General features: G+C 45.0%; 11 protein-coding genes and 2 pseudogenes across 14 annotated transcripts; 5 read left to right on the forward strand and 8 right to left on the reverse strand.

The window, feature by feature from the left end:
• The first annotated feature begins 1,064 nt into the window (after nt 1–1,064).
• LOC133924159 (cytochrome P450 77A4-like) lies at nt 1,065–3,177 on the forward strand. The gene has a single exon (XM_062369576.1). The coding sequence runs from the start codon at nt 1,164–1,166 to the stop codon at nt 2,835–2,837; it is 1,674 nt and encodes a 557-aa protein (XP_062225560.1). The 5' UTR covers nt 1,065–1,163; the 3' UTR covers nt 2,838–3,177.
• A 4,201-nt stretch (nt 3,178–7,378) lies between these two features.
• LOC133924161 (uncharacterized) lies at nt 7,379–8,933 on the reverse strand. Its single transcript, XM_062369577.1, has 4 exons — nt 8,798–8,933; nt 8,130–8,253; nt 7,909–7,989; nt 7,379–7,783 (listed from the first exon to the last, which is right to left on the reverse strand). The coding sequence occupies exons 2-4, from the start codon at nt 8,226–8,228 to the stop codon at nt 7,709–7,711; spliced, it is 255 nt and encodes an 84-aa protein (XP_062225561.1). The 5' UTR covers nt 8,229–8,253; nt 8,798–8,933; the 3' UTR covers nt 7,379–7,708.
• A 3,684-nt stretch (nt 8,934–12,617) lies between these two features.
• Nucleotides 12,618–14,446, reverse strand: LOC133924162 (uncharacterized). Of its 2 annotated transcripts, none has more exons than XM_062369578.1 (4): nt 14,029–14,446; nt 13,369–13,479; nt 13,148–13,228; nt 12,618–13,022 (listed from the first exon to the last, which is right to left on the reverse strand). In XM_062369578.1, the coding sequence occupies exons 1-4, from the start codon at nt 14,260–14,262 to the stop codon at nt 12,948–12,950; spliced, it is 501 nt and encodes a 166-aa protein (XP_062225562.1). In that variant the 5' UTR covers nt 14,263–14,446; the 3' UTR covers nt 12,618–12,947. The 2 variants fall into 2 exon arrangements, with proteins under 2 accessions (XP_062225562.1, XP_062225563.1); XM_062369579.1 differs by having other exon boundaries at nt 13,369–13,492; nt 14,029–14,172.
• A 1,162-nt stretch (nt 14,447–15,608) lies between these two features.
• LOC133924163 (DNA-binding protein S1FA2) lies at nt 15,609–17,610 on the reverse strand. Its single transcript, XM_062369581.1, has 2 exons — nt 17,446–17,610; nt 15,609–16,008 (listed from the first exon to the last, which is right to left on the reverse strand). The coding sequence occupies exons 1-2, from the start codon at nt 17,470–17,472 to the stop codon at nt 15,793–15,795; spliced, it is 243 nt and encodes an 80-aa protein (XP_062225565.1). The 5' UTR covers nt 17,473–17,610; the 3' UTR covers nt 15,609–15,792.
• Nucleotides 17,611–25,926: 8,316 nt separating this feature from the next.
• Nucleotides 25,927–40,388, reverse strand: LOC133924165 (uncharacterized; annotated as a pseudogene).
• Nucleotides 40,389–40,587: 199 nt separating this feature from the next.
• Nucleotides 40,588–54,632, reverse strand: LOC133924164 (1,4-alpha-glucan-branching enzyme 2, chloroplastic/amyloplastic-like). Its single transcript, XM_062369582.1, has 22 exons — nt 54,292–54,632; nt 53,784–53,905; nt 53,225–53,445; nt 52,725–52,823; nt 52,581–52,623; nt 52,331–52,390; nt 51,861–51,941; nt 51,651–51,767; nt 51,250–51,333; nt 50,242–50,363; nt 49,945–50,064; nt 45,843–45,972; nt 45,644–45,754; nt 45,296–45,424; nt 44,632–44,735; nt 43,454–43,598; nt 42,323–42,470; nt 42,094–42,194; nt 41,860–41,937; nt 41,517–41,672; nt 41,100–41,174; nt 40,588–41,004 (listed from the first exon to the last, which is right to left on the reverse strand). The coding sequence occupies exons 1-22, from the start codon at nt 54,431–54,433 to the stop codon at nt 40,921–40,923; spliced, it is 2,472 nt and encodes an 823-aa protein (XP_062225566.1). The 5' UTR covers nt 54,434–54,632; the 3' UTR covers nt 40,588–40,920.
• Nucleotides 54,633–56,342: 1,710 nt separating this feature from the next.
• LOC133925455 (tyrosine-protein phosphatase RLPH2-like) lies at nt 56,343–60,285 on the reverse strand (annotated as a pseudogene).
• Nucleotides 60,286–60,301: 16 nt separating this feature from the next.
• On the forward strand, nt 60,302–65,987 carry LOC133924166 (histone deacetylase 9-like). 2 transcript variants are annotated; one of them, XM_062369583.1, is made up of 14 exons: nt 60,302–60,537; nt 61,226–61,338; nt 61,425–61,542; nt 61,928–62,002; nt 62,080–62,299; nt 62,490–62,553; nt 63,617–63,709; nt 63,790–63,898; nt 64,182–64,231; nt 64,306–64,396; nt 64,592–64,662; nt 64,900–64,998; nt 65,201–65,267; nt 65,638–65,987. In XM_062369583.1, exons 1-14 carry the CDS (start codon nt 60,501–60,503, stop codon nt 65,721–65,723), a joined length of 1,293 nt encoding a protein of 430 aa, XP_062225567.1. In that variant the 5' UTR covers nt 60,302–60,500; the 3' UTR covers nt 65,724–65,987. The 2 variants fall into 2 exon arrangements, with proteins under 2 accessions (XP_062225567.1, XP_062225568.1); XM_062369584.1 differs by lacking the exons at nt 60,302–60,537; nt 61,226–61,338; nt 61,425–61,542; ... (1 more) ...; nt 62,080–62,299; nt 62,490–62,553 and adding an exon at nt 62,717–63,304.
• Nucleotides 65,988–66,619: 632 nt separating this feature from the next.
• Nucleotides 66,620–70,840, forward strand: LOC133924167 (neutral/alkaline invertase 3, chloroplastic-like). The gene is made up of 6 exons (XM_062369585.1): nt 66,620–67,426; nt 68,499–68,664; nt 68,748–68,959; nt 69,555–70,048; nt 70,130–70,178; nt 70,372–70,840. The coding sequence occupies exons 1-6, from the start codon at nt 66,905–66,907 to the stop codon at nt 70,696–70,698; spliced, it is 1,770 nt and encodes a 589-aa protein (XP_062225569.1). The 5' UTR covers nt 66,620–66,904; the 3' UTR covers nt 70,699–70,840.
• Nucleotides 70,841–71,453: 613 nt separating this feature from the next.
• Nucleotides 71,454–75,099, reverse strand: LOC133924168 (serine/threonine-protein kinase D6PK-like). Of its 2 annotated transcripts, none has more exons than XM_062369586.1 (3): nt 74,886–75,099; nt 72,754–74,413; nt 71,454–72,513 (listed from the first exon to the last, which is right to left on the reverse strand). In XM_062369586.1, the coding sequence occupies exons 2-3, from the start codon at nt 74,298–74,300 to the stop codon at nt 71,661–71,663; spliced, it is 2,400 nt and encodes a 799-aa protein (XP_062225570.1). In that variant the 5' UTR covers nt 74,301–74,413; nt 74,886–75,099; the 3' UTR covers nt 71,454–71,660. The 2 variants fall into 2 exon arrangements, with proteins under 2 accessions (XP_062225570.1, XP_062225571.1); XM_062369587.1 differs by lacking the exon at nt 74,886–75,099 and adding an exon at nt 74,500–74,813.
• Nucleotides 75,100–82,144: 7,045 nt separating this feature from the next.
• On the reverse strand, nt 82,145–84,054 carry LOC133924170 (large ribosomal subunit protein P2A-like). Its single transcript, XM_062369591.1, has 4 exons — nt 83,984–84,054; nt 83,245–83,333; nt 82,623–82,849; nt 82,145–82,416 (listed from the first exon to the last, which is right to left on the reverse strand). The coding sequence occupies exons 2-4, from the start codon at nt 83,330–83,332 to the stop codon at nt 82,390–82,392; spliced, it is 342 nt and encodes a 113-aa protein (XP_062225575.1). The 5' UTR covers nt 83,333; nt 83,984–84,054; the 3' UTR covers nt 82,145–82,389.
• Nucleotides 84,055–92,461: 8,407 nt separating this feature from the next.
• Nucleotides 92,462–95,394, forward strand: LOC133925456 (uncharacterized). Its single transcript, XM_062371381.1, has 5 exons — nt 92,462–92,648; nt 92,746–92,819; nt 92,910–93,028; nt 94,518–94,601; nt 95,292–95,394. The coding sequence occupies exons 1-5, from the start codon at nt 92,462–92,464 to the stop codon at nt 95,392–95,394; spliced, it is 567 nt and encodes a 188-aa protein (XP_062227365.1).
• A 4,995-nt stretch (nt 95,395–100,389) lies between these two features.
• Nucleotides 100,390–101,933, forward strand: LOC133923478 (uncharacterized). The gene is made up of 2 exons (XM_062368767.1): nt 100,390–100,755; nt 100,880–101,933. The coding sequence occupies exons 1-2, from the start codon at nt 100,458–100,460 to the stop codon at nt 101,659–101,661; spliced, it is 1,080 nt and encodes a 359-aa protein (XP_062224751.1). The 5' UTR covers nt 100,390–100,457; the 3' UTR covers nt 101,662–101,933.
• The last annotated feature ends 18,204 nt before the right edge of the window (nt 101,934–120,137 follow it).

The following is a 120,137-nucleotide window of genomic DNA, read 5'->3' on the forward strand; positions in this document are numbered from 1 at the left end:
TATGATTGGACGATCAAACGGACAACATGTTGAGTGAAACAAAATACTGATTTCAGTCGATTGAAGCCTAGTAAATCTGTAAAAATATAAGGTAGAGTCTCATCTACCTTCTGCCTTATAAAACTCGGGAGCACATTCCAAACCCTGAAACCCCTTTTGAACCCTAACTGGCGAAGAGAAGCTCGCTACCACGTTCAAATTCTCGTCGACTGTCGATTGACATGTAGCAAATGTACAACGTAGTAGTGGTAACAAAATTGAGAATCAGGTAATGTACTAATGTTACAATGGAAGAACTTTGACCCGTTAATCGCCAAAAACAAAGGTTTGGCAGGTTGTTTTCAAAATGGTCTATCACAAAATGGTTTGATTTCTCGACACAAACCAAAGTTTTGCGGGTCCAGCCTTTTAGCCTCATGAATATGCACGTACACGGAATTGCTAAATGACACCCCACTAAAATTGTTAGAATTAATCAATCCAATTTCTTAGGTTTGTTTAATCTACATTATAATTAGTTCACAGATTCAACTCCATCTTTAGCAGAGCTCCAATGACGTTTATGTCGGAGTTTCACCAGGTTAGCTAGGGTTCGATCGAGTTCACCATACTTAATCCTAGATATTACATGGCCGAAAATTTTTGAGTGGCGAAGGCAGCGGCGCCATCATCGGCCATAGGTGAGTAGGAAGGCAGCGGGTAGTGGAAGCCATGAGGGTGATGAGACCCCTAGATATAAGAAAGTTTGTAACTAGGCAGGTTGCCATAGACGAGGAAGGAGGGTGCTAAGAATGTGATGGGCGAGTCTCCCTGAATTAGCGGCGCGTCATGTCCAGTGGTAGCAGTATATACACCTAGAAACCGCGATGGCTCGATTACCGTGACTCCGTGAGCAGTTGCACCGGCCGGTTCAGCACGACGTAGTAGATCGCGACCCCGAGCCGAGCAGCTGGCGTAGAGTAGCTACTGCAGTCGGTCAGCTGTGCCGGCGATCGCCATTGAATGCCCCAACCACATTTTCCACCTCCCATTTACTCCCGCGCCTCCGCTCCAGGCTCCAGCCAGACACCTTCCCCACTCCCACAGCCCCGGCCTATCACTGCACCCCACCGGAGTGCTATATGTAGTGGCGGCTTACGCGCACTGATTGTTCCAACTAACTCATGCTCGTTAGCTCACCTCGTCAAGGGCTCGCATTTATCACGTCCACTTCCATGTCCATGCAACAGCCGACGCGCGGCGGGGGCGCCATCCTTCCCGCCGCGATGCCAGCGCCGGCGGACTCGTCGTTCTTGCTGCTCGCCTTCACGGCCGCCGTGGCGACCGCCGCGCTGATCGTCGCGGTTGATTTTGCTAGGTACAACAGGAGGCACAGGGGGCTGAGGCTCCCGCCGGGCCCGCCCGGGTGGCCCGTCGTCGGGAACCTCTTCCAGGTCGCCTTCTCCGGGAAGCTCTTCATCCACTACATCCGCGACCTGCGCCAGGAGTATGGGCCCATCCTGACCCTGCGCATGGGGGAGCGCACGCTCGTCATCATCAGCAGCGCCGAGCTCGTGCACGAGGCGCTCGTCGAGAAGGGCCAGGAGTTCGCCAACCGGCCCCGGGAGAGCACCACGCGCAACATCTTCTCCTCCAACAAGTTCACCGTCAACTCTGCGGTGTACGGACCTGAGTGGCGGTCGCTGCGCCGGAACATGGTGTCCGGGATGCTCAGCACGTCTCGGCTCAGGGAGTTCCGCCACACCAGGATGCGCGCCATGGACAGGTTCGTGGCGCGGATGCGCTCCGAGGCTGCGGCGTCGCCCGACGGCGCGTCAGTGTGGGTGCTCCGGAACGCGCGCTTCGCAGTGTTCTGCATCTTGCTAGACATGACATTCGGGCTGCTCGACCTCGACGAGGAGCACATCGTGCACATCGACGCCGTCTTGAAGCGCGTGGTGCTCGCCGTCGGTATGAACATGGACGACTACCTCCCGTTCCTCCGCCCCTTCTTCTGGCGGAGGCAGCGCCGCGCGCTCGCCGTCCGCCGCGACCAGATCGACACCCTGCTCCCGCTCATCAACAGGCGCCGCGCCATCCTCCGCGACATGCAGCGCTCGCCGCCCGACAACAACGTCGCCGCGCCCTTCTCGTACCTCGACTCCGTGCTTGACCTCCGCATCGAGGGCCGCGACGCCGTGCCCAGCGACGACGAGCTGGTCACCCTCTGCTCGGAGATGATAAACGGCGGCACCGACACCACGGCCACCGCGATCGAGTGGGCTATGGCGCGCATCGTGGACAACCCATCCATCCAGGCCCGGCTCTACGAGGAGATCATGCAGCAGGTCGGCGACGCGAGGCCGGTCGACGACAAGGACACCGACTTAATGCCGTACCTCCAGGCCTTCGTGAAGGAGCTCCTCCGGAAGCACCCGCCTACGTACTTCGCGCTCTCCCACGCCGCCGTCCAGCCGGGGAGCAAGCTCGCCGGCTACGACGTGCCCACGGACGCGAACCTGGACATCTTCCTCCCTACCATCTCGGAGGACCCGAAGCTGTGGGACCGGCCGACGGAGTTCGACCCGGACAGGTTCCTGTCCGGAGGCGAGAAGGCGGACATGACGGGGTCAGCGGGGATCCGGATGATTCCGTTCAGCGCAGGGCGGAGGATCTGCCCGGGGCTGGCCATGGGGACGACACACATCGCGCTGATGGTGGCGCGGATGGTGCAGGCGTTCGAGTGGCGCGCTCACCCGTCGCAGCAGCCGCTGGACTTCAAGGACAAGGTGGAGTTCACGGTGGTGATGGACCGGCCGCTGCTCGCCGCGGTGAAGGCCCGGAACCTCTCGTTCTGATCGAATGCGTGCATGGGTGTGCATGCATGTGCATGTCAGCGTGGCAGCACGACGTCGTTCGTACGTGCGCACGTAGGTCGGCATGCACGCATGCACACGGTCATGGACACCAGCGCTGCATGCCGTCTTGCTTTCCGTTCAGCACGCAAGCGACGTGCACGCGGGTACTAGCTAGCTACTCCTACTTCCAGTCATCGTTCGTTGGTTATGAACATCCATGTCTGTGCGTGTCTAAATGTGTGTATGATCGATGTAGCATACACGATAAATGCTACACGTTTTCATGTGTGTATGTAGTAGTGGTGGTGGTTTATTATATACGGAGTATAAGAATGGATTTTTCGTGTAGTAGCTTTTCGCATGCATGCGTCGGTCGACCATATGCACGTTCCTGATTGTTCTCTTGATGCTATCCTGCCTGGATACGGGTATGCTACATGGCTCGTGCCTCGTGGCATTGTGTTCGTGCATTGCACATGCATGGACTTTTGTGCCGGGCCGTATACTTTTCAGCTACTCGCGTCAATGCAAGTCACCACTACAACAGAAATAATCATTTGAATCAGATTATCTGTGTCGATTAAGATAAAGACAGTACTAATAAAGTATCAGTGTCGGTTCATAACTTCTCGTGCTTGATGAAGCATCAGTGCCGATTCGTAACTCAACATCAATACCGATTCTTGATATAAACCAACATTGATACTATCAGTGCTAGGTTTTAATTCAAACCGACAATGATGGGAGGACTAGACCTAAAATTTTCATTGAATCCGTTTTTCCTCACCCTCACGTTCGCTCACATCTGTTGATTTTTACTAAGTCCCAACACGTTCGTGGTTCGCCCTCAGCCCCTCACTTCCTCTCTCTCCCTCACCTCCGTCCTCTGCATGCGCGAGGTGACTTCCTACCTGTGCGCCGCTGGCCACCTCCGCCCGCCTTGGTCGGCGCCAATTCGCCCGCCTGTTCCCCTCCAGATCTCACCGAATCCAGGCCGCCCCACACTGGGTCACCTAGGCCCCACCTCGCCATGCCACGCCATTAGCTCCTCCACCTGCCTCGATTGGACGTCATTGTCTCCTCTGCTTGCCTCGGCTGGTGCTGGCTTGCCCGCTTGGTCCCCTCCGGATCCGATCGGATCCAGGCCGCCCTGCGCCAGGCCACCCAGGCCTCGCCTCGCCTTAGCGCGTGGTTGGACATGCCTCGCCCAGCCTTGGAACGTGGTTGGTTCCTTTCCCCGCCTCCATCGCCACTCATTGTCGTCACTGGCGCTCGCGGACGCCAAGCGATCTAGCCACGCCCAACACCTCTGCACCTTCAGCTCCTCCGCCCACGCACTCTTCTAGATGTTGCAAAATTGGATTTGTTTCTGTCCCCATTCGATTGTGTTGTGAAATTAATCCCCTTTGTCTCTCCTTGTTTAGGATTACTGATGGGATTGGATAAGCGGAGTATGGCTATGGATGCGCTAGCGTCGATGCAAATGTTTGTTTACGTAAATGTTTATGATTATTGATGGGATTCTTCTCATTTAGGATTACTGATCTGTGCAATTGTTTGTGCAAGTGTTTGAGATAATCGGAACTCATATGTGCAAGTGTTTGTGATAATCAACTCATCTGTGCAATTGTTTATGCAAATATTTGTGCAAGTGTTTGTGATAATTGGAACTCATCTGTGCAAGTGCATCCGATTTGTGTTTGAAATATATTTTGCTTTGAGAACCGGCACTGATACTCATTTTTGGTAGATTTTTTTTTCGTTTTCTTAAAAATAGCAACATTGCTAATTAAACTTATGAACCGACACTGATAGTGAACTCATTTCTGATAGATTTTTTTTCATTTTTTTGTTATGGATTATCAGTGTCGAGTAATCAGTGCTGATTTAAAAATCGACATTGATAGCTTTTTTAACTAGTATTGATGACCTTTTTTTATAGTGCACCTAAGATAATTATAGTGATCCTGACCTTTCTTTCGGTAACTAGGTAAATATTGAATTGTATTTGATACACTGAACTTTACTGTGTTTGAGGATAAGAAAATGGATTTTACTAGCAATTAATCAGTTGTCTAAAATTCAATAAATTCTCAATTGATTTCCTCACCAACGGATCATGGAGGAGATTTGTGCCCTGACATATCTGTTGTCCTCCTCACGCGATGGGTGCCGTCACGACACCCTGGATTTTCATCCTAGGGCTGATAAATCAATTGTGAATTTGCACATTTTCAGTTAACTGAATCCAAAACAGAACCATTAGAAAAATGAAGACCATATATATTATTTGTGAACTCACCGAAGTAGGTAGGTAGGCAGTAATATATATTTTTAAGTAAAAGGTAGTTGAATACCTTATATTTTCAGGTAGCTACTAATCTCTCCTGCTAACTGAATTTGCAACCTGCGACGACCCTACCAAATCAATCAACTTATCACGAACAAGATACATATCCACATTGGACGACCTTCTATGTTTATATATCTGGTAGTTTCAAACTTGTAGCGTAAGACAACTCCCATACGTGGCAGCCAGCCATGTATCGTCGCTATCAGCATCATAACACGGTCAGTACTCACTACTCACTAACAAAGGTCGGAAGCTGGAAGAACAAGCTAGCCACGATTCAATGCTAGCCATCTCTGCTACCAACCATATTTTCAAGCAACCACATTGAGCTGAAAAATTCCTAACAGTAGCAACACATTGGCACGGTGCGTGCACCTCTTAAATAAGGTTGATGTAGGCCACCAGCAGTGTTGAAATTATCCCGGGACATACAACGAATCAGGAATCAGAGCCGGCCCTGCTTCTTAATTCGGCTGATATAAAAACAGTTTATGGACTAACATCGCACCAACTTTCTCTGCGTCTTCGAATGGAGGGAGGCAAGCTGGCGCCGAGTCTAGGTGATTGGGGTAGGGGGTAAGGAAAACGCTAACAATGTAACACCATCTCAGTATCATCATGGCGGAATAGGACAGTACGGGACAGGAGATGGCCGTAGGCGTGTCTGGATCGATATGTATCGTTGAACGACTTCGAGGTGCAATTGTGAAAACTGCGATTAATTTGCGTTGGTACGCACATAGAGAAAAGTACTGGTCGTACTGGTACCACTTTGCAGGGCATGATGGCATAAAAACGGATCACGTCTGAGCTTTGCAGCTTCAGCAGCAAGCAGATGTACCTGAAATCTGTGGTACGTACAGTAAATTTTGAGTATGCTTATAACCAAGTCCACGGTAATAAATTGGTAAAAATCTAAAATTAAACAACATATATGATTGTATTTATCGAAATAGATAATATATTATTATATTTATAATTTTAGTATCCGTATTCGATACCTTATTTATCTAAAATTGTCTTTTGGTACACTATATATCGAAAAAACATGAGCCTGACTATAATCAGCACATGAGGTGCCGAATATAGCACTGTAGCTCATATTTAACACATCATATAAAAAAAATTAGATGTATTCGGTATATGAGATGCCGAATATGGGCTATAGTGTTCGATGACGATGGACGGGCAGGAGCAGCAGCCGGCGACACGATGACGTTGCGGGAGCAGGGGACCAGCCTAGACGATTAGGCCGTTATTATTGGGCGCCCACCTACACCCACCGACGAAAAGCTACATCCACACTCGACCCAAACAGTAATCAAGTTTTCGATCGACAACCCCTAGCTAATTTTAAACTCGGCTCATCCCATCAGATCTAAAATCCACAGTAACCCAACCCGTCCCGACCGTTGCGGGTCCTATTTAGAACACCATCTCACCCCCAAAGTACGCACAGTGATCATAACACCTGTCCGGCCGGCACTCATTCACAACAACTTGGTCCCATGGCTTGGACCTCTGTGCGCACCAGTTAACCGTAATCATGCAGTCTCTGTCTCATAATCTACCTTCCAGCATCATACTAGTACCATGATCCAGGACCAGCTACGTACCTGCATCTGACAGCAAGTGGCATCATTTCACAGAGCTTTGTTGAATGTTGGTGCTCTAGAACCATGGCCCTCTTAGCTATCTAGTCCGAGGGAGCAAGTTGTCATCTACTACATCAAAGCAGTAAATTAACTTCATTCTGAGCACCAACCAACCAACCAGTAAACGTGAGCTGCGATCTAACCAGAATTTGAGGATCAATGATTGATCTCGTTGGTTTAATGATTCAAAGACGAAGTGAAGGCTTTGTCAAGGTGCCATTAATCCCAGAACAGGAAGTTAAGATGGACATGCAAGAACAGTGGTGCGTACTGGTCCTTCAAATCAGAGGCCGTGCAAAACCGCTCTGTAATGTGTACCGCTATGTACTTCTGGCAAATGCTGGATCATAGGATTGCTCACATTGATCCCTCTCATCAGTCTCTCACCGATCGATTACCTGAAATGGCCAACAGTAGCCCCCTGAAAATGCTCTCATTGTATGCAACTTGTTCGGAATCAGAAGCTATGCCCTGACGAATGGTTTCAGAGGGCCCTTGTTGCCAAAGCAGATGACCTCAACAACAATAACAGGTTAACAACAACAGTAAGTCAGTAACGGAGGTGTTGTTTGCGTTACACCGACAACACAAAAGGAACGGGAGAACAGCACTGAATAAACACTAGCCCTAGTGTCCACACACACACCATCCTTCCCTTTTTCAGCCTTGTTCCATCATCTCAGTTTTACTCGACAGCGACAGTGCAACAAGACCCAATAATAAACCAACGAAAAGAAAATAAATGAAAAAAAAATCACACGTGAAATCATCAGCTACAAGCAACAACTTGAACATGTCACGAATCCATGGCGCAGAGGTTACAGGAGAGCAATCAAGTTCTCGAAGCAAACATCAATTGGCGTCTAGTAGAGTGAGTCGACTGTCTTGTTGAGCTCTTCCAGCTTCTTCATCCGCATCCTCTCGCTTTCGCTCACCAGCTGCATCGATCACGGAGATGCAGACCATGAGCAAGTTTTCAATGTTTCAGAAGTTACATAATCAAGAGCTGATTACAGTGATCTATGAGTTTTCATTAAAGAGAGGGCGTGACTACGCTAATTACCTCTATTAGCCTGTTGACTAGCAACGCTTTCTCTTTGCTCTTCTCGTTGTACGCCTCCAGGATCTCTTTGTATTCCTTCTCCTTTTTACAGTCCAAACCAGACAAATGCACGTGTCAACTTATAAACTTCTTAAAACACAACGTATCAAGTTATAAATCGCTCTGAGATATCTCAATCATCATGTACTGGCTAATCTGTGCCAGGCGTAGTGTGCCTTCACCTTCTTGACGCAGCTCTTGCCGAGAGGCTTGAGCTGACGGTTCACCGTGTCTATCCTCTTCCGTATCGATTCCACCTCCTTCCGCGTTGGATCCGCCATCCCTTCCAGCTCCTAACAAGGAAAACTACGGGGTTTGAGAGTGTGTTCCCGCAAAATTTCGATAATATTCCGACATGAATCGGAGTGCGGGTACGTGAATCTCATCAACCAATATGGTTGGCTGGTAATTAGAACCTCTAGTTGTGTTGAACTTCAGTAAATCCTACTGTACTATTTGGAACAGGTAGAAGTTTTTTTTTGTTCCTTTAAAAATTAAACTATTTCCTATGAAATTCATGTGCTCCCAATAGGACCCAACTAGATGTTGTCAGTGTTAGCTAAACACCTGTCTAATTTTTTTTTACTGAATCGGATATTCTTAATCCAAGTTGAATTCTTACACATATGTCGTATTTCGAGTTATATTTCGTATATCTAAATTTTCTTCGCCAAATCGATCACTTAAATCTGGGTTGGATTCTGACGCTAATACCCGTGTCCAGGCAACACGGGAGAACATCGTTGGTTCTGTTCCGTACGTGTAGTTCTATACAGACCGCGCATTCAGATGGAGGCAGACATGACAGTTGACATGGTAGGACTCCGGAGGAAGAGGTAGCTGACTTTACCTGCCTGATGAAGGTGAGGCGCTTGGACTCCTCCTCGACGCGGCCGAGGTGCGCGAACACCTTCTCCCGGACCTCCATCTTCCTCCTCTCAATCTGCTCCTCCTTGGCCTTGAACACCGACAGCGCCGACCTCGACGACCCCTCCCCATCGTAAGGAACACCAGATTTCTTTGTCTCCCGGACGATTTCCTCCATTTCCTGTATCACCCTATGATCACCCAACTTTACAACCATTTTGGGTAAGTTCCTTAGGTTTCTCATGGCAAGAATACATGATTTGGTTGGTCGATTTTGAGTTTGGAGCTTAGGTTATGAAGTTATGGTGTTCTTGAGCTTTGGGGTGAATTAAAGAATTTTGATGGAATTGAGTTAGGAATTGAGTTGCTAGGTTGATGAGTGAATTCTAGACCCCATGAACTATCCCAAATATGTTCCTCTTTGGCTTGGAGAGGCTCCCAAATCAAACCGGCTGTTCTGGAGCCACCCGAAGTATTCAGATCAATCCGGAAGATCCGGGCGACCCCAGTCGAAAAGGACAGAGAACCCCCTCCCGGAGACTCCAGTACCTGGAGTATCCGGATCAACCCGGAGTATCCGGGTGGTCCCAACCGAAGATGATAGAGGACCCCCGCCCGGAGAGTCACCTGGAGACTCCGGAACCCAGAGTGTTCGGCCCAACCAAGATAATCCGGATTTACTGTTCATCAGAGGTTTTTCCTGTTTGTCTACCTTTGCTGATAGCTTGTAAAATTCATAGTTAATTCATACGAGCTCCAAAAATTATGAAACCAATTTTGTTGGCTTCATAATAACTTTCTCTACCTGTTAAAAATGTCTCCAGATATTAAATAGTTAATTAAATTTCTAAAATTAATTAATTATGTTGAGGATTCATTAATTCACCATTAATTATCTACAAATCCAAAATTAGCGAAACCAATTTTGTTAGTCTCCTTATGACTTGTTCTAGCTACGAATAACATTTTTATGCTTTATATGGTATATTTTATGGCAATTCATCATATGTATATTGTAGCATGCATTATTCTATTTTACTCATGCTCATCATTGCATGCGCTCTTCTTTAGTGAACAAAGAGCCGGAGCAGGAGACGCCTGTGGTTGAAAACGACACCAAATTACCGGTTTTTTGCGAGTGTTGTTTGTGTAATTATAGACAGTCACCGAAGCAATAAGGCAAGCAACTAAGCATATTGCACCTTTGTTCAATTGAATGAAGTCTAAAATTGATAAACTATGCTTATGTATGTTTTCATGTGTCGAGTCGAGATCGGGTACAAGTGGGTAGATCCTATGTTGAATGCATTACTTCTACCATGAATTGTTGTTCATTCTTTCCTTGTCGCCTTGAGTATGTTGTTGGTGTCTAGATTACAAGTTAAATCGAAATGCTTAGTAATGCATAGGTCATTCGGTAGAAGTCGAGTGATGAATTATTTCACCGTTCGCGAGCACATACGTTATTTACTTTCGTAATGATCACAATATTGGATATGGGTTGATGATGGTTGTATGAGTGGTGAGTATGAGACGAGACGTGGGCGGTGCTAGGAGGTGTTTATCCTGCCTGGATGTGGGGTTCTCCTGGGTAGGTCGGAAGAGGAAACCGGACACCGTAGACCGCTTGCGTCGTTTAAGCATCGATCGTCGGTGTAGTCGGCTTTAGCACTTACCGTACTTACCACATACCGATCTAATGGTAAGATGAGCCGAATACTTTTGTAGTTGTAGTCATTTGGGGTCTGAACATCGACGGTATGAGCGGACGGGTTTGTAGTGGTACTAGTTTGCTCCTAGAGTAGTTTTAGTACCGTCGCACCGAGCGATGCATGTTTCAAATGATCGGGGCTTATCGGGAAAGGTTGACACGAGTACCTCTTGTGTGCATTTTAGCGGGTGGCACAAGCCGTATAGTCCTTGTGTCGTATGGATCCAGGAGTATCCCCTGCAGGGTGTAAAAATATTTCGAAATGCGCGCTCTCGGTCATGAGCATGCTTCTGTCAATCTGCATCGGTCTTAGAATTTTCGCTTGTGGTTGATGGTTAGATATGTGGGAGATGGTTGAGTTGGTCTTTGTTACATGTATATTCATAATGGTTTTAATTATTTATATTCAGTTGGTTAAGTTAGTTGCCCACACATTTATGTCCAGGTTGCTTACCGCTTATGTTTAATTTAACCATATGGTTTTTCCTTGCTACTGGCTCAATGCATAATTCTTGAAGTCGAGCTATGTATATGTGCTCTATATGGTTTAAGTCTTACGAGTATCTTCGTACACATGCCTGCGTTTTCAGGTGCTGCTGGTGAGGGAGAGCCGGTGTTTGGCTACTTCGTACCTGCCGATCAGGGTGGCGGGCAAGAGTAGTGCATCCTACTCTCGGAGGTCGTGCTTTTAGGGTGGAGACTAAGGACATGTGGCTTCACTCTCTTTGTTGTATAGGTTTATATTTTCGTTGTGTAAATGTTGTTACCTTTTGATGTAAATTGTTGGAAATGGTTACATGTTAAAGACTTTAATATAACTTTAATTACTTGCTCTTTCTTAAGTTATGTTGTGATACTAAATGTTGGAAGGCATGTGTTTCAATCTTGGACACAAAACACGTGTCGGGACTACTCGGATAATATTTTGATTAATCAACGATGTTGTGATTATGAATGATGATTCTCCTGTTAATTAATTAGATTATTATTTGGACGGTTCCTCACAATGGTGCTACGTGAGGGAGGGCGGCGGCAGGAGTGGAGAGCGGAGGGCAGCGGTGGGCGGGTGGGAGCAGCAGGCGGCGACACGATGGCGTTGCGGGAGCGGGGGCGGCTAGGCTGGCTGGGTCAGCCTGGAGGATTGGGTCGTTATTATTAGGCGCCCACCTACACCCGCTGACAAAAAGCTGCATCCACGCTCGATCCAAACAGTAATCGAGTTTTTGATCCACAACCCCCGCGTAGCTAATTTTGAACTTGATCCGTCCCATCAGATCTAAAATCCACAGTAACCCAACCCGTCCCGACCGTTGCGGGTCCTGCTTAGAACACCATCTCACCCCCAAAGTACGCACAGTGATCATAACACCTGTCCGGCCGGCACTCATTCACAACAATTTGGTCCCATGGCTTGGACCTCTGTGCGCACCAGTTAACCGTAATCATGCAGTCTCTGTCTCATAATCTACCTTCCAGCATCATACTAGTACCATGATCCAGGACCAGCTACGTACCTGCATCTGACAGCAAGTGGCATCATTTCACAGAGCTTTGTTGAATTTTGGTGCTCTAGAACCATGGCCCTCTTAGCTATCTAGTCCGAGGGAGCAAGTTGTCATCTACTACATCAAAGCAGTAAATTAACTTCATTCTGAGCACCAACCAACCAACCAGTAAACGTGAGCTGCGATCTAACCAGAATTTGAGGATCAATGATTGATCTCGTTGGTGTCATAATTCAAAGACGAAGTGAAGGCTTTGTCAAGGTGCCATTAATCTCAGAACAACAGGAAGTTAAGATGGACATGCAAGAACAGTGGTGCGTACTGCTGGTCCTTCAAATCAGAGGCCGTGCAAAACCGCTCTGTTATGTGTACCGCTATCTACTTCTGGCAAATGCTGGATCATAGGATTGCTCACATTGATCCCTCTCATCAGGCTCTCACCGATCGATTACCTGAAATGGCCAACAGTAGCCCCCTGAAAATGCTCTCATTGTATGGAACTTGTTCGGAATCAGAAGCTATGCCCTGACGAATGGTTTCAGAGGGCCCTTGTTGCCAAAGCAGATGACCTCAACAACAATAACAGGTTAACAACAACAGTAAGTCAGTAACGGAGGTGTTGTTTGCGTTACACCGACAACACAAAAGGAACGGGAGAACAGCACTGAATAAACACTAGCCCTAGTGTCCACACACACACCATCCTTCCCTTTTTCAGCCTTGTTCCATCATCTCAGTTTTACTCGACAGCGACAGTGCAACAAGACCCAATAATAAACCAACGAAAAGAAAATAAATGAAAAAAAAATCACACGTGAAATCATCAGCTACAAGCAACAACTTGAACATGTCACGAATCCATGGCGCAGAGGTTACAGGAGAGCAATCAAGTTCTCGAAGCAAACATCAATTGGCGTCTAGTAGAGTGAGTCGACTGTCTTGTTGAGCTCTTCCAGCTTCTTCATCCGCATCCTCTCGCTTTCGCTCACCAGCTGCATCGATCACGGAGATGCAGACCATGAGCAAGTTTTCAATGTTTCAGAAGTTACATAATCAAGAGCTGATTACAGTGATATATGAGTTTTCATTAAAGAGAGGGCGTGACCACGCTAATTACCTCTATTAGCCTGTTGACTAGTAACGCTTTCTCTTTGCTCTTCTCGTTGTACGCCTCCAGGATCTCTTTGTATTCCTTCTCCTTTTTACAGTCCAAACCAGACAAATGCACGTGTCAACTTATAAACTTCTTAAAACACAACGTATCAAGTTATAAATCGCTCTGAGATATCTCAATCATCATGTACTGGCTAATCTGTGCCAGGCGTAGTGTGCCTTCACCTTCTTGACGCAGCTCTTGCCGAGAGGCTTGAGCTGACGGTTCACCGTGTCTATCCTCTTCCGTATCGATTCCACCTCCTTCCGCGTTGGATCCGCCATCCCTTCCAGCTCCTAACAAGGAAAACTACGGGGTTTGAGAGTGTGTTCCCGCAAAATTTCGATAATATTCCGACATGAATCGGAGTGCGGGTACGTGAATCTCATCAACCAATATGGTTGGCTGGTAATTAGAACCTCTAGTTGTGTTGAACTTCAGTAAATCCTACTGTACTATTTGGAACATGTAGAAGTTTTTTTTCCCTTCAAAGTTTAACCTATTTCCTATGAAATTCATGTGCTCCCAATAGAACCCAACTAGATGTTGTCAGTGTTAGTTAAACACCTGTCTAATTTTTTTAGTGAATCGGATATTCTTAATCCAAATTGAATTCTTACACATGTGTCGTACTTCGAGTTGTATTTCCTTTGTCTAAATTTTCTATGCCAAATAGACCTAAATGTAGATTGGATTCTGACACCGATACTGACACCCGTGTTCAGGCAACCTACATCGTTGGTTCTGTTCCGTACGTGTAGTTCTGTACAGACCGCGCATTCAGATCGAGGCAGACATGACAGTTGACATGTTAGGACTCCGGAGGAAGAGGTAGCTGACTTTACCTGCCTGATGAAGGCGAGGCGCTTGGACTCCTCCTCGACGCGGCCGAGGTGCGCGAACACCTTCTCCCGGACCTCCATCTTTCTCCTCTCGATCTGCTCCTCCTTGGCCTTGAACACCGACAGCGCCGACCTCGACGACCCCTCCCCATCCTCCTCCTCGCCGCTGCCGCCCAGCGACGACGGGTGCTTCACCCGCAGCACCATCTGCATCGGCTGCTCCACGCCGCTCTGCATGCCCTCTGGCCTATACCTCTTTCTGCGTACACAACCTCTCAGCCTAGCTTGGTTAGGCCCTGCCTATTCTCCCTTCCTTCTCTTCCTCGCTTCCCGCCATTTATAACACCAGCTGCCTACGAGCGATCGATCACACTGTCAAAGTGTCAAGTGTCATGGCCTCTGTTGCTTTCTTGCAATGCTGGGTGTATAAGCAACTGAGCACAGTCACCAAGTAAAACTGAAGAAAAGGGGCACGGCAACACACGGACTGCTGCTGTATCGCACAAGAAAGGAACGGAGAAACAAAAGGCGGCATCATTTCGATCCCATTCGATGTGTGCATGTGAGCGTGCCCGAGAGCGGCGCACGGTTGCTTCTGTCAGAGACCACCGTCCGGCATCGTATCGTATTGCATGGTTGTTGTTCGGTGAGCCCATGTCAGAGGTCGAGTACAAGTAACTCTTCCTACTCGCCGGAGAGCTGTGCCGGGGAAGCGACGCCGGTGGGGTGATTCTTTCTTCGGGTTGGCACGCCCGTGTCTCGTTGCGTTTACACATCGCTGGACTCCTGAGCTAGGCATCGTCGTCTTGCGACTTTTGCAGTCCATTGTTTGTGGGTTGACGGGGACAGTGCGCCTGCAGCAACGCGAGGCTTGCAAGACACGCGCGGACGCCATCGGTGATGGGATGGAAGAGATGGGAGTTGCTTTGGAGGTGAGATGTCAGTTCGAGAGCAATGGGGGGAGGCCGAGAGGAGTAGCTACCAAGACAGAGCAGAGCAGCCTGACTTGCCCACCAATTTCCCTTTGCTATCCTTGTGCTAGCCTTTCAAAACTCCGCAACACTATAAGATAATGGCAGATCACAAGCTGGCATGTGGATTCAGAAATCACTGTTCCTCCTCTCAAACAAAAAGTAAAAAAAAAATCAGAGATCACTATGATTACCAATATGGCACTATTATGAGTCTTATATATCATAATACACTGCGAAATGTGAAGTCATGTCAATGTGTACCTACTTGAACGTCAATCTAACACCACCAGTTGCAGCTGATAGCTGTAAGCTTGGAACTTAGGCTGTCTAGCTCTAAGCCTTAGCGGAATTCAAATTTTGATTCTTGGACTCGAAAGGAGAAATATAAAGATCAGCCAAATTTCCATGCAAAATGGTCCTACGCTCGGTATAGATTGATGCAGATATCATCTTCTGCCACGTGAAAACCGAAAGGTACATCAAGGAGGCGAAGGCGAGGATTAGTCCCTCACAGCGTATCCAAGGCGACCAAAAACAGCTAACATGCCCCCAAAAGGTTATGAAGGATTCAAGGTTCGTTAATATCATAGTAGCTGAAAAACCTTTCAAAAAAGGGAACATGTAGCTCAATTAAGGCTAAAGTTCATCAGTTGTTGAAATAAAGTGTCCGATACAAATGTACCATCCACGACAAAGCTTCTACGGAACATAGTCACTTCAAACACTGCGGCTCCAGCGGGTCTATTGTTATCATGTGAAGAGGAGCTCAGACTGAAATCAGTAACATTGCTGTTTACTCTCCTGGCGCAGAAACACCTTGCTTCAGCTTTTCCCTCTTCAGCTTCTTCTTTGAGACCGGCTTCTTCTTCTTAGGAGGAAGTGTCTTCTGTGCGTACACGTAGAGCGCATAGTTCCCCACAAAGAAAAGCAACAGGAAGCTTGCAACCACAAGCAGGACTATCATTCCAGGGTTCAGGCCCTTGTTGACCTCCTCGATGATTACGTTGTTCTGAACACCAAACACCACCAGAGCAAGCGATGAGAAACTAAAAGTGATACTGAAGACACGGTGATTTTTAAGTTCATGGATCTTGCAAGATTTATATGTTGAAGGCTAGGACAAGCAAACAGCTAAACACATTTACTTCTCTACACCTGAGTAGACCAAAAGCTAACCCAACAGCACCATAAACATCTCAACGTGAAACTTATCACTAATTGTTTTGTTATAAAGCACTTCTGCTACAGAACTATTAACCAAATCTGCAAAGATTGAGCACATCACAAAATTGAAGCTTAATTTGAATGTATTAGTAAGGCCGAGATGTCATATATTAGCAGTCGGCAGTCCTACAGAATCTTAGGGATCTAGAATGGCAAATGTGAAGTGACACAGGGTAGGTGAAGAGGAGTGATCTACCTATAGACTACAGTCACCATTTAGAGTATGATATGCAAGTTAGCTGGCACAGATATGTACAGAGATAATAAAAATGGATAGTAACTCAATATCCAGAATAGCTGGAAGTGTTTGAACCTAATAGCACATGCATCTAAAAGGCGATGCAATTTACATGATTAGCAAGAAACCACTGTGGACTTAATAATCAAGCAACAGCTACACTCACCTTTAACTAAAAAGTAATTTTAAACAAACATAAAGGATTACACATACAAAAAGAGTTTCAACTGAATTGGTTAACCAGGTAATGCATTATGCATCATAATTTTAAAGATTTAAGTAGGTAAATAGATAAGTCCCAAATCTTACTACTTATCTTGTAAATTTGGAAAATGCACAAGACATATAGACACCAAACGAATCAGCTAATGATAACAGATAACATCAGCTACCTAGAGAATGGACAAAAATAAAACATTGAATGCCAAATTGTCAACGTTCGTGAAAATTAGCAAGCTTGTGTGTACATGAAACCAAAGCTCAGCAGCAAGATAAAAGTACCTTGAAATCCTTTTTCTTCGACATAGAAGAAACGTGCATTTTGTTACTAGTGCAAAATTACCGAGATGACCTAAAACATAGTTAAGCAGAAATCTTGCACAGTCCCTGCAGATCCATTTCTCTATACACCAAATTCAAATAAGATGGCTCAAAATCAGCTACAGCTCCAGTCAGTCAACGCTTGCTGCTACTCACCAGCACAGCTACGACCCCTAGCTCGCTGCCACGGCGCGCATGGCCGCGCTTGGCAAGCCACGTTGAGAACAAGGCCAAAACCCGCCGGAGGAATCGGGAAGGTAAACATCAGATCTGACCGCTGTGTGCGCATCACACATATAGCAAGAGTGGGGAGGGAAAGGACAACCGCGGTCACCGTATTCACCCCTAAACCGGACGGGAGGATCTGAATTTCCAAGGAATTCTTGCACCAAAACCACAAATTCACACCAGATAAGAGGAAAGAGCTGGGGGAAAACTCCTTACCGCCGAATCCGCGAACTGATCCGCCATGGCGGCTGCCTGATCCGAACCAAGCACCACCCTTTGGATCAGAGATTTGGATGAATTAGCTGAAGGAAGGAAGAAGATAAGCACGAGAGTTCGCGAGGATGAAACGTAGGATCTAAAAAACCCTTACCTTTACTCTGCGGGAAATTAAAATTTATTTATTTGCCAACCCAATCAGAGGTTTTACAAATTGCTTATTTTTATGCTATTATGGACAATTTTACCCATTTCTTCTTTATGGTCTCTTCTCTACCATCTTTCTCCTCCTGCTCTGATCATTGCCGCTGTTGTCGTCATATATGTCTCTAGCACCGCCACAGACTCCGTGTGATTGATGTGGTCACCATGTAGGTCGTGGAGAGATGCTCATGGGCAAGATCAATAAGCACTTCCTCTCCTTAGTCAGCTCACAAGAGCCACCTTCGTCGGCCCCTGCAGCAAGTACTCATGCCTTCTCACCCGCGACCTTGGCGATAACAAATAACGCAAACCCGATCTAGAACCTCCCTTAGGCCAACGAGCTCCCTCTTTCTCCTCTCCACCACCTTGGACCGTGGCCTTGGGATGCGGTGGTGAGGCCGAGCTCCATGGCCGCCACCGGGGACGAGGTCCAAGACCGCCACAGGTCGAGCTGCATGACTGCCGGGGGTGAAAGAGGGCACAACGAAGACTCCATGACTGTCACATGACGATGGTGATCTCTCCGACCGGCCGACGACCTCAGCTCGGACAGGAGAGGGAGCAACATAGGAAGGAGATGGAGGAAGAAGAAAGGTAGGGGCAAAAAGGTCCAAAGTGGTATACAATTAAGAATTCGTCGATCTGATGGCATCACAAAAATTGCACATGAAAATAATGGGAAGGAAAACTAGGGAGTGACAGAGGGCACAACGAAGACTCCATGGCTATCACATGACAATGGTGATCTCTTCGGCTGGCCGACGACCTCAGCTCGGACAGGAGAGGGAGCAACATAGGAAGGAGATGGAGGAAGAAGAAAGGTAAGGGCAAAAGGGTCCAAAGTGGTATACAATTAAGAATTCGTAGATCTGATGGCATCACAAAAATTACACATGAAAATAATGGCAGTTTGGATGAGTCACACCAATTGAGTGGCAAATAACTAAATATCCCTTGCTCTGTTGGTCCTGGGCACCTTTGCGGCTTTCTTCTGATCGCCTCACTTTGATTTCCCTGACGTGATTATGGTCGTTTGATTTGGAACTTTCTCGAACATTGTTTTTCTAACTTCCTTTTTTTTCAAACCTTTATTAGTAACTACTTTTGTTTGGGTTTTTAACCCTCTTATTTGTCTGGAGTGTATTCATTTTTAAGGGCTAGTTTGGAAACAAGGGGAAGGAAAACTAGGGAGTGGAACCCTGGGGGAATTTTGATGGCAGGTGAGAACCCTCTTGTTTCTATAGGGTGGAACTTCAGCCAAAGATTTATCCTCTACTACCGTTTGAAAGTCACAGGGGTAAGAATCCCTGTGGGGATTTTGATTGTTTATAAAATTGTAAGAAGCCTAGAAAACAAAACAAAGTTCAAACAATCAGAAAAAAATAAAAAAAATAGAAAACTCATGTAACATGTGAAACCCATTGCAAGATCCATAAACACTACAACCTCATGAAAAAAATCAAGATCCATCAATAGAGAGATGATGAAAAACTCGACAAAAAAGTAGCATTCATACCTATGGTTCTCTACATCCTTACATCCACATCAAGTACCGAGAACAAGCATGTTTGCTATCTTCAATTTGTATCCAAACAAACATGCATATAAGTTCATGAGTAGAAATAGAAAAGAAGTATAGGCAAATTCTCAACAGAACACAAGAGACTGCTTGAACAGCCATTACACAAAAGTAGCTCAAATCTTTATTTGGTCCTATCTATCAGACCGATGCATTGCTTCCACCATACAAAGATAGTTATGAGCTCCCAGCAAGGTCCATATGAACATAAAAGTTTTTGATGAAGTAATAAATCACAAGCAAGGCCCAATAAATGAACAAATCGAAAATAACATTTACATCTATGCTAAATGTTAACCTAGTTACAATTTGTTGCAAGCTAAAACTGAATGTCCAAAAGGAGACATGGGATTATAAATCTACTCATGAGCTAAGTTGGGAGCTACTGAATACTATCTGCAGTCCAAAACTGAATGTTGCAAACTGAATTTCCTTCCTTGAGTATTATCACATGAGCCATGCAATTCTCCAAGCTAAATTTCTTAAGGACAGTTACCACACGAGCTAAGTTGGAAGCTATTGAATACTATCTGCAGTCAAACAACAAACTGGCCATAGTAATTTCAGACACTACTAGCTATAATCTGAAATAAATAGGAAACTAAAAGGAAAATAACTATGATATCATAGGGTTCAGAGGCTGGGACACATGTTGTATCCAAACTTGACGATACAATAGCATTAGACATAACTAACGGTCTGACATCAACAAAATTATTCATAAAAAATATGCCTATGAACAAAAGAATTTGGCATATACATGTGTATATGCCTAATTCTTACTGCCACATTCTGAGTAGATTCTAGACCAAAGCGATTATATATATGTGTATACATGAACACATTATACCACTTAAACAATTAGTTCTATTAAAAGAAACTATTAACAAGATCTACCATATTGGTCTAACTATGAACTAAGTATCTAACTATGAGCTATTATTCTAACTATGAACTAACAAGTAGAAATTTGAAAGGATCATACCTATAGAGTAATTTTCTTCTTCAGCCAAATTAATCGCACATTTGAGTTGTTGATTTTGATAAATATTTGTCTGTTCACCTTACTTTCGAAGACCGCCAATGTGTCTGCCTTCTCCTCATCGGTTAATTCTTCCTTGGCTTCCAAGTTATCAATACACTTTTCAATGAAATACTCATCTTCATTCATTTTCTTTTCATTCAAACTTTCCATAGCTTTTTCTGTTTGTTTGTTTTTGTAGTTCAAGTAGTCTTCAAGAACAGCTGCAACTTGACTTTGCTTGCGCTTTTTCCCGCTGTCACCTTCTTGTTGTCCTAAATTATGATTGAATGGTGCATATTGAGTTTCATTGGGTTCGATATGTTGATTTGATGTACCTTGTCCATCCAAACTTGAAGCAAATGTATTGAGTTTCATTGGGTTCAATATGTTGATTTGATGTACCTTGTCCATCCAAACTTGAAGCAAATGGATTTGTACCAACATTGAGTTTAGAGGCAGGGGCACATGTTATATGCTATGTTTGAAGGTTCCACTTAAAGATGGCAATTGGCCCTGTTGGGTCGGGTCCCCGCAGGTTTTAGACCCGACTCAAGTTCGGGTCAAGGGTGACTTTGCACTCGCGGAGCGCCCAAACCCCAAAAATATATCAAAGAGTCAGCATCAAAAGCAGTCATGTCTCCTCCGCTCCGCCTCCCGTCTCCTCCCTCCTCTGCTCTGCCTCCCGTGGTCTCGTCCCCCTCCCGCCAGTGCCATCACCGGAACCACCATGCTACCAATCGCCGGTGCCCATAGCCCGCTCCAGCTCCCTCCTCTGGTCCTCATGTTTCCTGCCGCTGCCTCCTCCCATCTCCACCTCCCCCGACATCACACGACCGCACCCTAATGCCACCTCCTCGGCTCCTCCACCTCCACGGGGCGACCACCTCCATGATGCGGCCACGGTGGCTATGGCAGTGTATCTGGAGGTGGTGCGGCCACGGTGTCCACAACTCGCCGTTGGGGACAGATCTGGAGGAGGCGTGTCCACGGTGCGTCGTTGGTGAGAGAGGGCTCGGTGGTGGCTCCTGTGCGACGTGCCGGTGTGGCACTGGCTAGGGAGGGCGCGACGAAAGACACCCAGCTGATGGCGGTGAGATGGTGACGAAGGAGACGAGGCCACCCTCCCTGATCTCCCTGATGACGGTGACGAAGGAGGCGGATAGGCGCTCCTCAGATCGGTGGATCGGCTGAGATCTCCCCTTGCAAGGTCTGATACTCCGATCCCTCTCTCCCTCCTTCTATGTGTGACCCCATGTCGCTGGTGAGGGAGGGCACGATGATGCGGAAGCGGGCAGTGCGGCCAAGGCTGAGGACGTCCAACGCATGAGTAGGCTTGGCAGCACCATGGGGATGGGGAGTAGGCAGGGGACAGAGTGGGCCAGTGCACGGGGAGCGGGGGTTTTGGGTCCTCGGCGGGTCTCGGGTCCCTGCGAGGGCCAAGGGCGAGGGTAATTTTGAATCCGAATTGTGTTTCAAGGCCACATCGGGTTTTAGGGTTTGGGTTTCGGATCGGGTGTGGGCGGTCAAATCCGACGGAGATAGACCCGTTGCCATCCCTAGTTCCACTCGCTCAGTTGATGCAAAATTTAAATCTCTCGTAGCAATGCTTCCTGTTCCAAAGCAAAAAACAACAGCACAAACCATTGACTACATACAAAGCAATTATTAGCTGGTATGCAAAGTATAGAACCAATATTCCATTTACATGGCATTAATACTAACAAGTTGGCCTAAGATTGCATGAAATCAGTATGCTGGAGTTCGAAGAATGAATCTAACTAGCATATTAGCTTTCTACCCAAAATAATAATAATAAAAAGTTGTCTTCAATCTTTGTCAAGGTGGTATTGATAGAACAAACAAGGGGGCAATGAGCTATCTGAATAGCTCAAAATGATACAAAATTTTAAATTTTGTGAGAATGGCCTAGATGGACTACTCCAATAAGATGTAATTAAGAAAGAAATTGAGCATTAAATTATCATTGTTTCCTATAAACCTTTAAACATTCCTGCAAGTTACCATCCAACAATTTCATAATAGTAGGACAACTTATTCACCAATTGCCTAGATGGACTATCTTATTTGTGATCACTGCAATGTGAACTTGCAATGTGCAGCATCAACCATTGAGATACATAGAAGTCAATGGAAGCTTAATAGCTCATCAACTAAATTATGTTTTAGCACTGTAACAGTTAGGAACAACAGCAGAAAATATAAAAATATAAAAATCAGCAGCAATAGGGGGTCAAAATTACCTTCATACAGTGATGCCAAGTTGTTAAACAAAGGAAATGGTTTTTTGCGGAACTTCTTAATTTTTGGGTGATCCTATTGAATGCAACACAAAAAGAAAGTTAGTACTTATTAACAAAAGACAGCACAAAGATAGCTAGCTGCTAATGAGTTTGAGAAGGCCTTACATGAATAATATTATCCTAAATCATTGGTTCTACAACTATCATGCCTAGAGAATAATTCCAACTGGCACCACTCTATTTTCTAGCATCTCGTATTGACTTATAACTTCCTTTCAATTTCTTTCCCTTTTCTTGTATTTGTTACTTTGCGAAATGCGCTAGAGGATACCATTCATTGAACTTGCTTGTGATACTTCTCCAACCCTCTATTGTTGTCACGTCCCAAATTCCATAATCGCGTGATTAAGCTTAATCATGCATCATTAGCGTCATAATTAATTTTGAGGTAAATTATTTTGGCAAATTAGAACAATTCATTTTGAATCAATCGGATGAGAGAAAGAAATTCGGGAGAGAAAAGAATGAATTTTGCAGTCAAAGCGGACTTTTTCCTTAACATGTGGGCCCCACGTGTGGCCCCACACCTCACCACTCCCTCTCTCAAGTGGGCAGCCACCCCCACCTGCTCTCTCTCTCCCCTCACTCTCTCTCCCTACTCCCTCCCGTGCTCCCTCTCACCGTGCAGCACAGGGAGCCCCCTCCCTCTCTCATTCTCTCAAGCCCCTCTCCCTTTCTCCCTCAAATCCGCGCTCTAGGAGCCGAATCAAGGTGAGTGTGAGGTACCATCGCGATCACAAGCTCATGAGCTATCCATCTCTCTAATTCATTTTCGTTTTCCCGGAGGATTTGAGCCGGATTTGGTGTCTTTTGGTGTTTAGGGTTGAAATGTGAAGAACACCGGATTTCTTTACCTCCCGAGCTTTTTCCTCCATTTCCTCCTTCAATCGGCAGTCCACAACCTCGGAAAAGGCCTTTGGGTGAGTCCACTAAACTCCCATGGCAAGAATCCGCCTTTTAGATGATTGGATTTCGAATTTTGAGCTAGGGGTTTGAAGTTCATGAGTTCTTGATGAATTAGAAGCAATAGCCGAGTTTTGATCGATTTCGGCGTATACATGTTGTCATGCGTGGTAGAGGAAGTCAATGTGATGCTCTAGGTCCAAGTCCCCACTCCAAATGTCGCTGGAGAGCTCCCAAAGTGCCCCCGGTGACTCCCAGCGGTCTGACCGCCACCCCAAGGTCAGTCAGACCGCCAGGGGTCAAAACCCTCTGCATGGGGGCGGTCTGACCGCTGTATACCCAGACAGCACAGTTACTGCTTGCTGAAACTTGTAAAATTCATAATAAATTCTCTGTAGCTTCAAAATTATGAAACAATTTTTTTGGTTTCATAATAACTTACTCTACCTATTAAAAATATCCCCAGCCATGAAATAATGAATTAAATTTATGAGATTAATTAATTAGGTTAAAGCTTCATTAATTCACCGTTAATTCATCATAAGTCCAAAATTGATGAATCCAATTTTGCTAGTTTCCTTATGACTTGTTCTATCTAGGAAAAATATTTCCATTTATTATATGCATATTGTGACATATATTTGCACTTTATTCATACTCATTGCATTGCACGCGTTGATCCTTTTTAGAGAACTTCAATCCGTCGATCCCGGAGGCCGAAGGCGATCCCGTCGCGTCGTATCTTTTTAATTCAGGGCAGCAAGGCAAGCATCTATCAATTGCACCGTGTTAACTTGAAAGTCTAAAGTGTTATCTATGCTTATGTATGTATGCATGTGTCGGGTACCTTTGGGTAGAACCTATGCCGTTGCATTCTTCTACCTTGGTCACGAGTTCATGTATGTTCCTTGAAGCCTAGAGGTGATGTCGATGTCTAAAGGTCTTCGCTATGCTTAGCAATGCTTAGGTATTTCGGTAGAAACCGAACGACGGTGTTCTCCGTTGTTCGTGAGGATAGGATCTACTACTGTTTACAATTACATATTGATGGTGATTGTATGGTTGGTGAGTGGTGAGTATGAGGCGAGGTGTGAGCGGTGCTAGGAGGGTGTTTAGCCTGTCTGGATGTGGAGTTCCCCTGGATAGGACAGTAGAGGAAAATCGGGCACCGTAGACCGTTTGCACCGGTTAAGCACCGATCGTCGGTGTAGTCGGCTTTAGCACTTACCTTACTCACCACACGCTGATATAATGGTAGGTAAGCTGAATACCTTCGCAGCTGTGGCTTTGTGGGCGTGAACAACGACGGTGTGAGCGGGCGGGCTTGTAAGCGGTACTAGTTTGCTCAGGGAGTAGTTCTAGTACCGCCGCGCCGAGCGTTGCATGCCCCACACGGTTGGGGCTGGTTGGGTAAGATTGTCACGAGTACCCCCTTTGTGCACTTTGGCCGGTGGCACAAGCCGAATGGTCCTCGTGTCATGTGGGTCCAGGAGTATCCCCCTGCAAGGTGTAAAAACAGTTCGAACTACCGCGCTCTCGGTTATGAGCATGTCTATCGCTTATCTGCACCGGTCGTAGAGTTTCGGTTGTGGGCGATGGTTCGGCAACGTGTTTGTGGATTGGTTATGTTGGAGTGATAGTGGTGTTGGTTCGGATATGAGATGGTTGGGCATGTGATTATGATCTGGGTATGGTGGTTGGTGGTTCGAGTTGGCACTTGTTCACATTGATATACTTGTTGTTACTTTTACATATGCTCAGTTGAGGGTTATGGAAGGGTAGTTTCGCATAAGTTGGTTAAGTCAGTTGCTCACACCTATGTTTAGTATGCTTACCGCTTAATTAACTTAACCATGTTTAATCCTTGCTAGTAGCCAATGCATGATCCTTGGAGTCGAGCTATGTATATGTGCTCTATATTGTGTAAGACTTGCGAGTACCTTCGTACTCAGGGTGCTGCCCTTAAGTTGATGCAGGTTCATAGGTCGGCGAGGAAGAGGCAGTGTTTGGCTACTTTGTGCCTGCTAATCAGGGTGGTAGGCAGGAGTAGCACACTCTACTCCGAACTCGGTGCTCTTGGTATGGAGCCTAAGGGCATGTGGCTCCATATTCTTTTGTTGTATAGTTTATTTTCTTCCGCTGCGTAGATCTTTTGTTGGTTAGGAGTTGAGAGGTTTTGTCTCCTCCTAGCTCGCTTTTGTTATAAACTGTTGTAATTAGTTGCATGCTTAATACTTGTAATATAAATGTTTATTACTCGCTCTTTATTAAGCTATGTTGTGATATACCTGTTGGAACTATGTTCGAGGCATGTGTTCCGATCTTTGGGCACAAAATATGTGCTGGGACTGCCGGAGCGGTATTTTGATTAATCGTCGATGTTGTGATTATGTTAATGATCCGCCTGATGATTAGTTCGAATACTGTTTGGTCGGGTCCTCACAATTGTCCAACCATTTTGCCCCTTGAACATTAGGTTATTATTGTGCTCACACAATGTGTCAACATGATTTTTTCATGTGTGAAGGTCCATGCAGCCCCTGTCACTTTTGTTGACATGGCTACATTGCCCACAAGAAAGTTAAACAAAATATGCTTAGTATAAAAATGCATGTATTCATGTCTTACATATCAAAAATTACATTACCAGACATCTTTTACATATCATATAAGAACTACATTAAGTGTCCAGCACACAAACTAGTGCTATCATACTACATTACAAGACATCGTGCTCAACTAATTATTGTAGAAAACCCATATTTGTAGTGCAATTTGATCTCTTAGGATGCTTCCATCAGTTGACTTCAAATCATTTGCGTAGTTATTGTCCCCCTTCGGTGAGTCAACATAATTGGATGGCTTAATATAAACAGGTTGGTCATCTAGCCACCCTTCTTAACCATTTTCCCCTCTAATGATATTATGAAATGCAACCATTGCAGTTACAATCTTAATTTGAGACTCTATCAGATGATATATCCCCACTTTCAAAATTGGAAACCGCTTTTTCAGCACTCCTATTGCTCTTTCAATGTGATTGAAGAAGATTGCATGTCGATGATCGAACAATTCTTTGTAGTTTGCATAATCATTTCTTCGAGACGACTGACACCTCATAAACTCACTAATATGGTATCTAACTCCTCGATATGGAGCAATGAAGGATGGTGTGTTTGCATAACTACCATCTACGAGGTAAAATTTCCCCTCTGGCACATTAAAACCCTTCCTAAGAATAGATCATAGAACTCCTGCATGAGATGTAGACCCTTCCCACCCATATGAAATGAATATGAAATTTAGATCAAAGTCACAAGCGAGCATCACATTCTAAGATAGCATTCCTTTTCTATTTCTATATGGAGGGGCCTTGTCTTATGCAATGGTAATAGGGATATGTGTGCCATCAATGGCACCAATACAGTTCTGCACATAAAAAAAGGAAACTAAGGATTGGAATCGAGTGTTATAGGTGATAGAGACAAGTGTTAGATCTTATGGTTAACTTGAAAGAAAGGCATAAATCTAGGGTCAGGTGCAATCTTCACATGAGTTTGGTTTGCACTAGGGAGGTTCACAAATCTATGAGTCAAGGTTGGGATTATATCGAAGACATCCTTTATTTTCCTATGGATTGTCTAACCATTGTGTTGAAATGCCTTTATTAGCCTTAGATTGCTTGCATTGTGAGAGAGCATGAACATAAACATTACTAGCTGCTCCTCAATGTAAACACCACGTGTATCACGCAACAAGTCCTAAGAAAATTTGTTGTAACTCTAAATATTTCAGGCTCCATCTTGAACTCAACTCTACAACAACTCTCATGACCTTCCAGTATTTATTTGACCTTTTTCGCGCCAGGAAGTGATGACGTGTGCATTGGCTTTTTCTCATTATAAAGTCAAGAGTGGATAGCAAGGGCAATAGCCAGAAATAGTTCGTCATCCTCTTCTTCCTGATCTAACATGAATTCCTTGACTTGTTCCTCCGAAGAGCCCATTATCTAGTAAATGCAATTCATGTTGTTAATTAGCATATTGAACATGAATAGGTAGTTAATTAGCATATTGAATATGAAGATGGGTTGTATGATGTTTATAAGATAACAATGCATAGACAACTGTATGTAGAAAGATGCAGAAAAAATTGAATGCAATCAGTGAGGGTATAAGATGTTGGTTGTTTCAAACATCAGTATGTAATTTCACTAAATGTGCAGTTTCTGCAACAGTTCTCTCCATAAGTGGGACACCAAAATGAAAGGGGACCTGAGGGAAAAAATATAACCAGGGAATCGGGTTTTTTAATTATTGATATTGTTTTCTTACTGAATTCAGACATAACCACAATGAAAAATTAAACAGAGATGGCATATTAAGGTACAAGAAACAAGTTAACTTATGCAAGAAACAAGTTAATTTGATTTAATTGCAAATTCATTTCAATTAACAACTGAGCTCTCAAGCAAACATAATGTTTCACCTTTTCCCTTGATATGTAATACTCCCAACAGGAGACACTACGACAATAGTTCCCATGCAGAACACTTCATCAGCATCAAGCAGTTCATCCACCAACACAAGCCTCTCCTCAACCTTCCAAGAAACAGAAAATATTAATTAAGATTGCACCAAAGGACAAAGGTTTGAGAACATATGCAATTGTTTTTTGGTCATGGTTTCATTAAAATGTCTTGTTTCACCCAACTGGACCAATATCACTACCAAGGTCTACCTTTATTCACCAAAACGATATAGCTCATAATGGTCTAAGAACAAATATATTCTTGGTAGAATAAAATATAGGTACCCTTGTTAATTTTCATAATGAAAGGGGAAAGACTATAAGATATAATAAGGAACATGGACGGATGGACCTATGCACAAGCTATAAGCAAAGGAATTGAAGATTAACAAGAAACATCTAATCTCCTAGACAATTTTTTTGACTCAGGGGAATGATAGGTAATCCTTAGAATTCATAAGTAATTCTTCCCTAGAAAGGCAGCGAATGAAGAAGGGGAGAGGTAACAAAAAAGCAATTGTACACATGTATAAGCAAACAGAAATATCGACATATATTGTCGAACAACTTTATACAAATGATCTTAGTTGATTGGTCACTATGATCTGACAAAGCAATACATGAACTTCAGAAAACAACAATTTGGGCATAAACTTTACAACAGAACAACCTTGACTTTAGACTCTCTTTTTTGGGGTATTAGAACAGCTCACTCTATATTTCTACACAGGCAGTGGTGACTTCTCTGATCAAGCATGTCCAAGAAAAAGAGAGGAAACATTAAGCCAGCATTCCTAAATCCTAGTTAATGATAGATCCCAGGAGGCTTTGGGAAATGATCCTGAAGCTCCTTTTTTTTTATCCTACAGTATCCTAAACACATTGGATTTGTAGCACATATGCAAAAGTTTCAAGAGTTGACAAATGCTTTCGTTTTCAATGATAACAAATGCTTATTAGTGCTAAAACCAAAACCGTCAAGAAACTTTTGGATCTCGTGTTAACCCCCAATTTTTTTGGTAAAGAAACTTATCGGAGGGTTAACTCCTATCGCAGGGATCCTGAGGGACCCCTTTTTAGAGATTCGGTCGGGGGGATGATTCTGAATATGTTTGCTGGAGAAATAAATGGATGCAAATGCGATGGCAGGTGGGGTGGAATGATCCAATGCAGAAAAGAGTAAATGCGCTGGGGGATTTTTACACAGGTTCAGGCCGCACTGCGCGTAACACCCTACTCCTGTGTGGATGCTATAAATGCCCTGAGAATGTCTCTCAGGAATGTGCTAGTTACAAGAATGTCTGTCTATCCTAGAGCCTTGGGCTCCTTGTTCTTCAGTTTCTATGCTCGTACAAAGGTGTTCTTCGATCTCTGTTGGACTCAGTTGGCTCTGTGTGCGCTTGTCTGAGCTTGGATTTGCCGTAGACCGTGTTCGATCTGCCTCTCGTTTTCCTCTGTGCTGCCGGCTGCTTTAAATACCCGCCGGCGGTAGCGTGCCCCGAAAGGGAGGGCACGAGTTCAGGGCGCCATAAATGGAAAGGGCGTCATCATGTCCTTTGCGCAAAGTGACGGGGGTTAAAAACGTGCCCCGCGCCCGGTCTTCAGTCGTCATGATGGCGCTGGCAACGGGCGCCATGGAGAGGGCCTACCGGGCAGCCGCAGAGCGGCCCGGCGTGCCCGTCCGGTCTTGTTCGCCTGCCACAGCAGCGCGGCAGACGGAACACCTCGGGCCTCGCGATGCTATCCCGAGGCGCGCCGGATGGCACGGGATGGGACACGTGCATTAAATGTCCCCACGCCCTTCTGCCAGAATATGACAGGAACTGACATCGAGCGTGGCGGGAGCAGTTGGAGATGACAGGCCACGTGCGCTCTTAAATGCTGCATCGGGCCTTTCACTGGCTGACACCTCATCGCTGGACCCCTGTGGGGGCCACTGACGGGGGGCTTCCTGGATCATCGGGGAACCGAGTGCTCGGGGATCACTGTTTACCTCCCCAAGCACTCTCTCCCGAGGACGCCCTTTCTTGGTCGTCGAGGAACTGAGTGCTCGGGGGCCACTGTTCATGGCCCGAGCACTCTCTCCCGGGTTTGACTGTACGGATCCTTGGGGAACTGAGTGCTCAGGGGCCGCTGCTCGCAACCCCGAGCACTCTCTCCCGGAACTACCTTCCTTGGGTCCTCGGGGTACTTGGGTGCCCGGAGGGCCACTGCTCGCAGCCCCGGGCACACCCTTCCCGGCACTCGGTTCTCCTGGTCGTCGGTGGACTTGGGTGCTTGGGGGTCATTGTTCACCTCCCCGAGCACTTTCTTCCCAGTCACTTAGTCTTCACAGATCATCGGGGAACCCGGGTACTCGAGGGCCACTGATTGTGGCCCCGAGCGCCCTCTCCCGGGACTTAGTCTTTTTACCTCACGGAGATGACCCCGCGGGAGGGCGCCACGTGGTGGAATGATGGACTGGCCTCGGGATTCGGGGACCCCTGGTTCCTGATTCACCGACAGCAGCCCCCGGGCCCATTGGCAGGCGATGGCCCAGAGACTGCGGATGGGCTCTTCGTTGTCATCGAGGCCGAACCCAGTACCGACGCCATGTGGCGCGCTTTCAGGCGCTGGCCTCTCCGGCCTGGGCCTCTGGTACGGCCCAATGGGGAGCCGAGCGGACGCGCGCCCAGCCAACTCCCGAGGCGCGTGATAACGAGGTGGGTGACGCGCGTGGCAACCGCGCTGATCGAGGAAATTGTGCGTGGCAATCGCGCGACCCGAGGGAGATTCGCCTGGCGGTTGCGCTGGCCGAGGAAATCGTCTCGGTTTCCCTGGAGTATAAAAGGAGGAGGGGAGCGAACCACCCCCCTCTTTACGCCATATTTGCGATCAAATCTTCTTCTTCCTTGCGCTCCTGAGCCCTCGTCCTCCCTTAGGCGATCAGAGCACCTCTCTTCCCCCACCGTTCCAACTCGTCCCCCACCCTGACAAGATGCCGAGAGCGGGAGGTAGCCGCCGCGACAAGACACCCGATAGCGTGCTGCCGGAGTCCCGATTCTTGAACGAGGAGGCGGCGGATAAAGTGCGGAAGTTGATGGTGCCCGAAGGCCAGCGGGAGGCCTCGATGGTGAGGCCGGCGAGCTTCCCGCCGGTGACGGACCGGCCGGGGCGCATCGTCCTCTTCGCGTCCTTCGTGGCGGCCGGGCTGGTGTCACCGTTCTCGACTGAAGACTGTGTAAGTTCTTCTTTTTCCCGAGCATGCTTCGCCCGGAGTGAGTTCGGAGACTGACCTTATTTTCTCTTTCAGGCCGCCTAAGGACGCCGTCGGAGACCAAGGACGGCCGGAGGCGCCGTGGCCGGCTCCAGCCCCCGAGCCGAGCGTGCCGGTGGAGCTGGAGCCGCAGAGCGTGCCGGTCGAACCAGAGTCGCAGGCGCCGCCCTGCCCCAAGCCGATGGTAGAGGTCGCGCCCGAGCTACCGCGCCGGTTGAGCCCACCCTGAGCACATCGAGTGCGGGGCGGATGGCCTCGTCGAGGGCGGTGCCTTCGTGGCAGTATTCGGGGACCCCGAGCCCCTCAGAGAGGGCTCGCAGGGGACCCAGCGCCCGGCCCTCGTCCAGTCGGCCTGCAGAACCCCTCCCGGACGTGCTAGGAAGCGCCCGGGAGGTGATCTTGCGGCTGGAGGCGACCATGGCGGGGGAGAGGACACAACTTGAGGCGGACTGCGCCGCCCTTGTTGAGGAGAGGAAGCGACTGGCAGAGATCAGCCGCCTTTTGGAGGCCCGCGTCACCGCGGCGTGCGCTGCCCATGAGAAGGAGCGGCGTACGATGGACGCGGAGAGGCAGACCCTGGACGAGATACGCGAGGAGGCCGTCGCTGAGCAAGAAGAAGCCACCCGCCTGGGTGAAATATCGCGGCGGTGGGCCGCCGAGGTGCTCGCCAGGGAGAGATTGGTGCGGGCTCGGGAGAACGTGATCCTGTCCCGCGAGAGGGCGGTGGAGGCCTCCCAGGCGGACTTAGCCTGCCAAAAGGACGCGGTTGAGCAGAGCCGCACCGAGCTCCAGCGTCGTGAGGAGGACGTCACGATGCGCGAGACCGACGTCGGCATCACGACGACGGCTCTGGACGCCCGGGAGGAGCTACTGACCCGCCAGGAGGAGGAGGCTGCCGAGGCGTCGGCAGCCTTAACTGCTCAGGAGGAGCGGGCTGCCCAATGGGAGTTAGAGCTTACTGCGCGGGAGCAGGCCCTCTCTGCCCTCGCCGAGCAGGTGAAGCAGAAGCAAGCCGAAGTCCCGGCGCCCGTCGCCGTCCCGACCAGCACGGCCAAGGGACTGAGCTTGGAGGAGCGGCTGCAGATCCTGAAGGACGAGCTCGAGACCATTAGCACCGAGCGGACAAATGTGAAGCTAATGATGGGAGACATCCTTCGGCAGGCACGGAGGTCCGTGAGGGTGGCCAGGCTCGGGCGAGTCCATGTGGGCGAGAAGGGGATGGAGCGAGCTACCATCGGCCACATCGCTCTCGACTTCGAGGAGATTAGCCAGCGACTCAAGGCGCTTCCCCAGGCCGTGCAGGAGCTAGCTGCCCGGGAAGGGTGTGGCCTGGCCCAAGCGGTGGCCGAGCATGTCATGGCCTGCTACCGGAGCCGGGATCCGAACTTCTCGTTGGAGCTAGCTCGGGAAGGGGTGGTCGAGGCCGAGGAGGAGGCCGCCCGGGAAGCTGTCCGGGGTGTCGCCACCGAGGTGGCAGCTTGTTTCATGTGGGAGCCGCTGCTACCGCCGGACGCGGGCAGCAGCGGCGAGGAGTCCCCGCTACCTTCTGAGCCCGATGACTCAGACTTAGATTAGGCTTTTGTAATTTTCTTTTTCTTTGACTTGATGTAAATATGGGAGTGATCCCTTAGAATAGCTGTCCTTTCTTTTGAATATAACGGAAGCCTTTCTTTGGGGTCGCAACTCCAGTGTTCTCTCAAATGCTTGATGAAGTCTCTATTCTTTTCACTTGATGTCCCGAGGAGTACTCAGTTGGACCGAGCCCGACCTTTCCCTCCCCGAGAATGAAGTCACCCCGACTACTCATCGCCTGAGTAGTGAGGCCTTCTTTGCGCGTTCAGCCCCCAAGCCCTCTCGAGCCTGCAGCGTCTAAGTCAAGAGACAAAGGCACGAACTTCCTTGCTCGGGAGATAGGTCGATCCAGCACGGAGCACGCCACGGCCAGTGAACACTTTCCCATTTTGCGACCACTCAAACAGGTAGACTGGAGACACGGGCGGGCGGAAATGCGACCAAGAGTCCCCACGGTTTGGTGGAGCCCGGGCTAGGACGGACCGGACCGAGCACCGACAGCCCGCCCCCAGGGTCTAGGCTCCCGACCGCTCTTTGCTCGAGCGGTGAGATTACCCGAGAACCCTAGAGGCTCGGTAGTGCCCGGGGCCTTTTAAGCGGACCGAACACCATGACCACCATGAAGGACTTCGGTCAGACATTGCCGTTCGTACGGTACACCTTTCTACTGTCCGTTCTGTCGTTCCGGGAAAAACGGACACGTGGGCAGGGTTTGGTGCGCGAGGAGACCATCTCGCCGAACAGATTAGAATGCGAGGGCCCCGAGGATAACTCGGGAATAGTAGATTATTGAATGTAAATTCATATAACTTTAACCACTTACTGGACAACTGTCAGCTTTTCGACCGACCGATCCGGGAGAGGCATGCGCTCCGAGCTCGGGGTGTCCGGGAACTTGGTTCCTTCGGTTGGAGCGCCCGAGCACCGGGAGGCGTGATAGGGAGCCCGGGACCAGGCGATTCCGACCACTCATGCCCGAGCGGTAGGACCACCCAGGGATCCCTAGGCCCGGGCAGCGACCTGGGCACTGAGGCCCTCGCGGTCGAGCTGCTTTTACTCTTGGTTGTTGATCTGTGACTTGAGAAAATGGAAAACTTCTTTGTGTGGTGCGCTCTGTTAGTGCGGTACTCATTATAGACTGCTCTCATTTTCGACCCGAGACCTCTCGAATAACCGGACCGGCGGACTATACAGGCAGAGGCATAACCCAGAGGTCCTATGGTTCAGTGGCGCTCGGGTATGACAGACCAGACCGAGCAATGACAGCCCACCCCTTGGGCCTAGGCTCCGGACTACTGTTTGCTCGAGCGATAGGATTACCCGAGAACCCCAGGGACTTGGTGATGCCTGGGGGACTGCCACGACACCGAACACAACAGCCTACCATGATAGACATATGTCAGCGGCAACTGCCCGCGCGCATACCGATCAGGATTCTTTTATCAGCGGGGAAAAAGAGAGAGCAAGTTTTTCTCGCACAATCGAGGCCTGGTTGGCCTGAGCACGCATACATGCCATCTACGGGAAGAACTTGCGCAGGTGCTCGATGTTCCATGCATTGGGGAGCAGCTGCCCGTCCTCTGCAGCCAGCCGAAAGGAGCCTTCTCGTGGGACACCGATCACGGTAAAGGGGCCTTCCCACATATGGGACAGTTTATTCCTTCCTTCGCGCGATTGGACGCGTCGGAGAACTAGATCCCCCACCTCGAGAGACCGGGCCCGGATGTGACGCTGATGATAGCGCCGCAGGCTTTGCTGGTAGCGGGCTGCTCGGACGGTGGCACACCGTCGGCGCTCTTCCAAGTAGTCGACGTTGTCGCGCCTTCGCTGTTCCTGTTCGCCTTCAGAGTAGGCATGCACCCGAGGGGAGCCAAGAGTGAGCTCAGAGGGGAGGACCGCCTCAGCGCCGTACACAAGGAAGAAATGAGTCTCCCCAGTAGCGCGACTCGGCGTGGTCCGATTGGCCCATAACACAGCAGGCAGCTCGTCGATCCACCCTTTCCCGTGCTTTGCGAGCACGTTGTAGGTCCGGGTTTTGAGCCCCTTTAGTATCTCAGCATTGGCGCACTCGACCTGCCCATTGCTCCGAGGATGAGCGACAGAGGCGAAGCAGAGCTTGATGCCGAGGTCCTCGCAGTAGTCCCCAAACAGGGCACTTGCGAAGGGCCATGACAGGGGGATGGTTTGAAGAGCCTGAGTAGGCTGGTGAATCTGCTTTGTGTGGAACTGGCACGCCCTGCAGCGCCGAACCAACTCAGAAGCATTCTGGAGGGCTGTAGGCCAATAGAAACCTTGCCGGAAGGCCTTCCCGACCAACGTGCGAAACGATGCATGGCCACTGCACTCGCCCTCGTGGACCTCAGCGAGAAGCTCGCCGCCTTCTGCCCGGGTGATGCATTTCAGGAGGACGTCGCCTGCGCCACGCCAGTAGAGATCCCCATCTACTATGGCATAGCGTTTGGACTACCGAGCAATTCTTTCAGCAAAGGCATCATCCCCGGGGAGGAACTTTTCTTTCAAGTACCCTTGGATCTCGTCCATCCACGAGGCATCTTGAGAACAGCCAGTAAGCGCAGCGCACTCGCCGGGTGGCGGCACCCTGTCGGGGCTTCCCATTGAGGGCGCTTCCGGGGTCCCCTGAACTGGGCTCGAGGTTTCCCCTTCTTCCTGTTCGGCAAGCAGGACGGAAGGCCGTGTGAGTCTTTCTTCAAAGACTCCGGCAGGGACGCGCGCACGGGAGGAGGCTAGGCGAGAAAGGTCATCAGCCAGAGCGTTGTCGTGGTGAGAGATGTACCGCAGCTCCAGGCCGTCGAAGTGCCTCTCCAGCTTCCTGACTTCCGCCACGTACGCCGCCATTTGAGGATCCGTGCACTGGTATTCTTTCGACACCTGGTTGACCACCAGCTGGGAGTCTCCCTTGACCAGGAGGCGACAAATCCCGAGGTCCACCGTGGCCCAGAGGCTGGCGATGAGGCCCTCATATTCCGCCATGTTGTTGGTTGCTCGGAACTGCAGCAGCACGACGTACCGGAGTTCTTCACCTGTTGGGGAGGTGAGAACAACTCCGGCCCTCGCGCCTTTCAGCGTGAGGGAACCATCGAAGTGCATAACCCAGTACCCGGGCGCATCGTGCCCGGGATATGCGGAAAACTCTTCTTGATCGATCTCGGGAGCGGGCGTCCACTCTGCCATGAAGTCAGAGAGCGCCTGGCTTTTGATCGCCTGGCGGCTGACAAAGTGCAGGTCGAACTCCGCCAGCTCCACCGCCCACTTGACGACACGCCCGGTGCCTTCTCGGTTCCGAAGGATGGGACCCAGCGGGTATGTGGTAACCACCGAGACCTTGTGCGCCTGGAAGTAGTGGCGCAGCTTCTGGGAAGCAACGAGCACGGCGTAGAGCAGCTTCTGGGCTTGGAGATATGTTGTTTTGGCATCTCAGAGGACTTCACTGACGAAGTACACCAGTCGCTGTATGCGGCGGGCCCGGACCGCGGCTTCACCCGAGGGCCTGTCACAACCCCGAGCTCAGCGACGTGGTCGGGGCTGGCCGGGTGCTCGGGCTCGACTCCCTGGTCGGGGGGAGCCAAGTGCTCGAGCTCGACTGCCTGGTCGGGGGGAGCCAAGTGCTCGGGCTTGACCCCCTGCTCGGGGGGAGCCGCGAGGACTGGGGAGTGCCCGGGGGCGGCCGGGAGCTGGGACCTAGCACCTTGCCCCGAGCACTCATCGCGCTCCACCACCAGTACCATGCTCACGACCTGAGGAGTGGCCGAGACATAGAGCAGTAGTGGCTCGCCCTCGGAGAGAGCCACTAGTACGGGCGGCGAGGTGAGATACTTCTTCAGATCGCGGAAGGCCTGCTCGGCCTCCGGCGTCCAGTCGAAGCGACCGGTCTTCTTTAGGAGCTTGAAAAGGGGGAGTCCTCGCTCCCCGAGTTTGGAGATGAAGCGCCCGAGGGCCGCCATGCAGCCGGCGAGACGCTGAACTTCCTTGAGTCGAGCTGGGGGTCGCATCTGCTCGATGGCCCGAATCTTCTCTGGGTTGGCCTCGATCCCTCGGTTGGAGACCAAGAAACTGAGGAGCTTGCCCGCAGGTACCCCGAAGACGCACTTCTCGGGGTTGAGCTTCAAGCGGGTAGTGCGGAGACTGTTGAAAGTCTCGACAAGATCTTCAAGTAGGGTGGCGCGGTCTCGGGACTTGACCACGAGATCGTCGATGTAGGCCTCAACGTTGCGGCCAACCTGCGAGTCAAGGGTGATGCGGACAGCGCGCTGGAAAGAAGACCCAGCGTTGCGCAAACCAAAAGGCATCGATACGTAGCAATAAGTCCCCACCGGAGTGGTAAAAGAAGTTTTTTCTTCATCCTCTATGGCCATGTGAATTTGGTGATAACCAGAGTTTGCATCTAGAAAACATAAAAGATCACATCCCGCGGTTGCATCTATAATCTGATCTATGCGGGGTAAAGGAAAGAGATCTTTCGGGCAAGCCTTGTTTAGGTCGGTGTAGTTCACGCACATGCGGAGCTTGCCGTTGGCCTTCTGGATGACAATTGGGTTCGCCAGCCACTCGGGGTGGAGAACTTCTCGGATGAATCCGGCGTGAAGGAGCTTACTGACTTGCTCCCGGATGAACTTCTGGCGCTCAGGCGCCTGTCGCCGGACTTTCTGCTTCACCGGGCGTGCGTCCGGGCGCACAGCCAGGTGGTGCTCGATCACCTCCCTAGGGATCCTGGGCATATCGGACGGCTGCCATGCAAACACGTCAACGTTAGCCCGGAGGAAGGTGACGAGCGCGCTTTCCTATTTGCCGCCCAGGTCACCGCCGATTCGGACGACCTAGGAGGCGTCTTCGCCCACCACGACCTCCTTTGTAGGAACGGAGGCGTCGGCAGCGAGTCGGGGTTTGGATTAAGAGGGTCCCGGCCCCCCTGGATGACCTTTGACCTCGGCCCGAGCTGAGACCAAGGCCAAGTATAGCTGCTCGGCGCAGGAGACGGCGCTGCTGGTCTCTGCGGACACGGAGATGGGGCCCGCTGGGCCCGGCATCTTAACTGTGAGGTACGCGTAGTGCGTGGCCACCATGAACCGAGCGAGCACCGAGCGCCCGAGGATGGCGTTTTAGGGGAGGGGGAGCTCCACGACGTCGAAGATGACGTTCTCCGTCCGGAAGTTGTCCCGGCTCCCGAATGTCACGGGCAGCTCGACCTGCCTGAGGGGCAGAGAGTGCCCGGGTGTCACCCCGTAAAAGGAGAGCGAAGGCTTTAGGCGCCTGGAGGGCACCTGCAGCTTCTCAAAAGCCTCCCTGGAGAGGAGGTTAAGGCCTGCGCCCCCGTCGATCAGCACTCTGCTGACCTTCACATTGTAGATGGTGGGGGACACTACCAGGGGTAGTCGCCCCACGCCTACAGTACTGGTAGGGTGGTCTGCCAGGCTGAACATGATCGGGGCGTCTGACAACTTCAGGGGCCTTGCGGCCTCCTCGCTCGGGGTCGCCAACACACCTCGCGCCGCATGGACTTGACGCTGCGGCGGGAGGAGGGCGTGTGAGTGCCTCCGTCGATGAAGGCAACGGTGTGCTCAGGCTCCTGGAAGCCGAGCTCTTGGTTGTCGGGGGCGGCTCTGTCGTCGCCGCCCCTGCGGGGCTCCTCGCGGTCCCTCTGGCGCTGCTCGATGAAGCCTTTGACCGTGCGGCACTCCGTGAGGTCATGCCACCTGGTCTGGTGGATCTGGCACCACTTCCCCGGCTCGGGCCTCGCGGGAGCGGGGGCCCTTGCGGGAGCCGGAGTCCTAGGAGGGGCTCGGGCCGGAGCCCTCGCGGGCGTAGGCCGTCTGTCGGTGGCCGCCCGGCGCGCTTGCCGACGGTCGAGTTCCTGGGCCGGCCCATGGGCGGGGCCTTGGGCTGGCTCGACGGGGATAGCCTCGCGCCTCCTTATCTTTTTCTTTTCCCGCCTCTCGGAGCGAGAAGGACCTGTCTGATCGGCAGCAGGATGCTCAGGGCGCGGAACATGCCATGCCCGAGCATTAAATGCCATGCGCGAAACATGACAGGCCATGCGCGCTCTTAAATGCGGCATCGGGCCTTTCACTAGCTGACACCTCATCGCTGGACCCCTGTGGGGGCCACTGATGGGGGGCTTCCTGGATCGTCGGGGAACCGAGTGCTCGGGGATCACTGTTTACCTCCCCGAGCACTCTCTCCCGAGGACGCCCTTTCTTGGTCCTCAGGGAACCGAGTGCTCGGGGGCCACTGTTCATGGCCCGAGCACTCTCTCTCGGGTTTGACTGTACGGATCCTCAGAGAACCGAGTTCTCGGGAGCCGCTGCTCGCAACCCCGAGCACTCTCTCTCGGAACTACCTTCCTTGGGTCCTCAGGGTACTTGGGTGCCCGGGGATCCACTGCTCGCAGCCCCGGGCACACCCTTCCCGGCACTCGGTTCTCCTGGTCGTCGATGGACTTGGGTGCTTGGGGGTCATTGTTCACCTCCCCGAGCACTTTCTTCCCGATCACTTAGTCTTCACAGATCATCGGGGAACCCGGGTACTCGGGGGCCACTGATTGTGGCCCCGAGCGCCCTCTCCCGGGACTTAGTCTTTTTTACCTCGCGGAGATGACCCCGCGGGAGGGCGCCACGTGGCGGAATACTGACCTGGCCTCGGGATTCGGGGACCCCTGGTTCCTGATTCACCGACAAAACTGCATCAGCCTACAAAGATGATCGATCGATCTCACGTGCTGAAGAACATCAAGAAAAAAAACCCAATCCAAGGATGGAAGAAAACCCAATCTAAGGAAGCTAGGATCACTTACCGACAAGCAAGGAAACCGAGGATCTCCGCCCCAATCAACCACCACCACAAGGGAGGAGCGGTGCCGCGGAACCAAAGGTGGAGAGGGAGAGGAGCAGAGGAATCGATGAACTCCGCCATGAATGAACAGGGGTGGAACGAAGGAAAAGGCACGGGGCTCCCCAGGGGCCACCTCCGCCCTTAGTGGCAGCGGCAACGGTAACCGTGAGCCTCGAGCAAGTGAGATAGGGGAGGAGTGCCGACCTATGTAGGTGGGGCGTATTTTCCGCACGGGAATGATGTGGGTTAGACCATAGATACCTGTCACCTAGGCTTTCAATCATACCCTTCAGCTAGCCTGTGGGTTGTTGCCCCGTGGGCTCGCTCCCCTAGTTAAAGACCAGGATCTTAGGGATTTGGGCCTTCCAAACTAGACCTAAGGGTTTATCATGTAGTGCTTGTTAGGTTTGTTTTTTTTTTATTGGAGTTTGTTTTGCGGGTGTCACTTTTGTGTGAGGCGTGTACAAAAGTCAAAGTGTATATTATGTCATGTATAGCAAGGCATGTTTAGATCTTATTTGATAGAGCTTCCACGGGCTAATTCTTGATCGAATCCTCCAGCATGCCACCTCCATCTACAAGCCCCACTCACGCACTCTCATCCCCTTGCAGCTCGCTCCAGGGGCAAGCATGTGTGCTTGAGAGAGTTCTTGAGAGAGGTGCAGTGTGCTTGAGAGAGGTAACCTAACTGTTAAAAAGCAGTCCAGAAACACATGCGCGGGGCCTCTACCAACCTTCGCCGGTCACTCCGTTTTCTGTCCGTGCACTTACATGAGCCGAAATCAACAGCGCTTCGCATCGCGGGCCGACGCCAGTGGGCTGGGAGGAGGGGTGCGCACCTTGGAAGAGAAGCGATGCAAACACAGCACAAACACCGGCTTTCCACTCCCTTAATAGCACTAAGCAGTACAGCGGAAATAAGCACTTACGTTGGGCAGATTGATTCAGAAAGATCCATTATGTACAAAACCACAAGGAACGTTTTCAGATTGGGGTGACTGGTGTAGCTCGGGGAAATGCGGTGCGCGCAGTTCATTTTCTTTCACAAGTCACTCGGAAACGAGAGCCCGTCAATAAGCTTTCTATCAACCTGATCTTCTTGGCATGCGGCGGTGAAGTAGCGCAGGCCCAGTCCCCTCAAATCACAGCATCAGGGCAGCATCGCATCTGATTGCATTGCACAGCGATGTCACGCCACCAGCTCTCTGGGGTTCTTCCCCAGATATCGTGCTGTTGCTTCCTAGTCTGTACGGGCATAAACGACGGCAGTTCTGCTAGGAGCGTACACGGAGAAAGAACACGGCCTATTGTCATGCAGCCAGTCCTGAAATGCACCAGTAAAATTGACGTTGACTCAGATTAGTAGGCTACCAAAAAAACACAAGCAGATTGTGCCCCAACACTTGAGCCAACACTTACAGCAGTGAAGTACTCTGCGTCATGATCAAGCCGACTGAATCCACCAAAGAGGCCATCATCAGAGTCTAGGACCACCTGATAGGAAATAAAACAAACCCTTAGCAACCAATAAAAACATGTGTCTCCAAATAGACGGCTCTAAAACTGATAGTATCATTTGAGTAAATTTGGGAAACAAATTTCAGTATGCACAAAACTTTAATGAAGGAAGATCGCTAGAAGTCCAAAACTTTGTCAAGAATATAAAACAAATGACAGGAATACTACAATGCTACTTGAGTACCAAGAGCCCTTCTACCAACTACAACATCTAGATCAACAAATTATGCATGCAGAAATAAAAAAAATTCAAAAACCCACAAGTGATGATAGGTTACACAATTGAAATTGCAAAAGTATGCAAAAAAAGCTGCATACCTTGTACTTCCCAGGCTTTAAACAACCAACGCGGTAGTCAAAATAGCTATTGCTCCAGTGAAAGTTGAACACAAATATCAAATCTCCTCTCTCAAAGATGATCACCTTATCCTCCTCATGTTTCCGTGATACATACTGGTGCTCAGATGTCATAAACTGCAGTTACATTGACTATTTCATAAGTAAAAGGTCACCAATTACCCTGAGGTAAAAAGAAACTCAATATACACATAAAATTTTCCTCAAATTATTGATTTTCTACTTATTAAAATATACACATACACAATATGATGACATTGGAATTTAACTGTGAATAATCAATAGAGATAAACCAGCGACATACTTCATATTTTTCCTCAAGATGCTGCATTGCCTGATCAAACTCCTGCATACCATGATATCTGAGATAATCTGCATCTCCCTGACAAAAAGGACAACTCTCTTACTTATCAACAATGGCAACATATATTAATACTACATTAGCTTTTATAGAAAATAGTCTTTCCTAAACAAGATTTCCAAAGAAACATGGCCATCTGGATCTGGTGAGAGGATACAATAGCACAACTGAACTTACAAGGTCAAATCTACGGCGACATTTATCGAAACTATTGTTATTTCCTGGGATGACAGAGCCATTTGACAGACTTTGAGGACCTCTTGGAAAATCGATCCATTCTGCCAAGTAAAAAAAATGAATCAACTCCCTCCTCAGAAGCGATAGGTAACAACTATGCAAAGATCATGGCTAAAATCATGAAACGCTGTCACAACCATGCAAAATGCAATAAGTTGTAAACACTTACCAGGATGCCCAAACTCATTTCCCATGAAATTGAGATAGCCTTCCCCTCCTAAACCCATTGTGATAAGCCTAATCATTTTATGTAAAGCTATCCCACGATCAATGCGAGGTGTTGAAGGTCTGTCCAGAGCCATGAAATCATACATATCCTGCATGAGAAGAACTTGAGATGTCCATGTCATTTTGTATTGAATCAACATTTGACAGCACAATATTGTACTTTGACATATACCAAGTATCAGCCATAAGCATGAAGTACGGAACCACATGGTGCAAAAATAAGCCCTTCAACTTATAATCTGGGTGGTAAAGAGAGAACATACAAGCACAACTATAATTAATTATTGACTCATCAAATATAAAGGAAAAATATTATGCAATGGTCCCAATAATAATAGTCAACTATTTTCTTCCAGGAACAAAGATGAAATTCACAAGCCCACGATAAATACCAAGGAGCATATATCCTCGACTGACAAGATCTTGTGACCAAATCTCCTAGATCCCTTATTGAGCAGATCTAAAAATGTAGATAGGCAGTAACTCCTACCACATTAATTTCAGATGGGTAAAACAAAGCACTGATTTCTCCTCAGCTATCAACATAAATCAATCTGATACCAGTTAGTTTTGCATGAAATGGCAGGTTTAGCAGACCCATATTAGATGAATTGGACACTCATTCCTGCCCACATGCCCTGTTTTCTGGCCTTCTGGGGCACAGTATAGCTCTTCCGAGCACTATGGTAATCATTTCAGAAAGTATCATATATTTATAATAGGTTAGAAATTCAAACAGGTGGTTCATTAGTCAGTTGAATTTTTCCATGCCCAAATATTTTCTAGAGAAAATATGAATGTTCTGCTAGTTTACAAAAGGAGCAAACAAATGAAAGAAAATGGAAATTACTCAGCTGCTCACAAAAAAAGAAGGGATTTCAATAGTCCAAAGTTAGCAAATCACCACACACTATGTTATAGCTATATCTGCTTAATATCAAGTCTAGTGCTCAAGTAAAAGTCGGAGATGTGGCTAGTAAATGAACAGACCATTATCATCAGAAAATACGAGCTCTTAAATGAAATATGCAAATTATACAATTCATTTAGCTCCGAGAGAAGCAGCTAGTACCTTATCCATCAACCAGAATGCAATAGTCTTGTCACCAACTAGTGCTTGATCATGGCTTTCAGCATAAGTGACACACTTCTCTGACCACCTTCTATTTGTTAAGGTGTGGACAATATCACCCATTTTCCAAGATTCATCACTTTGCCTGTGTTAAAAAAGGAATGTTGTAATTTAATCATATAATGTACGTGAAGTGCTAACTTTCAACAGCTTCAAAGGTGGTGCATAAATAATCATCGAAAAAGGTATGATCCAAAGAGCAAAGAGCAGAAGGCATCTATTAGCAGAGCATGGATCATTGTAGTTGGAAATGCATAGTCACTATTGGGCGTATGAGCAGTTACAGGGCTCTAGTGAGCCCACAGGAGCCACTACTGTTGCAGGTTGTTGCTAGGCATTTCAGCTTTATTTGCTAGCTGCGTATCTGAATCATCATAAGTTTTTGTTAAAATCCCACGTGACCACCTATGACCTTTCCTAAACATACTAACCACTTTTTCTGGTCTAGCTAAATTCATTGCATAAGTCATAATAAATGCGCAAGTGAAGCATAAAAAGGTCTTAGACCTGATCACTGAAACAATCTACAGACTTCGGATAGAAGATAAATTTGAAATTTCATACATTTAAATATATATAGAAACAATAATTTGTTAACTTGCAATATCATCAATTCACTGTGCAATACCCAGTGTAAAAACATTAGCCACTACGCTACTCCAATCTGCTATTTAAAACACTGAATTAGATGATCAGTGACTTTGTGTAAGTAATGATATAGAAGTGCTTTTACTTGCCGTTTTGGACGCTGCACGGTCCCAAATACACCTTTGACCATTACATGTTCTAATTATAACTTAAAATTATTGAAGATATAATGATATGGGAGTACTTTTGATAACAATTCTACTAATATCATTTCCTCGTGACAAAACTCAAATTAAGATATAGTATTATTTATGTATATTCGTGGTCAAAGTTTTAAAAGGTTAACTTCACGTATTTTAGTATGACAAGTAAAAGATAGTGGAGTTAGTATGTGATTACACAAATTAATAGCTTTTATATTCAACCTTATATTGGGAGGATTGCCTAGCCAGTAGCATATATGATTTAAGTCATTTAACAACTATAATATATCATACTGCTTATGCAGTCACTAATTTTCCAGCACTTACTTCAGGAGTTCAATCCATTTGTCTGGGGCAGCCATATGTAGGCGATAATCAAAACCAACACCACCATCTTGAACAGGAATACAAAATGTAGGCATTCCGCTGACCTGAACAATTTCATAATTAGACAAATTGAACAATGAATGTTGGTGTAACCTCCTATTTGCTCGATACTGTCATGTACACATGTCATTTTGAACCCACAGTAGCTCCAAAATACTGGTCTAGGAATGTGTAATAATACTCAGTACAGTAGGAATTTATAACAGATATGCAGGGATGTTAAAGTTTGTGGCTCTTGCATACACACACACCCATTAGTTAGGTATGATCTTTGGATAGCCTTCCTCTTCCGTGTTGCCATCAGTGAATGTTGACTGTTTTTATCACAGATATCAAAATAAATGTCACTAGTCGCATTAGATGGAAGACCTAAACAAGCATACTGTGACAAAATTGTAACAATCCAAGATATGCACACAAGTTCAATGTGCTTCCACTTTGTAAATTTGCAGAGACGAGGGGTGTACTGTAAGGTAAACAATCGGTATGAACTTCTTTCCACCAAATAAAATAATAACAACCTAATCTCTGAGGAAAAGCTTAAATTAATTGCTCTATATAAGAAAATATATAAATAAAAAGAGCAAATACTGTGAGCACTTACATCTTCACCAATGGCCACAGCCTCAGGATAAAGCCCATGAATTAGATCATTTACCAGCATTAAGTAAACTACCGCATCAACATCTGTGGCAAATCCAAAATACTCACCATAGTTCCCAGTAAATGACACCTAAAACAAAGCACAGCAAATTTAGAAAATTGAAAATCACTTTGATCAGGTACAAACAACTCACGAAGCTATCTCAGACTTGCTAGTTCATATCAGGAACTATGATACATGTAGTGTATAGCAATTGTTTCGGCAAAAGGACAGCAAGATGTAGCACTACCAGAAAAGGCAACAGAGGTACCATAAAATCAAGTCATCAGAATCACTTAATAAACTTACTTGTAATCCATGGTGAGTATACATCATGGAGGTCACCCCATCAAATCGGAACCCATCAAACTTATATTCTTGAAGCCACCATCTTGCGTTCGACAGTAGAAATCTTAAAACCTGCATAAGAACATAATATGTACATCTGTGAAGACAGATTAACAGGATCAGTTAACAAATATGGTGACAGAAGTCACTTGTCACGTACTTCCCAACTCCCATAATTGAACAGGCGAGAATCCCACATCCAATGATGGCCACGTGGACCACCATGGAAGTAATGTGTATCAGTCCCGTCGAAACCATTCAAACCGTCCAGGGTATTATTTGACGCATGACTGCAGGATAAACAGAAACATTGGTAAAGCTATGCAATTGAAAAGGATAAGACAAGTGGAACAAAAGGTATGTTAAAACTAAAAACTAAGGACTTCTGGAATATGAAGTCCAAGTGGCTAAAGCAAGTGGATGGCCACCTGCATATTTCGTGACCAATTAGAACTGGTTTAGATTTTAGAGCTCTTTGGTACTATGTATTTACATTCACTTCCTTCTTTACCAAACATTCAGTGCAAACATGTGTAATTGGAAAATAACATCCAATATGAGAATAATAAGTGGGGCCTAGGGACAATTGTCAGCAAGACACTGGTGTTACTTTCCCAACTTGCAAATTCTCTATAGCATCACCAAGAAAATTGCCAGTTAAGAATTTTTAGTTATTGCATCTGAACTCCTCTGTCCACCTCTAGACCATCAATTGTGTGTCTAATACAAAAGAAAATTCCCAGAAAGTATCACTTTACTAATAGGTGTCAAATAGATTCAACTTCCATTTGAGTCAATACATCTAATAAAAGAAACAGAACAAAACTATTGAGTACCAACAACAGGGCCATCCAAAGACACCATTTATAACGAAAATACAACAGCACCCACGAGGACACGCGTCCTCGATATCTCAACCGTTGCAGCGCCATCACCGATGCCTCTACCACCGCCATTACCCCTCCCCCGCCGGCTGCCCACCTCTCCTCCCTCACCCACCCTCCTCCTCCCCAATCGACGAAGCCGATGGGGATCTGAGCGGGAGTGGGAGCGGCGTAGGCGCGCGTAGCGGAATGCGCAGCAGAGGAGGTTGCAGAGGACAAAGTGCGGCAGCGGCGGTGGGTTAACATCCGTTTCACACACATCTCGACCATTTGGGCTACTGGTTGAGATTGTTAAGAGATATATATTGCATCTGTGTAATATCCTTGTGTTATAAAGGGTTCTTTTCATATTACTCACATGTACATGTATATATATTAGCATATGATTTCCATGGAATACAAGTTGCTATCCCTAAAATGGTATTAGAGCTAGGTTTTCTTCAGGAAGCCGCAACTCGTCCTAAAACCTATATTTTTTCTTTCGTCAGCCTCTCACTCCTGCCAACTCTTTTCTGCTTCCGCCTGGGATTGCTTCACCTCCTCCCAGTTGCCGCCTTTATTGCACCGCCGTTGGCCAGATCCGCCCATGCTCCGCCTCCTCCAGGCTGCTTCTGCCCGTGGCCACCTCGCCTCCTCCCGGCCTCCTCCTCCACTGCGCCACCGCCGGTTGAATCTGCCCATGCTCCTATCCATGGATATGCCGGCACTTTACCAGGCTGTGCTCGCGCCACCGCCGCTTTGTGTTTGGACTCGGGCTCGGATACGTCTAATCAAGCCGCTTCCTAAAAAAAGGTTGTGGCCACATGTCCATTCGTGTTTTTTGAGCTGATTTTGCTTGCAAATTTCTTTCTAGATACCTTCGTACTTTTCTTGTTGAACAAGGCACGTTGTCCTAATTCTCCTCTCCAGGTACTCATGCTCAGAATAGTGTTGCTAAACACAGGCATCGTTATCTTCTTGAGACAACTCGTGCGCTTATGATTGCCTCTTCTGTCCCGCATAATTTTTGGGTTGAGGCGGTCTCCACTGCCACATATTTGGGTCAACATCCAACACCCAATCCTTTTGAGTGTCTTTATGGGCGTCTTCCTGACTACTCTTGTCTTCGTCTTTTTGGTTATGTTTGTTACGTTCTTCTCGCCTCTCGTGAACATATCAAACTAGTTGCTCAATCTGTTAAGTGTGTCTTTCTATGCTACAATACTAAGCACAGGGGTTATCGGTGTTGAGATCCTGTTGCTCATCAGATGCGCATTTCTCGGGTTGATACTTTTGACTAGTCTTGTCCCTTCTATCCTCGTACCTTCTCTTCCACTTCTTCAGCTTCCTTGAATGAACCACTATCTTTTCTCACTTTTCCTGCCACACCTGTATTCTTTTCCTCGGCAACAGGTGGTGCCTTCTCCTGTTGTGCCTTCTTCGGTGCCCACCTCGCCCTTGACTCCCGCCCACCAGATCCTTCTCCTTCTCTAGTTGCGCATTTCTCTTTCCATTACACTCGTCGTTCCCATGTTGTCTCACATTCTGTTATGCCACTTTCTGATGAGTTATCTCCTTCTAGAGATTCAACTTCTATGTCTTCTCCTAGTTATTCCCTTCATGATTGCCAGTTGATTCGGCCTCCCGATCAATTTGGTTTTACTGGTGTCGTTCTTGCTGAGTCGTCTTCTTACCATGATGTTGTTCATCAGGAATGGCAATAAGTGACGGCAAAGGAGCTGGCTGCTCTTGAGCGCACTGGCATGTGAGATATTATTCCTCTTCCCCCACATGTTTGTCCCATGATGTACAAGTGGGTCTATAAGGTTAAGACTCGTTCTGATAGTTCTCTTGAGAGCTACAAGACTCATCTTGTCACCCATGATTTTCAACAGGAACATAGCCATGATTATGATGAGACATTTGCATATGTAGCCCACATGACCATAGTTCGCACTCTTTTTGTTGTTGCCTCTGTGCGTCAGTGGTATATCTCTTAGCTTGATGTCAAGAATGTTTTTTCTTAATGGTGAGCTACGTGATGAGATATACATGCAACTACCAGCATGGTATTCTGTTCCTGAGGGCATGATTTGTCGTCTCTGTCGCTCCCTTGATAGCCTTAAGCAAGCCCCTTGTGTCTGATTTAAGCATTTTCTTTTGTGATCATTGTTTCTAGTTTTCTGCTAGTGCTCATGATCATGCGCTTTTTGTCCACACTTAGTCTGGTAGTCAAACTCTTCTCTTGTATGTTGATAATATGATCATAATAGGGGATGATTATGAGTATATTGCCTTTGTAAAGGCTTGTCTCAATGAGCAGTTTCTTATGTCTGATCTGGATCCTCTTCGTTACTTTCTTGGGATTGAGATTTCTTCTACATCTGAGAATTTCTTTCTATCTCAAGAGAAGTATACTTAGGATCTTCTTGATCGTGCTTCTCTCACTGATGAGTGCACTGTTGAGACTCTCATGGAGATTAATCTTTCTTTTCGATCCACTGATGATGAGCCTCTTGCGGATCCCACACGCTACCATCATCTTGTTGGGAGTGTTGTTTACCTTGTGTCACTCGTCCTGACATTTCTCATGCAGTACACATTCTCAGTCAGTTCGTTGCTGCTCCCACTCAGCTTCACCATAGTCATCTTCGTGTTTTGCGCTATCTTCGTGGGACTATCTCTCGCCATCTTTTCTTTCCACGTTCCAGCTCTTTACAGCTTTTTACGTATTATGATGCAACTTGGGCTAGTAGTCCCTCTGATCACTGATCTCTTTCTGCTTACTGTGTTTTTCTTGATGGTTCTCTCATTGCTTGGAAGACAAAAAAGTAGACTGCAGTTTCTCATTCCAGTGCAGAGGCTGAGTTGCGAGCCATGGCTTTGTTGACAGCAGAGCTCAGTTGGTTACGGTGGTTACTTGAGGATTTTGGTGTTTCGTCTCCTATACCTACTCTTTTCTTCGACTATACAAGTGCTATCAGTATTGCTCTAGACGTGATGAAGCAAGAGGTCACCAAGCATATCGATGTTGATGCTTCTTACACACGAACACAGGTACATGATAAGGTTATTGATCTTCAATATGTTCCTTCAGAGCTTCAGTTGGCTGATTTCTTCATAAAGGCACAAAGTATATCTCAGCACATGTTCTATCTCTCCAAATTCAGTGTGATTGATCCACCAGGAGTTTGGGGGATAGAAGAGATCTATATATTTGCATCTATGTAATATCCCCGTGTTATATGGGGTCATTTGCATATTGTTCACATGTACATGTATATATACTGGTCTATGGTTACCAAGGAATACAAGTTGATATTCCTAACAAAGATATGTGGTACACCCATCCCGGTTGCCACAAAATCACTTTGCATTTATAATACTAAATAAGCATACCTGTGAACAATATCCATAAGCACAAGCAAACCAAGCTCATGAGCTTTATCTATCAAAGATTTTAAGTCCTCTGGAGTCCCAAAACGGCTACTTGGTGCAAAAAAATTAGTAACATGGTACCTGAAAATGAAAGTATAATAATAATCAAACCAAGTAAGAAAAGCTAAGCATTGTTGTTCGGGATACAGAAAGAAGTGGACCCATATATTTCTGTGTACAAAGGATTAGAATGCAGGAGCTCCTGATGGATGAAAAAGGAACATACAAATAATTGAGAGAAATGGATCTCATTAATACCCGAAACTTGCATAATAAGAGTGTTCCTGGATTGCCATTATCTGTACAGCATTGTATCCAAGCCTTTTAATTCTTGGCAGCACCTCATCCCTAAAGTTAGCATATGTGTTTATCTTCGGTTCCTGTGCAACAGATCATCTGAGACACTCAACTTATTCTCAAGCACCAACAATGATAGTATACGACAACGACAACAACAACCTTTGTTCCAAGCAAATTGGGATAGGCTAGAGATGAAACTCACAAGATCTAACTAAAAAGATGATGAGAAAACAATAATGATAATAAAGGTACTAGTAATAGTTAAAAAAAATAAAAGTATTAATGTTACAAGGAGACTGATGCATAAGTTATGGTTCTGACATGTGGATTGTTAACTTTCATATGCTTCTATTTGTGGATAGTTCTTTGGGGATATACCAACAATGATAGTATATACTGCTAAAACTTTGGTTACCAATAAGTAGAAAGTACCCATATCGAGTATCTTTTTGTTTGTGTATGTGTGCTGCGGGTGGTAGTTGGAGAGGGAAGGGGGTCAATAGGGGAGAGAGGCTAATTGCGTTTGTGAATGTTTTCAAACTACAGGATGAAAACTTCCACAGGTTGTCAGTAAAAATCATCTAAGTGGTATCTCTCAAAATGCAACATTTTAGCGTTTACTTTAGCATGTGATGCCTGTACATCAAAATGCATCGGAAACCATACAGTAATACAGAAGATCACATAAAAAGGACGTGCATGACATTATGCAAACAAAATATTGCATTCGCCAATTTGAAGACATTTAAAATCTGCAGAAATTGCTACATGAATAAAATATGTCTGATAGAGTATGTGTTACAGTAGCTAAGGAAAGAATTGACATTTACTCTACCTCTCACCTTTGCGAACCAAAGAACCAAAAGTTGGATGTTAAAAGTATTAAAGAAATGGAACAGAATTAAAAAATTACAGCGGACTACATCATCAGTGCCCAAAAAAAAGGTCAAAATACTTATGGCATACCGGGCTACTCATTCCAACATGTGATTCGTATATCCGTAGTGACTTTGGCCGTTTAGGTTGAGGATGTTTGAATACATACTTCTCCTGCATTTGCATGTAAAACTCCATCAGGAAATGGTCACAAAATTCAAAATGGAATATCCTAACCAACAAAGGAAAAATATTACACGGCTCTAAGAGGCTTAAGTAGCACAAGAAACATGCCCCAGAATCCTTTCCAAAAGAGGGAAAATAATTGTATTTGCCACTCCCAAGTTTCAAAACATTGCTCAAGATCCACATGTTGATGATGAGACAATCAGACGAAAATACAAAACTTGAAACTTGGCAGTGAAAAATCCAAAAAAAAAAAACACCACTGGTAATTTAATGAAAGAATGTAGATAGAAATTAGAGCATACCTCTTCAGGTGGGTCATAATATATACCATTGTATGGTATTTCACCTGGAGCCTGCACAGAGAACTTGATCCAGGCAGAAATTGAATCTTTTACACCAGATGGTGTATCCATCCTTATCTACAAAAAAGAAAGGAAAAGGGGCCCAATTAGTAGGCTCAATTTGAAATTCTTACACCCCCAACAAAATAGTTGGCCAATTAGAAATCCCACCTTTACACGCGAGCCATGAGGAATAGCTGGGGATCCATCAGCATTATTAGGGAGGAAAATCTCATAAACACCATACTCATTCTGAAAATGACAATAGATTGTTTCAACATAAAGAGCAAAACGTTACTGGTCATATGGAATTATGTTCATATGCTATGAAACCCACCAACACATTTCGTAAATGATAACAACATATGGTGGATGGAACAAACACATGAATTGTAACATGGATTTTTCTCATTTTGGATTAAAAAAGGATGGCAGTAGATTGAAAGGGTAAACAATAGTATAGCACAGCGAATCAGTACTCTTTGCACTAAATTTAGACAGTTTGGAATAGGTGAATAACAGCAATTTTAGTACGTAAGGCTCAACTTGAAGGAATGCAAAAACAACTAAAATGAGTCCAGTATATAAATAGTTTAATAATTACAAGGTGAAGATGAAATATTGCTAAACTGTAAACATACTCTGGTCATAATGTTTGCATTTGGATTCCAATTGTTGAAGTCACCTACTAATGCTGCAGACTGCAATAAGATGCAAGAGTCAGTTCTCAAATCTTAATGCAGCTGATCAGTTTCTCATAAGCAATTCATTTGAAGACAAAACAATCACAATATAATGTGGACTATCTGCATAAGCCATGTGCGCTAGCTAGCAAATAGTGACAATTAACAATTACTCGAAAGGTGATTGCTAAGACTGGCAAGAACGTACATGTGCTCCGGGAGCCCATTCTCGGTAAGTAATACCCTCGACACTGGAAAGAAAGGGGGAAAACAGGAAAATAAATATTTGCTCATAAGATGTGCAAAGTATACTAGCAGATGCATTTTTATGGTAATTAGGCGTAAAATTTACCTGCGGGTAAATCCCAACTTTTCATAACCACGAGAAAATGCATCCAAGCCACCTTCATGTTGATCAATAACTGCACGCATTCTCTTGTATTCACTGTATCTGTTTAATCCACCCAGGCAAACAATTTTTTTTGTCAAAGTTATAGTTTTCCCAGAAAAGCACCAAAATAAGGAAATTAACTTGTCCAATTGACGGAGAATCAAGAAAGTAAAATCTACATCCAACCAACCACATTCTAATCAGTTTAGCTGTACTTGTAATGGTTGGCGCTGAAAGTTTCTATTGCATTTATGAGTAACAGCAATGAGCAAATTAAAGAATTTTGTTGTTCAGTCATAATGCTACAACCACTTTCCAGTATGACCACGGAACAATGAGAACAATAGTGTGCGTAATCTTTGATCGGTGCGGTGCCCCCTATACACTATGTTAACATACCCAACTTTTGAAAGCTCAAAGCACTTAGACTCAAAATGACCAAAAGTAGTATACATACTTACCTGTAGTCAAGATGGTTCCGAAATCCTTCTAGCATTGGGTCAATCTGGTATATTCGCTGTCCATCTCCTTGTGGTGGGACAACTTGAGGTTTCACATCAATGTCAGTTTCGTCAGTGCCTTCAATCACTTTTGAAGATTCAGACTTATCTTCAGCCTCAATTGCTGCTTCATCCGCAGCTGAGGTTGCCTCCTCTTCCACAACCGCTTTTGCTTCAGGTATCTACATCAAAAGAAACAGATAGGTTTTATATAGAACCAAACAGAAACCGAACGGTGCATCCTTTTGTTATCATCTTGCAAGGTGGTATGTCAAGCTAAGTTTTCAGTAGCCCACGATCCAGCACAGTGCCACAACTAACAAAGATACAAAATGCACAACTATTTGCACAATGCGGATATAAAAAGCACAAAACCTGTTCGTTTCTTAAATGGAACGGGGTAACACCTTATGTTTCGAGGAAAAAAACACAAAACCTGACACCTCCATTACTTGATTTCATCAGGCATTTGGTGAATGTATCATGAAGACATGGGGTTTCAGGCAGGGGACCGTGTTACCTGTGGTTCTTCAGATTGCGCTGGAGTGTCTACCGCAGGTTCTGTTGAGGACAGCAAGTCATCACCCCCACCTCCGGGCACCAGCACCTTCCCAGGAGCACCCGCGCAGCTCAGAATGGTGCCTGCAAATGCAAAAGCCCACTCCACCGGTAAGAGCTAAGAAATCAACACCGAGACTTCCGAGTTGCAGCAATAAGAAAACATCAGCCACGCAACAGGGGCCGAGAGAGAGAGAGAGAGACATCAGCAGAGTAAGTGAAATGATCGTAATGGCAATTGGTAACACTAACGCATTTCACCACAATAAAATGCAGGATCCAGAATTCAGAAACTGCGATCGCATCTCTCGACGAAATGAAGATACATGGATTCGAAAAGGGATGAGCACGTATGCCAGCCACAACTAATCAGGAAACAGGTCATCCGTGCGAGGAGAGTAGCGGCGAGAGAGTGACTAAAAATAAGGGGGCGGAATTTGAGGCCTAGTGAGCGAGCGAGCGAGCCGTACGAGAGAACGAGTCCTTCCTCCTGAAGAGCAGCGACGACAAGTCCACCCCACTCCTCCGCTCTCCGCCGGATCGCGCCGGGCCGCCGCCGCCGCCGGGCCGCACGGCCCCGAGCCTCGCGCCGGACACCGCGAACGACGACATCCCGCACCCAACAGCAGATGCAACCGCCCGCTCAGCCCACCAGAAACGAGCGACGCGGAGGCGAGCGCGTGGGGGCGGCGGCCGAGGAGGGGCGCGGCGAGATATTGTTTCGGGAGCGGGCAGAACTGCAGAAGAAAGGGAGGTGGGGAGCAACGTGTGCGACGGAGGGTGGAGAGGCAGCAGCGTCCTGGCACTGGCACTGCATGGGGATGGGAGAGAGGCTAGAAGACGCCGAGGCGGGGTGGGGCCCCGCGGAAGCGTGTGTGCCGTCGCCTTCCCGTGCTGGTGGGGCCAGCCGCGCAGAGGGCGACGTGCTGTGGGGACGGGGAGATCGCGAACCAACAGCTGGGAGCGCGTTCCCGGCCATCTTTGCCGACGGACTTGCTTGAAAAAGAAATATAAATTTAAACGTGTTAATATTAAATATAAATTTAAGATACAAAGATATTTCATAAAAAAATATTAAATAAACATATCGGGAGGGATAATATAGTTTGATTTTAGATTGAATCTGGAAAAAGATAAAAAATTATATACTAATTTTCCTCTGATTTCTTTAATTATTCTTAATATTAATAGAGACAGGAAGAAATTAATGAATCATGAAAGCGAATAAATGAGAACCAACTTGTGTTTCTAATAAGAATGGGATGAAAAAGTGTGTACCTTTTAGCTGCTTCGTTCACATGAGTCACGGCTAATCACGACGTGTTTGCATCATGGTATTCATGCGTGCCTCTCTGCCGGTCTACCCTGATGGTGGCGCTTGCTCGCTCTCTCTGTGTGTCGCGCGCTCGCGTTCGCTGTCGAGCCCATGCGAGCCGTCCATTGGTTTTCCAGAGGAATGCTTGGGTGTTCTTGTCCGCAAGTGGAAAAAAAATCTTTGAGAGAGCAAGAGAGGAAGCATATTCTGATTCTCGTGGAAATGTAAGGAATCATCGGCCATTACGAAAGGGAAAGGCGAAATGCACCTGCTGTTAGACATAAAGCATTAATCCTACATATTTTTTATTGGCTACTCATTATAAATTCAGTTCCATGGTTTTTTAAATGATGTGCCAAGTGAAACTGCACATTATATTCTCGGCAAAAGAAAACGATACTTTGTAGAATTCAGAAATATAACGGTAAGAATTGCATAAGAGGTATATAGAAATTATGCCAGCCGAGATATGTCAAGGCAAAACTTTATGCAGTCCGCGTTTCTTAAATTCACCTATGATGAACAGGCCTGAAGAAAGAGTATCCCGACTAGAAACAAGCAGCAAGATCTCACTTCTCGGTGTCATCTAGCCTAATGCATATTTAGCCACTCAATAAACCCAGCCCCTGAAGGCGTGCAGGTCTTGCTTATTTTTAATCCATCGATGATCCTAGATATTACCAGAGAGATTTTTGTATAGCTTGGCCACTGGTGCCGAGTGCTGACTCGCAGGGGAGGATGGGAACCGCGAAACTTCTGCAGCCTCCGCTTTGATCCGGGCCCCCGACATGTCCGATCGCTCTCTCTAATCCGGCCAGATCACCGCTCGGCATCAGAAACAAACGGACGAAAAGGTCCGGCCGGGTACGAGGGGCCTACGAGGATCGGCGCACTCCTGGCCGTCAATTCGGCCATTCCGTCTGATACTTCGCCGCCTTTGCTCAACCGCTACAATTTCGCGGTGCAAAATGGCAAACAAGTTTGGACCGTGCACGTACCCATTCCAATCCCAAAATCTGTAGAATAACATCAAGAAAGGGACTCAATGTTACAGGAGGAAAAGTAATGCTGACGTGTAAAAAACAACCCGATTGCTCAGCACGACATGGCCACTTGGCTAACAAATGAACTGGGCCGCTCCTACGGGCTATGCCTCTACTGGGCCTGGGCCGTGCCGGGCCACCCACTTGGTCAGCACTACGGAAGGATGCAATCACAGGAACTCTGTTGCATAAGTCGACAGTGTAGAGGTATACAAGGGACACAACGTCAGTGTACAGCTCAAATTTGCGACTATACATTCCAAAGCTCAATCACTGATTTCCTTTCGACATTAATGTTTTTGATACATGACACATGACGACAGGCGATAGCAAGAAATACCTGCACTTTCGTGTCTCAGGGCTCTGATCCTGATGATATCTAGATCAATTCTGTGATGCGGTTCCTTCTGTACTTCCGATCAATGTCTTCGAAGGAAAAACGATGGCAGCTATAGGTTTGTCGTCATACCCACCACTTTCATCAATGATGAATCGGAGGCCGTCAATGTGGAGCTTCCCATGGTGGCCGCTAACAATGGCGATCTGCTTCCCAGACAGATCTTGAAAAAAAAACCCATATATCAACATTTCTGTTCTTGTGATATACTATGCTTGCTCAGAAATACAAGGTCGCCCATGGGTTCACATTGCGTAAGAATAGCAGCAGCATATAGGTGTCATGTGCAACAGCCATGAGCAAAAATCATGTATAGCAAAGCTTACATAGGCAGTCTATCACATGCACTGTCCCCATGCACATCCACCACATGTTCACTTGTTTCAGTGAAATCAGAAGCCTAGAACAAGTAAAAAAAGACAAAGCTTGCAGCTAGAGGTAGACCACTCACGGGTACCCGATTCATCTAATCATCTGACTGGCTGCAGTGAAGATTTTCAGCCAAGTATGTGTGTAGTATTGTAGTAAGAGTTAAATTGTTATATTAAACTTGGCTATCACAAGGTAAGGGATTGAGGGATGCTCGATGACCTATTGGCCTGCCATTTTAAATAGGGCAATTGAACTCGATTTGCCAGCGTGCTATGCTAATTTTATTCTGTATACGAGGGATCAGATTACAGAGGATGAGAGGAAATATGTGCATATTGATCGGCTCAATTTAGAGTCGGGGGATTTGCCCAGTTGCCACTAATTTAGCTGAATTTCGACAAAATGACATCCCTCTCTCACTAACACATGGAGCTGCCTGTGTCAATGACATATGGGCCATGATGGCAAATCTTCGAAATGCAGCTAAATTAGTGGCATACAAACAATTTTCCCTGAATATTGAAGAAGTAACAATGATGTAAGGTGCATGTACATCTTAACTATGATGGCCTCTTCTCTAATGCATGCTGCAGCACAAAGACACAAGGCTTTTGCAAAAAAAAAAATCTGCAGAGTATGTTGGTCACTTCTCTAGAAGAGAGAAAGATGCCACTCTAATGCACGTCACAATATATATATTGCAAACTTTGAGCAACTACATGATAGGGCATTGAGGTTGCTGTATTCTCAAGTTGGTTAACTTTATAAAAACAAACAGAAGTGAAGTGTTTGTCTTTTGGTAACATAGAGTGATAAAGGATCATGTATTAGCTCACCTTTGGTATGTCCCAAACATCCTGCCTCCCGCTAAGCATTTGAACCTTTGGCACCCTTGTGTCTCTACTTTACAAAACTCTAAGCTGCCCATTCAAATCCAGGGACCTCTCCAGGCCAGCATGAACTAACCGCAATTAGCTTGCAAACGATCTGGCCTTCGTCAGTATCAATAGGCACGTTTTCCTGTCATACATCCATAATATGAAACATCAAAGGAGCACCAACCCTTTGCATGCCTACTTACAATTTGCAATAAAGACTTAAAGAGAATGCCTACCTCCACACGGATCCAAACCAAGTCACGCAGAAACTTCTTGTGCTCGTCAGGCACAGCCTTTGCAAGATCTAAAATGAAATTAGCATCACTAGCAAATTAGAAGCTGCTCTTGTTTGAAAAAGAAAAATTCTAGTTGCAAACTAGAAGCTGCTTGGTTAAATTCAGGCGGGAGCATTCCTATGACTATATTCTTATACAGTCTGGACAAGATACATGAACTCGTTTTTTGGTCTCTTAGGTACTGCGCTAGATGATACTCACTCCGACAGTTACCTTGTACTATTGGTGAATAAGCTTGCTACGTTTTACTCACTGTGTTAACTATTAAAACTAAAACGCCATTGAAGCATTGGAACTAAATTACTACTTCCTAATGTTGTTATTAGATAATTGTTGATTCAGTTAGCAAACATGCAAAGAAAAAAAAAACATAGGCTCCCTGCCTTTTTGGGTTTCAGCATTTCTCAAGGTTCATGCAATCTTGAGAGGACTTCATAGAACATAATATGGGCACAATTTGGACGAGACAGCTGATCTTCACGCTTGAAGGGAAAATCAACAATTTAAAGAGCACCACAGCCGTTACGTACTAGTAAACCCCTTGTTAGGCTGCATTACAAATTGCATTGGTAGACAATTGGAGTAAACGAACACAAAGATCGACTGAGTCGGCAAGGAACCGAGAAACCTTTTGAGAATTTCAGAACTGACCTGGGGATCCATGGGCGACGCTGTAGGACTCAAAGGTAGGCTGCGCGTGTTGGAATGTGGCTCATTTAAAGTCTATTCACGAGAATATAAAGTAAGAAGTTTTAGTCTCGTATTAACAAGTAAGAAGATGTAAAACAACTTAAATAATTGAGTTCTCTAGTCTCTTTGAAATAGAGAAAATGAGAAACAGATAGTATACTTTGCTATATTCACACGTACGCGCGCGCGCGTATTTACGTATTTTTCGCGTGACTTGTGACTTAATTGTGAGCCCTTTTGCTGCCGTGGCATGACAGCACAATATTGCAAGCCTTTTTGCTGCTCTCCTTTTTTAATTATGATCAATATCATAATCAGCCGTTTTAATCGCGATCAATACCTTAATTCTGAGGGTAATTGATCAGTTATGGAGGCAGCAATTAGTGGGTATTTTACGAGAGAAAACGGCTTCAAGAGGACAGTCATTTCCCTATAAATTTTGGAGACGTCCAGGCTTTTGAGAACACATCTCTCTGCTCCACATTTTTTTCTCCACCCATCCAGATCACTGTCTTGTGTGCTGTGCTGCCGGATCTCACCAACCCTTCTCCTTGCCGTGCACAAGGTTGGAGGGTGAGTGGTATCTCCGAGTCTCTGCCGTCATGAAGCCCGCACGAGGGACGGTAATAAGATTTCTGGGCAGCGCACCTACACGACCGCTTTGCATTGTTTCATCTACGATCTGCTCGGCAGCGAATCGACACATTATTAACTTCATCCTTTTATCAATCCGACTGTAAGTTTTTGATGAAACTGATGGATTTTTGGTACTGTTACTTACTGCTAGAGTTAGAAGTATGTTCATCTGTTATATATTATGAAATATGTTTTTATATAGAATTTGAAATTAGATTTTTGCGTATATTACCAACAGCGTGTGGTAGATGGAGCCCTTGTACGGGAGCCCTTCTTGGGGTTCCACCTCTCCTTGATGACCCCGCCCCACCTGCTCCCCTGCACGTGCATGCCCTCGTGCCCCGGCCCGGCCCGCGGAACCACCCCTCGTGCTCCTCGTTGTGTTGGTACTCCTCCCAGGTAGACGAGAACGGGGAGCCGTCGGGTGGCGGCGGCAGCGCCCCGACGAACGCAGCGAAGGCGAGGTCGTGCGTGGTTGCCACAGAGGAAGACGTGGTACTGCGCCGGGTGGCGCGCCGGGAGCGCGAGGAGTAAGTCGAGGACGCGGCGCGTGTGCGGGCCGCGGTCGCAGTAGTCGCCGAGGAAGATGACCAGCGCGGTGGCGAAGGCGTCGTCGGGGAGCGCGGACTGGAGGTTGAACCAGAGGCTCTCCAGCTTCGAGATGTAGCCGTGGACGTCGCCAACACAGATCACCATGCTGTGAGTGGAGAACGGAAGAGGATCCATCTCGCCGGCGTTGCCGCCCCGGTATTTCGCGGGAGGCTTCACTGCGGGCTCCGGCCCGGTGATAGCGGAGAGGAAGCGGGCAGTGAACGGAGAGCCAGAGAAGCGAGTCATCCTGTGAGAGGGGCCTCCCCGTTCCCTTACATTCCCGCGGGACAATATTCGCCGTTCGATCCCTGGCGTCAACACGATCGTGGCTGTCCATCTCGATCTATAACATTGACCACCCCTTCCATCCCAAGCGGACGGCGGCTTTTCCCATTTCCCTCGCGCACGACCGCCAGCCGCCGGCCCTCCCTCCGCCGCCGCCGCCGCTCGGGAGCGAGGCGATGCTGGAGAAAGACCGGATATCCTACTTCTACGACGGTACATTCGCTACCCTCTACTCTACCCATTCACTGCACAACCCTAGCTCTCGCCATAGTCTCAACTCGCAACTCTTACTCCTCTTGGGTGTCTCACCGCACGCGCAGCTACGATTTGAAGTACTAAAGCGGAGATACAACAGGGACCAAGTAGTGGTGTGTCTTTGTCTAGGGTGGTATTAGCTTCCAGGACTGCTCATCTGCAATTGGGGCTACCTTGTTCATTGGCCTACTATTCACGTTGAGTTGTTCAATCCTAGCCCTAGGATCGTCATAGGTTTGCGTTAGGATGTATGCTTCGTCCTGGGTCAGATAATGCAGGTGCGGAAATATCTCTTGGATCAATATTTGAATGGAAATTGTTGCTCCCTGAGTCCCTCTTTGAGAGAGCTCAGTCAAGCTACATTCAGTTGAAAATGCATACCTGTAGGTTTTTGTAGCTCTAAACTGCCAGTTGGTTGTCTCCATGTGGATGTGGCTCTCTGGCTAAGGCATTGTTCGGTGCATGAGAATTCTTGAACTATTCAGTACGTTTGTGTTCTCTTGCATGTTTAAGATTATCTTATCCTTGTTGCCCTCGCTCAAGGTCCTTTATTGTGTCCCACTCACTTTTTCGAATATGTAGACATTTTATGTGTTCAACATTTATGGTTGCTTGCTTAATTAAATTTTGTGAATGTGCATTTCAGGAAATGTGGGCAATGTCTACTTTGGGCCAAATCACCCCATGAAGCCACATCGTCTTTGTATGACACATCATCTCGTCCTTTCATATGAACTTCATAAAAAGATGGAGATATATGTCAGTATTGAATTTTGTTTATTCACTTTATTTTAACTCATGAAGTGTGTAATGTTACCCTTATTTTGCACCCAATACTTTTGCAGAGACCACACAAAGCATATCCAACAGAGCTTGCCCAGTTCCATTCTGCTGATTATGTGGAATTCTTGCACCGGATAACTCCCGACACCCAGCATCTATATGCAAGTGAATCAACTAGATGTATGAATACTGGGCTTTCTCTTCTGCAAACTACTCTTCCAAACTTCGCTAATTTCACAATGAATACATGCCATGTAACTTGCTGCTCATCTTTCATTCTTATACTTCTATTTTGTACAGTTAAAATAATAGAACGAGGACACATTATCATGGTTTCCTGGTTGCATACAACAAATATAACATTAGCTATTTCCACTTAAATGAAAACTATATGGTTTATATCTTCCATAATATGCCTATTTCACGATTCAATGAAAATGTGTTCTATTTTACCGATTGAAGTTGCTATTGAGCACAACCTTCATCCTTTTGGAGTTTTCTGACTTAAATTATCTGGTTCTTTCATTATTTTCTCCCAGATAATCTTTTTTATCTCTGTTCCCAGACAATCTTGGAGAAGACTGCCCGGTCTTTGATAATTTGTTTGAGTTCTGCCAAATCTATGCTGGAGGAACTTTAGGTAATATTAAAATTACTGAGGGTCTGAGGCTTCTTTCTATTTTTTGAAGTCTCTAAGCTGTTCTTTATTCTTTTTAGATGCTGCCCGCAGATTAAATCATAAAACATGTGATATTGCCATTAATTGGGCTGGTGGGCTGCATCATGCAAAAAAGTGTGAGGCATCAGGTTTCTGCTACATTAATGATCTGGTTTTGGGAATTCTCGAGCTTCTCAAGTACCATGCCAGGGTTCTTTATATTGACATTGATGTCCATCATGGAGATGGAGTTGAAGAAGCCTTTTATTTCACTGACAGGTTCATGTTTGCCACTAAAAAGATATTTATGTGTATTTTTTATAGTTTTTTTGTTGTCTTGTCTATTTTTCAAACTAGTTTCAATCTCTTTGTTATTTATTATTGTTGGTGGAGCCACGATGTAGTGTGCTAACTGCTAATGCCCAAGGGGCTTCAGATTTCTTAACTGTCTGTCTTTAATATTTTGCAGGGTAATGACTGTAAGTTTCCACAAGTATGGTGACATGTTCTTTCCTGGCACGGGTGATATTAAGGTAAGCTTTGATTTAACAGGCTTCATGAATAATGTTTTATGTATTTGCTTTCATTTAATTTGTCATGTTAGCTTGCTGTCAATTTTTTTTGGGTGTATGATGCAAGCAATGACTAGGTTTTTATCTGTATTTTTGTTAGGGTAAACACCTGCCGAGAGGATAACCGGGTGGCGTCGGCTGCTAGGGGAAAGATTAGACCATAAATTAGGGAGACAGAATATTGGGGGAGACTAGATTAATTCGTCTTTGATTGATTACAATAGATGTTGTGCCCTCCTTTATATAAGAGCCAGCCTTAACAATCTAAACTAACAAATCTTATCTCTAACTAATCTTATCGGATCTCTAATCTAAACCTTGTGCTACAGTAAGCCGACAACGCTACATTACCATGATTGCTGTGCGTGAACAGTAATTCCATCACATAACGATTTGTATCTGTTCATTTTTGCATATGAATTGTATGGTAGTTGAGACACGTGTTATATGTAAACTAAAGTTGACACATCTACGCTCAGTTGCGTGAAACAGAAGGAACAGATTCACTAAAACTGGTTCACAGTCAAAGTTGTAAATATGTGGAGACAGTCGGAATAATCTGTGTTTTCACTAAACTGAATGTGCGGCTCATTCTGATTCACTAAAACTGGGTTACAGTCAAAGAGCCGATGGTTATATGCTACTTCTCAAAGTTGATAACACTGAAGGCAGCCAATTGTTGGGAATAATTGCAACACACTCCCATTTCTAGGTTTTTTCACTGTCTCCTGTCAATCGAAAAGTTGTAAATATGTAACATTACTGCACTGAACTGTGGGTCTTTTACTGGACATTGGGCAATTGTGGCATAATATTCTATCCAATACCTGCAACATGATTGGGAATACTAGGGTTTATTCCCTATCTTTGAAAAATTGTCATACTAAAATTGTTGTTATACATTCTCTGTTACATGTGGTTTGTTGAGATTATGTTGAGTAATGATGAGACCTTTGGTATCATTATATAGATTTTGTTTCAATGCATGTGCTCTTCGTTCTGATTTACCTCATTGTCATTGAAGGATATAGGAGAAAGGGAAGGAAAATATTATGCCATCAACATTCCACTTAAAAATGGGATAGATGACGCCAGCTTTACTCGGCTTTTCAAAATGGTAATCCCACCTGTATCTCTTTCTTGTTATTCATGTCATTTTTCTTAGTCCTATCAAGTTATTTGATGTTTATCACGCAGATCATTGCCAAGGTTATCGAGACATATCTGCCCGGTGCTATTGTTCTTCAATGTGGGGCTGATTCATTGGCAAGGGACCGTCTAGGCTGCTTCAATCTCTCCATTGAAGGTTTTACATTTCTTAAACTTGATATGTACACATAGAGTCAGCCAGACTGTGGTTTATATGTCGAATTAGTGATCCATGTTTAATATGCTTAGATGAGTTGCTAAGGTGTAGGAGGTACCTTTTGTGGGAATGGGAAGCCTTGTCCTTAATTCACTGTTTTGCGCCTTTCTCTTACATCAATGGTGTTTTGGAGCTCGTTTGGACTTTTCACCTAGCTTCATTAGACTGAGCTTACTTCAATGGTCTATTAGTACTTACCTGCTTGATTTGTTTTCACGAACAGGCCATGCTGAATGTGTAAAGTTTGTCAAGAAATTCAATATTCCCCTTCTGGTAAGGGAGACTACTATTGCCAGATATTTTCTCTCTAGATTTTATAGAATATCAGCATACTTTCCATCATGCAGGTAACTGGAGGTGGTGGATACACCAAGGAGAATGTAGCGCGCTGTTGGGCTGTTGAAACTGGGGTCCTTCTAGACACAGAACTCCCTAATGGTATCTCATTTATTTATTCCTTTTCAAGTTTGTATTTATCTGTCCTCTTTGTCCTTTTGCTTTAGAGTGAAGCAGCTAGTAGCCTAGTGATCCTCAGTACACACAACATTCCTCATGTTTGGGGTTGGGATTTTCTGATAATTCCTTGTATAGTTGTCCATGGCGTGGAGTTTTACTTTGACACTTTCTTTGCAGAGATTCCAAACAATGAATACATTGAGTACTTTGCTCCGGATTATACACTGAAAGTTCCAACTTTGAACATGGTATAGAACCTCTTCCCGTTGGCCTTTATTTATCCTTTGCCTGGTGTGATTTTTTTCTCTCTATTAAGTGACTCTAGCATTTGAAATATTAAATGTGGTTCTGCTATTTGGAGCTCCTCCATTTAATATTGACAAGTTGTTAATCAATTTTGCGCTGCAAGAAGCCTGGAACTTTCATTTGTTTCTTGAGGATTGAAAATGATATGTGACTTCTTATTTATTGTTCAATTGGAGCAGGACAATTTGAATAGTAAGACCTATCTCAGTTCAATCAAAGTGCAAGTCATGGAGAGTCTGCGGTTTATAGAGCATGCTCCTGGCGTTCAGATGCAAGAGGTTAGCCTTCCTTTTATCTTAGTGTGTTGATTCTGTGCATTTGCAGTTGCATGGTGAAACCTCCCAATCAAAACTGGTTATCTAAAAAAATGGACAGTATCAGAACACTGGAATATACCTTTCCACCCTTTTCTTGATTCAATCAATACATTTGTGTTTTTTTTTCTTTCTTACGGGGATCATATAATAAATCATTTTGCAGGTTCCACCTGATTTTTACATCCCTGATTTTGACGAAGATGAGCTGGATCTTGATGAGCGTGTTGACCGTAAGTGAAACATTTCTGGCATGACCTATGGTGCATATTTAAATGAGTTAATGATGTATCTGGGGATCCTTAGTTCTCTAGATTCATATTTATGGCAAATGCTCCCTCAATTTGCTTCTTTTTCTAATATAAGAAATGTAATCCATTCTTTATTAATCTCAGGCGGCCATGAACATGTTTATATTTTTGTAAGGCTTCAAATTTCCACACTTTCCAAAATTTCTTGTCCTTCATTTTCAAATGCAACTCGTGTTTTGTAATTTATGCTGTCTTGTTTCTTGTTCTGCTATTTGTTCTCTATCTGTGTTGTTTTCTGCCCTTTGCTCTTTATCACTGTACTTACTACAGAACTTTCTAACGTGTTATACAGAGCATACCCAAGACAAGCAGATTCACCGTGACGATGAGTACTATGAAGGTGACAACGACAATGATCATGACGACGGCATTCGCTGATCTATTTCTAAGGAGCATGTAAATGGAAAGTGCAAGTCTTCACTGCTGTGTAGTTCAGCAGTCTCGTGACGGAATTAGTTTGTTAATTGACAGTAGGCTCTAACTTAGGAGGACAAAGCGTTCTAGACTCTTCGTAGATTCTGACCCTTCCTCATTTACACATTGTAGTGCAACTTCACACATTTTTACAGGCACAAGTGCAAGTTCGTTTGGGTGTACGTAACTGCATGTATGTGAAATATTGCAGCTGATGATGCTTTTCGATGTTGTCTTGCAGTTAGTTGGTCATGGATTGCGTTTCTGCTGTCGTTGTGTTGGTGGCACGTTAGCTTGATGCGCTCCGAAGTGAGGATCAGCTCTGCTGTTCCTTCTGCCACCTGAAACATGCATTGCATAAGAACCTGGGAGCATGGCAAATAAGCGAGCGTCCTTTGATTTCGAACCCAGCGGTCTATCACGTTTATACTTCTCTACTGTATTATATAAAGCACGGGTTACAACCTCTTAAAACTTAAATAATTTATTTTTTTTTCTATTTTGTTTCTTCAGTATCCCTACCTTATTATAAATAATTTATTTATTTTTATTATTTACTCTCATCCTACCGTCTTTCTGTCTCGTTATTACGGATATGGAACATATTTTATAAATAAAAATAAATAAATAAATTAAGAGAAAAATTAGTTAATTTTTTTAATCCTATCTTGATGTATTTATTTACTTATGTTCTCATAGCTCATTTATATCTTATATATTAAATTTGTATTTTGATACTACCACATTAAATATTTATATTTTTATGTAACACGGACATGAGCTAGTCAACGTTAATTAACGACAAAACTAGGGAAAGCGAAACATAGGAGGCGGCATAGCGTGCAGGGGAGAAGCGTCGGGTGGCGCGGGCACGTGCGCTCCCGGCTGCACCCCCGATGCCTCCGTCGCCCTCTTCCGCGCGCTAGTGTCCTTCTGACAGCGCGGCTCCATGCGATGCTCCGCGCGCCCGTCTCACGTGCCCCGCGCCACGCTGTCGGTTGCCATCGCGGTCCCGGCTCAGGCTGCTACTCTCTCTCCTACGCCGCGCCCCCACGCGCACGGACGGAGGCGCCTCCCTCTCCTGTCGCCGTTGCAACCGACAGCTCGCTGGATTCTCCTCCTCCTCCTGAGTAGCCAACGATCGCATGGGGATCGCGCAGGCGGCTGCCCCGCTGCATCTCGCGTGCTCCGCGCGGCCCACCGGCGCGGCGCCCCCGACGCCCGCGTCACTCGGAGTGGGAGCAGCCCGTCCAAGGAAGTGCGGGACCAGTGGACGGGGGACAAGGGCCGAGAGCGCCCCGCGGCGCCCCAACTCGATGCCCGACACGCGAGCGCACCACCACGATCGGGGCTTCGAGATCAGCGATGTGGGCGGGAGAGCGCACCACCACGGCGGCGCGGGCGCCAGGCCGCACGCACAGGCCTCTTGGAGGAGGCGCGGTGCCGCGGCGGTGGAGGACGAAGGGTGGGAGCTCCTTCAGGAGTCGGTGGTGCGCTACTGCGGAAGCCCCGTGGGGACGATCGCCGCGTGCGACCCGGACGACGCCAGCCCGCTCAACTACGACCAGGTGTTCATCAGGGACTTCGTGCCTTCGGGCGTCGCATTCCTGCTCAAGGGGGAGTACGACATCGTCCGCAACTTCATCCTGCACACGCTGCAGCTCCAGGTAAGATTTCAAATTGTAGCCCTTTTGTCATTTTTCTTTTTGGCTAGTGTTTTCCAAGTGTAATGCTGTCAATGTGTGCAAAATTCATTGAGCAAAAAAAAGAAGTGCAAAATACATATTCGATCTTAAGATGAGACATGTATTTCATGCAGGCTTTGTAATTGTGCACTTTAAAGAGCTCTACAATTTGTAAGCAATGAGTGCCTAATATAGAAAAAATTTATGGCGGTCTCGAAAGAACTTGAGACATCTATTATTTAGATTGGATGGTCTAAATTGGTTAGAATATTATCTATTATTTAAAGGTAGTATGAGTAGTATATGAGAGGAATATATGTAGTATAAGGGTATTTTTGGAGAAAAAAAACATGATAGTTATATCGTGCAAATTCGTAGGTTTAATGTTTAGTCTGGCCTGAACGCTGATTATTTGGGAATTAGGTATAAAAAAAATTACAGTGCCCTTCAATAGTATGATAGGTAAATATTAACACTACTGTCGTAATTAAAAAATATCCAATCACGTGAACGGTCAGATTAAATTTATACTACATACTACTTGCAGGTAGGATAGTATGGACAAAAGAGCTCATTTATGCACACAATACTATGCTCTTTATCAGTGTGTTTTATCTATGTTTATCCACTTGTCAAGGATCATGGATCCACTTGTCAAGGATCATGGATCCGTTACTGCCTACTGCATAATGTCTGTCGGAAATCTGAACCTGGTACAGTGGCTTCCAAAAGTAGCAATTATTTGTAATGATATGAACCAGCTTAACACAGTATACCTGGCAGAATGGTATGGCATTCTGTTGTCACATACTCACCTTACATGGAAATTAGTGCTGCGTACCTGGTTATATAGTATCCTCTTCCTTCCTTCTTATGCTGATTTTGCTGTCATTTGAGATGCATAAATTGCCGAACCTTCACACTTAATTCGGCATGCACCTAACAGTTTTGCTGGAATTATCTCTTTTAGATACACTTTTTGCAAAACAATCATATATTTGCCTATGATGTATCATGTTTGTAATGTGTAAAACTTGTTGCTGATGATCTTCAGAGCTGGGAGAAAACGATGGACTGCCATAGCCCAGGTCAAGGCTTGATGCCAGCTAGCTTCAAGGTGCGTGTCATTCCTCTTGATGGTGACGATGATGCCACTGAGGAAGTCTTAGATCCTGATTTTGGTGAGGCTGCAATAGGCTGTGTGGCCCCGGTTGATTCAGGTAGAGCTGGAGTTGACGAGTTTCCTTTCTCTGTTACTATGCACGTAGTATTAAAAAAAAGTAGACTGCACGATGGTTTTCAGGTTTATGGTGGATCATATTGTTGAGGGCATATGGAAAATGTTCAGGGGATCAGTCAGTTCAGGAGAGAATTGATGTGCAGAGGAGAATACAAATGATCTTGAAGCTTTGTTTAGCTGATGGTTTTGACATGTTCCCCACATTGCTGGTCACCGATGGCTCTTGCATGATAGATCGTCGAATGGGAATACATGGGCACCCATTGGAAATTCAGGTAACATGAATGATGAATGTGAAACTGACTACATAGCCTGAGATATCAGAAACACATAATATAGCAGACCTAAATTATGAGGGCGCTAAATACATTTTGAACTCGTATCCTTTTATATCTTGTAACGATGTAACATGAATGCAGAACTCTTAGGGGTGTAACTCAGATGGCAGGTTTCTTCTATTTCTTTCTCTTTGTGAAACTCTCTGATTCCACCCACCACCTAATTTACTCTGTTTTCCATTTTGATAAATGGAGAAATGGAGATGACCCCAGATCGAAAGATGGATGTGAAAGTAACTGCATAGGATGAAACGTCAGAAACACAAGAGTATCAAACCTGAATGATGAGGGTGCAGGCTCTAAATACATTTTGAATTATTACCTTAGCATGTTGAATTAGTAAATAAATTCTTCCGAACTCTTAAAACTCTGTTTTGTTGTTCCTTTGTTTCATTACACCAATCACACTCTGTTCTGGAATCATATATCTAAATGAATTAAAGCAATCTTCTGCCTTCACGGTATCCCTGTGGAATGTAGGAACTTCTTTATGCTGTTCATACCGAGTTTACATATATCTTTTGTGGTATAGGCGCTGTTCTATTCAGCTCTCTTGTGTGCACGTGAGATGCTTGCCCCAGAAGACGGTTCAGATGACCTAATCCGTGCCTTCAACAACAGGCTTATTGCACTCTCTTTTCATATTAGAGAGTATTACTGGCTTGACAAGAGAAAGCTAAATGAGATATATCGATACAAAACAGAAGAATATTCTTATGATGCTGTGAACAAGTTTAACATATATCCAGATCAGATTCCTTCCTGGCTAATTGACTGGATTCCTCCTAAAGGAGGTTACTTCATCGGAAACCTGCAGCCAGCTCACATGGATTTCCGATTCTTTTCTCTGGGAAACTTGTGGTCAATAATAAGCAGTTTAGCAACCACCCATCAGTCTCATGCAATTTTGGACCTGATTGAAGCCAAATGGTCTGAATTGGTGGCAGAGATGCCAATGAAGATATGCTATCCTGCCCTTGAGGATCAAGAGTGGAAATTCATTACTGGGAGTGACCCCAAAAACACGTGAGTCCTTGGGTTATAATCTACTCGTGAGTCTTGCAGGTTCTTTGTATTTCTTCTCAATCTTTTCTGCTTTTGATGCAGACCTTGGTCTTACCACAATGGAGGTTCCTGGCCAACATTGTTGTGGCAGGTTTGCAACTTATGCACTCCTTTGGAAATTGTTTCTTTATGTGGAAATTGTTATTCTATAGTACTGCTATGCAATGTTCTTCGGTCTCGCTCAGCAGCTCGAGACGAACAAACTTTGAAGTGTTTAGTTGGATGATTTGGTGCCAGTTGTTTTTGCTCTTGCTTACAGTTACCAATCAACCTCTTATTTGCAGCTCACGGTGGCATGTATCAAGATGAACAGGCCGGAGATCGCAGCAAGAGCTGTGGAGGTGGCCGAGAGGCGTATTGCCACAGACCATTGGCCCGAATACTACGACACCAGGCGAGGACGGTTCATCGGTAAACAGGCTCGCCTCTTCCAAACCTGGTCTATTGCCGGATTTCTTGTGGCAAAGCTTCTGCTAGAGAAACCTGATAAGTCTCGGATGCTCTGGTGCAACGAGGACGAGGAAATCTTCAACGCTCTGAGTCTCATTGCTGACGCCTCCAGTCCGACGAGGAAGCGTAGCAGGAAACTAGTGAAGACCTATATCGTGTAAGTTCAGCAGCAGTTTCAACCCTGGGGGTCATAACATAGGAAAAGAAGGGATCCCTGTGTAAATTTTTGTAGAGAAAACGCATACTGCGATATACTGTTATAATATCAAATAATATCTGAGGTTTATTGCGGTTACGAAATTATCACAATGCAAGCACAGTTATAGTCAGCAACAGGAGAACGGTGCCATCAAGGCATTCACTGATGCGCGTGTTCCATCAATAGCACAAGCCCGTAATAGTACATAACTGTCGAATCCGTGCTCCTAACTTTAGGATATTAACTGCCGAATCCGTGCACATAACTGCCGAATCCGTGCTCCTAACTTTAGGCTATTAACTTGGAATAAAATTACGGGTCTTACATTTTGTTAGCCTTAATACTGAGGTATAAACTATAGTATATCTAAACACACATAACACCTATATACATACACTCACACACACTCTAAGATATACGTGAGATCTAAAATCTATACACATACCTACTAACTTTGCAAGCGTTAGACACATCGTGCTACTACTATGATTACTGTCTGAAAGAATTCTATTTATGGAGTAAGCTCCAGTGCGAGGCCGAGAGTAACTTCCGATCGGAGCCGAAACAACGCCGAGAGTAACTTCCGATCGGAGCCGAAACAACGTGCTACGAGCGCGTTCGCTACAGGCCCTACATTTACTAAGCAAGTCACAAACTGTTACATGCAGCAACACACTACCAGTTGCATCACCACATGCCCAGGATTTGCCCAACCCGTGCTCATCTCACATTTGATGGTATTAACAAGGAATAAAGTTACAGGCTTAACAGCCGACTTAGTTTACTTCCCAACATCAGCCAATGGCAACGTGAAGTTCATCTTGAACAGAAAACTGCAGGGAAGTGGTACTACATCTAGCTAGCTTACCATGCTATGCATATGTTCTTGGGACTACCAGAGTAATACTATTATTGCTACAACCACTAGAAGAGCTCGAACTCAATGTCGTCTCCATTCAGCCGGAACTCCAGGCATTTGCCTTCCTTTTTCTTGCGTGCTGTTGTCGCGAGAGTTGCGGCTTCGAAGCTTTTCGGGGTCTCCGGAGGCGCTGTCCACCGGATCAAGGCCCAGTTGAGGCCTTCGAAGAAGGGATGCCGCTTGATCTCAGCAGCTCCTCTTGACGAGCCAAGCCGATACTCCGGCTCCTTCACAAGCAACCCTCTGATCAAGTCTCGTGCATGGAAGCTGACAGCTGGGTTGTCAGGGAACTTGAGGCCCTGCGAGATCACATTTGAGAGTGTTTCCTCATTGCCAGGTCCCCTGAACGGTGTCTTGCCATAGAGCAATTCATAAAAGAAGATGCCAAGAGTCCACCAATCAACCGAGCTACCATGGCCATCTCCCCTAATGATCTCCGGTGCAAGATATTCATGGGTCCCAACAAATGAATTTGATCTTGCATCAGTGGGCTCAACAACAAGCTGCGGAAGTGATGGTTTCTTCAGGGGATCAGCTCTAGGTCTCCGTGTCGTTGATGGTGTAGAAGAAACCAGCCGGGGCGTGAAGCAAGAAGAATTGCTCCAGGATGGCTGGATACACAGTGGATCAATGCAGCTTTGTGCACAGGGACCAGAAGGCCTACTGGGCTCGTCTCTGCCTACTGATGATGATCTCACAAGCATTGGACTCACCGAGCACCTCAGGGACAGATCGAAGTCAGAGAGCATGATATGCCCATCTTCACGAACAAGTATGTTTTCTGGCTTCAGATCACGATATATGACTCCCAACATATGGAGATACTCCAATGCTAAGAGAACTTCAGCAACATAGAACCTACAAAAATATAAATTCTCTTGAGATACAATAGTTCGGTAGTAAAATATAACCTATAAAAATGTAAATTCTCTTGAGTTACAATAGCTTGTTCGATAGAAAGCATCTATCAGGTAGCAAGTGCACTGAGATTATGTAAGCAACTAAGCACCAGCTTAAGGTCCGTGTTAAGCAGCTCAATCATGGCAAATTTTCCATGCAATACTACATAAAGACAACACACAGATAACACGTCCATACCTTGCAGCTGCTTCTGAAAAAGTTCTGGTAGGTTGTTTCTGCCTCAGAACATGTAGGTCACCGCCTGGGCAAAACTCCATTACTAGGCAAGAAAGATTGTCTGTCGTGAAATGAGAATACAGGGTTGGAAGGAATGGGTGATCAAGCATTTGTAGTATCTCCCTCTCAGTTTGCGCTCTAAGCATCTTCTTTCTGCTTATGAGGTACTCAATGTCCATAACCTTCAATGCAAACATGCAGTCTGAACCAACCAACTCGGCCAGATAAACAGTGCCAATATCTCCACAACCAAGTTGTTTGAGAAGCTTGAAGTTCTTCAATCCCAAGCTCCCTTGTTGGATAGCCATGCGCCTGATGGCTCCCCATCTAACATCTTTTGACATGTGAGGCCTGCTTCCATTAGCACTGAAACTGCCATAACTATCTTCACTGATGCTTGTGCTGGTGCTATAATCACCAATGCTACTCTTTGAGCTTTGGGAGCATTCACCCTTTTCCTTCGATCTTGACAAGTCACCACACTTCGAACCATGGGTCGCACCAACGCCACACCCTTTGGAGCCAAAATCAGCTCCTTCAACGCCAGTAGAGCTGAGACCACCCTTCTTGTTAGTTGGTGCTGGGGTTCTGGGTTCATCCTGAATGGCCTCCTGCTTTTTATTGGTGTGAGAATTAGAAGCTTTTGCCTCACAATGCTTATCAGCTACTGCCACTACAGCTGGTTCAGGTTTAACCTTCTTTTTCGTTGAGGTTTTATTCCGAAACATTGGCCTCACCAGACGTGAACCACCTACTGGAACAGCCCGGGGGCTGGTAGATGTTTTTGCAGATTTTCCTTTACTTTGTTTTGCCAACGTTACTCCCACAGAAGGATCTTCAACTGCCTCTGATGATTTGTTACTGATCACATCTTGGATTCTGGTTTTGTGGATCTTGGCTGCGGTTGGAGATGCTGATCGCAAATGCTTCTTGGCCGAGCTCTTACTGTGCCCTTTATTGGTTTCAACTGGCTTACCCAATGAACTTACGGCAGCCTTCTCAGGCAAAACAGACACTTTCCGAACCTCATTCTTCTCATCCTTCTCGTTGGTTTGAACCACAGCAGAGGCATATAGCTTCTTGATCGCCCCAGAATCTGAAGAATTCGACACCACTGTCGGCTTCGACAACCTCTTCATGGCTGCCATCTCCGATGCCTGGGAGATGCACATCTTCCTCAGGGCCTGCTTCAGGCTCACGGACTCCACAATCTCCAAGCTCGACACCGGTGACTTCCCAAGTGCAATAAGCCGCTTATCCGTGCTCGTCTGCCCAGAAGCCCTTGCCGATGTGCGCACATTGATCGATCTGATGAGCCGGTCAAGATCATCCTCCACGGAGCATGACCGCGCCCCATGCTCCTGCCCCACTGGCTTAACCCTCACCCTCAGGTGGGTGACCCCTCCTGGACGAGCATCTTTTGGCTCATCCACCAATTCAACTATCTCTGAGCACCCGGAAGAACCCATCCCATTTGAGCCCTCCTGCTCCCGTGGCCGCACCTTCATCTGGAAGGGAGGCCGTACAACGGCTGATGCATTTCAACTTAGACCAGTGGCTGCTTGCAGGTTGGTGACCAAAGAAGCCTCTTTCCTGGGTCAAGAACCGGCATCACGGAGTCCTGCACAACAACAAGCATGAACTGAATCAGGCAATGAAAAAAAATGAAGTGGAGCTAGCACAGCATGGCGAAGATTTAAGACTAACATGGTGGAGAAAAAACTGTCAAAAAAAGATCCTAAAATATAGTAGCGTCCGCCGATCTTGGTGCCCCCAGCTACTTACTACCCCTGTCCGTTTCTCTTCCCCACTACAAATCTAACATTTAAAAAGAAAAGGAAAAAAAGGAAGAGAGCAAAAGGAACAACACAGATGTGGTAGGTGAGGCTGGGATTTTGCCCATTTCCTAGCAAAATGATGCAAGATCCGTAAACCCCTGGGCCCTAAGGAAGAAGGCGACGCAAGCTGCTGAGCAAAAAACCTCAAAAGTGGGGATAAGCTTACAACTTGGCCAAAAGAAACCAACCCAAACCAAAAGGGAAAAAGAAAGGTTTTGCAAGAGATAGCAACGAGTTTGAGAGGGGGAAGCTTACCTGTTCGGGAGCGGCGGCGGCGGATGAGATGGGTGCTAGGGTTTTTGGCCAAACGGCGACGAGAAGGCCGGAGCAGGGAGGAGTTGGGGTACTGGGAGGAAGAGTTCAAGTGGGAGAAAGCGGCAGCTCTCAGCAGTGCTCAGCAGCAATGCGCTGCGCCCTGCCGCGCACAGCGCGAGGAGCAGATGATGGCTGCCTCTCCCCCTGCCCCCCCCCCCCCGGGGCCCCCTCACACCTGTGCCCTACTTTTTTCTCTGTTTAATAGATCTTCAGCTTTAAAAATATTAAAAAAATAGAGTTTTAAAATATTTTAGAGATAAAAATTGAGTCTTTGATTAATTTATTTTATTCTCATTTTTAAAAAAATAAAAAAAATAATTACTTTATTTTATTTTTTAAATTTTAAATTTTAGATCTCGAGGCTGCTTTTCCCCAGACGAAGGGATGCGCCCCAGCGCAAACCGATAAAACCTCTCCACATCCCCACACCACCACCCTAGGATTTACACCTCTTTATTTATTGCCGCATTTATTAATACCTGTAGCGTGCTTCCCTTTCGCCCTTTCTCTCATGTCTCTCTTTCAATGTTCGGACGCTTCTTTTGGCCTCGCACTGAAGCAAAGAGAAAAGAAAAGGCAGGCGGCGGAATACTACCCAGACCGGATGTGAATTTGTCAATAGTTAAAAATTACTATCATCTGCTTTATCTTTTCCTTTTCTGTTGTAAAAAAAAACTAGACTAGAGAACCTGCTTGTCCTTTTCGTTATCGTACATTCCTACTCCTGTTAAAAATTCAAACCGACCAGTAGGACATAGTACTGGTAGTTGATTTTTAACTTTTTTTAGTTTTGAATCGATTTAATAATTTAAAAAATACAAAATTTGTATCGTAGTGATATGCTACAAGTGAACTCGTGATCGTGAAGCACTATGGTACGTAGGGATATAAGTGTTATTTAATATTTAGTTCGGGATTATTATTTAGTTTATTTTTTAAGTTAATTAGGTGGGAGTAAATTTTCAATTTTTCAGTTTTGAATCAACTCAATAACTTAAAAATTATATAAAATTTGTATCGTAGTGACAGGTTGCAAGCGGACTCAGTCACGGTGAAACCCCATGATGGCAGCGGTAGCCATGGGCACGTTCACATGTGCCTTGTGTGCGGCTTGGTTTGCTCCTGTCCGCATTCATTTGTTCCTTGTGCGGCCCGTTTCTTTGCCTGAAGCTGAAGCCAAAGCTTGTGCCGTGCCCGGACAGATTGCTCACCGGCTAGGTCCAACCGATACGTTTGTTGGCTGATACCGTGCGTGGGTGGGTACCACCGTTACGCCTTCCGTCCCGTGGTATGATGAAAATGATCGGTTGCAACGGATGTGCCCTTTGCGCTGGGGGTGGGTCGGGCGCACCACATGGGAATCTCGCACCCATTAGAATGCGCGGGCACAGGATCGAAAGGTGGCTTGTCAATGGAGGCAGGGCTCGCACATAGTCGCACATGTCGACTGCTCACAATACGAACAACAGTCACACTGGCTACCCGCTCTGCAAGCCATCGGATCTTTCCCTCCATAAAATTTTGAAAGCGCACTTTATCTGCAGCCTGCGAGCCGGTCAGCTGGAACTGCTTGGCTCGCTTCACTTGGCACGAGCCTGTCCACATCTGGTACCTCATTCATGGAGCCGCAAATGCAAGTACCAACTGTCATGTTTAGATCTGTTTGTTTCAATTTGCATATTATGATCGTTAAAATAAATAGTTAGATTATGCAATTCATCTTTTAATAGTTTAGTTCTCATATTATAACAATATAGTAATATATCTTTCACTAACTAATATAAATTATGTAATCTAATTTTTACAATTCAGTTTCTAACAATTTACGATCTACAATCTATTTTTTACGCTCTGTAGCACTTAACTGTGTCGTGCACTTGCTAGTGTAAGGTATTTATCACTTAACTGTGTTGTGCCGGTACGTAAATCCGGTATGCGTACATCAGATGCACTAGATTCGGTGCTCGCTATGGAGATGGCAGGGGTAAAGGCTGCGAGGGTCCATGTGTCGTACCGCTTTCAACGCTGTACAGTAAATGCTTATGGTAGTACCACACAAGAAACGGCTTCGACTCGATCGGTAACCGTCAATTCTTTGGATATATGGGGATCGGTTTACTCGGAGTTACACCGGAATCCTTTGCTATATAATCTGAATTTGAAACTTATCGTAAGATCACATCATGAAATAGAGCGAGTTTATGGTTGTTGTGTTACTTCGTAAGTATTTTTCTCGAATTGATCCGGGAAAAGAACCCTTCAGCTTGCTAAATCAAAAGTGAAAAGGAAAGAAAAAACTAGCGGTATCATTTTGCCAATTGAGTTATTGCAAGCATAGCACGAGAGCATGGATTGCAAATCATGATCTGTTTGATATGATTTGCATTTTTGCAGATTGTTTCTCTATAATAATACTAGCTGGGTACTAGTATATTAGTTGAACGGTGCACGACCTCGATCACCACAATTCTGTGGATTTTATTTTAGTCCGATGTTACCAACAAACCAGCACAAGTTGGCATCTAATCAAAGCACAGACTAAAAAAATGTCCCAACGAATTGTTAAACAGCGTCGTAGTTCAAATTGGACGCTCTTTAAAGACGTAATTCACGAAGACTGTCATTTACGCTAACTAGAAACTGAACCTAGCTCACTTAGTGGATGATGAGACGTAGATGTACACCTACAACTAAAATTTAGATGTCTATTTTTTCTTAACTAAGAATCACTCAGTTCCTTTAGGTTTTGTTTTTTTTATCATTTACGTCAACTCTTGAGATCACTGGAACAAAAAATCAGTGGTTTGACAGAGAATGAAATTGTTTGCTACGAAACTCTAGATAATTCACACGTTTCAAATGGGGTTAAGTTGCAAGTGGCCGAAAAAAACTTGCGAATAAGTGTATCCACGATAAGGATTAAAAAAAGTGTCCCGGGGCCCCAAACTTCAAAGCTCGAAAGCTAGGCACATTATACCAGTTGAAACCATCTATTGAGCTCATGTAAGACGAATACTGTCAAAACCAAAACGTCTGTTTTTCTTGACCGGGAGTAAGTGCCAATGCATCACGCACTCATGAAAATATGAAAGTTGCATGCCTGGTCTCGTATGCAAGATTCAACATCAGATAACCAAATCCTAAACTGGTGATCTCGAGAAATAACCATGAAGTTGACGTGGCGTCATTTGTGAGAAAACTGGGACGCCCCACCAAATCAGCAATGGACGAAGTGCAAATGAGTCACACCACCGGTGTCTCCCTAAACCCCGAAGCCCTTCTCCTACGAAAAACGCACGCGCACGGAACGAGGCACAAGTGGCAGACACCGCCACGGCCGGTCACACTGTAGCGTCTCGTCGGCCGCTACGAGTCGTACGATCTGTAGGGAGAGATTCCTGCAACTGCTACGAGTTGATTTTGGGAGCGAGGTCGGAGAGTGGCACCAGAAGCAGCAAACACTGAACTCCCGTTTGGAAAAACCTTTTGCAGATAGATGACCAAGAAGAACTGAACAATCAAGCGAGTCGACAATCAGGCAGAGCAGATCAAGAGTGAAGACTGAATTTGGTGCTGGCCGCTGAAGGCGCTGATCGATGACCAAATGTCCAAATTCTCCGATGAGATCAGCAGACCGAGACGATTAACAAGATGATTCGTCGATTCGCCACTTCGCTAGCCGCCTAGACGGGGGCGCCACGCTAGGCGAGGATACGTCGAGTCGTCGAGACGAGCCAACAACCAACGAGGAGTCGAGGAGACGAGACAACGAGAATACACATGTAACCTCATACACGCTAACAAATATAGATGCTTTAGGGCCGATCAAAACTCAGCAGTTGCCAGCTGGCAGAACAATTTCTTTGATTCTTTTGGAATAGCTAAAACTCAAAAACAAAACCAACTTGCTACAAAATACATGTTATAAAAGAAACACTGGGTTTTGGGGGCCAGGGCAGCTGCCCCGCTTGCTCCCCCTCGCCGGTCCTGGAAAGAGGTAATCAACAACTAACAAATAGATACTCGTATAAGAAACATGCGTGGTCTAGGTGGGTACGTGGAGCCCATTGTCGCTCACACATGACAACCATGCATCATGCACCCAGATCCTCTTCAATAGTAAAGGTCATGCACAGAACTATAGCAATTGCAACAGTGATATATAAGAAAATAAATAGTGACATGAAGTGACGTGGTAGAACGATACTGCAGGAACATGTATTCATTTACAGTACATCATTTTTACTGTTCACTATTTACTGACCCGTTGGATCTTGATGCATGCATGGGTGGTCGATCGCTCGCGGACCATCAGTTCGGCTTTGGATGCTTCTGCTCCGGCGGGGACAGCCCACGCCCGTGAACAGGAGCAGCGTGTGCGTACCAGCGTGCCCATCCGTCCCGGCGAAGGGAGAAAGCAGTGCGCGCTCTACAGAGTCCCGCGTTTTCTATCACAGCCGTGCAACGCGACACGGACACTCGGGGGGTCAGGATTCTCGTCGAGCGCAGCAAGGGACCGCCAACTGGACGGCTGCAACGAGCTCACTCGAGTCCTCATCGTATCACTCAACGTGACACTACAACTGCCGCGCTACGGTTTCGATCGGACGACCCAGGAGATCTGCATGAGCCCACGTTCCTTTTGCCCTTCGCGGCGAGGGGACGTCCGTTAGACCCTAAAATCCTAAATCTATTGAGCTATGCACGGAATAGCAGGTACTGTGTCCGGCCGTGAAGGTCAACACGGACACATCGCGTCAACACCTACCTCACCTTACCTACAGGGGAAGGTCCGTATCTTCTTTCTTAACTTTCTCTCGTGTCGGCGTGTGTCGGCTTGCACATCATAATATATAGTAGCCAGTGATCTAAATATTAGATTAAGTCATACCAAATATAAATTTAAAATATGAAAATATAGATATATTACAAGAGCACTACCGAACAAATATATCAGAAGCAATATCGTATTTTAATTTCATATATGGTCCGAAAAGGAGACAGAGATTATTTGATAATTTTCATCCTAACTTTTTTATTTATTTTTATTATTAAAACAGATCACATATACGTAGTCAGCAATAAAACGAAGAATATGGAGTATGAGTGTAGATGATAAAAATGAGTAAAATATTTAAATTTTATAGGTTTTTATTAAATAAGAAAAGAGTAAAAAGAATATGTGATAGGAAAATTAACTAGTGTTTTATATATTACAGAGACCGCGTTACCGCCGGCCGTTACGAGTTACGACGCTGGAAAGCGCGCGAGAGAAAAGAAAAGAGAGACGTAGTACGTGGTACAGATGTGTTTATGGTCCGAGGCTGCCACATTGACGCGCCGAGAGACTGCTGGTATCAACTGGCAGCAGTCCTGCGCCGTGCAACTTCCGTACACGGCAGATGCAGCAAGGGAGTTTGTTTGTACAGCCGACGGTTCACACTAAAGAATCCAACGAAATGTGCTCCCTCCGGCTCACGGAGATTGACGTCTTTTACATCGACGCGGCTTGCAATACGCAGCTTTAGCCAATGAATTGTGGTCGTAAAATCTACCGTTACCGAGATGCTGACAGCTCGACTTCACAAGATTGAATCGTGCGTATTTGTGGCCAGAGGGAATAAGAAGCAAGCAGCTAAGCTGCTACAGTACCACGCAGGGTTTGAGTGCAGAACTATTGAAGACGAAGTGGGGGCAGAAACTTGATCGTCGTATCCAAGGACCGCGACCCTCAGGCATTGTATTTTACTGTAGCATCTAGAACAGTAAATGTGTAGATGAAATACTGTAGACAAAATACTGTATCAACGATTTCTATTGTTTATAGGTTATTGTAAGTATCTGATCTGATTCGTTGATTTCTGATCTGACGTTGAGAAGAGATCCTAATACATTTATTGTAGCTCTCTGCAGTTGCACTGCAGAGGATCCCTATCGCGTATCCAAGGACGGCATAGGGTATCGCTTGGCCTGCCTGTCGACTCTCATGATGGATGATGCGGCAGTTGCCCACATTGCCCGGTGCCTGCAATTTGCGTTTCGAAACACGATCAACTTACACAGGCAGAGGCGGTAGTGCAGAGAGTGGCTGCAAGTGAGAAAGCTGCTGAATGGAAAAGCTCGGCTATGCTAAGCAAACTGTTTACAGGTGAATCCTGGTGTTCAAGGGACCACTATGCAGAGATTTCTGTCGAGATTTCACTTTCACCACAAAGGATCTGTCATCTCAAGAGCTCGACTGTGAACTGCTATCTGCGAAGCCACAATGGTAAAAATTCAGAAGACGCTGTAGCAGCAGCATGCATCTCTGGGCTGGGTTTCTGAAACAGACAGGAGCTCTTACAGGTGTATGCATGTTAACAGAACAGTCTGAACTACATGGACATGTACGTTGCTGCCTGCTCAACTGATGATAGCTGTGTGAATAATTGTTCATCAGTCGTTATGAATGTCCAGCAATGTGATGTATCGTGGCATCATTCTCTGAGTCACAAGAGTAAGTATCGGCAACATTTCAGGAGATATGCAAGGCCGACTTGGCTCCTCAGAAGTGAGTCAAGCATCGATATCAACATCATTTTTTCTCAGTTCAGATCATATCAAGATGACCTATAGGGTTATAGCTATGGCTTGATTTCAAAATTGTCCCAGTAAACCTGACCATTCCTTGTCTATACTACACTTACACTGTTACAGCTGACCATTCCTTGTCAATACTACACTTGATCATATCAAGATGACTGGTTTCAGTTGTTCCGCGACTTCGATTAGAACCACAGGGCCAGGAAGCTGGATGCATTGGAGACTAGGTACTACCAAATTGAAATTCCGTCAGGTTGCACTGCTTTTCCAGAACAAGCTTAGTGAAGAACACAAGACGTCTGCATGGTACCAAAGCCATAAATAACAGAGGCGAATCGATCGATGCTATTACGTTGCTACTTGCATGCTTCACCTACTAACCGTCGGTGAGATAACCAAATTGGATGCTCCTTCGACAGCAATCCAGCAAGAATAGGAATAACTGAGAAGCTAAGTGCTAACACATAATTCTGAACTGTGCTGGCGACTACCATACGACTATGGTGATATATTTCTACCAAGTGGCAATGGCGGACGGCTGGCTTACTACTAATGAGGATGCTAATCACAACCAAAACATTAACGGAGAAGACCAATGTACAAAGATGATAGGAAGATAAGAATGAACGAGGCAACGCTTCGGAGTAATTGGCATGAATATGCAGAATCAACATAATAGGATAGCAAAACTTTGGTTGACCAGTAAATCTTCCAGCATAACAACCTACGGCTGAATTACTACACCTCAAAACAGCATGTCCTTCCAGTGTTTCCAGATTTCTAAAACAAGGTTATCCAAACATCATGACTCTGGTTTCCTCTTCCCAAAGACTGACTGATGATGGAGAGATGACCCCAGTACTCAGTCGAACAGGCTGAAGCCCATGTCCTGCAGATACATATTCAATAAAAAAAATGTTAGTACTTACCTTAGGTTGGGATACGAGGTAGATACATTGAGATACCAAAAAGAACAAAAATGGGATAGCACTATATCAAATGGCATATGAATTGGCATTGCAAAAGGTGAACAAAATCATGACAGGGGAATTGAAATGTTGCTAAACAGGACATAGGCAAGAACAATGATATTACGTCGTCACTCTCTTCCTTCTCCTCCACCTTCTCTTCTTTCTTCGCCTCAGCTGCAGGAGCAGCTCCACCACCAGCAGCAGGAGCAGCAGCTGCTGAAGTCACCGCACCACCACAGCAAGGGACGGAAGCAAACTTCTCCCTGCCGGCAGCAATGAGCTCAGTGATGTCCTTTCCACTCAGTTGGGACAACAGGAGTTCCATCTTTTCATTGTCAATTTCACAACCAACTGCAACAGACAAGAAATGGCAGGATCAGGAGTTCCATCTTTTCATTGTCAATTTCACAACCAACTGCAACAAACAAGAAATGGCAGGATCAGGTACTTCTGCTTCAAGTGAAGTGTGGGCAGAAATAAAGTGCGCACAAAACACTAATCTATATTGTGATGGGTGGACCTCAACATTAATGAAAGTCTACTGCTCATTTCATTCACTGCCAATTAAGTACAAACGACCTATTTGATAAACTAACTACATTCTAGAACCAGGTAAGCCAAAACTATTGCCAATACTGAAGTTCTTGATAGCAGAGAGCAGAATTGGTAGTAATAAATGTGATCCATTTAATCAGTTGGCAGTGCTGATAAACATAGGAATTGGGAAGCCAGTTTAATGAAATTACCTGACTCTAGAATAGATGTCAAATCCTCCGCAGAGGGACTGGGGTTGCCAGCGAGGACAGCAAGCAGATAGGCAGCAACAAACTTCATCCTGCACAAACCGCAAAGAAACATGGACAATCAACAATATGGACTATGTTGAGAAAGAAATCAACGATGCTCCAGCATCTCCAGCAAACAAAACGAGACATTTACTTAAATCAACCTACAATCTAATTGATACACAGCCATAATCTATCTAAATAAAAACTTCAACACGTCTGAGCTAACAATAAAGTTGGAGCATGCAGCACCAGAAAAATACCACTATGCCTGAAGTCACAATTAAGGCATCACGTATACCTCAAGTGAAATAACCAAATTACTGGGGAATATGCAACTTGTACAATACGAGGCGTTAAATAAGTACATTGAAAACATCTTAATTGATTATCGAAGCTAATAAGTGGATCAAATATCTCCAGAATGTTTTAAGTACATCCGAATGATGATAATCACAGAACTAGCGATGAATGCAACATTACATCAAAACCAGAACCGCCAAAGCGATACGAACATCGCAATAGTATCGTCCCATTTCACCAAAACCAAATCTACTACGATGTGATAAAATTAGCAAAGCACGTTTTGCACCTGACCTAGCAGCAAGGACAACCATAGAATCATCACCAAGGTCACCCTTCAGCAAAGAAGCTACCAGACACAGAGAGATCTAATGAGATAGCGTTAGCGCGCTATTACCTGATCCGGGAGGGAGAGAGCCCGAGGAGTGGCGCAGCGGCGGCGGAGAGCTCGAGCGGTACTATGGTTTCTGCGAGGAAGGAGCCTCCAGGGTTAGGCGGGGTTGCTAATTTATACTTCATTCAAGTGGTGAGATCTGAGATCGTGACCGTCGGTTTGACATCAAGCGCCGTTCCTGCCCTATCTCATGCCCTGCTGCCCTAGCCGTTGATTAGTAAATCGACGCCTCATGATAGGCGAAGGGCTGCACCATGGGCCTCGCCCATGTCATGCACGTGGCTCAACCCCAATTTTTCAGAATTTTTTTGTTTATATATTTTTGTTTTTCAATATTTTCAAATTTACACGTTCGTTTATAACAATAGGTTACCGTCACCTATTTATTAGACGAGATTAAAGTTTCGTACACTGACCTCTGGGGTCCACACTGCTCACACAACCCACACACACGCTTACAAGAAGCACATTCCTCCTTTGCTAACGTACTTTGCCTTTACACCTTTAACTTCTCTTTCATCTTCCTCGGTTTCTTCTCTGTAGTTGGTTCCATCGCCGTGCCCGTAACACCTCCCCCAGCGTCAGAACTTGCTTGTCCCCAAGCAACGGAATTAGAAAAGTGCTTCTCGACAACGTGGCAGTCTTCCCAAGTTGCGGACTCTGGCGAGAGGCCTTTCCACTGAATCAGAGCTTGCAAAATAGCCTGATTTCCTTTCTTCACCAACCTTCGTTGCAAAATCAACCCAGGTTCTAGGTTGTGAACGGCTTCATCTGGGAGACATGGATTATCGGATGGATGAGGTTGTCTTCGGTATCTCCAAACGATAAGTTGCTGCCCCAATTTGCTCAAGCACCCTATACGAGCCATAGTATTTGAATGCAAGCTTTGGGTATGGTCGATGAACCATAGAAGTCTATGCATAGGGTTGCAATTTGAGTAAGACCATCTCCCCCACTTGAAATTCACGATGAGTGCATTTGCGATCGACTTGAGTCTTCATACGGTTTTGTGCATCTGCTAATTTGAACTTCAGCATCTCAAAGTACGCTACACGCTCGGACAATATATTCGTGATAGCTTGATGTGATGTAGATGACAAGTCTGGAACACCACTGTCAGTGACATAGGAACCAGGGGTCCTCGAGTCCTGAGGCCAGGACAGCAGAATGCCACGTGGCGCCCTCCCTCGGGGATTATCTCCCCGAGGTCTGAGAAGACTAAGTCCCGGGAGAGGGTGCTCAGGGCTATGAACAGTGGTCCCCGAGCACCCGAGTTCCCCGATGACCCGAGAAGGCTAAGTTCCGGGAGAGGGTGCTCGGGGCCATGAACACTAGTTCCCGAGCACCCGAGTTCCCCGAGGACCCAAGCGGACACAGTTCCAGGAGACGGCGTTCGGGGCCATGAATAGTGGTCTCCGAGCACTCGCAATTCCCCGATGACCAAGGAAGAGCGTATCCGGGAGAGAGTACTCGGGGCTGTGAACAGTAGTCCCAGAGCACTCACAGTTCCCTGAGGACTTGAGAAGTCTCTCGCTGGTGGTCCCCACAAGGGCTTAGCGGTGAGGTGTCATTTGGTGAGAGGCCCGATGCTATATTTAAGAGGGCGAGTGGGGACATTTAATGCGGCGGGTTCCATCACACGTCATCCGGTGCGTCTCAGGATATCGTCGCAAGGCTCGAGGCATATCGCCTGCCGCCCTGCTGTGTCAGGTTCGCTCTGACTGGGCGGGCACGCGGGTTGCTCGGTGGCTGCCCGGTGGGTCCTCCCTGCGGCACCCGCTGAAAAGCAGGATGATGACGACAGGACCGGACGGGGGCGCATTTTCAACCCCCCGGTCACATCAGACTGCAGCCCATGATGGTTTCTTTCCATTTATGACGCCTTGGAACTCGCGCCATCCTTTCTGGGCATGCTACCCGCCCCGACGGGTATAAAAGGAGGACGGGCTCCCCGGAGAGAAGGGATCGAAACAACAACTCTGGATTGATAGACCAAACTGAGAAGATCGAGACACGCAGAAGACAACGACTTCTTCAAGACCGAGATAAGCTCACGAAGCTCTTGTTTTAGACAAACATCCTTGTAACACAAGAGATCCTCAGAGAGGCATTCCCTGAGCATTTATAGCATACACATAGGAGTAGGGTATTACGCCCCGTGCGGCCCGAACTTGTCTAAAATCCCTTAAGCATTTATTTCCTCCTGCGTCCGATCATCCGTCCCACCTGCATCTCCTTTACTCCCTTTTATTTCACGTACGAGGTAGATTCAGAATCATCCCCCCGGCCGAATCTCAAAAGGGGTCCCTCCGGATCCCCGCTCGTGGAGTTCATCCTCCGACAACTACCAAATTTGGGATCATGCCCATACAGAGCCTTGAAAGGAGAACACCCTAATGCTGAATGATGAGAAGAGTTATACTAGAATTCCGCCATCGACAACCAAGATTTCCATTTCAATGGTGACTGATGCACGACGTAGTGCAAGTACATTTCCAGACATCGATTCACCCGCTCACTTTGCCCGTCGATTTGCAGATGGTAAGCAATACTCATTGCCAATTTTGTGTCCACAAGCCTAAGCAATTCCCTCCAAAACATGATGGTGAATACCTTATAGCGATCTGAAACGATAGAACATGGCAAACCATGGAGTTTGAGCACAGTGTTGAGAAAGACACGAGCAACTTGCTGAGTTATAAATGGGTGCTCCAGCGGGGTGAAGTGAGAGTACTTCGTGAATCGATCGACCACCACCAGGATGACACTGTAACCCTCAAATTTTAGTAAACCTCCGATGAAATCCATGGCCACATCATGAAAAGTAGCTTCCGGAATGGGCAATGGCTGCAACAGACTAACCGGGTGTGAGCACTCGTGTTTAGCCTGTTGACAGATGCCACACTATTTCACAAAGCTATCCACATCCTGCTTCAATCCGCGCCACACGAACATACGCTTAAAGCGATGGTAAGTAGCTTGTATGCCAGAATGACCGCCCAATGCGTTGGAATGACATTCCGCAATCAACTTGGTGCCCAATGCAGAGTTCTCCCCAATCCAGATATAGTCATGCTGCCTGTCAAACCGTGATGAACAGAGTAGCCATTCTCATTAGGACTTATGATCGCTAACTAAGCCAGGAGCTGTTGTGCGAATGAACCAGTCATGTACGAATTGATGACCTCTTGGATCCAAACTGGTTTGGCTTCTGAAAATTGACTATACTACCATGAGATGGCCCACCGGTGACAGGGCGTCTGCTGCCAGATTGCCATTCCCTTTGTGATAAACCACTTTGAACTGCAATCTCATCAAACGCGTCATCGCTTTGTGATGTAATTCTATCTGCAATTGCTGCTCTTCCAGGTATGATAAACTCTTGTGGTCTATGTGGATCATGAACTCCCGGCGCTAGAGATACGAGCGTCAGCGTTCCACTGCCATAATCAACACAAGGAACTTCTTCTCATAAAAGGACAAGTGCTTATGAACTTCTCCCAGGGATTTACTAAAAAAAACACTGGTCGATCATGCTGCATAAGGACTGCACCCAATCCATTGTCGCTCGCATCGGTCTCGACGATACAAGTGTCCACAAAATTTGGCAGAGCAAGAATAGCGGTCGTCACCATGGAATTTTTCAGAGAATTGAAGGTCGCCTCTGCATTGTGTTCCCATGAGAAGTTCTTCTTTTGAGCAAATTCATCAGTGGTTTTGCAATCACGCCATAATTCCACACAAACTTGCGATAGTACCTTGTTAGCCCAAGAAAATCATGTAGTTCCGTGACAGAGTTTGGTCGAGGCCAATTGACCATTGCCTCGGTCTTTCTGGGATCAGTGGCGACCCCTTCATCTTAAATAATGTGACCTAGATACTTCAATTGGTGTTGCACAAAAGAACATTTCGATTGTTTGAAATAGAATTGATGCTCACGCAACTCTGTCAAGACTTGTTACATATGAATGAGATGGCTCTCAAGCGTTGGACTGTAAATCGGAATATCATCGAGGAAGACCAACACAAAATTGCACAAGAATGGTCCCAATATCTCATTCATCACACATTGAAATGTTGCGAGCTCATTTGGTAGATCAAATGGCATAATGCAATACTAATAATGTCCATGGTGTGTTTTAGACGCGGTCTTGTGCTCGTCCTCTTCGCTCATCTGTATCTGATGATACCGAGCCCATATATCCAGATTTGTGAAGAAGCGAGTTCCAGCGAACTCATCCAAAATCTCGTCAATGATAGGCATAGATAAGCGATTCTTGACTACGATCGAGTTCAGTTTAAGAAAATCCACATAGAAATGCCAGGTGAAATCCTTCTTTTGCACCAACAAAATTGGAGAGGCAAACGGGCTGGTACTCGGTATAATCAGGCTTGAAGCTAGCAGTTTGGAAACTTGTCACTCGGTCTCATCTTTGTGCAATGGGGAATAGTGATAAGGTCGAGAATTCATTGGTGTAGTGCTAGGCAGAAGAAGAATCTTGTGGTCTTGAGCTCTGGGAGGTGGTAGGGTTTTGGGTTCACTGAAAACATCCTGAAACTCATTCAGCAACTCTTGGACAGTAGACAAAGGCTGCTCTAACTGTTGTTGAGGCAATTGTTCCATGATCACCATTGGCCACACCTCATTTCCTTTACTCCATTTGAGCAACTGCTTAGCTGATATTTCTTGAATTGCTTGTTGTTGTTTTGGCAGCACACCCTGCAACTTCATCATCTTCCCTTCCTCCAAGAACTCAATGGTCTTCTGCTCACAATTACAACTCATGGGACTATGGGGTTAAGCCAGTTCCAACAACAACGTTCAGAGATAAGTGACATAACTAATCATACAATAAATCATCCTTCTCTAGTTGGTCTAACACTTCATTAGAGAGGGCGATAACCATGTTAGTAACTCGCAAAGCATGTAATTGTGGTTTAGTCCTCTTTCTACACTTCTCAAGATGGGCTAGTTCAAATTTGTCCCCACAATAGTAGAAGAGGGCATTAGCTCTCCTATAATCCCTTAATTGTCTTTCTTTCTAGAATTGACTAGAAGAGGCTACAGGTTTAGTTTCAATTTTAGGTGAAAACCCTAAAAATTTAGGAGTGGAAGGTCCTTTGTGTGCCATGAGCTTGCCTTTGTCTATGACTTTCTGCTAAATAGAAGCAAGGAAAGCAGCTTTATTCATAGTATCAAGGAGCTGTGATTGGACAACAGATTTTAGCTCCTCCTTGAGGCCCTTGACATACTGTGTGACAAAGAACATCTCATCTAGCCCTGCATTATGCATAGATACCTGATAGCGAGCATCTTCAAAGTCGTTGGTATAGTCTTCTACAAAACCCTTCTGCTTCAATTCCAAAATTTCTCCAATGGACTTTCTATAATCATCGGCTCCAAATTTCTCTTCCATTGCAAGAACAAACTATCCCCAATTGCACAACCCTCATTTCAACTTGTACACTTGCAACCATTTGGCGGCCTTGCCTTCCATGTGCAATGAAGCTGTCGTGACCCACATCGCCTCATTCACATTAAAAATATGGAAATAATCCAGACACTTATCAATCCAAATCCACGGATTGTTACCTTCAAATTTAGGAAATAAGAGCTTGGGTAGGGCATGGCAAGGACCGGTAAAATGCTCACCATGATGATGTTGGTCTTTTGTCGAACAGGTAGGAGGAGTCTCCACTGGTGTGCTGAACATACATGTGAATTGCTTCAAACCCTTCATGCGGAATGATGTTGTAGGCTCATTGATCTCGAACGAAGGGTCGTCAATGTCATTTTCCATCCCCACCACCATCTTCTCCATTGTCAGCTTTGCCACTGCCTGACCAGTAGCGTCGATTTGCTTGGTCAACACTTGTTGCTCAAGCATGGCCTACTCGATCGCCTTGGAGTTAAGATCCAAATTAGCTAACACATGTTGCTGCATAGTGTCGATGGTATCGACACGAGTGAAGAACAGATCGAGGCTCTCCATCACGCGATCCCACCGATCGTCCTCCTTCTTGTCCGCTGCGACCATTGAGTCGAGGATGAACTGGGTTTGCGCAGAAGGCTTGGATGGCGACGTGGTGATCACCTCCAAATCGAACCAACTAGTGTTGTGTATTACGGGATTTCAAGCCTCGCTGAGACAACATGACTCGAATTCACCAATCCTCCCCTGGAATTTTATGGCTCAAGATCGAGAGATTTCCGTGATTACTCACAACTGACCCACATCAAGGAATCGATGTCTCTGATACCAACTGTGATAACCCGTGGCTGTCAGCGGTGATCGATCGGGACATGAGTACATCAGCAACATTCACCAAACTTAAGAGCCCATCAGGCGATGATCTACCAAAATCGACTAGGCGATGATTGATCGAGACTCAAGTTTGGGGAGAGAGTCTTTCTCTTTTTCATCGATGACCTAGTTCTGTTACATTGGTTGGCTTAAGAGCCAAGAGTCCCGGACACCGACCTCTGGAGTCCACATCGCTCACACAACCCACACTCTTACAGGAGACACATTCATCCCTTGCTAACACACTTTGCCTTTACGCCTTCGACTTCTCTTTCATCTTCCTCTGTTTCTTCTCTGTAGTCGGTTCCACCGCCGTGCCCGTGACACCTTCCCTTCCCTTCCCTTCCCTTATGCGTGCCCAGTCTGTCCGTCCATCTGCTCCCGCGGCGGGCTTCGGCTACTTAGGTCCCGCTCAAGGGGAAGTGCACTGCTGCTTTCCTAATTCCTCCTCTCCGGCGCCGGCAACTGCAAATCTACCGGCAAAATCTCTCTCTCCTACAATCGAGGGGGGTATTTGACGGTCAGATTTCTCTCTCTCTCTCTCTCTCTCTCTCTCAATGGAGTGAAATCCTGTTATGGTGTCTTTCATAGTACTGACAACGAAACCAAGAATCCAACCTCAACTCTTTTCGTCTCGCCCCCCCCCCCTGCCGTATTCTGTTTCTTGTTGGGCTACTGAGATCAAAGCTAGGGAGTCAGAAAAGATGAGTTTTTTTTATTCCTCCGTCTCTATCAAAAGGGTCTTTATTTTGTCTACCTAAAAGATGAGATGCCCCCCCCCCCTCTAAAGTTGCTGCAATGAGAGTGAGGGCGAATGAAGGAGACAAATCTCAGTTTTTGTGGTTATCTACAGGGACATTCAGTGCCAAAAACTGTGAGGTTTTTGTAGCCGCACTGCTACCCCTTTCTTAATTTGGGGGTTCTCTACTTGGGTCCTTTGAAAGTGCTACCTTTCTTATTCCTGCCTCTGCCTGGTTTATACCCCATCCCCATACCACATGGCCAGTGTTCTAGTCTCTTTTGCTTTGCATCATTGCATTTGCTCTGCAAGTTATGTTCTTTTGTTATCTCATATATTTAAGATTTTTTTGTTTCATGGATGGATGAATTGAATAGTGGTATAACTGAATAATTGATGGGTTGCAACATTGCATTTGTTCTGAAAAATAATAATAATAAAAATAATGGCATATACGCTTATTCAGAAAGAAAAAGTTCATATGATTTAGAGGCATAATAGTCATTACACACTCAAAAGAAATAATATACCGAAAGAAAATCAGGATTGCCAAAGGGCCAGCTTCTCTAGCTAGCGGATTCTGCAGGCAACAATTTCTTAGGACAACCAGCTTCTCCGTAAAGCTCCTCAGTAATAAGCTGTCCCAAAGGGGGTCATAAACCCTCATCCCCTTCGTCTTCTCCGTCGGCTAGCGGTGGCGGCGTGATTGCCCGAGGCAGTAGGCCCCCTATGTCTCACGCTGTCCCCCCTCTTTTGCTTCTATTCGTCTAGGGTGAACTATGCCTAACTTTTATGTATTTTCCTCTTGATTGGTTTGCTGCAGGAAGTTGTTCTACGTTAGCCGCCTCAGATTGTTTGCTGGGGTGTGCGAGACTACTAGGACACCATGGATGGTACGCGCGCACTATCTCTCTTACTGTTTCCCTTTTTTGTTACTTGACGTGCGTTGTCCCATGGCAATTTTGTGGAGTAAGTTGTGTTTTGCATAGAATTCACAATTGGTGGTTACTGTGATTAGTATGAGACCGAGAGTAGTTCTGTCGTTCGTTCATAGGTGACTTAAGGTGCCAAGTTGATTTTGGAGGTAGAAGCTGCAGCTCGATAGAATAGCATGTACTCTGCTATTATGGTTGCACTTGAACTGTGGTAAAGTTTAATTGCACAAAGAGAATAGAAGGGGGAACAATGTGCACACCGTTCTGCAGCATATCAAACAAAAAGGTTTTTCCTATTCACAAATGGAATGACTTCCAGAGCTACGAATGATAAAAGACTGCTCTTTTCATTGGTTATGTAAGAAGTAGATCTATGCTATCAAAGTACAACAAATACGTAGGCAAACAATCAGATTCAGTTTATAGTCAATATCACACAACTTTGCTGAATTCAATAACAGCTTGCAACTGTGTGCAGAAAATATAGCTGATGCTTGTGCTGATGGTGTCAATATGTCATTATTATTTTCTTATAACAGTCGATAAGCAAGACACGATGGAGGAGACCATCCTAGTTGGTGATGATCTTATGCGTGGGCCACCATCCCCTGTCATACCAAAAGAGATTGCATCACATGTCCTTGAAGGTGTTGAGCTTTGTGATGGTATACTCAAGAATCTTTTCTTATGTGAGTAGGTTTCTCTGACATTGGAATCATGTTTCTCTTATTAAATATGCATTATGTATGAAAGTGTTCTAAGGAAAACATCGTTTATATTCCCCAGGCTTACAAATCAATGATATTGAGCCATTCTGCCAAGATGAAATTGTGCTATACCGTCAATGTGCTGAGAAAAGGGTTAGTTGTTAAAACCATTTGAAGCTGTAGTGTAGTCTGATTTTATTTGTTGTTTATTCAATCATACAACATTGTATCTTATCGTTACAGGACAAGGAAATAAGAGAGAAGATGCAAGATAGTGAATATAAACTGGGTTTCTCGATGCCCCTGGAAGAAGCAAAGGATAGAGCTACCCAACACCAATCAGAAGTCACGTTGCTAGGAAGGTAGCCTAATAACTGGTGTTGTTGTTCTGTAAACTATCATACTATCATCATGTGATTAAAGGCTTCTTAAATGATACTCATATCTCCTAGATGAAACTTCAAGGTTTATTTATTTCCTTATCAGAGATTTAAGTGAAGTGGTCCATTCAACAATTAATGTCTTTATATCAAATGCTCTGTCCTTCGGAATTATTTTCCAACCTGAACTATTAAACTAGATAAGGAGAGTAAAGTGGCAGGGACATGTACATGTGAGTTTTCCTTTCCTCCTTGTTGATTTGGAGAATCCAACATTTTAGCCATTCCTACTATATCAAGTGGATATTGATTTTAGAAGCTTCTCCAATATCTGATTTCAGAAGCTTTGCTAATATATGATAGTGTTTGTAGAGATTTAATTCAACCTTCTATCTTGATCGGTTGTCTAAACTCCATGTCATACGAAATATCGTATGGATGTGGTTTCTTAGCAGTTAAATGCTTTCTAGTTTGAAATTTCATCCCTTGATCGGTTAATCGGTTTGATGGCTACACACCAAACAACTATCTGCTTTCTTCTTGCTTCGATAGTTATCATACCTATTAGACATAAATAAATTTCATTATAGCAAGCTTTAATATAGGAAATGAGCCCTATATGAGCAAAAACTTATGCGGCACTACAGAGGGTGAATTTGGTAGTTTCTGGAGAGAGAATGGTACTAAACTTTCTGGGAATGCTGACAGTGACTTCTAGTAAGTTAAGTCAATCCACCCTAAGGGTTCAGGCTCTAGCTGCTCTCAATGTATGTTAGCTTTATTCTGCCAAATACATATTTTCTTCTACTATACTTATAGACCAAGTTTCTACTTGACCTCATAGGGCTCGGTGACTGGTGCAAACATAAGTGTTAAAAAAAAAGAAAATGGTCAGCATAAACAACGATATACAATACGCTTAGTATTGTATATTCTAGCCCTCCTTAGATGCTGGAGGAATTTTGTGACTTTTGAGATAATGCATGGTTCCTGCTTGGCATACTATGGGCAGGTGCTGCTAGACTTCTATATGCATTATTTGTTCCAGTGAATAGTACTTATTCTGTTATTCCAGACATCCATGTTTCTTTAAGGAGGTCAAGCACGGGAGTTAATCGCTGGAAACTAAGAGAGATAATAGTTAGGGTGGATGTGTACTCATAATTGCTGTAGAGAGATTAAATAAAAGAGGGGCGATAGAGATAAAAAGTCATTAAATCTACATATGAGCCTGCTATTTTAAAATAATATTACAAAAACTACAGGCCTTATATTTTGAAATGGAGGGTGTACTGAATAATTACAGTTCTTTTGCTAAGAAGAACATTTGTGTTATTGATAAGATACACTTTTTTTCTTGTTAGTTACATTACAATAAACAGACGGAATCATCAACCATTTTGAATTTTCTATTAATTAATAAACAATTCCTTTATTTTTTGCTTGCATCTGTTCTTCTACTTCTTTGTAGGCGAATGATTCTTGCTAGTGGACTTGAGGGTATGGAAGGATTTCGCCAAAGATGGAGCTTGCATGGACAGCTCGAAGATACAAGGTATTTTTTTTTTTAACTCTGTACCAGTCATGTACTAGCTTGTGTGCAGTTCTGCTACTCTATAACGAAAGAATTGGCTTGTAAAAATGAACTATGAGAACATAGTGGTCAATTGTTCTTACCCATCTTCTGATTAATGGCATGGTGTAATTCACTCAAATTCAGTAGCTTCTTAATTCAAATCCAGATGATGAATATAAGTTGCAAAATCAAACATCTAAAAGGATCTTATCATCTTTCCTTAGTATTGTGAGCAGAAATACGCTGCAATCACGAACATTTTGTTTTACCGGATGCAATCATAAACATGCAAGAAAACTTAATAAAGTGTATGAATATATGTCATAGCTCAGCTCAAGTGACTCAATACATTTTGTAATGGACACACTTGTCCTTTCATCACTGTCCATTTGCATTTCTATGTCACCTTCTTAATTGATATCCCTAGTTATTATCCGTTGTAATTTTTGTCCTCGTATTATCTGCGTAGCATGCTGTAGAGAGTTGACCTACTGTGGTTATTTGAGCTGCAAGTTACTGAACACAGTAATTTGTATTGTTACGGAAGTGCTTCAGTGCTTGCTTCAAATGAAATTGTCTATTATTTGAGGGCAGCAATCAAACTTATTTCGTCTATCTGACATTGTCAGCTTGTGTTTTTAGTTCTACTTTACAATCTTGTCTTTGCAGGAAAAGGCTAGAAGCACTGAACCGTGGCATGGCAAAAAGAGAGAACCAAAGTTCTACAGGGGAAGGGACAAAACCTCCAGCTAGGAAGAGGTGGTTCTTTTAGTAGGTTAGTATCTTTGTTTCCCGACTTCCAAAATATTGTAGCTTAAAGTATATTAATTGTGATAGTACTCACCTATTAATTTCCAATGTACTCTGCCTCCAAACCAGCCATTGTATTTGCTAAAGAATGACTTTGCTTATATGTAGCTGCAATTTTGAATGTTAAAAATGTGGAAATCAGTGAACCGCAGACCTTGGAATTATTGATCATAATACACATATATCCCAGTTTGTGCCTTGTGGCCTTACAGTAACTGATGAAATTCTCTGGCCAGCATCTGTTTGGATTGGGGGTATTTCATTGGCATCTCTTCAAAGAGTTAACGACAGTTCGGATTGTTTCCTTATCAGTGGAGTAGGTTGGCTAATACACTCAACCCGGTGCAAGCGTTATGTAGGATCTGCAAACTAGGTAGCTCCATCCAGCTGTGAGCCTGTTTATTTTAGCTGAGAATTATAAAAAATAGTTTGTAAATTGTGATTGGTAAAAATGTAGATTGTGAAAAGTTTTTAGATTGTGTATTTAAAAAATTTTAATGGACAGTTTAGTAAAATGAACTTTCATAATTTATGACAAACTTAGGGGTATCAGATTTTTAAATTCTCATAATCCAATAAACGGATTGTAAAAAGCTTGGCAAAAAATTATCAGTTTGCTTTGGCTTTAGATGTAAAAGCTAAAAGCCATAGACTGAAGTCGAAACAAACAGGTCTTATATTGATCCAGATGTTGTAGATAACTTATTAGGTTTCTTTGAGCAGCTTCATGAAGCAAGGTTGCAACTGGTAGAGCTATAATATGTTGAAGCAAGGTTGCAACTGGTAGAGCTATAGTATGTTTACAATATGTGCCTCTAAGGTCGTACCCTACGCCTCCCTCCAAAGATTGTACCGTACTCATGTCTATTGCCACTCAAGATTACACCTTACTTTGAAGATTCTTTTTTTTTCTTTTGAAAATGAGATTCCTTTGTTTTCGCTATGGTATATATCTATATTGGATATGTGTCGAATAATTGTACGGAGTTAGTTACGTATAGGACTTAGAGTTGTATTAGCGGTATATGGCGGAATCCTAGTAAGACTCTAGTGGAATCCTAGTAGGATTGCTGTAACTAAGCCTCCTCATAAATATGAGAGGAGGGCTGCTATTTGTAACCATGACGGCATAGCGACAGGTTCGCAGGGGGCAGCAAGTCTGCGAAAACCCCAGGAAGCGGCCAGTGTTGCTAGTTAGGGAGGAGCGCCCGTAGTCATGCCCCGGGGATGTAGGCTTCGGCTGAACATCATTAACAAATATCGTGCCTCTGGTGTCGTCGATGATCGTGTGTATCATCTTGATAGATCCATCCGTTGCTTCCGTTGATAGCTTTTTTCCTAACAAGTGGTACCAGAGCTATAGTTGAATTGGATCTAGAGACGTTGCATGGAAGATCACGCAGAGGTGCGAGGACTATGCTTCTACAAGGCGTCGTGGAACGCACAGGCAGTGCATGCGGATACGGCGCAAGGTGGAGCGATATGACGGCAGCCACAGCGCACAGCGGTGCGCGTAAACTACTGCTGCGGTGGGTCAATGTGAGCGTTGGTGAAAGTTGTCGTCTGGTGCGGCACAAGGCGTGTGATTGGCGCAGACGGCGCCGTGAGGTCGTCGCGGCGGCCAGGAACACAGGGTCCCATGAGTGTTCGTGCGGGACTCGAGCGCGGCACTGGCAGTTGGGCTCGGTGCGGAGACCTGCGAGGAGGCGTGGCTGCAGTGGTCGGCGAACGGCGAACGCGTGGTGCAAGGACGCGCGACGGAACGTCAGAAGGCGTCGCAGACCGTGGTGAGTACGATACAGGCAGGTGCATGGGAGGCCGGGACGGGTTGGTCGATCAGCTCGGTATCTAGACAACATCGTGGCGTGAGGTGCTGGGCTCGGACTCGAGTACGATGCTGCCACTGTTGGACTCGGACTCGACTACGTCGTGGTGGTGCGGTCTGTAGCTGGCGTGGCATGGCCGGCTCCGGAGCAGAACGCGGCCTGCATGGCCCAGTCGGAGAGAGTGCCTAGGCAGGGTGGGACGTAGCCGGCAGCTCCGGAGGCTGGGCAGGTTGGCACGCGGGGGCATCCGAATTGGTCTGTCAGGTGTGGCCAAGGCCGACCGGGGTGCACGATAGCGTGCAGAGCAGGCCAGTCAGGGCATGTTGGACGTGCGGGCGGCTCGGTTTCAGTAGGAGACGTGCAGCCCGGAGCCTAGGTGGTTGCATGCGATTCTAAAAAAGGTATAGGCTTGCATGCATGCAATGTTAGGTGTATGGGGAACATGTGGGGCCTACCATGAGGTGCATCATGCCTGAAGGGCACCTGTTGATGCATGGTGTTTCTTTTTCCCACGGGAGTTTGGACCTGATGCATGCAATGGTGGGTTCGCGCAGTGGAAATTTGACGACGACAGGTGGGTTCAGTAATTGACTCGGTAGACTGTTCGCGGCGAGGATGGATAGTCTTATATTCGGTGAGGTGAGATCGAGGTTTTGATCAGGCGTCAGATGGATTGGCGTACAGGTGACAAGGTGTATCGTGCGGACATGCACAGGGGTGCGCATGTGTTGGAGTGCGACAAGAGGTTGCAAACACGAGGTGCGCATGTGCTGAAGCGCAACAGGAGGTCACAGACGCTAATGTTTTTTGCAACAGACAAAGGAGGAGAGGCAGTTGACCGGTTGGCCAGACCTCAGGCTGGTGTTGCGGTGCTCGGTGATGAGCATGGGCTATCGATGGTGTTTGGTTGTGGTGCACAAAGCGACTGATGAGAGTTTGACAGTGGTGGTCGGACAGTTTGCGGGCACATGGCAAACGGTCCAGGAAAGACTGACGGACAGTTCACTTGGAGGGTGAACATACCGTGGTGCAGGGCGGACAGGCTAGTGGCGACAGGCCAGTCATACCGCGGGTAGCAGAAATGATGAGACTGGCAACAATGACATAGAAGCGTGAGAGCCGGTGGTGGTTATTTTCTGTGGCGTGGCAACACATGGCGCGAGCTCAGGATGCAGGATGGCATTGGAGAGAGCTTGTGTGTTTCCAAATCAGCAAGGGCGCGGATCGATTTGAGTTGTACGCGTACGGATTTCTGAAGTGTGGATCGATGGGCGTGAAGAAGCTTCAAGGGCTGAATTGGAAAGAAGTATAGATTATGGAGATCTTTACTTGCAACTGGAGTAATCTGGTTGGTCTGGGACTGCAGGAGGCTACGGTGTAAGACGTCAGAGAATCGTAACCTAAACAGTCAGGTAATGGAGTAATGCTAATGTGTCAATTTCTATGTGTGACTTGGAAAGCAACAATGAAGTTCTCAGTATCAAGAAGCAGTCAATTGGGACCGTGGATGTCGGATTCAGTTGGTTTTTTCATGTGACGCCCATCAGGGAGCAGTTTCCTTCATGAAATCTGGTGATTTTGGTTGTATCTACTTATGTGACGACGCGGGCTACCATGCTGTTGGAGTAGGTGCTATCAAAATCAAGATCTATAATGAAATTATGTGCTTCGGGGAGTCAGGCATGTGTCAAGGCTAAAGAGGAATATGATTTCGCTCAAGGAGACTGTGTTGATAGAAGAGAAAGGTGCTCAGTTGCAGGTGGAGTCATGGAGTCTAAAGTTGCAGGGATAGCAGAGTCTCCGGAAGGCGGTGAGTCTGAGTAAAACTCATTGGGCAGCTCTCGTTGAGCGGCAAAGGTAACAACTCAAGTCCGGTGTACATGGAGGTTCACGCATGATAGCTTCAAGATGGCAAATTATTCGCCAAGGTGGAGTTTATTGGATATGTGTCGAATAATTGTACGGAGTTGGTTACGTATAGGACTTAGAGTTGTATTAGCGGTATATGGCGGAATCCTAGTAGGACTCTAGTGGAATCCTAGTAGGATTGCTGTAACTAGGCCTCCTCATAAATATGAGAGGAGGGCTGCTATTTGTAACCATGACGGCATAGCGACAGGTTCGCAGGGGGCAGCAAGTCTGCGAAAACCCCAGGAAGCGGCCGGTGTTGCTAGTTGGGGAGGAGCGCCCGTAGTCATGCCTCGGGGATGTAGGCTTCGGCTGAACCTCGTTAACAAATATCGTGCCTCTGGTGTCGTCGATGATCGTGTGTATCATCTTGATAGATCCGTTGCTTCCGCTGATAGCTTTTTTCCTAACAATCTAGATGGGTTACTTTCATCTCAATGTGGTCTGTTCCATCGTCACTTTCAACTCTTCATGAGACCATAGACCACAAGAGCTATTCCGTTTTGTTTTCATCCCTAAGGCAACTCGGATGATGAGCTATTTTGAAGCCCATTGCGCTTTTTCTAAACTGTTTATAGTTGCTGGGTTGTCTTCGTTCTCTTTCCTTGCTTTTCTTGTATCTTGAACAACTATTTTTCCCGAGCTGATGGATCATGGAACAGCTGCCGCAAATGCTTTTTTTTGAAAGGACGGTGTGAGTTCTATCGATTTTATATTAGATGAAGAGAATCAGTCTAGTTTATAAGAAAAACTAGACCTAAAAACTAAACAACTATGTGGTTAAAAGAAAGGAGAATAGCAACAAAACTCATTAACAATATGACGATAAAGACAACTAAATAGCTCTCTCACATACAACCTTATTTCCAAGCTCACACTTAGCACAACAGCCCCGAGTTCAAGAAGTGGACCTCGATCGCTGTGTAGATGCTGACCACGAAGATTCTGTTCCAATGACGTAGATGGTACTCGACACCAAGATCGCGAACAGAAACAGGTACCCAGACTTCATCGTCTGTTCATCTTCTGACCATCTCTCACTCTCACAGGCGTTCCCCGACATGACAAGCATGGAATCGTTTCATGTGGAGCGCGGAGCGAGGAACAGTTGACTTGCCGAGGCTTGATCCGTGAAAAGCCATGCTTGGTTCCAACGACACTCGTTTAGTCAGAGGCAATGCACCCCTTCGCCCCGGCTATTAGAAGCCGTGTATCTGCACACCAGCGTGTGCACCTTTTACCTATCATCACCTCATCTCGTCCTCGACCTCACCCAGCAACCAAAATTGAGATGGCGTCCGTCCGACCCTGCGCGGTGGCGCTACTCGCCTGCGCCGCTGCATTCCTCGTCGCCGCGGTGGGCGCCCAGCCGATGGACCCTGATCAGCCGGACAACCCCATCCTGTCGGACCCGAACGTGATCCCCGTCTACATGAGCCCTGGCGCGGCTCCCACTTATGTGAGCTGCTACAACAACACAAATGGCCAGCAAGGGTCGGAGCCCACCTGCTCCGTCCTCGCGCGCCAGTGCCCCCGCGGCTGCCCCGACACCTGCTACGTCCACTGCCCCTCCTGCAAGCTCGTCTGCCGTAAGAGCTATCAACATACACCACGCATTCATGCTGGTGCACTTGCATGCAATTCTTGTGCGAAGGTTTTGATCTGTTTGTGCGTTTGGTGTCTGCCGTGTGTGCATGAATTGAACATGAGCAGTGTGTGATCTGATGGGCACAGAGTGCTACGACCCGCGCTTCGTGGGCGGCGACGGCAACAAGTTCCTGTTCCACGGCCGCCGGGACGCCGATTTCTGCCTGCTCTCGGACGCCAACTTGCACATCAACGCGCACTTCATCGGCAAGCGCAACGCGAAGGGCGCGCGGGACTTCACCTGGGTGCAGGCGCTCGGCATCCGCTCCGGTGGCCACCGCCTCTACCTCGGCGTCAGGAGGACGGCCAGCTGGGACGACGCCGTCGACCGCCTCGCCATCACCTTCGACGGCGCGCCCGTCCCGCTGGACGCCGTGGTCGGCGCCAGCTGGAGCCCGGCCTCCGCGCCCGCGCTGTCCGTTTTCCGCACCGGCGCGGCCAACGGCGTCGTGGTGCGCCTCGACGGGCGGTTCCGGATCGTCGCCAACGCGGTCCCTGTCACCGAGGAGGACTCGAGGATCCACGGGTACGGGCTGACCACCGACGACAGCCTGGCGCACCTCAACGTGGCGTTCAAGTTCTACACCATGAGCGCCGACGTGCATGGCGTGCTGGGCCAGACCTACAGGCCGGATTACGTCAGCGCCGGGATGGACATGGGCGCCAAGATCCCCGTGATGGGCGGCGCACGCAAGTATCAGGTGTCCGACATCTTCGCCACAGACTGCGAGGTGGCCCGCTTCGCCGGCGAAGACGGCGTCGCCGGGTCCCTGGACATCATCGAGGAGCCGACCGACGCGCTGTGCGGCAGCGGGAATGGCGGTGCCGGCCTGGTCTGCAAGAAGTGACCCAGGTGGAGCTCCCACGGATAAGAGCTGGTCTCATTAGTGTTTTTGTTTCGCATGGTTAAGTACGTACGTGCTGGCATAGCTGCTGCAGCAACGAAGTAGTAGTTCTATGTATAGCACCGAACAAAAGACTTGTTATGTCGTGTCCGTGTTAGTCGTGTCGGTAACGTTGGGTTACTCGGATTTACTTGTGGTATTTTAAAGGTGTTAGCTTCTTACTTTTGTGTTATTCGGATTCATACTTTACCGGATGCCGTGTGGATTGTAAAGTATTTCGGTGAGTGTCACTTGTTAGGGTGGTTCCTTGTTTCTTCGTCGTCTAAGAAGCAAAATTTTATAGCTTTGTTTACAACGGAAGCAGAATATATAGCCGCCGGAGTATGTTTGTGCTCAAATCCTTTATATAAAGCAAACATTGTTAGACTTTGGTGTTAATCTAGAGAAGGTTGCTCCTTTGTGACAACGAGAGTGCCGTAAAAATGTAAATAATCCGGTTCAACACTCTCGCACAAAGTATATTGATATTCGTCATCACTTTCTTAGAGACCATTTGACTAAAAATGATATATCTTTAGTGGTGTAAGGTCGAAAAATAAATTAGTGGATATCTTCTCAAAACCTCTAGATGAAGCCACATTTAGTAGGTTGCGAAGTGAACTAAACGTTATAGATGCTTCAAATGTCATGTGATGCTTTTGTCATGTAGATGTATTCATAATAGTGAATGTACTTAAAGTTGCCTAAAGGGGGGTGAATAGGTATTTCTGAAAATTAAAACTTAGCAGCGGACTAAACAGATATCGGATACTCCGGTGAAAGTCGGATACTCCAGTCTGTCCGGAGTATCCGGTCTAGTCTGGAATATCCGGGCTATATAGGATTTCGAAAACAAATGAAGCTAAGCAAGTATAACTAGAGTCTAAAAGATACCACTAGTTCTATTATGAGTAAAATGCTTAAACAACAATAGCTAGCAGTAAGATTCTCACAAATACTAAAATTTAAGAAAAATCCTAAAACTACAACAACTAGTAAAACTTGTACAAATGATGAGACAAGAATTTAGCTCGGAGTTCGGACACCTCACAAAGAAGTACCTACGTCTTCGTTGAGGAGCTCACAAAGAGCTGGGTCTTTTCCAACCCTATCCTCTCCTAGCGACAACAAAGATCAAGCTAGGTTTTGTTACTTAAGTCGATGGCGATTACAAACTTTCCGTGGCACTACACAATGGTTGGGTGCTCTACGGGCGACGTCTTGCCGTCTAGGAGCACGAGGCTCCAAGAGAAACGATCATAAATGTGTGCTTGATGACGAACTCAATGCTCAACAACTCAATTTCACTTCCAAACACAATCTCTCAAATTTAGCGCAAAACTAAGCACTAGAGATATTTGGAGGGCTCTTGAATGCTCTTAGGAAGCCTTTTCAAAGTGGAGCTCAGCAGCAAAAGCAAGCAATATATGCTAGAGGGTGTGGAGGTATATATATCTAACCCTAAAAAAATAGCCATTACTGTTCTGACTCACCTACCCCGAAGTATCCAGTGAACACCGGAGTCTCCGGTCTGAAATCCAAAATGGGCTCAGAACGGTGTCAGAACTAGCTGTTACGGTTCTGTTGACTGCCTGGAGTATCCGATGAACACCGGAGTCTCCAGGTATGACTTAGTCACCATGAAGAAACAGTTCGGAGACTTGCCGGACTCTCCAGCCTCTCCAGGTACCGGAGTATCTGGTGAACACTAGAGACTCCGGTCATTTAAATTAAATGCTTATCGAGACTCTCTGGCGGAGTCTCTCTCAGAGACTCCAGCCAAAAACTCATCTACCCGGAGTATCCGATGAACACCGAAGACTTCAGTCTTTTTTTAAAATAAAGGCTGAACCGAGGCTCTCTGCTGGAGACATTCTCGGAGGCTCTGGCCAAAATTTCACCTACTACCGGAGTATCCGATGAACACCAGAGACTCCGGACAATTAAAATAAATTGGAACCGAGACTCTCTGGCAGAGTATCTCTCGAAGACTCCGGCCTAAAACACTGAGTACCGGAGTATCCGGTGAAGACCGGAGACTCCGGACTCAGGACATTCTGCCTATTTCTCCCGGTGTCCGTAGGTGAATGTGTCTCTCAACTATTGGTTCTAATAGGTTACTTTGAGCATTGAGACATCATCAAAGCTAACAATTGCATCCCTCTTGATAGTACGGCTATTCTAGACTCAATTTCAAAGATAAAACAAATTAAATCCTATTGAGTACTACAAACCGCTTCTCTTTTCTTTTCGAGGGATGTCAACTTCGTGTATCTTCACAAATAAGACTAAAACCTATTCATAGCTTCAATAAACATATTAGTACCTTAATCATTTTGTTATCAATAAGCTAAAACCCACTTAGGGGGCCTAGATGCACTTTCAGATAGGTGCCTTCCTAACCTTCTCAAGATAGTGGTGAACATTGGTTTTGCTTGAGACGGTGGTTCCCTGGTTTCTCTCAAGGCATATTGTTGGATTCACCATGAAGAAGCTTGAGAAGGAAAGTAATATGACAAGATAGTTTAATTTTATGCTATGCATTCACATGCCATATAATTTGCACTCATGTTTAAATTCATGTACTTGTTATGCATTGCATATGTATTGGCGGTAGAGATAACAAAGGAGAATATCACTCTTTGAGAATATTGTTCGCTTTCCATATGAACATACACCTCCATAAGTGTGATTAGAAAGATATAAGTGTTTAATGCCTACTAAGTCATGTCCTAACAAATTTAAATCCTTAATCTTTGAATTCATAGGCAATATGGCTCAAACATTTTCTTGAAGTTTTTCTCCTCTTTCTTTGGTTTTATTGCCTATTCCGAAATTATTATAAGATAGCCTTTTGGCTAATATTTGAAAATGAGTGTTTGAAAGGGTGAGATTTCACTCAAACTAGTCCAAATATGTGTTTTTTATTGTGTGGTTGTTTAAAGTTTGGACTCAGCGCGAGATTTTAGTTCAGCAGAAATCTTTCCTTCTCACCGGATAATGCAATGCTCTCTTGGTTAATCTCAATAGATCATTCGGTGCTTGGTTGTCGGCGTTTGCTAAGGTCTTTGGAAATCTGTCCGGTGCTCTTTAAGTTGGCTTCACCGGACCTTCCGGTGTTCATTTCAGAGGCAGAAAAATCTCAGTGGAAAGAAATAATTTGGCGAGTTTCAAAATTAACTTCACCGGACCGTTGGTGTGCTTATTGGAATTTTTAAGGCAAAATGGTCCGGTGAGCATATGGATAGACGTCAGACTATCCAGTGTTCAGATTTCAGCGGAGATGCAAAATTTCAGAGGTTCTGTTAATTGGTGCGGTGTTTTGTCCACTGCTCATTCCTGTCATCTCCGAACTATCTGGTGTTCATATTCCCGGCGGGACCCACTTGTCATATGTCTCTCGTTCGCTCAGTCGCTTACCTTTCATTCGGCCGCCTGTGTATCCGTGCTCCTACTTCGCCACCCGAGCACGCCACCGGTCGCTCGCGCATCCTGCCTCTTGGCCGCTGTCGACCCGCAAATCCTCACCGCCATTGCCGCTAGAACTCAGTGCCACCACCACCTATAGAACTCGCCACCGGCTAGCTCATCCCAAGTCTCCAGAACTCCCTCTCGTGGTGAGCTCATATTCCTTCTAGTTTTCCCAAATTCTTAAACCCTAGCTCAAATTTTCTCAAATTCACTCAAATTCATGCAAAATTGAGTCAAATTGCTTCAATTAAGGTCATATCTTATGCAATTGGACTTCAATTAGTGTCGCAATCTTGAATCCCTAGCATGTTCCTCTAAATTCTCTACAAATTAGGGCTTAGGATTCAAATTTGGGTAAATTTCATTCAAATTTTAAACACCTGAACCTCTTGCTCATCCATTTTGCATCTTTTGATCTTCTAGATGGGTCGTGAGCGCCGCGACAAGGGCAAGGCCATCGAGCAGCCTAAGAAGAAGAAAACAAAATAGCAGAAGGAGTGGGATCTGGCGATTGCAGCTGCCAATGCCCCAGTTTCTCAGTGAGGATTAACAGAAGAGTTATTTTTCAGAGAGATTTGAAGTTACATGCACCAGATTGTCCGGTGATCTGAATGACGTATACACCAGACTACTTAACAGAAGGACTGTTTTTCTGGAGAAAATCTGAGTTGAATTGACCATATTGTCCGGTGACTTAAAGGAGTTATCATCGGACTATTTAACAGAAGGTTGGTATTTTCAGAGGAAATGGATTATAACTCACCGGATTGTCCGGTGATACTATGTGAGGAACACCGGAGCATTTTGCAACGGCTATTGATATTTATCAGACCAGCGTGTAGAAAAAGTAAACTCATCAGATTGTCCGGTGTTAACAGAGACGTGTGCACCGAACCATCCGATGTCCACAGAAAAAGTGAGTAGTTAGGCAACGACTAGATTTGGACCTCTAGCCTATAACTTGGTTTAATTCATCTCTCTTGTAACCCTGAAGCATTCATACACAGTGTGTATCATCTAGAAGCAAGGGAGAGCACTTGAGGTGATTTGCAAGTTCTTAATTGAAGATTAAGGACTCCATTAGTGCTTCAAGAGTAGCGAGTGTACATCTAGCTGCTGTTTAGGCTTGATAGTGATCAAGTGAACCAATTAGCTTGTTACTCTTGGTGGTTAGCAACTCTTAGCCCGTCGTGGAGATTGGAGGTGTTCTTGGTAAGCTCTTGGAGGTCTTGTGGGAGCTCTGGGAAGCTCGTGTACTTGGTTTGATGCCTGCCAATCTGGAGATGGAGAAGTGGCAATCATTAGTGAGCACTTGAGTCTTAGTGACTCAAAGGGGGAGCAACATCCTTATATGGATATTCCAACGAGGATTAGTGCAGAGTACCAACTTTTCGATACCTCGAAAAAACTTGGTGTCATCTTTCCCTACTCTTGTTACATTCCGTATTTTACTTCTAGCATTTCCTTCATGCAAGTTTCAATTCTTCACTTTACTTATGCTCTATATGCTTGCATGTTTGTGCTTATCATTTTAGTTTACTAGGTCGTCTAGTTATTTTTATTTATTCTAAGCTAAGGTTGCTCTTTATTATAGAATTCGGTAGTTGGTTTAGTTTTTAATTAGTACCCTATTCACCCTCTGTAGGGCCATTAGATCCTTTCAGCGGTTAGAATTGGTAGAAAAAATTGGGCTAAAAATGGTGATAAACCGGTGGACTGATAAAAAAAAATTATCATGTTTGTCCGTATTTATTTAAATTTTGTTCAAATTTATTTAAATTCTATTTAATTTTTTTGAATTTTATCTGATATATTCAATAAATAAGGTGTACCGATGATCTTCGGAGAATTGTATTTACGGGTAAAAAACCCTGGTTAGGATAGGTTCCGCATGGTTCAAATGCCCTGTCGATCGAATCCTACCGACTTTTGTTTCCTTGTTTGATTTCGAATAAAGTTTGCTTGATAAACCTGCTATTTGGTACTTGCATTGCATGTGCGCGAAATTCCAATTGAAGTTTCTTGCTTGACAAAAAATACTTTTGATTTGACCAAAGGACACCTACCTAATGACGTAGTGCCAAACAATTATGTTTTCCTACTCCTATTAAGATTTTTGTTAATTAAACAAACTTTGATGCATATAACTCAAACATGATATCAGAGCCAAAAGATGAGGTCGAGCTGATAAGAATTTAGCTTATCTAATTGGTGCGTGAAACTCAATAAATTCAACCGCCAGATAAATCCTTGTTCATTTCTCTCGGTCCCGTAGTCCCAGTCACCTATTTTATCCTGCTTCCTGCTGTCCCCATCCGTCTCGCTAACATTTTATGGAGTCCGGACGACATGAACTGCGCGCGATGCCTTGCTGTGCCTGCAAGCAAACACTAGGCGCAAACGCTTCATCTCCCACACTTCATGCTGCTGTCGGCTTCTCATCGTCTCTCAATTTCTCTCTCTGTGCGCGCCACTAGCTAGCTTCCCTGATCATATTCCTTGCGTCGCGCCGTCGCCTGGTTCCAAGAACACCTCGTAGCAAGCTGCAAGCGTCACCAAAGACACAAAATAACACCGTGCTCCGGGAGGCTTCATTGATTTTTTTTTTTTTTTTTTGGAGAAGCTACACGTACATGCATGGCCGGAGGAGCAGCGGTGGTCGGAGAGGCACCGGCCCAACAGCCGCGGCCACTTCGCCCAAGAAAAAGACGGAGCCGCCGCCGCCGCCTCATCCGCAGCCTCGTGCTGCTGCTCGGCCTCCTCGCTTTCCTCCTCTACCTCCGGAGGCGCCGCCGCGTGCGACGACGCCGAGGGACCAGCCGAGGAGGCAGGCGGGGCATCGTCGTCGACGTCGTCCGGGAGTAGGCGGTGCGGGCGCGGGCCATAGTTGTGGCGTCAAGGCCGGAGCCGGACGTGCCGCAGCAGAGGATCTGACCAGACGTCCCTCCATGAGTGTGTTGCGTCGCTGCCTGATGATTGACTAGTAGGCCAGGGGAATTGCTTAACCAATTAGTGCCTTGGCCATGGAAGGTTGGAACACGGGATTTTAAAAAAATAGTAGTACGAATCTATAATGTAGACCAACACTGTTCATTCTCTGGATGCATCTTCTCTCCATTCATTATTCAGATAGCAGCAGAACATGTAATATTCAAGATACAAGATGGAGAATTGCGAGTAGAGATAGAGTAGAAAGGAGTACAGAAGGAAGAATACAGGAGAATCTCTAGAAGGTTCTGGAAAGAGGAGTAGAGGAGAGGAATACCAAGAGGAGAGTCGTCCCTGTCGCCCCCAGTCCGCCGGGAATCAACCGCAACCACATTGCATCACCGGCTACTAGAGGTGCCGCCCACCTAGGGCCTGCTCTCCAATCGCCTCGCCATCCACCAGCTACCTTTCCTGACAACTGCTTCGCCTTTCCATCCTCCACCTCTATTGGGCACTCAAGGGGTCTCTGTCAGTCTATTGGTATGTCGCCACCCACCATTTCATCGCATTAATGACAACAATGACGTGCGTGTTGCCAAGACGCTCACTGGTCAGAGACGTTGACCGTGTTGAGTCGCTTGGGGTGGCAGTCCCGTGGTCAGTCCGATTGAGCTTGCCATTGGGGAAACTGCAGGTGCCGGCCTTGAAAGGATCAAGATGCCCAAGAGGAAGGGTGAATTGGATTCTAAAACCTTTTCAATATGTAGAAACTAGTAGCAAGCAAATTAAACAAATTTAGTCTAAATCTGCTCTAGTTTCTAGGCGTGACTATCCAATGCACAAAGTTTTGCATCTGCAAGGACCCAACGCTCTCTAGTGGTAGTCCTTCTCTACTCTAGATTGGTGGACTCCAAACTGACACATCATTATCTTGGGGCTTCAACAAATCATCTCCATACAACTCACCAAGACCAAACACCACCAGGCTGTTTAGATGATGCTAATCACCAAGAGTAATAAGTTAAAGACCTCACTTGACCTAACGTAAACCAAAGAGATGAGTGGATGCAAACTAGCTACTCTCCTAGTGCTAACGATGTACTTAATATTTAATTAAGAAACTTACAAATCATTGTAGTGCTTTATTCTTTCTCTTAACTCGCATCATGCGGTGACTGGCCATATTCAATCTCCAAGATTTCCCAAATTGTTCACAAGTCGCCGACAGTGCACCACAATATGCGGTGGCCACAATCACCACATCATGCGGTGACTTGCTTTCTAGTCAAACTTCAAATCTTAGACCTCTTCTGGAAATGAAGGCCGATGCACCGTATCATGTGGTGACTCAGCTCTAGACCTCCCCGAGTTGCAACCTCTCTGCAACAGAGGGATAGTGCACCGCGTCATGGGCCACCGCATCATACAATGACTTTAGTATTTGAACGTTCAAAGAACTCGCTCTTTTTTCATGCCTTACCGCATCATGCATAACTATAAAAAAATACATGGGCATCTAGTTCAATCCAATCTTTATTCTGGTTTTGATTTTTTCACTTTCTTGGGTTTCAAATAAATTATGCGTTGGTTTTATATAACATCAGTTATTTCTTGCATTTAAGCCCCTTAGATCTTTAATAATTGCTACAATAATGTGTATTACTGCATTTTAAATGTATTACCTTAGTAATACTTCATTATTCAATATATTATAGTTTATTACATATTTTCATTTATTCCTTGCACTCATTTTCATTGCAAATTATTTATTGGAATAAACATTTCTCTGCATTTATCATTTAATTAAGACTCACGCTTAAATAACTCATAGAAAATCAATGTAAAATGCTTGTGAATTGATGGCAGCCTTCTATTATATCGGCAAATCACAAGGCAGGGGGTCTATGACATTGGTAGTGATTGTAGTGATTTAATCGCCTACTATTGTGAGGTCTACACCATGTTGTATAACAATATGGTGATTACCTTCATCATGTCTTCCCAATATTTAATAGTACATACATATATCTTTGGTTGTGACTGTAGCATCACCCATTCCATCAGGAGTGGAGTTCAAGATGCTAGCAGCAACTTGGTCACCTGTTCTATATTGAAGATCTACATCTATTGTCATTCTTTACATATTTTGATTTGCATGTTGCTGAATTATAATTAATGCATTTCCATTTCATGTAGGACATGGTTGACATTACCAAAAACGAATTTATGGAACTTGAATTGGATGGCAACAATTATTTAACATGGACCATGGACATCAAAATAATTTTGTCTGCTTGGAAACTCATTGCCACTATAAATCTGCCACAAGAAAATGCCGAGCCTATTCCTGAGCATTCCAAGTATACAACTTTGCATTATTTACGGCATCACCTCCATCTAGATCTCAAAATTGAGTATTTAATGGAAGAAGACCGACTCGGTCTTTGGACCTCCCTCAAGGAAAGATATAATCAACAAAGAGCAATCATGCTTCCTGAAGCTCAACGTGAATGGTCACTCAATCGTTTTCAGGACTTTAAGTCTATGGCAATCCACAACTCTCAAGTTCATAAGATTTTCTCTAAGTTGAGATTATGTGATTACACGGTCTCGGATGAAGATATGGTTGAGAAAATATTATGCACTTTCCATCCATCTTTGTGAGTATTGCAATAGCAATATCACTAGCAGAAATATATGAAATAATCCGAGTTGATATAAACTTTACTTCAGACTAAAAAACACGATGAACTTCTCATGAAGAATCATCAAAATCGGTCAATAGGTGTTGCACCTCTAACTGAAGTACATACTAACTATCAGAACACAAGTAAATTTTTGGTCACAAAACTAACCACAAGAAAATCAAAGGTAAGTGTACGTTTTCCAATAGACAGAAAGGCAGTGGAATTGACAAGCGCAAATGTTGTTTTAGAGAAATGATAATGAAGGCAACTATCAAGTTTGTCAAAGGTGTGGATGTATGAATCATCGTAAAAGTAAATACCAAACTCCCAAACATTTGGTTGAGTTGTATATCAAATCCATTGAAAAAGATAAGCAAGTTCAAGAGGATAAATTTGAGGCTCACTTCAATGCACAACCAAAAGGTAATCTGGCCGCAATCTCTTCTTAGAATGTTCCTCAGAACAACCACGAGAAAGTCCAACTAAAGGAGGATGACCCCCTCAACATCGATGGCATGATTATGGAATTCAATTCTCAAGATATGTTTGGAGACCTCAATTAATCTACTAATCATCCTCTAAATGTCATTAGTCTACTATTTTACTATCAAATATTGTATATCATCATGTATCTTTGACATGATACTCAATAATATTAGCATTGTATACAATTTTCTATATATGAGTTAAATTCATATTGAATTTTCTCTTATGTATATAGAATTTTTGCTAGAAGCAATCAGATGGAGGAAGAAATTTATTTAGTGGATAGTTGTACCACTAATACAATACTATAGGAGACAAAATATTTTCATACTCTTAGAAAGAAACATGGAAATATTATAACTATCTCTGTACGTGATGTATTAATTGTGGGTTCAGGTCAAGCCATATTTATTGTCCCTATGGTTACACACATAGTGATAGCAGATGCACTCTTGTATCCTGATTTAACTTATTCCCTACTCAGTTATAAATATATTTATTTAAATAGATTTTATGTAGAAACTCAAACTGAGAACGGTGATGGATATTTATTCTCCCTACTGATATGATAAGAAAGTGCTTAAGAATATTCCTTTCTTATATCATCTGATTTGTACTATATACACATCAAATTCATATCACATGTTGCGTTGAAAATATATTTTTTAGAATCTTGATAAATTCAAGAGTTGGCATGATCGCTTGGTCATCTTGATGTAGGGATGTTGAGAAAATTTATTAGCAATCATGTTGGTCACAATATTAATGTTGCAAAATTTCTAAAATCATCAGATTTTATATGCACCGTATGTGCCATAGGGAAATTAATTCTGAGACCCTCTTACCTCAAAATTAAAAAAAATGAGAAACTCAATGTCCTTGAACGTATTTAAGGAGATATATGTGGTCATATTCAACTATTATCTAGATCATTTTAGGTATTTTATGGTGCTCATTGATGCATTTACAAGATGATCTATGTGTGTCTTTTATCCACAAGGAACCATGCTTTTCCTAAATTAATTGTTCAAATTACTAAATTAAGAGAAAATTTATCCTGAACACAAGATTAAATCCATCCGGATGGATGATGCCATGTAATTTACTTCACATGTATTCAGTAATTATTGTATGGCTCTAGGTATCAATATAGAGCATTCAATACCTTATGTCCATACTCAAAATGGTCTAGCTGAATATATCTTCAACAGTGTCAAATAAATTACACGATCATGCCTACATGATTGTAATTTATCAACATATTGTTAGGGTCATACGGCATCACACACCATAGATTTGATCCAAATTCGACCAACTACATATCATGCAACCTTCCCGTTGCAGTTAGTACATTAAAATCAACCAAGTATTTCCCATATGCGAAGATTTAGTTGCAATGTGTTTGTATCAATATCACCACTGCAGCGTACATCAATGAACCCTCACAAAAAAATAAGGATCTATGTGGGATAAAATTCTCCGTCAATTATAAAATACCTTGAGCCCCTAATAGAGAATCTATTCACAGCCCGGTATGCTATTGTATTTTTTATGAGGACAATTTTTGGCATAAGGGGAGATATGTACAATAAAGAATGCCGATAAATAAATTGGAATGTCACAGACATTCAATCCTTAAATCCACATACTAAAGAATCTAAATAAGAAATTCATAGAATCATAAATTTGTAACACATTACAAATAATATGCCAAATACATTTATTAACTGCAAATGTATCACTAAATAACATATCTCTGAAGTCAATGGGACAAAAAGAGTGAAGGTACCTCATAAAACTACTCACCTCCCAAATGTAAATAATAGAGGGTGAAATTTGGTCACAAAGGATAATGCTTCTCAAAAGCAACCATTGAAAAAAAGTAAAGATATCTTCTAAATTAGCAAATGCAATTTAACCTCAAGTTGAAAGAGACATAATATTCAAAATTCAGGACCCAACATAGATGCGCGCACTAATTTAGATGCTAGGACATATGAACATCCTAACTCCATCGTTATGGAAAATCATGAGTTAGACAATGTAAATAATTTTTTCACAAACTATATCGATTCAGGAGAATCATATAACAAAAAGACTACAATTATTGACATATATTTCTCCTAAAAATTTGCTAAAGCCCTCGAGGTAGATCCAGAACCGAAGTCCATGGCAGAATACCTCAAGCACTCAAACTAGATCAAATGGAAGGAGGCAATTGGGGCAGAATTGTGCTTGCTTAGCAAAAGAGGGATATTTATCTCAATAATACCAACACCTCATAATGTTTTCCCTTTGGAATCAAAATTTGTTTTCATTCAAAAAAGTAATGGAATCAATTAAGTGGTGAGATACATAGCGAGACTTGTAGCACAAGGGTTTACGCAGAGACGAGTATCGATTACGATGAAACATATTCTCCTGTTATAAGTGGAATAATACTATGATATCCGATTTCATTGGCAGTACAAATTTATATATGCAATTGGTGGATGTAGTGGCTGCATACTTATATGGTTATTTGATTCGGATATCTATATGAAAGTCTTAGAAGGGCTAAAATTATAAAACTGAAAGCAAATCGCAACATGTATTGTGTAAAACTCAAAAAAGTCACTTTATACCTTAAAATAGTCAGGAAGAATTTGGTGCAACCGACTAAGTAAGTTTTTTTTACAAAAGGGTTACTCAAATAATGATGATTGTCCATGTGTATTCATAAAGATATCCTCAACATGATTTTGCATCATCTCAGTATATGTCGATGATCTTAATATTATCGGAAATACACAAGACATGAAGAAGGGCGAAATCATCTTAAGACGAAATTTTAGATGAAAGATTTGAGTCAAAAAATTACTTAGATTTACAACTTGAGCACTTTCCCTCAGAAATACTGATTCATCAGTCTGGATATATCAAGAAAATATTACAAAAAATTAATATGGATAAATCATATCCATAAAAAAATCCTATGGGAATTCGATCCCTTGATATGAATAAAGATTCATTCAGGCCTAGAGATGATGATGAATAGATATGTGGACATGAAGTTTCATATCTCAGTATCATAGGAGTAATTATGTATCTTGCAAATTGCATCAAATCTGACATTGCATTTGCAGTCAACTTATTGGCTAGAGCCCCAACTAAAAGCCATTTGATTAGCGCAAGACAACTCCTTAGATATCTCAATAGTACAATCCTTAGATATCTCAATGGTACAAAAGATCTTAGTTTCTTCTATAGAAAAAAAATCAAGATATGACTATGGTGAGATATGCTAATGCTGGCTATATATCTAATCCTTATAAGCCATATCACAAGCTGGATTTCTCTTCCTATATGGTGGTACGACTTTCTCATGAAAATCATCAAAGAAAACTTTAGTGGCCACTTTCACTAATCATCTAAAATAATTGCTTTATCCAAAGCATCAATTAAATCCGTAAGGCTTCACAGAATAATTAATCACATTCAAGGACCGTGCAGTATAGGTTCATCAGAATCTTTAACAATCATCTATGAAGATAATGCTGCTTGTATTGCTCAAATGCAAACATGTTATATAAAGATCAATATCACAAAACACATTTCTTCAAAATTATTTTATCCTCACGAAATACAGAAAAGTGGAGAAATTAATGTTTTGATACAGTCTTGTGAAAATTTAGCATATTTATTTAGGAAGTCCTTAAACATCTACATTCCATAAATACATTCATGGAATTGGAATGAGATGACTTCAAGATTTGTAGGGTTTAGGGTAGTAAACTCGTAAAATTATAACATGTTAATGATCATCAAATTATGAATATTGCACTCTTTTTCTTTATAAGCTTTTCATAATGATTTCTCATATAAGGTTTTTAATGAGGAAATATTAAAACAAGCATTCATATATGCCATATCATTTTCTCATAATATTTTTCTATTGGGGTTTTAAGGAGTTTTGGAGGCATATTACGATGATATTTCTCCTCATATGTTTCTCACAGAGTTTTTAGAGGAGAATTCATTGTGCTATATACAGACAATGAAATTGATCAAGAGAAGTGTTGCAGTTAATTATAATCAATCAATAACTACAATTTGCAGCTATTACTATCTGTTAGATTGGACAACTTCCATCCATTCACTTTGTATAAATACACAACAACTGTAAGACCACTTTCCCGAGATCTCCTACGCTTCCTGTATTAGTGCCTGGATCAAGTAGCTAATACGTATAGTACAATAATTGTGGCATCACAATCATACATCGTATATAAAAGTATTAGGTTACAACAATACCAAAGGTCTTAAACTATAGAGTATATTACAAGTCTAGTCAACAAGCCAACAAAAGCACAGCGGAACAACAACCCAAATCCACATGCAGCTAGGGTGCAAATACAACCACTAATCAACTCCTCATCTGCGCCTTCGTCTCCAACGAAGTTGGTATCTGCTTTCTCATCTGACTGATAGCAAAAATGAGTACGGAAGGTACTCAACAAGTCCTATACTATTTTAAGGGTTTGATAGATGCATAAATGATGACTCAATGATAAGGTTTTACGGTTTAGTTTTAAGCGTAAAGTAGTTTTCATGCATATCTCTAGTTATATTCTTTACTGATAACTTTGAAACATTTTAAACAAGGTAATAAGATATATTTGGGAGGTTTCGATCTTGAAAGGGGTTACACCTCACTCCGCAGTCCCTATCATTGTGTCTAGTGTACCTCTAGTACCACACAACTCCTGGTAGATCGAGCCAGCAACCTCATCATATAAACATCTAGTCCACATACTCACTAATCAAAGATACACACACCCTGGGAACCAAGTGAGGTCATTGATTTGCATGTCTATGACCATGGATATGGCTATTCGAATAGATTTACACTCAGCCTCCAGCCGTTGCAAGCGGAGGAGTGAATTATACTGAGATACCTCAATCGTCTTCCCTTGCTGGACTATACTATGAGACATACCAAGTACTAGAGGCCTCGCACCTGATGCTAGACTCATAAGCTTTTGTAATGTGATCAGTCTGCAACACCCGAGTAACGGGCCAAATAGCCATTTGATCCTTGTTGCTCCCATATCCCTCCGAGTAGGATGCCCAACTTGATCGGGAGAAGGAAAAGTCAAGCCATTCCCATACAGGACGTATAGATGCACTGGGGTTTAGGGTTGATATGTATTCTGGATAATAATATTTAATGCATGGTAATTGTTTGATAGGACTTAACTACTGCAGGTAGTTAAAATAGCACAATATATAGCACACGTGATGATAAGTCAAGTTTTAAGTTGATCATTGGATTATTAAAAATATGGATTCAAAATGATCAAGGAGATAAAACTTGACTTCTTTGAAGTCTTCTTCTAGCCCTTGGTCGAAGTCAGGATCCTTCGGGTCCTCAGCAAATTCCTCTGGTTCCGTAAACACAATTACGATTAACGACGACCTATACTAGAGAATAATCAAATAACACCAAATGTAATACCAAATGAGACTAAATGGATATCACACTGTGATAGAAGGATAGATCTCAAATTTAGATAAATTTAGACGAAAAAATCGCTTAAATTAGAGTCAGAACAGAGAAGTTATAACTCCCAAAAGATTTTACCTAAACTTAAATCGAGAAATTACATAATGGCATTATTCAAGTGTGGGGACCAAAGAAGGGACTCACTGAACAGTACCCTGGTAGGCCCATTGTACAGTGCCCTGTGGGTCCCACTAGCTCACCTTGGATGGACTGAGCCTTGGCTTGGGTGGGACTTGGGCCTGGGCCTGCACAAAGGCCATGGGACAAACAGTCCGACCTAGTCATCACTGCAGCCCACGCAAGAGAGCAGGTTGGTGCTTGACTTGGGCCGAGAACATAGGGGCGACCCACTGGGGAGGATGGCCTCGACCAAGCGGTGAGCGGGCCGAGCCGAGCTAGCTTGCTCGACTGCCTACGCTGACACGGCCAAGGGCCCAAGTGCGCGTGGACTTGGCGACAGAGCAAGGCGGTGAGGGGGGCTACGGCAAGCAATTGCGTTGGATCTATGCCGAAATCTCACCGGAGTTGCGCTAGGGGCTGTGGCTTGGGTCAAGGGTTAGGGGTAGGTGGTCTACTTGGGCATGTGAACCCATTTGAGGGGTCAACGACGGCAACCGACCACCGGAGCAGGCCCAAGTTGGTGCTGGAGAAGATGACAGCGACGCAAAAGATTTGGACAACACCTCCCCTATTCCTAAGGCTCTAGACCACCTGCAGAAGATAAGGGAACTGCCTCTACGCCTAAGTGGCTTGACGGCCTACACACAGGGTGATCGGAGGCACCGACAGCGGCAAAACCGTGACAACAACGACCTCGGCACCCCGACCAATCTAAGTCGCTTGAATGCGGGTCACCGCAGCTACCAAGTAATGAGAAAAAAAGGGAGAAGGTGGCTGGGATTCACCAGTGTTGAAGGGGCTAGGACCACCAGAGACGAGGAAGGGTAGCGTCAGAGATCCTATCTCGGTGGCGGCACAACGTTCACTCTGGGCTTCGGGCTTCCCACTGCCTGTGGTCAAACACGCGCATGAAGGCAAAGAGCATGTTGGGTTGCGTTGGAGGTTACCCTTGGCTCCTCATTCCTCGGTTGCCGACGTCATGAGGGACAACTTGCAGTGGTGGTAGCAAGGAATGCAGGGGGGGAGAAGGGGAAAATGGGCCAGTGTGCCCATTTTATAGAGGGGGGGGGGGGGAGAGAGAGAGAGAGAGAGAGAGAGAGAGGTGGTGATATGGGTGGCTTGTCCTCTCGGTTAAACAACGCGGTGGTGGGACGACACCCATCAGAAAATGTGCAGCACGTGGCAGTGGTCGTTGGCCATCCACGTGGGGTGGACACCGAAGTCGCGTGTGTTAGGGGCTGGCTTGGGCAGCGTGCTTGTGAGAGGAGAGAGGGGAGAGGGCAGGCGACGAAGTCATCGGTATCTTAATGGCACGGGAAAGCGGCAGCCGAGCATGACTAATAGCGGCATGGCAGTGAGCTAGAGGTGGATGAAGCGTCTGGTCAGTGGGATCCGCGTGGCAGTGAGAGGCGAGCGAGGTGGCGGTTGGATGGCTAACGCCTGGGTGGCATGCGCACTTGGGCCGGCGAGCGCTAGGGGAGGGTGGAAGGAACTGAGCCACGTGCACGTCATGGCCCAGGTGCGAGGGAGAGGAGAGTTGGGGAAAAGTCAGGCTGGTTGGGCCAAGGGTATGTGCTGCGTAGAGAGAAAAGGGGAGAGAGGTGGCCCAAAATGAATAAAAGGTTTTGGAATTGACTTGGGTATGTTCAAATGGGAGCATTTAAATTTGGTTTTGAAATTGGATTTGGCATTCAACTGAATTGAATATAAGAAATAAATTCGAACTTAAGAGAAATTCAAATTTAAATCTCCACTAAAATAACCATAAAAACAAATAAACGAAAATGCATATGATTCAAATTATTGCGGGGATTAATTTAGAAATTAATTTGGTGCTCTTTGAAATACTTAGCCAAAATAATATAAGAATATATCAGTGTTTTCCTACACGGTAAACGCTACTGGGGCGGTCAACCATCATTTAGCTAATAGTCGGACATACGTATCTTATAACATAAGGAGTATCCCACGTGATAAATGGTATATACATAGAGCATGTGAGTACATAAGATCATCCAAGTGGTATGCATATTTTTTTAGGTGGTTTGTATATATTTATTTTTGAGTATATTACATTTTATATACAAATATGAAGGTATTATCAAAATCTATTAAAATCGATGGACTTCTTTTCAATCTTTTCATATAATGGAGTATCTTAGAATGAGTATATAAGTATACTCATAGTAATAAAGTAGTATATCAGTTTATTTATGTGGTATATTATAGTAAGGAGTATGTACTCTTAGAAGTACAGACTAGTTTTCCTATATAGAAAGCATATTTGTTACTCTTAGAAGTACCAAATATACTTTATATATATATATATATAAAATTATTAAAATAACATAAAATCAAAGAAATACACATGTTATTTTAATAATTATATATTTTTTTTAAAAAGTAAATTTTACTATAATTTATATGCTAAAACTCGAGATGTTACAACAACAATGCAATGGAATCAATCAATCAATTCTCTACTCTGTCCATTACATTCACTTCTAACAAAAGACATTTTCATTGTTTCCCATGGTTCGAGCCTTCTTAAAACACTCCATTTACTCCAATGTTAATTATAGAACCAATTCCTATAATTATGAAACCCATGTGAGATACCGAGGACATTTTGTCACAGTCCAGACATAAGAATAAAACCTGGATAAGAATAAGAGAGCATGGATCAAATTTCGTATCCGTTGTTTTTTAACCGAAAAAGCTAGAGCTAACTATCAAAACTTTAGGCTATCCGGACACATACTTTGAGAAATGGGGCCATGAATCCTTTACTTTTTCCACCAATTAAGGCCCTTTGGTTTACAGGAATTCCAAAGGAAATACTAAGAATCAGCAATCCTACGGAATGGGTACTGTAGCACACTTTGGTTTGTAGGAATCGATCAATGGAAAACCACCAGAATATTTTCAATCCTTCCGCTTTTACAGGAAAACCACGGAAAAAATATAGGAAAAAAGAATCACTTCGAGCTCTTTTTTCTCTTCTCGCTGTATAGGATCGAGATAGATTAGACGTTGTTACTGCTAATCCGAGGCTCTCCACTAGTCCATTACCGGTATACTAAGGCTAACAAACATGATTTATCATTCACGTCCACATATCTCTTTTAAAAATTTCTATGTTTTTCCTACACCTCATCCAAACAACTTTTCCAACAAAATTCCTATACTTTTTAATTATCTAT

The sequence above is a fragment of the Phragmites australis genome, chromosome 7 (genome assembly GCF_958298935.1).
Source record: "Phragmites australis chromosome 7, lpPhrAust1.1, whole genome shotgun sequence".
NCBI classification, from domain to species: Eukaryota; Viridiplantae; Streptophyta; class Magnoliopsida; order Poales; family Poaceae; genus Phragmites; species Phragmites australis.

What these genes read in the sequence shown, in the direction of transcription:
- LOC133924159 (XM_062369576.1), top strand. Translation starts at nt 1,164, where the DNA reads ATGCTCGTTAGCTCACCTCGTCAAGGGCTCGCATTTATCACGTCCACT.
- LOC133924161 (XM_062369577.1), bottom strand. Translation starts at nt 8,228, where the DNA reads ATGGCGGATCCAACGCGGAAGGAGGTGGAATCGATACGGAAGAGGATA. An exon ending in GCAAGAGCTGCGTCAAGAAG is followed by an intron (nt 7,990 to 8,129) that starts GTGAAGGCACAC and finishes GACTGTAAAAAG; the next exon opens with GAGAAGGAATACAAAGAGAT. An exon ending in TAGTCAACAGGCTAATAGAG is followed by an intron (nt 7,784 to 7,908) that starts GTAATTAGCGTA and finishes TGATCGATGCAG; the next exon opens with CTGGTGAGCGAAAGCGAGAG.
- LOC133924162 (XM_062369578.1), bottom strand. Translation starts at nt 14,262, where the DNA reads ATGCAGAGCGGCGTGGAGCAGCCGATGCAGATGGTGCTGCGGGTGAAG. An exon ending in GCCTCGCCTTCATCAGGCAG is followed by an intron (nt 13,480 to 14,028) that starts GTAAAGTCAGCT and finishes TTTCCTTGTTAG; the next exon opens with GAGCTGGAAGGGATGGCGGA. An exon ending in TAGTCAACAGGCTAATAGAG is followed by an intron (nt 13,023 to 13,147) that starts GTAATTAGCGTG and finishes TGATCGATGCAG; the next exon opens with CTGGTGAGCGAAAGCGAGAG.
- LOC133924163 (XM_062369581.1), bottom strand. Translation starts at nt 17,472, where the DNA reads ATGGCGGATCAGTTCGCGGATTCGGCG. An exon ending in ATCAGTTCGCGGATTCGGCG is followed by an intron (nt 16,009 to 17,445) that starts GTAAGGAGTTTT and finishes TTTGGTGTTCAG; the next exon opens with AACAACGTAATCATCGAGGA.
- LOC133924164 (XM_062369582.1), bottom strand. Translation starts at nt 54,433, where the DNA reads ATGTCGTCGTTCGCGGTGTCCGGCGCGAGGCTCGGGGCCGTGCGGCCC. An exon ending in AAGTTGGGATTTACCCGCAG is followed by an intron (nt 52,624 to 52,724) that starts GTAAATTTTACG and finishes CTTTCTTTCCAG; the next exon opens with TGTCGAGGGTATTACTTACC. An exon ending in CATTCTGGTTGATGGATAAG is followed by an intron (nt 42,471 to 43,453) that starts GTACTAGCTGCT and finishes CTTCTCATGCAG; the next exon opens with GATATGTATGATTTCATGGC.
- LOC133924166 (XM_062369583.1), top strand. Translation starts at nt 60,501, where the DNA reads ATGCTGGAGAAAGACCGGATATCCTACTTCTACGACG. An exon ending in TGCAAGTGAATCAACTAGAT is followed by an intron (nt 61,543 to 61,927) that starts GTATGAATACTG and finishes CTCTGTTCCCAG; the next exon opens with ACAATCTTGGAGAAGACTGC. An exon ending in CTGGCACGGGTGATATTAAG is followed by an intron (nt 62,554 to 63,616) that starts GTAAGCTTTGAT and finishes TTGTCATTGAAG; the next exon opens with GATATAGGAGAAAGGGAAGG.
- LOC133924167 (XM_062369585.1), top strand. Translation starts at nt 66,905, where the DNA reads ATGGGGATCGCGCAGGCGGCTGCCCCGCTGCATCTCGCGTGCTCCGCG. An exon ending in TGCACACGCTGCAGCTCCAG is followed by an intron (nt 67,427 to 68,498) that starts GTAAGATTTCAA and finishes GATGATCTTCAG; the next exon opens with AGCTGGGAGAAAACGATGGA. An exon ending in GGGAGTGACCCCAAAAACAC is followed by an intron (nt 70,049 to 70,129) that starts GTGAGTCCTTGG and finishes CTTTTGATGCAG; the next exon opens with ACCTTGGTCTTACCACAATG.
- LOC133924168 (XM_062369586.1), bottom strand. Translation starts at nt 74,300, where the DNA reads ATGAAGGTGCGGCCACGGGAGCAGGAGGGCTCAAATGGGATGGGTTCT. An exon ending in TTTTCAGAAGCAGCTGCAAG is followed by an intron (nt 72,514 to 72,753) that starts GTATGGACGTGT and finishes ATATTTTTGTAG; the next exon opens with GTTCTATGTTGCTGAAGTTC.
- LOC133924170 (XM_062369591.1), bottom strand. Translation starts at nt 83,332, where the DNA reads ATGAAGTTTGTTGCTGCCTATCTGCTTGCTGTCCTCGCTGGCAACCCC. An exon ending in GACATCTATTCTAGAGTCAG is followed by an intron (nt 82,850 to 83,244) that starts GTAATTTCATTA and finishes TGTCTGTTGCAG; the next exon opens with TTGGTTGTGAAATTGACAAT. An exon ending in AGAAGGAAGAGAGTGACGAC is followed by an intron (nt 82,417 to 82,622) that starts GTAATATCATTG and finishes ATGTATCTGCAG; the next exon opens with GACATGGGCTTCAGCCTGTT.
- LOC133925456 (XM_062371381.1), top strand. Translation starts at nt 92,462, where the DNA reads ATGGTGTCAATATGTCATTATTATTTTCTTATAACAGTCGATAAGCAA. An exon ending in ACTCAAGAATCTTTTCTTAT is followed by an intron (nt 92,649 to 92,745) that starts GTGAGTAGGTTT and finishes TATATTCCCCAG; the next exon opens with GCTTACAAATCAATGATATT. An exon ending in GAAGTCACGTTGCTAGGAAG is followed by an intron (nt 93,029 to 94,517) that starts GTAGCCTAATAA and finishes ACTTCTTTGTAG; the next exon opens with GCGAATGATTCTTGCTAGTG.
- LOC133923478 (XM_062368767.1), top strand. Translation starts at nt 100,458, where the DNA reads ATGGCGTCCGTCCGACCCTGCGCGGTGGCGCTACTCGCCTGCGCCGCT. An exon ending in CTCCTGCAAGCTCGTCTGCC is followed by an intron (nt 100,756 to 100,879) that starts GTAAGAGCTATC and finishes GAACATGAGCAG; the next exon opens with TGTGTGATCTGATGGGCACA.